General features: G+C 34.5%; 7 protein-coding genes, 1 long non-coding RNA gene and 5 pseudogenes across 16 annotated transcripts; 1 reads left to right on the forward strand and 12 right to left on the reverse strand.

Moving 5' to 3' along the window:
• The first annotated feature begins 5227 nt into the window (after positions 1 to 5227).
• Positions 5228 to 10067, forward strand: LOC147402323 (putative manganese-transporting ATPase PDR2). 2 transcript variants are annotated; one of them, XM_086443936.1, is made up of 4 exons: positions 5228 to 5997; positions 6117 to 6375; positions 9209 to 9325; positions 9740 to 10067. In XM_086443936.1, the coding sequence occupies exons 2-4, from the start codon at positions 6355 to 6357 to the stop codon at positions 9932 to 9934; spliced, it is 333 nt and encodes a 110-aa protein (XP_086300062.1). In that variant the 5' UTR covers positions 5228 to 5997; positions 6117 to 6354; the 3' UTR covers positions 9935 to 10067. The 2 variants fall into 2 exon arrangements, with proteins under 2 accessions (XP_086300062.1, XP_086300061.1); XM_086443935.1 differs by lacking the exons at positions 5228 to 5997; positions 6117 to 6375 and adding exons at positions 8123 to 8506; positions 8889 to 9103.
• A 3655-nt stretch (positions 10068 to 13722) lies between these two features.
• On the reverse strand, positions 13723 to 15258 carry LOC147402324 (putative aspartic proteinase GIP2 pseudogene; annotated as a pseudogene).
• A 3888-nt stretch (positions 15259 to 19146) lies between these two features.
• Positions 19147 to 20363, reverse strand: LOC147402325 (putative aspartic proteinase GIP2 pseudogene; annotated as a pseudogene).
• Positions 20364 to 22648: 2285 nt separating this feature from the next.
• On the reverse strand, positions 22649 to 24253 carry LOC147402326 (putative aspartic proteinase GIP2). The gene has a single exon (XM_086441629.1). The coding sequence runs from the start codon at positions 24237 to 24239 to the stop codon at positions 22908 to 22910; it is 1332 nt and encodes a 443-aa protein (XP_086297755.1). The 5' UTR covers positions 24240 to 24253; the 3' UTR covers positions 22649 to 22907.
• Positions 24254 to 28142: 3889 nt separating this feature from the next.
• LOC147402327 (putative aspartic proteinase GIP2 pseudogene) lies at positions 28143 to 30224 on the reverse strand (annotated as a pseudogene).
• Positions 30225 to 33539: 3315 nt separating this feature from the next.
• On the reverse strand, positions 33540 to 33884 carry LOC147402328 (protein ELF4-LIKE 4 pseudogene; annotated as a pseudogene).
• An 18230-nt stretch (positions 33885 to 52114) lies between these two features.
• Positions 52115 to 54488, reverse strand: LOC147402329 (uncharacterized). The gene is made up of 4 exons (XM_086443937.1): positions 54102 to 54488; positions 53865 to 53940; positions 52781 to 53614; positions 52115 to 52748 (listed from the first exon to the last, which is right to left on the reverse strand). The coding sequence occupies exons 1-4, from the start codon at positions 54129 to 54131 to the stop codon at positions 52315 to 52317; spliced, it is 1374 nt and encodes a 457-aa protein (XP_086300063.1). The 5' UTR covers positions 54132 to 54488; the 3' UTR covers positions 52115 to 52314.
• A 9733-nt stretch (positions 54489 to 64221) lies between these two features.
• LOC147402330 (putative E3 ubiquitin-protein ligase LUL4) lies at positions 64222 to 71554 on the reverse strand. Of its 2 annotated transcripts, XM_086443939.1 has the most exons (4): positions 70854 to 71554; positions 68015 to 68522; positions 67232 to 67368; positions 64222 to 64418 (listed from the first exon to the last, which is right to left on the reverse strand). In XM_086443939.1, exons 1-3 carry the CDS (start codon positions 71384 to 71386, stop codon positions 67255 to 67257), a joined length of 1155 nt encoding a protein of 384 aa, XP_086300065.1. In that variant the 5' UTR covers positions 71387 to 71554; the 3' UTR covers positions 64222 to 64418; positions 67232 to 67254. The 2 variants fall into 2 exon arrangements, with proteins under 2 accessions (XP_086300065.1, XP_086300064.1); XM_086443938.1 differs by lacking the exon at positions 64222 to 64418 and having other exon boundaries at positions 66998 to 67368.
• Positions 71555 to 76104: 4550 nt separating this feature from the next.
• Positions 76105 to 80256, reverse strand: LOC147402331 (uncharacterized; annotated as a pseudogene). Its single transcript, XR_015178957.1, has 7 exons — positions 80147 to 80256; positions 79848 to 80054; positions 78688 to 78999; positions 78559 to 78604; positions 77972 to 78133; positions 76575 to 76658; positions 76105 to 76433 (listed from the first exon to the last, which is right to left on the reverse strand). The product of XR_015178957.1 is annotated as an uncharacterized LOC147402331 (transcript).
• LOC147402332 (uncharacterized) lies at positions 76665 to 77965 on the reverse strand. Its single transcript, XR_015178875.1, has 3 exons — positions 77312 to 77965; positions 77031 to 77239; positions 76665 to 76939 (listed from the first exon to the last, which is right to left on the reverse strand). It is a non-coding gene; the product is annotated as an uncharacterized LOC147402332 (long non-coding RNA).
• A 6561-nt stretch (positions 80257 to 86817) lies between the features above and the next one.
• Positions 86818 to 90895, reverse strand: LOC147402333 (uncharacterized). 2 transcript variants are annotated; one of them, XR_015178874.1, is made up of 7 exons: positions 90866 to 90895; positions 90575 to 90781; positions 89409 to 89720; positions 88670 to 88831; positions 87732 to 88046; positions 87280 to 87363; positions 87110 to 87138 (listed from the first exon to the last, which is right to left on the reverse strand). XR_015178874.1 is itself a non-coding variant. In XM_086443940.1 (6 exons), exons 1-6 carry the CDS (start codon positions 90878 to 90880, stop codon positions 87031 to 87033), a joined length of 888 nt encoding a protein of 295 aa, XP_086300066.1. In that variant the 5' UTR covers positions 90881 to 90895; the 3' UTR covers positions 86818 to 87030. The 2 variants fall into 2 exon arrangements, 1 of the variants encoding a protein (XP_086300066.1); XM_086443940.1 differs by lacking the exon at positions 87732 to 88046 and having other exon boundaries at positions 86818 to 87138.
• A 2005-nt stretch (positions 90896 to 92900) lies between these two features.
• Positions 92901 to 100657, reverse strand: LOC147402334 (uncharacterized). 2 transcript variants are annotated; one of them, XM_086443941.1, is made up of 9 exons: positions 100331 to 100656; positions 98725 to 98786; positions 97334 to 97388; positions 96108 to 96206; positions 95644 to 95730; positions 94912 to 95028; positions 93852 to 93944; positions 93522 to 93552; positions 92901 to 93251 (listed from the first exon to the last, which is right to left on the reverse strand). In XM_086443941.1, exons 1-9 carry the CDS (start codon positions 100424 to 100426, stop codon positions 93067 to 93069), a joined length of 825 nt encoding a protein of 274 aa, XP_086300067.1. In that variant the 5' UTR covers positions 100427 to 100656; the 3' UTR covers positions 92901 to 93066. The 2 variants fall into 2 exon arrangements, with proteins under 2 accessions (XP_086300067.1, XP_086300068.1); XM_086443942.1 differs by lacking the exon at positions 94912 to 95028 and having other exon boundaries at positions 100331 to 100657.
• A 2007-nt stretch (positions 100658 to 102664) lies between these two features.
• Positions 102665 to 109496, reverse strand: LOC147402335 (UPF0613 protein PB24D3.06c-like). 4 transcript variants are annotated; one of them, XM_086443944.1, is made up of 9 exons: positions 109115 to 109496; positions 108094 to 108170; positions 105717 to 105822; positions 104904 to 104996; positions 104727 to 104792; positions 104077 to 104234; positions 103569 to 103677; positions 103251 to 103315; positions 102665 to 103003 (listed from the first exon to the last, which is right to left on the reverse strand). In XM_086443944.1, the coding sequence occupies exons 1-9, from the start codon at positions 109322 to 109324 to the stop codon at positions 102856 to 102858; spliced, it is 1032 nt and encodes a 343-aa protein (XP_086300070.1). In that variant the 5' UTR covers positions 109325 to 109496; the 3' UTR covers positions 102665 to 102855. The 4 variants fall into 4 exon arrangements, with proteins under 4 accessions (XP_086300070.1, XP_086300071.1, XP_086300072.1 ...); XM_086443945.1 differs by having other exon boundaries at positions 104077 to 104222; positions 109115 to 109481; XM_086443946.1 differs by lacking the exon at positions 109115 to 109496 and adding an exon at positions 107631 to 107814 and having other exon boundaries at positions 108094 to 108176.
• Positions 109497 to 120042: the final 10546 nt, after the last annotated feature.

A 120042-nucleotide genomic window follows, 5' to 3' on the forward strand; every position in this document is an offset into this window, starting at 1 on the left:
TTCCACGTGCCTTATCTCTTTGTATGATTTTAGCATATACTTAGTCTATAAAGAATGGTTTTGGTCCACCTTGTGGTCCCTTTTAAACCATATATATGATGGATTTGTATAGGTAAATTTATCATGTGTTGTCTACATGGGATGGTTTTGGTCCACATTGTAATCCCCCTTAAACCATGTGCATGCGTGCGTGCACAACTTAGTAAGTATTATTTTCAGCTTATTTTGTGAATCTATCATTTGTTTTTTCCTCTTACTTGTCAGTTGTATGTTTGATGGAGAGGCTCGAAGTTCCAAGCAAAGAGTGGATGTCGAAACCTAGGTTATCAACGGAATATATTGATGGTGTAGTGTCATTTATTAAATACTTGAGAACGAATAAACAGAATTTCGGTTATGATGATCATTATTTTTATCCTTGTGTCAAATGCCGTAATATTTCATCGAGAAGGAAAGATATAGAAACAATCGTAGAACACTTAATTTGTGACGGTGTAGATACTTCTTACACGAGATGGATATTCCATGGAGAACATTGGAGGGGCGGGGATCATGCAACAGTTGGGGCTAGTACGTCTGTTCGTCAGTGTGATGAAGATATGATCCCAAGAATGACAGATATGTTGAATGATGCGCTTGGACGTTTTTCCAACGAAGAAGATGAAGTTACTTGTATGGACGAGTGTTCTGATAGAAACGATGACCAAGTTCATGATGATTCAACAGATGATATTCAATATCACCAAATGATAGAAGAAGCGATGCAACCCTTATATCATTCATGTCGAAAAGAGGATACAAAATTATCAGTTATAGTTGAGTTGTTGAGTATGAAAACTAGACATCAATGGTCTCAGAAGAGTTTTGATGAATTGTTGCAAATGATTAAAAGGATATTGCCACATGATAACTCTTTACCAGAGAGTACCTACTCTGCAAAGAAAATGATCAAGACTTTAAGGATGAAATGCGAGATTATTCATGCATGTCCTAATGATTGTATATTGTATTGGAGAGAGAATAAAGGTAGAGATAGTTGTCCAAAATGTGGCGAGAGTAGATGGAAACCGGTTAATGAAAAGAAGTCGAGAAAAAAATTTTTACCGGTGAAAATATTGAGGTATTTCCCACTAACACAAATGTTGAAACGAATGTATAGTGTGCCATGGATTGCAGAGAACATGAAATGACATTCTAAGGGATGTCAACAACGAAAAGAGTTTATGTGTCATCCAGTGGATTCATCTTGTTGGAGAGGAGTGGATAGTAAATTGGGAGATTTTGCTATTGAGCCACGCAATGTTCGGTTGGGACTTGCAACAGATGGATTTAATCCATTTGGGATGAAAAACAACTCATACAGTTGTTGGCCTATTATGGTTGTTCCGTATAATCTGCCACCATCTTTATGCATGCGGAAGGAGTTTACGATGTTGACACTTTTGATTCCTGGGAGAAATGGTCCAGGACATGACATTGACGTGTACTTGCAGCCACTGATTGCAGAGCTAAATGAGTTGTGGTCTACAGGAATTGAAACATATGATGCTAGCACTAAACATATGTTTACAATGAGAGCAATTTTGTTATGGGCTATACATGATTTTCCAGCATACGGTCATTTATCGGGTTGTAAAACAGCGGGAAAATTTGCATGTCCTGTTTGTAGTGAAGGAACAGATTCAATGTGGTTAAAACATGGTGGAAAATTTGCTTATATGGGACACAGAAAATTTTTAACTGATCTTAACCATCCTTTCAGAAGTCAAAAATCTCAATTTAATGGGTATGAAGAAAAAGAGAAGCATAATCGTCGATTGAACGGAGTTGATCTATTAGCCAAGTTGGAAATAATTCATACAGAGTTTGGAAAATTACTAGGTAAGAAAAGGAAAAAATATATGAATGATGAGACTCCATGGTCGAAGAGATCAATATTTTTTGACTTGCCTTATTGGAAGGATTTGCCACTTCGTCACAATCTTGATGTGATGCACATTGAGAAAAATGTGACTGAAAATCTCTTTGCAACAATTATGAAGACGAAGGATAAGACTAAGGATGGCCTTAAAGCTCGATTAGACTTGAAAGAAATGAAGATAAAAAAGAATTTGTGGCCAATGAACATTAATGACAATGAGGTTTTACCAAAAGCTCTTTACGAACTATCTAATGAGGAAAAAGAATTAATTTGTAAAACCTTGTGTGATTTGAAAGTTCCTGTCGGATACAGTTCAAATTGGAAACAAAATGTGAGTTTACAAGAACTTCAATTGAAAATTTTGAAATCACATGATTATCACATACTTATGCAACATTTATTACCGGTGTTGCTAATGCACGCATTCAAGATGAAGAATCAAAAGCCATTGCGTGCCGCTATTCGACAACTCTCAATATTTTTCAATGTCTTATGCTCGAAAAAAATCAATCGTTTGGAGTTACAAAGTTTTAAAGGACGTATTGTAGAAACAGTGTGTGTATTCGAAAAATATTTTCCACCTTTTTTTGTTTCTATGATGCATCTCCTTGTGCACTTGGTGGAGGAAGCGCTGATGTGCGGACCAGTTAGATATCGATGGATGTATCCTTTTGAACGGTATGTGATGATCAATAAGTAATGAATATTTTTATTTGTCTTATCGTTATCTAATTCGTAAAATATTATTAGGATGATGAAGAGTTATAAACGATACGTGGTGAACCAAACATTCCCAGAAGGTTCTATCACAGAATGTTATCTTATGGAAGAAGCAATGATGTATGCTATGCATTACATGCCCGATGATTTACGTAGAATATGAAGTCATCAACGAGGCCAACATATGATTATGAATGATGACTGTGAACCTGCCTACCCTATTGATAAGAATGGGAAACGTTATGTTCTGAACAATGTGGAGTACGAGCAAGTTCGCAAATGGGTACTTCGTCAGTCTGCTGAGAATTCTCAATGGGAAAAGTATGTAGCAACAACTCAAATTTATTTCTATATTATATGAATTTAAGTCTCATTAATTCATACTATTTTCTATAGGAAATATAATGAATACCTTCAAAGTCTTGTGTCAAGGGCTAATAGTCGAAAGACCAATTCACAAGCAGAGAAAGAAATGCCATACGCTCATTGGGTTAGAGAACAACTACATGATGATTTCAACCCCTCAATCACAAAAAGGCTTGCTACCGGCCCAAATGCTTCTGCAATTTCATATAACGCATATGCAGTAAATGGGTATGTTTTTTATACAGCGGAATATGAAATGAATTTATCAACACAAAACTCTGGGGTGTCAATGAAAGCTGTAACGAGTTTCCGGGCAAATGCTAGAGATACAAATTATGTAGATGAAGAAGTTACCTATTATGGTATTGTAAAGAAAATACTTGAGTTGGACTACCTAGATTTCAAAGAGACGGTATTTTATTGTGATTGGGTACGTATAGAAGATTCAAATGGGTATATAGTTGATTGAGACACAAATTTACGATATGTTAATCTAGAGAGATTGATGAGAAATACAAAAGTGGACGATGAACCGTTTATTCTTGCCTCACAAGCAACTCAAGATTTTTATTGTAAAGATCAAAGTCGGCCTATGGAAGCTTGGCACGTGGTTTTAGAAGCTCCAAAGAGATTGAATAAAGATGTAGATGCTTTTGAAAATCCTTTAGCATTTGCGGCAAGTAACGTGGATGTTTTATCATCTGTTCTTAAAGAAGATATCATTGAAAATGATGATGAAAACTAACTATATTGGTACGTTATGTATCTATTTATGAAAAATAGTGTGTTATAATAGTAATGATCTACTTTTATTTCTTTCAAATACAAATTCATTATTAATACGTTATGTATACTATTTTTTTAATGTTATTCCATACAGGCCTTATGACGTTGATAGAAGATTCTGATAGCTCGTCGACGGAGAATTCTGATAACTCGTCGACATCGGATTCTGATAGCTCGACACCCTCGATTCCTACACGAGATAGTCATCAGAGTTCGTCGACATCGGATCCACATTCATCATCTGATTCACGCCTTCATGTGGAATTCAATGCTATGGGGCAATGCATTGGAGATAATTCGACAGACTTATCGACCAATATAGGCCGCTATGCGATGGCACACGTGCCACCTTTCTATTCTTCTTGGAGGAAGGTACCCCTCGGAGTTGCTTGAACTTATTTGGCGTCTTCTCCAGGTAGTTTAAATATTCTATTGATTAGTTGCAATAATGATGAATATTTTCATTATATTAGAATTGATTTATTTGTTTATATTTTGACAGTCCCGTTATGACATTTCTGAAGACTACAAGAAGTTTTGCCTACAGAAAGCCGGTCATGCATGGAGAGATTGGAAATATCGATTGGGGAAGGAATATTGCAAAGTTGGTAATACTGATGCAGAACGAAAGATGAATAAGCCCAAAAGTAGATGGATCAAACAGGATGATTGAGAGAAGTTTGTTGATTTAAAATCAACATTGGCTGACCAAGAAAAATGTGAGAAAATGAAAAAGCTTCGTAAGCAAAATAAAACTCCGCACACAACAGGTAGAAAGGGTATAGCAAAAAAGGCAGAAGAAATGGTAAGTATTAATTTAATTATTAATTTACATACTCTATTTCAAATGTTCATTAATTTGTATTGCTTTTAAGATTGTATGCATTTTTTGATGTGGCACATTTTTTATCTATATAGAAAAAATATAAGACGGATGGTCGGCAACCTACAAGAACAGAGCTTTTCATCGATAGTCATACGAGGAGTGATGGTAGTGCTCTCACTCCTGAGTTGGCTAAATCTCTTGTAAGTGATGTCATTTTTTTGATTAAATTTTTTATTTTTATTTTTGAAAAAATTATTTATCATCTTAATGTTTTCATTATTTTGTAGGGTCAATTAAACAATCTTATTAAAGAAGATCCTAACTTTGCCCATAAAGATATCGACCATGATCCTATTTCCATTGTATGTATGACTTATATTATTTAATTTTGATATTTTATTTTCATACATTATATTAATTGTAGTTATGCATAGGTGTTTGGGAAAGATGGAAAAGGCAGAGTAAGAGGTATGGGAGGCGGAGTTTCAAAGACTTCATTACGTTATACAATTCAAAGTCGGAATTATACGAATAAATTTGAAAAAGACATGGTTAACTTAACTCAACTAGTTCATGCACTAATGAAAGATAAGAAGAAGAAAAAGAAGAAGAAGAAGAACAAGCACAAGAAGAAAAAATCATTTACATTTGAAGTTGGAGGTCCTTCTATTCAGGTAAGATGTAAAAATATTTTAGCTTTAGCGATTCTTCATTTTAGCTTTAGAGATTCTTCATTTAATTCTTCATTTAATTCTAATAGGCGACATCAGATTCCATAATTCCTAATAGGCGAGGAGGTAAAGAACCAATATCAGAACCATTACCATCATTGAATAATGGTAAGGTATGCTTATTGATGAACTTTAGAAGGAATGTGGTCTACGCCAAAGGAGCACTAGTAGATCCTGAGAAGCCAGATATGGAGTATTATTCAATTTGTATCGATGAGATCATTGATTCTTCGGCTGAGCTAATGGATAGAGCTGGACCCCAAGGGACTTTACTTGATATTCTTTGTGGTGAGGTGATTAGATGGCCTAGGAGCCATTGTCGTGTATTTTGATAGGCATGAGGTAATTTTCATAAATCTCAATTCTGTTTTAGATTTTCCTAAGTTGAAACTGAATTACAATGAGTTATATATTGATATGCCTATTGGACTAATAGAATGAGTTTGATGTATGCTCACCTGATTGGTATTCACTTCTCACTGAACCCAGGCTACCGGTCTCAAAACACTTGTGGATTTGGAGGTATTTTCTGTGCTTGCAGTAAATTTGGAGGTATTTTCACTATATCCGAGAAGTTACTTGGGAAGGCAGATTGGTTGGGGTGGCAGCAGCAGCAGCAACAATGAGGGATCCATAATGATAACAGAGTTATGCCTTCCTATCACTCAAACATGTGTTCGAATGGTTTCTAGACGATCAGCTAACTACCAACCAAACATCCATAATGATCATACTGTACTGATTCTAGCTACCCTTAATTCCACAGATGGAGATGTATGAGAGAAGAGCCAAGAAGGTGGAGGATATAAGGTGTATGATCAATGCTGAAGATGTGGGACTGTTAGATCGGCTGGAGCTGATCGATGAAATTGGAAGACTAGGATTGGGGTACCTGTTCAAGGACTTCAAGAGAATGCTGGATGTCATAGCTACCGAGAACAATAATGATGGAGCGGAGGAGAGTCTCCATGGCATAGCACTTCGCTTTCGTCTGCTTAGACAATATGGGTATGAGATATCCCAAGGTATTAGTCCTTGTCCCTCAAATTTCAATAATCTAGTTAAGATATTAAATTTAAGACTAATCAAAACCAGTGATTGAGGCAAAAACCTGTCAAATTGGTCAGACCTAAGTTCACTTGTTGGAGGATTAATTTGAGTTTAAAGGACTTGTGAGTTAGATCTTCATTGAAGGATGATTTATTTCTAGAGAAGAGCTTGTAAGTTTGATGTCCTCTAGAAGAATTAGGACTTGTGCAGTACGAATTTGCTGTTAATGAACCAATGGCATGAGGCCCATATTCCAATCCCCCCTTTTACTCTACCGTTTTCATCATTATTTCCCCTGTTCTTACTGGCAATCTGATGCCACCCAAGTTTCTAGGGTTGCCTCTTTAATGTTGAAATTAGTTTCTTTTCTATTGCATCTGAAATAAAAGCATTAAGTTTAGTAATACGTTTGCCCTTATATTTTGTAGGCTGTTTCTAGAAGAGCTACTTTACATGAGATGATTAGAGACTACAGGAACAAGTGATCTTCAGATACTTATCTCTTTTCTTAAAAAGCAACCAGAGGATAAGACCAACGAGTCTCACATATTAGCTAGTTCAGCTAGCACTGTGAATGATCTAAGAAAAGCTCGTTTGCGACTTTCCACAGTGGAAAAAGAAGCCAAAAAAGAAATTCCCTTGAATATGTATCTGATTTTGTAAGTATTTCTGTTAAATTGAATTCCTTGACTATGGATGAGCGTCTTGTATATTTTGTTTTGGTTGTGTTTTGCTTCTTGTAAGATGGCCCACCTTGGCTGCTGTTTCCTTTTTTGTTTCTTTATCATTAAAATCTGTTGCCTACACAAAAAAATTGTGGACATTCATAGTTGTAGACAACCAGTACTGGGAACCGTAATGCAATAAGTAAAGCAATTAAAGGAAATCATGGTATTGAAGAAAAAATGATTTTTTGTTCGTGCAAGAGCAGCCTAAAATTAGGGTGGTCTGTTGCAGTCTTCGCTGTTCATCATTATCCTTTTGAAAGTTTTGTTTTTGGCGTCTCATTTCTTTTTATTTTGCTGAGTGAGAATGGTCTTATGATATACCGTTTGCTCTTTATAAATTTCAATGCAGAGGAATTGAACCATCTGCCACGGCAGCAGACATCAAGAAGGCCTATCGCAGAGCAGCTCTCAGACATCATCCAGACAAGGTATTAAGCCTACATAAATGATTTTCTTTTTTGATTATGAATACAGAACTGAATCAAGAACATAAATGACTTAATTTGCTGTTATACAGCTCTCATTTCTCTTTCTCAGTGTATTCATTCATCTGCACCCACCCCCACCCCCTTTTAATCTCCTTTTGGGTTGTTTATTTTTTGAAATTTCGGTTCTGAAGATTTATATCCAATTAATTCTGGAAATGTGTTTGAGCTGTTATTTTCTTTTCCAAAGGGTGGGTCTGATTTGGTGGAAGCTAATTGGAAAACACAGAAAAAGAAGGAACATGTATCAACTTTTCACATATTTATGCTTTTTCTTTAGCCTTAAGTATCTGATGCTTTTCATGTTGTGATGCATATGTTCATGCTGCATTTTGAAAATCTCATTCCTTGGATATAAATTTTTACAAAAATGTAAATTAATTGTTACCTATAAAACAATCAAAACATTTCTTTAATGAGATTGCATGTAATTCCTTATTACTTAAGTGTAATTCGAAACTTTAAAGTGTACTGTAAAGCTCACTTTCAAATCTGATCGAACAAGAAAATTTTCATACACTTGATGCTTCTTCATGTTCCTGAAACATTTAGTTTATATGGAGAAGCTATTTCATACTGGCTCACACTTGTATTCATAGCTTAGTTATGTTGACTTGTATCCTTTATGCACTGCAATTGGGATGTTGCACTAACCGTCTTTGTCTTTGTCTTTCTGTGTATAAAAATTAGGTATTGGATTTGATGATGAGAAGTCACTGCTAATGTCACAGATGAGCTTGGAGAAAAGGTTTGGTCAATCAGCTGTTTTTGTTGCATCTACACTCATGGAAAATGGTGGTGTTCCTCATTCAGCAACTCCTGAGACTCTTCTTAAAGAAGCCATCCATGTTATCAGCTGTGGGTATGAGGACAAGTCAGACTGGGGAAGAGAGGTATGATGGTTTCTCTTGTTTGATGTTTTATTTTCTATCTGTCCTTTCCGATTGTAGGTGCAGCTCCTCCATATTTCTCTCAAAAGCATGAGAAACTCCTTGGTTTTATGAGCTGGGCAAGTTTTATTAGCTGTTGACATTGATCAAGCATATAATCACAGCAAAACAGTTTTTTTCCCTTCATACCAACATGAAATTTTCTAATTTCTTAGCCTTCTTACTTTTGAAGTACCCGGTGTTATGAACCATGGTGGTCTATAAGCTGTTGATAATTGTTATTTTTGGAGCATTTAGAGAACCTTGTGCCCCTTTTGATTACTCTTCCCCCTCCTAAACAAATTTCTCTTCTTGCATTTCTAATAAACCATGGTGGACTATGCAGATAGGATGGATCTATGGGTCTGTCACAGAAGATATTCTTACAGGATTCTTAGTCGGCATTGCCCCATCTGGTATGGTTATGGTGGCAGGCTGAAATGGCTGGAGAGATTCGCATACATCAACACCACCATTTACCTAATAACTGCCATTCCTCTTCTTGCATATTGTACATTGCCTGCTGTCTGTCTGCTTACGGGAAAGTTCATTATTCCACAGGTAACGACAACTACCCTCACCCTGAAAACTTAAGTGGGCAACTTGGCCAACACTGACACATATATCTTGTGGTTTTGTTGTCCCCCGCAACCACAATGATTTCAGGTTTTTGCAAGGGTCGCTCCTGAGCAGAAGGAACTACTCATGACCACTTTCAAAACAGTTGGAAGGATTACATTGATGTGTGGAGATGGAACCAATGATGTTGGGGCTTTGAAGCAGGTATTTTTTTTTCTTATACACCCTTTGAATGTAATGCATAGAGAATAAAAGAAGATTAGAACCGAGGAAATGTAGAAGTTATTGTTGATGCTCTCATTTCCAAAATAGAGCCGCTTCATGGCACTTCAGGTAACTAAAATGTAGCCTCGATGGCACTCTATCAACCATTGTTACCAAGTGTAGGCAATTGACCCCCCACAAGCCTGATAAGCTTAGACATTATTATTGGGTGTGAGCATCCATGCATGTGACTAGTAAATTCTGGTCTGAGCATGTCGCCTTGTGCTTGCATTGTAATAAGGTAGGATTCACACAGAGCATTGCTTTTTTTTTTTTTTTTTTTTTTTGAAGATTTTTACACTAATCCAGAAAAAAAATGAATAATAATAATATATTGTTATTATGCTTTCTCAGTCCCATGTAGAGAAACAACAGCAGAAGCTAAAGAAGCTCATGGATGAGATGAATGAGGAAAGCGATGGTCGTGCCGCTCCTATTGTTAAGCTTGGTGATGCGTCAATGGCATCTCCTTTCACTGCAAAGCATGTGTCTGTGGCTCCCACCACTGCTATAATCCGACAGGGCAGGAGTTCAAGATACTTGGCCTAAATTGCCTCAAGCTTGGTGACATCCAAGCCACCATCAGTGGCATCTTCACAGCAGCCTTCTTTCTCTTCATATCTCATGCCCGTCCTCTTCCGAAACTATACAATCCCTCTGAATTTCATGTCCTCTTCATATCTAGTGGATTTATTTTATTTTATTCTTTTTTTTTGTAAGACTTCATTACATTGATGTATTTGAATATGATCTCAGGAATTCTTCCAATAAATATAAGTAATTTTTTTTTAAATCTTATTATTCTTTATATTATAATTTGAATGCAAATTGGTGTGGATCGGATGTGAATAGACGGGATGGAATGTGAATGTTGATGTAGATATAAATGTGTGATTTTTTTCACAGGTAAAGGTTGAAAACAAAAGCATTTTGTCACATAAAAGTTTTGATTGTCGAAAATATGGTAAGAACCCAGATTCGACGGTCTTAAACCGTCGAAAATATGGTAAGAACCCAGATTCGACGGTCTTAAACCGTCGAAAATATTTTATTCGACGGCTTATAGCTGTCGAAAATAGTTTATTCGACGGCTTATAACTGTCGAATTTATGAAAAATTCTATGGTTTTTAGCCGTCGAATTTTTTTTCGACAAGAAAAATTTCGATAGCCCCGTTCGACGGTCGGGACTGTCGAATTGATCCATAATTCGACGGTTTTGGACCGTCGATATTTTGGTATTTTCACATAGTGTGATTTCATCAAGATCTCACTTGATGAAAAATATCTATGGATCTGACACATCCACGTTAGACATGCCCCCCCGGTTGATACACAAAACATATTGTATAATTTATGTATTTTCTTCTTACATTTTATTGCATTATTATCCCAACTGGATTGAGCTGGAATTGATTTGGTAGATTATAAAATGAAATATAAATTATCGATTTGGATTTGAAGTTAATGAATCACAATAGATCAAATTTTGAATCCAATAACAACAGATCTATATCTATAGGTAGAGATCAAAGTTTGGAGGAGAGCAAATCATTTCTATTGGAGGACCATTTGAGTGTTACATATTCAAACTGTTGGAAAATGCAGAAGTGACATGAAAATTTACATCCACTCACACATTGCTGATGTGTATAGAGCTATACATACTTTTTTATGGATAGCATAATTCATTCAAGCTATTTTAATTTTTGAAAAAGATAAACATTCAATTAACAACTTCTAATTCTCATTATTTTTCAATCAAAATTCAAGTTTTTAAATGATATTGATATATAATATCAATATATAAAATGATATATAAAATGCTGGGGTGACACAGGATTTAGTGTGATTCTCTCAATTCTGACGTGAACATGCATACATAACCATAGATGATTTTAACTCATATCATGAGGAAACACATCTATGGTTATGTGCACATCGCACGTCAGACTTGTGAGAATCGTAATAAATAGTTTGTCATTTCAGCATTTTCTTATATATATATTTGTTCAAAAATACTTAAATAATAGATTTCTTATGTTTAGCGGCGGCTGTCACATCAAATCATTTTAATTTTATGATGAAAAAATAATGGGCCCATATAACATTGAGTCTGACCAGCCTTACGAAAAACAGTGCGGAAAAAAAGTCTTACTAACCCTTATCCACCGTCAAAAATACCTTGAGATACATAAAACAAGCCCTCAAGATATGCAACAAATCTCAAGGTCTTATTTACACATCTCAGAGGGTGGCTGATTCTTAGTAAGTTCCTTTTTCCTCACTATCTTAGGAAAGATAAGGGTTTCTCTACGTATAACATCCAATGCACCATCATTAACAAAGTTTTGTTTTAAAATTTTGAAAGGTTTTGCCGTGAAACAAGTTTACTTGGGGAGTGCAGCTACACCTAAATCCTAGAAGGTTCTCTCATCTTCAAAGTCAAAAGATGTGAATGTGTGTCATTTTATCATACCATGTGAGATTTCCACCCACCTCAACTGACAAAATCTTCAAAGGGCATTTCCTTTGACTTAATCAGGGTAAATGTAAAATTTATTAGATTAATTAAAGAATAATGCTGAAGTGATCTCAAGATTGTATCTCATATCACACATCCTAACATTAAAGTGTGGAGGAACCCTAAATGATTTTTATCAAGATATGATTCAAAAGCATCTATGGTTCCTATACACTTTCACGTCAGGATATACAATTTGAGGTATAATCTTGAAGTCACTCCAACACGACTCTTAATTAAATGAACTACAATCACAACCATCTCATCTATTACCCTTTTTTTTTTTTTTTTTTAAATCTTATGGATTCAAGGTTCTTCTCTCACAAGAAAAAAAAAAAAAAAAAGAGGACAATCTTCTCTTTCTTTTCTCCATGTTTGAATTATTCAAGAAAAACCCAGAAAATTTTGATCCTTGTGCAAACCCCTTACGTTTCCACCCAAGTAGCTCCATTAATGACGATTCATTGGACGAGAATTCATAATATGGTAATAGACAACAATCGGAGCAAATTCGATGCAGCTAGCAACAATGTGGCATGTTTAGCATTCATGGATGGTGGGGAGAGAGCTGAACAAGCCGTTATAATTAGTTCATTCCAGATGGAAAATAATTTCCTCTTGTTTGATCTTGAAGAGTCAAGTTTAGGGTTTAGTTCTTCCTTGTTCTTTGCTAGGACAACATGCAGCAACTTCAAGTTTACACCAGGGCTTTGACTTAATTGGCTTTGTTTGTTTTTTTTTTTTCTAATAAGACCCATTATTTAATTATTTAATTATTATTTCTACAATCTATAATGTTAATGCTTGTAATAAATCTGTAATTTGGCGGTTTGGCTTAGCTATGCAAGCTTTCTCTGGCCTTTTAAATTGGCAAATTAAAGAAGGGCACCAAGACATTATTATATATGCATGTTATCCCTTATTAAGATCATTCATGAACATGGTTTTAAAACTAGTTTTGATGTCTTGTCCATGAACGAGATTGAGTAGTTTCGGACAGTATTCCGATATATTTAAGTCGTCTTGTTCAATAATAACAAAAATAAGCTGTGATTTTAAATCTTGTCCCATACGTTTGACTTGTCTATTCATATCGTTGGTGGACAATATCGAGACATATCTGATGAGTCATCTCGGTCTTGGACATTTAAAATCATGTTCAAGTGGTATCCATGGGAGGGTCCATGGGTTGGACTGGTTCCTTTCATTGATGGGCTCGACTGGTTCCTCAATGATCCCTATGTGGCACACTCTTTTGGGGGTCCACTGACAGACCTACAAAGAAAATCAGTTCGGTCAGTGATTTTTAGCCATTGGGTTCTGAGTTGAGGTCAGAACCATTGAATCCTCCTCACAGTAATTAAATTAATGTATCCACACAAGCCCAAAACATTGCATGGTAACTGACCAAATGACATTTTGCCCCCATCCCTTGGTGCACCCACACCTAAAATCAGCTTGATTGGTGTGCCAATCTTGATTTTTGGACAAATGCAATAGCTAGATTGTCCAACTTAACTTCTTCTAGAATATTTTTGGATCAACCATCAGATAAGAATTACTTCAATAAGAGTCATGGTTCCAATATTTAGAAATTTCGTTTTAGGAAACAATTTCTATATAAATTTTATAATTATATTAAATGGTTTAGTTTTTATTAGTAATTTAATATCCTAAAAGAATTTTGAAAGTATTTTAGTCATTAATTAATAACAATAAGTTCTCTACTAAGAGAGCGTGGTCTCAGTAGCTTCTTCTGTAATTTCAAGCTCAATTTAATCAGTTTCTGACACATTTTTTTTTCTAAGACATAAATTAAGATTGTATAACAAGGGAAATTACATTATTTTTCTGAAGTATTAGGTACAAAATAAAACATAAACAGTTGGTGAGGCCCAACACAAGTGAGTGTCGGGCATCCATTTATTGTTACAATTATTACAACAACAAAAAAAAGAGAGAAAGACCACATTTGATCATCTATGATCTAGGTATTTGATTTGAAGTTGAAGTTTGAACAAGTCGTCTGCAAGTTCAATAGTGAAGAGCTGAATCCAACCCTTGAAGAAGCTAGATCAATCTGTACAAGATTGTTCTCCAACTGATGTCCCCCAATTACAATCGAAGCTTTCGGATTCATGGCAACTTCAGGGACTGACTTCGCGTCTACGAACCCAAGACACATTACATCATCCTTCACCTTCACCATTGAATTCGACCCCAATATCCTCCAAAAAACATTCTTACTCTGCAAGACAAGATCGATCGTGGGCACAGCAGGTCCCCCACGAGTACTACCGATGTTCTTTGAGCTGAAGCATGTCTCGAAAGGAGCCACAGATGCCACCCTATTAATTTTCATAGATTTGGCTTCAATGATGAAAGCTTCTGTGAAAGCTTTATATATTGAGGTCTCCAAAATAGAATAAGGAGCAACTGTACTGAATTTCGTTCCACCAACACCATTTTTACCAATAGATAACAAGGATGAATTCAACAATACATGTTTACCATTGATTTCAATCGATGACACACCAATGAAGTATTCAAATGAGGGTTCACCTCGTAAAGCCACACCATTTGTACTTACAGGATTATTGATCAACTTAGTGTAAGTAAGCGACTTTGAAATGTCGATATGGGGAAGAAACACGTAGGGCCCATCACCGAAAAAGATGACACCGGGGGACACGGTTGAGGGGGATAGACAAATGGCAAATTTACGACGAAAGTTAAATGTAGATGCTAGTTGTGATGGCAATGCAATTCGGGTTTTCCCAAGTCCCGCAATACCTTTAGCACCATTGGCAAGGCCTTCTACGAGGAAATCAGCAGTACAAGAGAAAATGAAGCGAGGGATGGTGACGATAGGACCAGGTTTAGATCCATCGGTGGAATGAAGAGCGACGACATCTTGGGAAACATCTCCGCCCGTGATGTATTCGGTGACACCATTTTGAGGAGAGAGACTGCATGAATTGTTATTGCACCCTGGTGAAGGAATGTTATTGCATTCGGTACAAAAAGAATGGGCATTGGCGGCCGAGCACTGGGCCGAGTGACATCGGGTTGGACGGTACGACGATGACACATAACCGGAATCACAATCGACCCATACAAAATGCCCACTGAGGTCGACGACGAGTTTTATGGGAATAAGAGGTGTTCTTTGATTGATGGTAGTGACATATTGGAGGGTGGGGGCATCTTTGGTGACAGGAAGGATGAGTGCTTTAGGTTTGAAGGATGTTTGAGAATGAGAGAAAGAGATGAGAGAGAGACAGAGAAGAAACAAGAGTTGAAGAGAAGAAGCCATTGAAAGAAGGAAACCGATGGGAGAAGAGATGGTGTGGTTTTGGCTAGAGATCACTACTACTATATATATACTTTTTTTTTTTTGGTCAAAACCTCCCAATCTTGACTACAGCCGCCCCTTTGGATAAGGTCAAATTTAAACAAAGATAGGTGAAAATTTATTTTCTAATACGCGTGGATACGTTAATGTTCATGTACGGATTTATTGCATAAAGTGGGTCAGATATTAAATTTGAATTTCATGGGTTTGAAAAATAAATAGATTGAATGTGGTTTGATGTCTGGAGATGGAACCCGGGTGCATATGGACCCATCCCTATATATACCCCTAGGTCCAGATGATGTGTTGCATTGAAAATATGTTTTTAGGTTAAAAATATCATTTCTACTACTGTAATATAACTTTATTTTTTATAAAATAAAGTGATTATAATGCTAAACTGAATCCAATATAATTTTATGTAATAGGATTCAAGCCAGATTCAAATCTATATACAAATTTTGAGTCAGAATAGGGATAGTCTCGTATCCAACTTGGATTCAACCCATTTTAAGTCATACACGGATTGGACTATGATTAGGACTAGTCAAGAATAATCAAAACAAAAATAAAAAATTTGTGGAGGCAATAAATAGAGGAAAAAAAATTGTGGGGGTAATAACAACGGATTTTCTTATTCGTTGCTATTATCTATCGTAATAACTCATTTATCTTAATAGACTTTGAAAATTCTTGAGAGAGGGCAAGTGCCTCCACTACCCTTAATGTAAATTCACTCCTAACTATGATAGAGTTTGCTAAAGCCTCCAGAGTAAGTCTAACCTGACTTAGTGGGTCATTGGACCACATGGATTACCATATTGGCAATCTAACATTAAAAGCTCAAGATTTCATGGAAGAACTCACATTAAAAAAAATAAAAAAATAAAAAAATAAAAAAATAATAATAATAATCTATTTTGGGCATAATCCAAAGTGTTGTAAATGTAATGTCATCGAAATTTAAAATTTAAAATTTAAATTTATGCGTGAAATTTATATATAGGAAAGAGAGCCAAACATTGTGACAAACATTTTTTTCAATATATGAGTTAAAAGTTTCTTAATGAATTGATGTTTTGTAATGATGATCTCTATCATGTAGATAGAGATCATCCTCACAAAAAATAAATCCATTCCAAAACTTTTAACCCCATCAAAAGTGATTTACAAAAATTGGATGGTCCACGATTCTTTAACTATTATATTAGGATTAGAAATTTTGGAATGAACTGATTTTTTATGAGGATGATCTCTTCACCATAGAGATCATCCTTACAAAAAATCAGCCCTATTCCGAAACTTCTAACCCCTATTTTAAAAAATGTTTGGCACAATATTCGATTTTCTTTAGGCCTTCGAACGCCACATATTATATATATATATATAATATTTTTTTTAAGTTCTTAAATTTTGTTTTGATATACATCCGGCGACCAGCTCATGGTTTTGGATGCCAGCTGCATTGGGCGGCTAGGTAACGTTCCAGACTAACTAGTAAAGTAAGCAAAGTGTTTTTCAAACTTCAAGAGATGTCAAAATACCACTCCTCATAGATAATAAAGGTATTTGCTAAAATCAACGGGCTGAAACCATTTAATGAACAATTACTGAATGCAAGTATGCATCTAAAGTTGATTTTCAAGGGTTACAGGGACATACCTTTTGGGTTTTTACGTCTACATTAATATTTACCCTCTTGTCTTTGGCTTGATAAGAGATAAGATGTGTTCATCTGGATTGTGGTATTCTTTGAGAGATTAATAAGAAATGACGTAAATGCTATTGTATTCATCCTCACATAATAATTTGTAGGGTGATTTCATGTTTTGATTAATTTTTGAGATACCACTTGCCGGAGTGGAGTTAGTAAGGAGTTTGTGAGGGGCAATTGCCCTCATAGAACTTTGAGACAGTCCTATATTTTCAACTAAATACATGTCTCATTTGCCTCCATTCACTCATCTCCATCTTTATTTGCCCCCACCTCATCACCTCCCTCCAATTATCCCCCCCCCCCCCCCCCCTTACAATTTTTGAAGATGACATTATCTCTTGATTGAGCCTTCTCTCATAGACTAATTGGAAAATACCTAAATAACTTTTTCTTCAATTTTCAATAAAAAATCTTTGAATTTCTCCTCAAAACTATTCATATTCAAGCTTTTCAATTGTACCATTAATTATAATTTGCCCCCATTACAATAAAATTCTAGCTCCACCCACTTGTGTTTTCAAACTCTTGACATGCTTGTGTGTAATGTGTACAAAGTTTCCCATTTTTTTTTTTCGTAGTCCTCTGTAGTTATTATCAATGGTAGAGGTTGAGCTACAGTTCCCAGATAAAAGTTCTGAACTATGGCATGAGTTGTGGGTCCAACTTGATGTTTAACAACTACATAATCACGACGGTTACATCTAATCATTTAAATTTAGGAGGTCACTGAACCTCCCATTTTTAAACACTTGATTATTAGAGAAAAAAAAATGATATTTATTTTTTCAAATCAAAACCATGAGAACAAGAGGAATGAGTTATTATTTTTTCAATGTAATGTTCTATGGAATGTAGAATAAGAGTTATAGGAAAAATAGTCTACAGAAGATCTGCTCCTATTGTGAAAAGAAAGCATTCACATTTTAAAAAACCTATCTCGCTTTCTCTCATCTTTATTTTTCTTTGTATTTTCCTTATTACAATCAAAGAGTGGAATTCATTTTTAATATAAATTCTCTTTTATTTTTTTATTTTTTCACTTGTGGACGTTTGCCCATTCTTGAACACCAACACATCTCCAAGTAAGAATTTTAGCAAAATTTTTTGCCAAACAATCACATGTTATAGTTAACCATTGGCCTCCTCGAGAAATATAATAAACATAAAACCTTATAAAATTAAACGCATCATAAACTTGATTATATAAAAATCAAAATTGGCAATGTTGGTGAAGCCATCTTAACTGATCACTTCTCCCATTTATTTACACTACCAAGACTACATAAACAACACTGCATAATATCTCATAATTCAGAGTCTTTATTATGAACTGTTATCAGGTAGATACTCGAGAATCGAAGAAAAGAAAGTTTGACCGAGGCTTGTGTTGAACACAATGTCCTTAAGACAATTTTGTTCCCCTAACTTGGTGCCCACGGATTAATGAACAATTGTCTCTCAGGATACAATGATCATACGTGTAAAGGTAGCACTACAATCTACACGTCTAGTAAACGGAACGTTAAGTTTGTATTCTCAAATAATACAGACGAGAAATCAAAATGCAAACACGTTTAAACAACAAAAAAGAGAAAAAAAATTTGAATTAAAAAAACTAAAGTCGAAATGATATATTTATAAAATATTAAGAGACAAGGTGTCTCTTGAAAAAGAAGGTTCTAAGAGACATAATATATCTTGAAAAAGGAAAGGTATCTCTTAAGAGACACTCAAAACTAAAGGAAGTGTACTAACTGGAGGAACAGGCACCCATGGAAATCAAAAGGTGTCTTGATAAGACAGTAATAGGAATTAAGGGGTATGCCCCTTCAAAAGAAAATTTGGATTTAAGCCCAAGCCCAACACGAAAATTAACAAAAGGACTTGTCGCGCGCATTCACATGAAGCCAAATTGTCGAAATCCTTCTTCAGCTTATGGGCCCCTTGTGCGCATGCGTGAGCTTATCTAAGTTTCTCTCTCACATTCACTTAAGTGATATGAGAAGTTCTATATAAGAATTAGACAATTTTTTTATTCCTATTCGATGTGGGATTAAAGAGTTTTACTAATAAACTCAACAGTTCTACAATCCACATACAACAAATCATGGCTAGTAAGGATTGTTTGAAGTTGATTTCTCATTCACCCAAAAGTGATTTTTAACAACTAAATACATGAAATTATTCTCTTCAATAAGAAGAATAAGTTTTCAAGTGGTCCCGCCTCAAATAAATTGTGGGACTCACTTAAATCGTAGCTCGAATAAACCCACTCGGTCACAAAAACCTGGAAAAAACAGATTTTTTCCAACATGAAAAACAATGGCGAATTGAACCCAAGCCCTGACCTCGGCATATCGAATTGTAAAAGATTATTCTCCAACTTATACCCACTGATAGCAATCGAAGTCCTAGGATTCACACATCCATCAATAAATCCTAAACACAACACATGATCACTAACTTGCACCATTGAATTTGTTTCGAAAATCCTTCAAATAACTCTCTTACTATGCAAGACAAGATCGATGGTTGGCACCGCTTGCCCGCTCATGTACTAATAATGTTCTTAGAGCCAAAACAGACCCCAAATGGTGCCATGGCTGCCACCCTAATGAGATTCATTTTTTTTAGCTTCTTTGATGAAAATCTTAGTGAAATCATTGGAGATAGAGGATTCCATAACAGTGTAAGGATCGATGGTGCTGATCTTCATTCCTACAAATCCATTTTTGGGGATAGATAACAACGATGTATTGAATGATTGGTTCTTCTCGTTGATCTTGATTTGTTTCACCTTAATGAAATATTCGGCGGATGGGTCAACCACTGAGTAAGCCGATGCGGTACTCACACTATTTATGATTAGTGGGGTGTATTGAAGTGATTTTGTTATGTCAATATTGGAACGCATCACATATGACCCCATTTGATGTTAAAGGTGTAAGGCACATTGCAAATTTTCGAGGGAATCTAAAGGAGGATGCAAATTGGGAAGGTAATGCAATGGGATTGCGGCCGAGACCTGCCATGCCCTTGACACCTCTAGCAAGTCCATCTAAGAGGAATGTTGAGGTACAGCTCAATAGGAAATAACCAACCTTAACATTAGGACCTGGGTTCGATTGGATTGGAACAACATCTTGTACAAGCTCTCCATTAGTGGCGACGTGGGTCACGGTGCTGTCAGGTAGGAGAGCACACGTATTGTTGTTGCACCGTGGCCTATGGGCTACGACACAGCCATCATATGTGCTACCCCACTTGGCAAGAGAACATTGGGCTGAGCTACAACATGAAGGAAGTTGCGAAGATGTAACGTTACCCTTCGTCACAATCAACCCGTAAGTACTGGCCACCAAGGTCGATTCCAAACTTTACGGGCAGTGGTCATCATTATTTTCCAACTACGAAAATACCCCCACTACTTTAATGTACATAAATCGAAATTAAATAATTAAAAAGTTACTATAGGAGAGGAGGTGAGCAAATTGACGTTAAATATATATATATTTTTTAAAGTCTACCTTTGAAGTCGTGCATATAACGTTAAAAAGAAGAGGCCCACCAATATTGGGAAGGGCATGGATATTTGCACCTACCATGCTCAATCGTCCCACTTAAAACACATTTTTGGGTGGGGGTGCATAGAAGAAAGTGGATGCACTTTGGCTTAGACTCATGGCTCAATTAGTTTGGCACATTGCAAAAACAACTTTGATGTCGTCAATTTAGGATTTAAAATGGGTTGGATTTTATCCAAAATTCGAGTGATCCAAATTCGATTTTTAGCGGGTTTGATTCCTTCTAACATATCTGAATTAAAATATGAGTCGCATTTTAATTCGGATATGGGTTGATGTCCCTTGACCCGAGTCGGATACGTATCCATTCCTATATCTGAATGATATATTATTTTGTATATTGTATATAATATTTTTTTATATTTTTAATCTATCATTCATCAACAAATGAGTATTAAGTGTATTGATTAAAATTTCTCTTCAAAAGGAAAGAGGTCTTAAGTTCAAGTTATATTTAAATTACATTTTTTATAAATTACTTTGAAATAGTTTGAAATTATCCGATCGACCGACTCGAATCAATTAATTCGGATTGGATTCGGACATGGGTTTAACGAAAATAAAAAAAATTAAATATGATTTGAATTACTAGGATATGAGTCGAAGACCTTGAATAAAAAATCTGGATATGGGTAGACACATATCCAGCCCGTACAAGACCCGTTTTAAGCATGGGTTCAAGTCCAACTTACTGGGATAAAAAAAATAAAATAAAGAAGTTACGTGGGTACACTAAGTAAAAAATGGTGATTGCAAGTAGAACAACCCAATTGTAAATGTGCATCATGTTAAGGATAACCACAAAATACCACTGCTTTAGGACTTAGTGATAATCATCATCCTAATAGTTGATAATGGGGAGCAGATCCTCTATAGCCCATTTCTCCTGTAGTTCTCTATAACTCTTGCTCTACCATATTCAAGGAAAATAACAACACAAGCCTCTTGGATTCATTGTTTAGATCAAATTTGAAAAAAGAAATTGTCAAAAACAACTTTTTTTTTCCTTAACCAAGTGTTTGAAAATGGATGGTCACCAAACTCCTATATTTTAACGATTGGATACAATCATCTTGATGGCGTGGCACACCCTCAAACATTGATATGCACTACAGAGGGCTACAGAGGATTGCTCCCTGATAATGCCTAAGCATTTTTACAAGAGTAGTGGTAAACTGACCAAGTCTGTACGCAGTTGATGTGGCAAGTGCAAAGAACCATAGATCTTTTTCTTCGGGATACTCAAGGAAAAAGATCTACGGATCTGTGCAATTGCCACATCAACCGCATACAAACAATGTTAGTTTTAGTGCATTATTTTATCATTTGTCTTTTTACAAATCTAAGTGGTCTAATTTAAACTTTAAATTTGTTAGTTCATATATAATCCAATCTTGTCCATGAATTCCATTGCCGCTAATAAACACAACCACATTACCATTTTCTTTGTGCATGCATGTGATCAAGAGCAATTGGTCCCAAACTTGCCACATGAAGAGAATTCTAGTTCGTGGAATAGATATCCCGCTTTGATTAGGTCGCATAATTCTTCACGTGCAAAACCCTTGTATTTATACAATTTAAGTTTGTTTAATCGAAGTATTGAAGCTAAAATATTCTACACTTGAAGACAATTAATATGAAGGTAAAATTAAAAAACACCATGTAGAAGAAGAAGGCTATGATGATGCCCTTGGTCTTGAATAGTAGAGTAGAAGACTTTCCAACAAAACAAAACAAAAAAATTCCTTTACAACAATATGTCCTATTCGAAACCATGAGTGCAGCCTTTCTGTGAAATTATAGTTCCACGCCAACTTTTTATCATAAGAATTAATACTAAAAAATTTAAATAAAGCTAAATGTTGGCATTAACAGTGTTCTGTTGTTCTGCATTGCACCACATATGTTCACTCTCAAACATGACTTATTGTGCAAGTAGTACAAAGAGAGGGAGAGCAATTGAAGTGAGAGAAGTGAAAAGAAGAGAGAATACGAGGGGAGGGGGGACTAATTGGTGGGTCTATAATCTATATACTTGTTTGGTGTATTATATAAGTTCATTAGTTAAAATGTTATAATATAATGTAAAATTGGTGTACACATAATAAATTGGGGACCCCTTGGGACATATAATAAAAAAAAGAGACTAAAAAATCACCTGCCCTCTTAACACATATAAAATCTTACATGAGTAAATGCTTCACATTAACATTACTGATATAAGTTTCAAATTCGACCAAGAGTAGGATGCCATCACAAATGATTACTCACTCACATTTATGATATTAAAAAAAAAACATAATATCTCATATTTAAGAGTCTTAATTAATTTAAAGTTCCTCTAGGCATTGGAGGTGAAATTGAAGTTGGCACATGTTGTTTGCATGAACAGCAGTGATGAACTGAACCCAAGCTGCGATGTTGCAAGATCGAATTGCAAAAGGTTGTCCTCCAACTGATATCCACCGATAACGATTGAAGTTCTGGGGTTCGAACCTCCATCGACAAATCCCAGACACAACACATCATCACTAACTTGCACCATTGAATTTGCCCCGAAAATCCTCCAAAACACGCTCTCATTCTGCAATACAAGGTCAATAGTTGGCACGGCTGGCCCGACTCGCGTACTAAAAATGTTCCTAGTGCTAAAACAGACCCCAAATGGTGCCACGGCTGCCACCCTATTGAGTTTCATTTTTTTAGCCTCTTTGATGAAAGCATTAGTGAGATCATTGTAGATAGAGGTTTCCATGACGGTGTAAGGATTAATCGTGCTGATTTTCGTTCCTCCAAATCCATTTCTATCGATGGATAGCAACGATGTGTTCAGCAATAGATTTTTCTCATTGATCTTGATTTGTTTCACTCCAATGAAATATTCGGATGATGGGGTACCTATTGAGAAAGCCGTTGCAGTGCTCACAGGGTTAATGATTAGCGGTGTATACGCAAGTGGTGCTGATATGTCGATATTGGGGAGCATCTTATATGGACCATCCCCGAAGAATATGACACCATTTGAAGGCGAAGACGTAAGGCAAATAGCGAATTTTCTATGGAAACTAAAGGAGGAAGCAAATTGCGAAGGTAAAGCAATTCGAGTGCGACCGAGCCCTGCCATACCCTTGACACCACTAGCAAGTCCTTCTAAGAGAAATGTTGAGCCACAGGTAAAGAGAAAACGAGGGACCGAAACATTGGGACCTGGGTTCGACCCATCCGTCGATTGCATTGACACAACATCTTGTGCAAGATCACTAACAGTGAAGGTATGGGTCACAGTGTTGTCAAGGAGGAGAACACATGTGTCATTGCTACACCCTGGCTTAGGTCTTGAGAAGCACCGATAACATCCCTCCGCCTTGGCAAGAGAGCATTGGGCTGAGCGACATCGGGTTGGGAGGTATGAAGATGATACGTATCCTTGCTCACAATCGACCCATAGAAATTGGCCACCGAGGTCAACGACGACGCTTATGGGGACTAATGGGGTTCTTTGATTGATATGGGTCAGATATTGAAGGGTAGAAGCATCTTTGGAGACTGGGAGGACTAGTGCATTGGGTCGAAAAGAAGGCTGAGAGTTGGAGACACAAACAAAAAAGAAGAGAAAAGTAGAGACGAGAAGGAATCGAAGAGAAGAAGCCATTGAAGGTGATGTGCAATGCATTGTTTTTAACTTATTGTGAGGGAATGTGATGGAGATTAGTGGATGGCCATTTCCTTTTATAATAGTTTTTTTTCAGTGGAGTCTGGATCTCATGCACCCAAGGAGGAGGACCTCCCACACCCTGCTACACACCACGTAAGTCATAGTAGCGCCTAAAAATATCTCCTTTTAAAAATTTCCTTAGATTACAACTTACTTGATGTGTATTAGGGTGTGGGAGGAGGGTTTCAATCCTCCACCCTGGGCGCATTCGATCCACTCTTTTTAGTAGATTATGAAGATGCAAGTCCAAGTCTGAAGTCAACGATGACAGCTTTTTTTCAAGAGTCTGCTAATAATACAATGGATTTTTGGTGGACGGAGTTGACACATGTTGATCTAGAAGCACACTTTTTAAAAAATAAAAATAAAAATTTCTCTCATTTTCCCGTTTTGCCCACATATTTATTTTTTTAGATTTTAAATCTTAAAAAGAATCGTTGACTCACATTAACAATCCAACAACACAGACATCTAGATTTCATGAAAATATTTATATTTTTAAAATTAAAAAAAATATTATTTTTTAAATTTGATCCATAATGTATAAAATGGATGACTACCAAACACCCACATTTAAAAATAAAATTTAATAATAAAAAATAATTTTATTATTATTATTTTTTTTTTAAAAATTCATATAATTTTATTCTCTACAATCCCATTTCGTCGGATCATGATTTTAAATATCATACGGTGAATCGATATGAAAGTTTCTTTTTATTTTCACTATGGGCTGGAGAGAGAAATTATCTTTTTCTTTTTTCTTTTTTTGTTTTTTTTAATAAATTATGTATTATTATCAGCACTTTTTCCAATTACATTATTTTTTATTAAAATATCCAGGTGGATAGATAACGCGTACAAATTTGACTTGACTTCCAAAGTTCAAACTAAGATGACTACTTTGATATGGAACAGTGGGCATGGGGAGGGGCAGGGACAAGTGTAAGCATGGTTTTAAATATGATCCAGGACTGAGATGACATGTCCAATATGTTTTTGTATCATCCATCAAGGAGATGGATAGACAAGTCAAACATTTCAGATGAGATTTAAAATTATGGTGCATTTTTCTCATTGTTGAAGGAGATGACTCAAATGTATCAAAAATCTTGTTCATAACGACTCGGTCTCATTCATTGACACGATGTCAAAACGAGTTTTAAAACCATGGGTGTAAGTCAAATAAATATTACATTTTAAAACTTTACCCAGTGCAAATACGAGTTGACCTAGGATTTTTTTTTTTTTTTTTTTGCACTCCTTTAGTTAAATATTTTAATATCAATTGTTTTTATGTGGTTAGTAATATTAATGAAGGTGATTTATTGTATAATTTGGATTATTCAATATCGTCTTTGTATTTTTCCTACAAATGGGATAATATATAGGAGTAAGAACATTGCGCAAGTGTAAGCATTCGGTTTGAATTATTCAATTTTGATTTTCGATGGTCACACTGAATTTTCAAAACCTTGTTTGATCACATTATTTTTTCAAATTGATTTTATAATCTAAAATCGCTGGTTGACCTTTGTTCTATGGGTGTGATATAAAATAACATATAACTCATTAACACAAAAATATCATCTTAACCAGAGAGATAGACTTAACTCACAAAAAATGGGTCTTACAACATTTTTTTTTATTTTAACTGATTTATGATTCTGATTGTGAGATTATCATTTTTAAATTCGAATCAAAATATAAAACTATTACAATGAAATTATTGGCAAAAATTTAATTCTAGAATTGGAATTAAAAATCCAAAACTAATGTTACCACCCATGTCCTCTCAGCTTTTTTGGGTCTTGATAAACCAATCTTAAAATATTAAATAAAGTTAGATAATCATTTTAATATGACTGTTATTTTGATGGGCTTTTAAAAAAATATATCAAACTACAAATGGACAAGATAAAGGAAAATCTCAGTGATTGCATGTGGGGCATGATTTTTAAACTCGTCCAAGACCGAAACGTATCACTTGAGTTAACTCGATATCAGAGCTAAATGAGACCAACTCACAAAGTCATTTTTTGATCAAGATTTACAAGTCACATTTAATTTTTTCATTTATCTCACAAGATGTCTCAAATGTATCGGAAAACTCGTCCAAGACAACTCGATATCGGAGCTAAACATGACGAGACAAGATACCGAGTTTAAAAACCATGATGTGGGGTCGTCTTTACAAACAACACACCAATCTTTTTGAAATTAATGGTCGTTTACATATGGATTGGTGTGTTAAAAGAAAAAGGAGATTGGGACAACTTGCACCAACAGGAGAGGTGAAACTCCCAAAGAGGAGAATGATGAAGAAAGAGTGAATAAAATGAAGACCTCAGTCAGACTTCAACCTTTTGTCAACTTCAAAATGTGAGGGGAAAGAGGAAAGCTGCTTGTAGTCTCTTTTCCATATGAAACAGAGGAAAACTAAATTGGGTTCACCAAACCATCGACTCATCGCACAACACACGCAAAATCTTGAAGCTATGAATCAATAATTAAAATAGATTGAATGGGAAAAAAGGCAACCTTGATCAAGGAACAGTAAAAATAATCTAAAAGAGAATAAATTTGAGAAATTGTGAAAAATCTTATTTTATTGGGAATTCTTGGATGATCGTTACCTAAGCCTTACTATATTTATGGAGATTTCATCAACCAAGATATAAAAAATAACTTATTGTAAAGATACTAATCATCTATAATTCTTAATCTAAAATATCTTCATAGATATTGATGAGATACACTAAGAATGATACAATGAATCTCATGCATCATAATATGATGCATCTTATTCTCTTTTATTCTCTTGCAATTTCATGGACTTTTGAAGAAAGAATATGCAATTGGTTTAATTGAACAACCGTTCTTGATCTCATGAAAAAATTGATAATGAATGTCTCAAACAACCAATCGAGTTTGACGCTGGTCATCATCTGCTTGTAAAGTCCGTCATTACCACATCCCACTCATTTTGAATTTGTCTAAGCCAATGACACACTAGATCAAGTCCGTCATGATATCTCCCAGAAGCATACGAATTAAGATTATGTGGCTTAAATAGAAAAAAGTTTCATTGAAGAGATTTTAAATAAAATGATATTTGAGATCATGAGAAATGAGTTTTTGATCTAAGGAGGTTTGTAGAAGCATGAAACCATGGAGAAAGGTAGGATTTTTATTAAAAGAAAGTGAAGTACTAGTGAAAGGGGGAAAAAATTAAGGGTCGGCGATGGTTGTGGCACCATCGCCAAGGATCGTTGCACGAAGATCAAGCTCTCAATAGACTTAGGCTCTACTATCTTGTGAAAAATGTGATATATTGAGAACTCTTGGATGATCATTACATAAACCTTACTAGGGTAGTTATAAAGATTTCATCAACCAAGATGTAGAATGTAACCTATTATAGAGATACTAATCATCTATAATTCTTAATCTAAAATAGATTAATAGATATTGCTAAATATTTTATTTTCAATGACAAGCTTCCTTATGTGATGAGATACATTGTATCACATGCATCATATTCTCTTACACACCATCTAATTTCCATGAATTAAGTCACAGTTACATAGATTTACAATTCGAATGGTGTCACGTTATTTCTAATAAGAATCATGGCAAATAAGGTGAATCTGAGACAGTATTGTACTTAAACAACGTAAGTACATAACTAATTCAAAAGTAAAATCTTACCAAGGTGAATGCTTCACATTAATATTAATTACTAATATAACCATCAAATTCGACAAATGTGTAGGTGAAGCCATCACAAATGATTACTCACACTTATTAGCACTGTAAAAAACACACACATAAACAATACTACATAATACATCATCTTAATTATGAAATTCCACTAGGCATTCGAGGTGAAATTGAAGTTGGCACATGTTGTTCGAATGAGCAGCAGTGATGAACTGAACCCAAGCCGTGATGTCGCAAGATCGAATTGTAAAAGGTTGTCCTCCAACTGATATCCACCGATAACAATTGAAGTTCTGGGGTTCGAACCTCCATCGACAAATCCCAGACACAACACATCATCACTAACTTGCACCAATGAATTTGCCCCAAAAATCCTCCAAAACACGCTCTCATTCTGCAAGACAAGGTCAATGGTTGGCACGGCTGGACCAACTCGTGTCCTAAAAATGTTCCTAGTGCTAAAGCAGACCCCAAATGGTGCCACGGCTGCCACCCTATTGAGCTTCATTTTTTTAGCCTCTTTGATGAAAGCATTAGTGAGATCATTGTAGATAGAGGTTTCCATAACGGTGTAAGGATTAACCGTGCTGATCTTCGTTCCTCCAAATCCATTTCTATCGATGGATAGCAACGATGTGTTCAGTGATAGCTTTTTCTCATTGATCTTGATTTGTTTCACTCCAATGAAATACTCAGACGATGGCGTACCTAGTAAGTAAGCCGATGCGGTGCTCACAGGGTTCATGATTAGCGGTGTATGCACAAGTGGTGCTGATATGTTGATATTGGGGAGCATCTTATATGGACCATCCCCGAAGAATATGACACCATTCGAAGGCGAAGACGTAAGGCAAATAGCAAATTTTCTATGGAAACTAAAGGAGGAAGCAAATTGCGAAGGTAAATCAATTCGAGTTCGACCGAGCCCTGCCATACCCTTGACACCACTAGCAAGTCCTTCTAAGAGAAATGTTGAGCCACAAGTAAAGAGAAAACGAGGGACCGAAACATTGGGACCCGGGTTCGATCCATCCGTCGATTGGATTGACACAACATCTTGTGCAAGATCATTAACAGTGCCGGAACGGGTCACGGTGTTTTCAAGGAGGAGAACACATGTGTCATTGCTACATCCGTCCCCCTTAGCAAGAGAGCATTGGACTGAACGGCAACGGACTGGGAGGTATGACGATGACTCATACCCTTGTTCGCAATCAACCCATAGGAACTGGCCACCAAGGTCGACGACGACACTTATAGGGACTAGAGGGGTTCTTTGATTGATATGGGTCAGATATTGAAGGGTAGAAGCATCTTTGGAGATAGGGAGGACTAGTGCATTGGGTCGGATAGAAGATTGAGCATTGGATATTAAGATAAAGAAGAATAGAAGACTAGAAACAAGAAAGAATTGCAGAGAAGAAGCCATGAAAGGTGATGATGTATGTAGGTTGAGAGTGAAGGAAATGTGTTGAGACAATTGAAAGATTATGGGGTTAGGCGGCGGAGACTACGGTAAAATATGGGTCCTTTGTAGTTGGTTCTGCAGTTGACTGGACCTCCCAACTTGTATGAGTACTTTAATATGTCATACATGTGTTTTTTCGAGATACGAGTAAAAAGTTTCTACGATTATATGCACATCTCCATGTCAGAAATGTGAGAATCGCAGTGAATCCCAATGTCACCCCAGTATTACTCTTTTATCTAAATAACTCTTACAGTTACATGATATTTGGAATTGTCACAAATTAAATCATATTTTTTATAATAAAGATGAAATTACTTATAAAAGGAAACATGATCCTTGTACGCTTTTTCGGGTTGGAATCCAGTCCTCATCCTCCCTTCCTTTAGACATGAAGGAAAGGAAATCGGTATAACACAAATAAAAGAATCACAATCACCACAAACAATCAACGATGAAAAATGACAAAAGAACGGGACTGCAGAGATAGTAGATTGCTAATTTCTTGTTTAAGTCTTGGACACTGAGAGTTTTACTAATGTGGCTATAATTAGCAGTATAAAATCATAAAACAGCCCTAGTCTCAAAACTGTGACATATGTAAAGAATTATGTGTTTGTCAAACAAATGGACGCTCTTTGATTATGCCACACCAGCTTCCAAGTACATAACCTTTTATCTGTGGGATTAAAGTTTGTTCTCTAGATTCACAAAGCTTTTCCCTGATTGTGCTGGTATACCAAAGATCCAAGGACGTTCATGTTGGATTATCTTCTTTTTCTTTTTTATTTCTATATATATATATATATATATGGGAAATGTTCAGCAACAAACATTTTGACAAACATTTTGGCAAAACATTTTTCAAAATATGGGTTAGAGGTTTTGGAATGGACTGATTTTTGGCGAGGATGATCTCTACTATGAGGAGATCATCATCACCAAAAATCAGCCCATTCCAAAACTTCTAACCTATCAAAAATTGTTTACAAAAAATGGACGGTCCACGATTTTTCAACTTGTAAACGTGGGGCTAGAAGTTTTGGAATGGGCTGATTTTTTATGAGGATGATCTCCTCACCGTAGAGATCATCCTCACCAAAAATCAGCCATTCCAAAACCTCTAACCCATGTTTTGAAAAATGTTTTGCCAAAATGTTTGTCAAAATGTTTGTTGCTGAAAGGGACCCTATATATATATATATGGTCCCGTTCGCCACCCTAAGTTTTACCACACACTTTAACAAACGCGTTTTGTCTTACATGGGTTAGAAGTTTCGGAATGAGCTGATTTTTGGTGAGGATGATCTCTATGGTGAGGAGATCATCCTCACCAAAAATCAGCTCATTCCAAAACTTCTAACCCCATCAAAATTGATTTATAAAAAATGGACGGTCCACGATTTTTCAACGTGTAAACATGGGGCTAAACATTTCGGAATGGGCTGATTTTTGGGGAGGATGATCTTCTAATCATAGAGATCATCCTCACCAAAAATCAGCTCATTCCAAAACTTCTAACCCATGTAGGACAAAAAACGTTTGTTAAAGTGTGTGGTAAAACTTAGGGTGCTGAACATTTCCCTATATATATATGGGGCCCGTTCAGCACCCTAAGTTTTACCACACACTTTAACAAACGTGTTTGGTCTTATATGGGTTAGAAGTTTTGGAATGGGCTGATTTTTGGTGAGGATGATCTCTATGGTGAGGAGATCATCCTCACCAAAAATCAGCTAATTCCAAAACTTCTAATCCCATCAAAAATGGTTTACAAAAAATGGACGGTCCACGATTTTTCAACGTGTAAACATGGGGCTAAACATTTCGGAATGGGCTGATTTTTGGGGAGGATGATCTTCTAATCATAGAGATCATCCTCACCAAAAATCAGCCCATTCCAAAACTTCTAACCCATGTAGGACAAAAAACGTTTGTTAAAGTGTGTGGTAAAACTTAGGGTGCTGAACATTTCCCTATATATATATAGGGTCCCTTTCAGCAACAAACATTTTGGCAAACATTTTGGCAAAACATTTTTCAAAACATGGGTTAGAGATTTTGGATTGGGCTGATTTTTGGTGAGGATGATCTCTATGGTGAGGAGATCATCCTCATCAAAAATCAGCCCATTCCAAAACTTCTAGCCCCATGTTTACAAGTTGAAAAATTGTGGACCGTCCATTTTTTGTAAATCATTTTTGATGGGTTAGACGTTTTGGAATGGGCTGATTTTTGGTGATGATGATCTCCTCACCGTAGAGATCATCCTCACCAAAAATCAGCCCATTCTAAAACCTCTAACCCATATTTTGAAAAATGTTTTGCCAAAATGTTTGTCAAAATGTTTGTTGCTGAACATTTCCCATATATATATATATATATATATATAAATCAGTAAATCTGTTTTAAATGAGTTCACCGACTCGGGCACAGGCGGGATTTGAACCTAGGCATATCATATCAAGTCTAGTTAACATGTGCCGTAAGGGCATACCTTAAAGTGCAATAGATACACTTTGAAAATTGGAATTTGTACCAAAAATGCTCTTAAAATTTTTACTTTTTATCAAAATAACTTCACCTGCTTGCTAACGCGTGCGCACGTTAACAAAATCCTATGATATCATTACAAAGACTTTATCAATTAAGCTAGTTAGCACCTACATTCTTGAGTTATCCCTCTTCAGTATGAGGTAGGTCCCATTTATTTTGAAAAGAATCTGACACCCCCTATGTGGCATACTCAAATACTCTCCTACTGTGGGATGTGCCAGAACCATAGATTTTTTATGGTTCTAGCACATCCATATCAGGAGAGTATTTTGAGTATGCCACGCGAGGGAGTCAGATCATCATGACTCAAGAGGAAAAATCTTCTCCACATGTTTTTGACTCTTGTGAAGTTTCAGTAGTTGAGCAAAATTATTGCTCCTTTCTTCTTTTCTTGACTTAAAAAAAAAAAAAAAAAAAGAATAATGATGAATGCACACGGTTTTGGTACATAGCTGACATGGCAGGGGCATGCATAGAACCATACATATTTTTCCTATACATGTGGATGAAAAAATTTATGATTCTGCATAGTAGAAAAGCTTTTGTGGAGGGTAACTAAGAGTTTAAAAAAAATTATTAAAATTATTAGGGTAATGGTAGCTGATTTTTTTTATCCGCCACTGTTAATGGTGGGGCACATTCAATGGGATTTGAACCTAGTTCTTGGGGTCAACTCTCCTCAAGCCTTACCATTTATAGCTAAGTGGCACCTTGAATGTTTACGCTGTATTACATAGCTTGATTGTTACATGTAATTTCTTTTACTCATTTTAAAAATCAAAAAAAAAAAATTTCCAACAATTCAAACAAAATATGATAAATTATATGTGATTGATTAATGCCACTGACCATTTGAATAAAATTTGTTAAATTTTCAATGATATTCAATGCATGGTATAATATTAGATGTACACCGACACAAGTGCACGACTTCGTATTTAAGACACAACATGTGCCCTTATTGAATGGGGATGATGACATGTAGTCAGAAAAAAAATTTGTACAAACAAAGTAGGATCTGATGAGAGTGTCACATGGCAATAGATTGAAGCAGTACATTTTGCCGCTGATTTATCCACTAATCATACATGTTTCACATCGAGATAAGCATAATTGATTAGATTGAGAAAATAATAATTATTGATTCTTAGGTGCGAGACGGGGCCAAGAAGTTTCACTCGTGCATTGGGCTTGGTTGTATTAGATTCAGAGAAAACCCAAATCTGATTCACCAAACCATCAACTCATCACACAAAAAACATATAACCTTGAAGCTATGAATCAATAATTCAAATAGGTTGAATCCAAAAAAGACAACCTTGATCAACTATCAGAAAAACTAATGTACAAGGGATTAAAATCTGAGAAACACACCATCTTAATTTCCATGAATTAAGTCAAAGTTACATAAAATTACAATTCGAGTGGTATTGCAATTTTACTAATGTTAACATCGTAAATTTCTTTTTTCTCGACACGTTAAAAGAATCATACATAATTGGCTCAAGCTACTACCCAGACCTAATTCTTTTCTGGCCATGCTTTCCACCCGATTTCGTCGTCTTTCCTGAATCCACCTCAGATGAAGATTCCATGGATTTAGTGAAAGAGCCCGAAAGGTTGCCGTAAAGATCAACCACCTTCCTAATGTTGCTGTTAAGCTCTCTAATTAGACCCACATTTTGGCTGAGGTTATTGGGTATCTTCGACTCATGATTCTGATTAATTTCATTGATTAACAATCTATTTTGATCCAAGATGTTTTGGACTTGACCAAAGTTCTTTTGGAGTGTTTGTAAGATCTTGTTGTCTACTTGGGTATCATTGTCAAGATCTGGAAATGTGTCTCCATCCATTTTCAGTCAAAATTCAATAAAATTAAAACCAACCCTGTATTAGAAAAAAAAAAAAAAAAAAAAAATGAAGATGAGAGAAAACATAAAAAACATACCAAGAGAAGAGAATTGCTAAAAAAAAATTGATTTTTAATGGATATAATCATCCTATCTTACTTTTTTATACACTTTAAGGAAAATCCAGACAAATTTCGCATGAAAACCCAATCATGGCTTCTCATGGAAAGATAAGGTGGGACAAAGATGGTTTTTTTTTTTCTTCCAAGAAGATCAAATTTTCCACACACACAAAAAAAAGAACCTATTTATTCTCTAAACCCCTGTTTTTTTTCTGGAGAGTCTCAAAACAGGGGAAAAAGTGGGGGTGGGGAGGAATACTGCAAAAGAATAGAGAGAGAAAAGCAAATTAAGAGCCCATTAATCTAGGGGCTTGTTTAGCGGACAAGGAATTGAATTTATGTGGAAACCAGAATTATGAATCTTAAAAAATTCGAATTCCTAACAATTTAAAGTCTAGTCGTTGAAATTCACTTGGAAATTGCAACTATTATCCATAGTTGCCCTAAATCGGTCAACTTAAAATTTTATAAGAATCTGAAACTAGCTCGTGAGATATATTCGGAGAAGATTTCAAAGAGTCGTAGAAAATCTGCTTGTAGAGGAGAGGGTCAACTACTTACATAAAACCCCTAAAAAATAGAACAAATTTACAGATTTTATTTCAATTACATAGAAATTTGTTGCAACTGATACAGAAACAATAACACATACAGAGAGAGAAGGAGAGAGATTACCAGAGACTATGGGAGAGACCAACGACCACGACGACGACCGTGTGAAAGAAGGTCGAGAGAGAGAGAGATGGTTCTTAACTTTTAATCGAAAGAAGCAATAGTTTTTAATAACTTTAATGGCTTTTTCTGCACTTTTGTTTAAGTTTCTGTGTTGGAAGAAAACATCAACGTATATTAATACGTCACTATTAAAGTTAAAACTACTTTTTCCATTTCTTAGTTAGCTAATTTAATAGAAAACTTTTATTGAAGCACCATTTTCTTCTAATCACACACCAATAAGTCTCTCTCTCTCACCCATGGTTTTAAAACTTGGTTTATCGTCTCGTCCATGCTAGAAATCGAGTCACCTCGAATAAGTTTTTCGATACGTTTGAGATGTTTTGTTTAAAAGTGAAAAAAAAAATGAACGTTGGGTTTCAAATCTCATCTGAAAAATTGACTTGTCCGTACGTCTTGTCTGTGCTTGATACTAAGACGATTCGAGCGATACATCTTGATCTCGGACAAGTTTTGAAACAATGCTCTCACCACCACCATCGTTTAAAAACTCATCTTGGTTTTGAAGGCCCTATGTGAGATGGTGAAAGATGAATCATCCATCACATTGACTTGTTCAAGATCCAATAAGATAAGTATAATATTTTAAAAATATCGATTGAGTTTCATAAATTTGACAAGTCAAGTGATTTATATAAAAAAAAAGATAGTGATTGAAATATTTGTTATCTATATTGGGTACGATTCATTCTCCTCTCCACTTGGAACAATGTCTTCCCTCAAATTTATTTCAAACATAAAAACTAGAGCAAATAGAGGTTAATGTACAATTATTATCTCTAGAAAATTGATGAGAGGGAGTACGAATTCGACATGATCCAAACGTCTAGGACCTCATACTTTGTCCATGGTCTATTGAAATTTTGTCACTTTAATTTCTGATAGACGGAATGAACAAAAGGTTAGCCAAATCTGATGTGAGGTTGTTGGTGGCATCGATTTTCATTTAAGAAGAATCATGGAAGCAGAAGGAAAGCATGGTTGCACAAATTATTGTTTGGTGATTGTGTTTAGGTGTTGTTGGGAAAAACAACTTTTTGGACAATTTAATAATTATTATAAAATATTTGGTATTTTAGTTTGTTAAATTGATATCTCATAACATTTTAAGGGATCATTGTATTAATCTACTAAAAATAAGAAGGGTGTACGATTTCATCTAAAAATGTCATAACTTTACCTTTGTTCGATTGATGCAAATGTTGGAAGCAAGAAGTTGGTCTTAGTAATTTGAATGTTACAGAAAATAGAATTTTGAGAGTGAAGGGTGAAAATGTTACCTTATTCCATCATTAATTGATATGTTGTTGATTAATTCATCGCCTGATTTAATCGGATAGTCTTTTTTCGGAGAATTTTAGGAACTTTTTGAAAAATTTGGAGAATTTCGTGACTATGCCTATATTATTTAAGCATGAGGGCTGTTAATGGGCTGTGTTTCCACCAAAGTCTGAGTTGGGCCTGAATATCCATTAATGGGCCTAACTCATTTGAGCCCGATTCTTGTCAATCTTTGATCAAAATTAAGGCCAAGGCTGACCATTTCTCTTGTGAGCATTATAATAGTAATCGAATTTATTACTATTTTTAGATGATTAAATCAAGAAAATCAAACCAAATGAGTAATATAGAAAACAAGCCCACGGATTTACTGTCTGCGTGATAATGGGCCGGGTTAATAGCCCTGGATCAACCTTATGCTAATAATGTTTCCATAATGGGTAATAGTGATGTCAATGGGCCAGGATGAAAATGTCCCGATACTAATGGTGCTTGAGATTATAGTCCAAACCCAGATCGCCTTATGGTCTGGCTAGGCCGAATATAAAGTCATCTTTGTCCAATTACGGCCCATAAATTTTATAAATTATAAATTAAACTATAATAGTAATAAAAAAGAATGATAATTATAAGTTTCTGGGCCGGGACATCTGATTTCCCTAGCTCCCAAACCCACCCAATACTTAATGGGCCTTGTAACACTACCCAACCACAATGACCCGGGATAGGCTGGGCTAAAACCAGGCCCATTTACACTCTAGTTATCATTCTTCATTTTTTATCAAAGATGCATGTCATGAAACAATTTTTTTTTTTTTTTTTTTTAACAAATATTAAGGTTTAGAAATAGTTCTCATTTCCTTATTAAGTGAAGAGTTTATTTCGTATTAATCTTAACTGTTATGACGGGAGAAAGCGGAGTAAGTGTGATTCGAAAACAAAATTTGGATCCTGCAAATGCCCCCATCTTTCCATCTAAACTTAATACAATCAGGGTAGGGGTCCAATGGGTCGATTTCGGTTCGGTTCCTATGAAAATTAGAACCATAACCACTATATTTTTTTCAGTTCCGGTCCTTGTTGGTTTCGATTCTGATTCTTAAATAAGTGAAACCAAAACCGCTAACAATCACAAGTTTCCGTCCGCTCCAGTTCTCAAAAATCAAATGGAAAAAAAGTCAAAATCATTATAAGAAATATCTTCTTCTAAAATATAACATATTATCTACTAGGAATCAATTTAATTATAATTTGTTCTACTAAAAATATGATTTAATGACTGTTAAAAAAAATTAAAATTCATCATCTTTACAAGTAATCAACTTTTAGAAGTGGTGACCCATTTTAAGCTCCAATATTTAATTTATATGAAAAATTGAAGAAATTTATATAATATAAGTTAATTTTAAAATATTGAAAAGCCTTAAATATGTATAATTTAAAAAAATAAATGACAAAATAAATCGATTTCAACTACCCGTAGGTATCTATAGGATAAAACCTAATGGTTCCTATTGGTTCAAGTCCATATTAGATCCGGCTCTAATCGGTTCCAATAAAAAGGGAATTGGAACCGGGGTTTTCAGTTCCAATTCTACTCCAAGTAAATGGGTACCCATTAACACCTATGAATCGGGGTCGTTTTGGTTAAAAACCAATAAAATTACAATCCCCATGACCTTACGTTAGTTTTTTTTTTTTTTTTTATTATTATAAAAATATTTATTTTGTTTTGTTATCTTCAAAATCCCTTAAATGTACATTTTAAATAACAAAAACTCTTATAATGCATGTGCCACCTACTAGTCTATATATATATATACATATGGTCAAGTTCTGTGTACACATATCTACTCATATATCTACAACGTGTTTTATCCTATGTAACTAAAAGTTTCGGATTGAACTGATTTTGGTGAGGATGATCTCTATGAAGAGGAGATCATCCTCACCAAAAATCAGCTCAATCCAAAAATTTTAACCACGTCAAAAGTAATATACAAAAAATGGACGGTCTACGATTTTTCAACTCATAAATATGGGGTTAGAAGTTTTAGAATTAGCTGATTTTTGGCGAAGATGATATCCTCATCAAAGAGATCATTCTCACCAAAAATCAGTTCAATCTGAAACTTTTAGCCCACATAGGACAAAACACGTTGTAGATATATGAGTAGATATGTGTGTACATGGATCCTGATCCATATCAGGGATTTTTTTTTTTTTTTTTGTAAAGATGATCTCTATGATGAGAAGATCATCCTCACAAAAAATTAGCCCAATCTAAAATTTCTAAGTCCATCAAAAGTGGTTTACAAATTTTCAATAAAAAATCGACGGTTCATAATTCTAAACCACTTTTGATGGACTGAAAAGTTTCAGATTTTGGCGATTTTTGATGAGGACGATCTGCTCACCATAAAGATCATCATCGCCAAAAATCAGCTCAATTCGAAACGCTTACGCTACATAGGACAAATGTGTTGGTTCCTTAACGTTAGCTGCCGAACTAACATAGATATATATATATAGGGTGACATTTGAAGGTCCTAAAGAGAGTCAAACATTTTTTCAATGTATGGGTTAGAAGTTTGATAAGTTTGATTTATTATTATTATTATTATTTTTTTTTTTTTTTTTTTTTGTGAGGGTGATCTTTATGATGAGGAGATCATCCTCACAAAAAATCGGCTCATTCTGAAAATTCAAACCCCATCAAAAATAATTTACAAAAATTGGACGATCCACAATGTTTCAACTTGTAAACTAAGGTTAGAAGTTTCAGAATGAGTTGATTTTTGGTGAAGAAGATCTCTTCATGATAAAAATCATACTCACAAAATTCAGCTCATTCTGAAACTTCTAACTCATGTTTGACACAATGTTTTACTCTCTTTAAGGCCTCTGAGCACTTACTAAAATTAATATATATATATATATATATATATATATAACATTTGGTGTAAATTATTTTATGAATTTGAAGGTATAGCATTTTTTTTATAAATATTTTTATTTAAAAATAGATAAAAACATGTTAGATAGATATGATAGGTTGGTTAACAGTAATTACAAAGCCCATCTTTATCCCTAATCTTGGGTGTTGGTTAAAAGATTCTTATCGTCGAGAGTCATGTGCTAGTGTACATGTTCATATATTTTTGTTTGCACCTTTGAAAATATCTAAAAGAGAGATCGTTTTAAGCTTTGGAATTGGGGTGAACATGAGACAACTAACTATGTGGCACATTTTCGTTGGAGTTTAAAATAAATCAAGCTCCTAACCAACTCATTTTTTATGTGCCATGCAACTCAATGTGTTTAATCTCCAATTAAAACGTGCCACATAGACACCATATGTTGCTATAGAAACAAAATAATGAGACACTATTTTGGATCACAACTCTAAATTTATAATACCACCAAACAACTTTAGTTGATATTTATTAGATCTATATGTAATTTAAGTTATATGCATGTCCCCTATCTTTAGTAAAATTGTACATTCATTTATAAGATTTTTCTTTCCTGCATATTCAAAAAAAAGTAAAAAATGAAAGATAATAAAATTAGAAGGATATTATTGAAAATGAGAAAAGGGGAGGAAGAGAGGAAAGATAATAAATTGAGGTAACATGTGAACCCCACTTTACTATAATTGGAGGAAACATTTATATTATCACAAAATTATAGTTGAAGTGAGACCCACTGTTATTTTTAAGTGTGAAAAGGCAATAAAGTGGTTGATGTAGAATGTGGATTACAACTTAAAATGGGTTGGATTTTATCAGAAATTCGAGTGATTTGAATCCAATTTTAGCAGATTTGGCTTCTTCAAACATTTCCAAATTAAAATACGAGTTGATGTTCCTTGACCTGAGTCGGAACGAACTCATCCCTATATCCGAATGATATATTATTTTGTATGTTATATATTATATTTTTATATTTTTTTAGTTTATCATTCATCAACAAATGAGCATTGGGTATAGCAGTCAAAGCTTCATTTCAAAAGGAGAGGGCTCTTGAGTTCAAATCACATTTAAACCACATTTTTTTATAAATTACTTTGTAATTGTTTTAAATTATCCGCCCCCGACCAACCTAAATTAATTAATTCGATCGAATCATATCCAAATAAGGGTTTATTGAAAGCGAAAAAATAAAAATAAATAAAAAATAATCAAATATAATTTGAGATAGTAGGATCCAATTCGGATTCGGATTTGAATTAAAAATCCAGATATGGATACAGGTAGACACATATCTTACCTGAACCCGACCCATGTTAAGACCTAGTGTGGTCCCACTCCATTCTACATGAGTGAGTGAGGTGTTTAATGTTTTTCCCCTACAACACAATAGAGTGGGACCCACAATTTGTAGTAGGGGTATTTTGGTCATTAGCACTAATAATTTAGAAATGGGCGGTTTTTTTAATGAACCCCTTGCAAAAGGAGAACATGTAATCAAATTTGAAAATTTTGGCTGTGAACTGAAAATTTAAAATTATAGGGTTTAAAATGTAAATAAAATCTGGATTTGGGGGTCTGCCTAGTAAAATACTCGTTGGCCCCATTTGAAAACTTACTGTCATCTAACCCCCTCCTCTGACAAAGAAGGGACGCGCACCCTCGGGCGTGACTCCAAAACTATCGTCACCTTCTCCATGCACTCGTGGGCCACGTAACAATAATCTTTGGCCACGTGTACCAACCGAAAAACGACGTGGACCCCTCTATACAGCTTCAGACATACAGAAAAGATTCCGCCCCTAACTGACAATTTCCGCCGTTAGAGCTTCCGTCATCGTCTGTTGCACAGCTTTTTCTTTTCTATTTTCTCCCTTTTACCCCTGTTTATTACTACAATTTACAACTATAATCTTTACTTTCACCGAAACTGTCTGTTCAGCCTTTTTCGGCTCGACTCGGCTAATAACTAATAAGTGGCTATGGATCTTTATATTTAATTATTTTTTAATTAAGTAAAGAAAAGACAAAAAGTTTTGTTTCCCTGTAGACAGTACACGTTAGTGTTTGGTGTCCCCCAAACTTCAATGCTCTCTGTGACTCTTTTTTTTTGTGGGGAAAATCTTTGAAAGATATTTTACCTGGTACCCTCATAAATATCTCTTCAACCAAGGGTGTAGTGAATTTACCGCACTACCCTTGCTTCATTCTTTGTAATTAGCATCATGTTTGGAGAAAAAAAAAATTGTGATATTCTCCATTAGAAATATACCTATGGTTTTTGAAGTTGAATATTGCAAACTCTTGTTTTTTTTTTTAATATTTAAATTATCATCAAAATAAAATTTATAATTTTTCTATGGATTTTGGAATCATTTTTTTTTTTTCATTGATGTTCAGATAGAGTTACTCATCCACTCTCATTCAATCATGTTGAGACATTTGAAAGAATCGTGGTATCATCATCAAAGCTTTACACCAAATATTCATGTGTTTATTAAAGACTAGTGATACAAGGAGTGAAGGATCTTATGGAAATGCTAGAGATGGAGCCAGGATTTTGTCCACGTGGGGATAAATTAACGGTGAAAAATTATTGTGGGGACAATTAATAGTAAAAAATAAATTACGGGGGCAATAGTAGGAATTTTTTTTATCTGCTGTTGTTATCTAACAATTCAAACTCACTACACTTTGAAAATTCTTGTGGGGGCAAGTGCCCCCACGATAAATCTACCTTTAGGAAGAGCTACTTTACCCAATTGAAAATGTAGTTTACGCATGCTTCTTCTGACTTGACAACACACAAACATACCTTAACATTTCTTCTAACCCACTTTCGAACTTTAAGATTTTTAGGTTGCTTAAACGAAACTTTTACACATTTCGACTTTGTGTAAAGCTCAAGGTTCTAATATTGAAAGCAATGAATATACTTTTATATTCTCCATCCATAATTTTATAAGTTTTCCTCCAGCTTTGTTAGTTCTTTCCAATTGAATATTCCTTCTAACTAACATTGTTATCTACATGCCCAAATAGTTTTAATAAACTTTCTCTTAGTTTATTTTCTACTGAAATTAATCAATAATTTTCTTGAATGCGTTTGTTTCTAATTTTTATCTGTTACGATCTTTTTAGTCATCCATTTCAACATGCTCATCTATTGTACGCTTAATTTATTAATGTGACTCTTCTTGGCCACCCAGAATTTAGTTCTAAAAAAACGGATCGGAGTATGCGATCTTTTTGGATTCCAACGTCTAGAATTATATATTTTTTATTTGTTTTCTTCCTTCATTCATATATAGATTGGTACTATTTTAGTTAATTTAATTAATTTTTTTTCTTTAATGTTATATTAATTGCATGTAAGCTTAATAATATAACTCCAATAGGTTATGAACTCTTTTATGAGGTAATGGGTCTTCTATTGAAATATTTAGTCTCACTTAAATACGATGATAATTTTTTTATTTTATTTTATGAGTAAGTACAATGTCAAACATCCATTATATATCAACACAATTATGCAACAATGGTTGATAAATCACAGTGCTTTCCTGTCTCAATTTCAACTTATTAAGTTATATGAGTGCCATAAGCGACCTCAGTATAGCTGTAGTTTCATCTTACCCAGTTATATGAGTGCCTAAAGCAACCTTGATATAATAACTTTCTCAATTTCAGCTTATCGACTATACGAGTGCCTTAAGCGACCTCGGTATACATGCACACATAATGAGACTAAATATTCCTTAGGGCATATACTCATAACTTGTCCAGTTGACTAAATGCAATGAAACTTCAAGGTCATGGATTCAAGTCCAACTAATACTTACATTAAGAGATTCTAGTATAAACAATAAAAATAAATAAAAATTTCTCTCCTTATATGATAAGAATTAGAAACAATTTTGTATCGATGCAAATGATAGTTTTGTATTATTAATGCGAGGGAGATGAGAACTTTTCACCAATTTCGTAATTTTGAACGATAACCAATGTTTGAGATAAGGCAGAGAAGATAATAATGCATGGCTAATGTGATCACTTGTAAGCATATATTTAAAACAATACAAAAAACGTTTCAAACAAAATGCAATGTGAGTGGAGGCCTTTAGATAACCCTTTTATGGTAGAGATATATACCTAATAAAACATGCACATATGTTTAATATAATATACAAGTTGATATCTTTAATTTATTAAGTTATCTTGATATTAAATTATTTGGATGACATTTATAAATATTATTTGGAAGAGCTGTAACCATCCACAATATGTGGGTCCGCCACTTAAACCACTCCTTCCTTATCTCTTGTGTCCACAGTACTGTCCAATCCGAACCACCTCTATCTCATTGTACATTAATAATGGCAAAGACAAGATGGCCCATCAAAAAATTATTATATTGATATATAATTATGCTAAATTAATCAAAACCCTAACCCTAATGAAACTATCTAAAAAGTTAGTTTGACAATAAAACTTAAACATCATCATCATAGAAATGTTATCCCGAAAGGAAATTATTACGTTAATAAACTCAATATTATGAGTGATAGTCCCACATCGCTTAGGTATCATGACCTTGAACTATACATAAATCTGAGGCAATCCTCACCTTACAAGTCGATTTTGTGAGGATGAGTTAGGCCCGTAGACTTTTTCATGGTATCAGAACGGATAACTATAGAGATGCAGGAGACACGTTACACGTGAGGAGGAGTATGAGTGATAGTCTCACATTACCGGGGTATCATAACCTTGGACTACATATAAATCGTTGTAGCCCAAGTTAGTATTCTTTGATGAATTTGAAATTATTGTAATCACTCCAAGTTGCTAGTAATATAAATATCTTGACTCAATAAGAGAACTCTTGTGACTTTTGAGTATTTCCGAGTTGGGCTACAATGATTAACTCAAATGTCACATGAGCACGTAATTAAACTTGAAAATGGGTAGAATCTCTTCATGAACAAACAAGATAAGTAAACTGCCAAGTTTTCTTACGTAAGGCACTTCATGTGGCCATCCCATTCTAGCCAATGACAATGATAGGTTATGCACATACAAGATATGATCACTCAATATTGGTTTTTTCAAGAACTAAGGTTAATAGTACCCGTAAATGGATTGGTGGATATAGAGGGGATGATCATAGCTCACAACTTTTTTTTTTTTAATTATTGATAAACTGGAGTTGATGAGGCCCTTCGAAAACTCACTATCGCCAAGTGTAATTATATGTGAGATCTTCCTCTAAAATTCTCTGGAGCTCTTAAGGAGTGTCAAGAAAAAATAGGAACATTTGAACTAAGAAACGAATAAAAATAAAACATAAATCACACACAAAAATATAGATTGTTACATGGTTCCCTCAAAATTGAGGTACGTCCACAAATCACTTCGATTCCACAATGAAAAGAAAACTCGTAATTTCATATTACACATTTTTACCAAAACAAGAACTATAAATACCCCAGGAAACCTAGTTAGGATTTTACATAATATTAATAAAATTATGAAAATACCCTTCAAAAAATTAACTCAACCAACATGAAGGCGTGGTTTGATTTAATGTACCTCATTGTTGACCAATATTATTAGGCACCTCAAATGACAACAAGGAGTACTTTCTTCCTCCATAATTACAAAGAACTGATCAACATATGGCTTTGATCGAGTTAATTAAAAAAATCCGCGGCTCTATTATTTTCTCTCCAATAAAACTCATACCCACATGTAGAGAAGGAATTGCATAAGAGCTAAATCTCTTTCACAATCTTTGAATACTTCCACGAGAGGTCTATTTCCTTTTTAATGCTTTTAATTGAGTATAGAGAATCAAAGCAGATTATGATTTGAGGAATATCTCACTACTTGTTTATGTTAATGACCAAGTTTATTGAAAAGGTTTCAAACATTCTTATTGATGAATCCATGCTTATTTAAGTTGTTATAATCACAATTTAAAATCTTTTCTCACGGCAATATTTTAGTCAAGAAAAGAACCAGTACAGGTATCGACAAAGACAATCTGAAACATTTAATTTCCGAAATATTATTGAAATATTCAATATCTTCTGATTAATATCTCGGTCCAATCTATGTCGAAATCAGAATATTTCACTGAACCATAACAAAATTCGAACCATGATTGTAATCTCATTAGTTTTTTCTATGAAAGTTAATTATCATCTCTTGACAACCCATTATCGCACCACTAAGCAAGCCTGGAACACTGTAACATCAAAAGATTTTCAAACCTACTCCAGGTTATCAACAACTTTTGTTTTTTCGCTTTAGTTTGGTAAATCTCCAAAAACATAAATAAAACACCTCAAAAGTTCAAGGTGACCTTTTCTAAAGTTAATAAAAATGCCCAAGAGGATGAAAGGATCAATGCAAGCAGTATGGACAATCTTCTTAAACTTGAAGAAATGTTTGATGAAGACCACAAATTTAAAGTTTTTTGGCCCATTTTCTTCGAAAGAAATAGTAAATATGTTTTAAGGAGGGCCACACTCCCATTATCTAAATGATAGAGACTTGCACAACATGTCAAGTCATCCAAAAGCTTTCCCCACCTAATCATATCCTCCAATGTCTCATGGCTTACTTGTATTGTGGGTCCAACATGATGGGTCACAGTCTAGAAATTGAACTATATTTAAATTAACTATCAATATGATTTGATTAGTCTAATTGGGTTAAAATAAACTCAAATGAGTAAACAACATGGAAAGACGATTAACCTTGCCCGATCTTTGAACCCGAACTCTTAAAATTTAGTGATATATACGATGAAAAATAATAATAATAAATCTTAAATCAAGAAAGCATAAGATTTATGCAGTTTGCCTAAACTTGCATCCACAAATAGGAGCTAAGAGAGTTTCACAACTATTGAAATTAATTATTACAACCTTAACTTATGTACTTGTTGGTTTTCCCATCAAAAACTAACTCTTCCGAAATAAGTAAATGTCTTATTTTTTTCTTATGTTAAAAATCCCTATTACAATTTCCTTGTGAATCTAAAGATGGGTATTTGATGAATAGTAACCTCCGATGCCTTGATTCATCAAAAACCAATCCAATCAATCTGATTGATCATCATTAATTCTAATTGATGAATAGTAACCTCCGATGCCTTGATTCATCAAAAACCAATCCAATCAATCTGATTGATCATCATTAATTCTAATCTAAGTATTTAAGATATATGATGAGATGTATCATAGCAACGATAGAGTGCATCTCGTGTATATTACCATTCACTATAAAAAGCTTATTTTACAATTCAACTTTATCTTACTTTACATATTAAATAAATATTAGTAAATATTTGTATTGTATTCATCTCTATAATTGTCGGGCATGTCATGTTTTTTATCCATAATTAAGTCATTTCAATGATATTTTTTTTTTACTAATGATAATTTGACGCTCTTTTTTCAGATACCCCCCATACACTCTCTAGCCTGGCAATTACATAATAATAAATCTTTTTCTTCTGTATCCCAAAGCAAAGGATCTAGGGTTCTACAATGGGGGCGTACAGGGGCATGTGAAAAAAAGTGTTAGATTGTCACTTCTACGACATCATCATTTCTCTATTAAAAAAATACGATTGATATATCTATCTTTTTATCTTGTGAGATAGTTGTCAACAAATGAACTCTTAAGTTTTCTTCTATATATTATTAAATTCTTAAAATACCAAAAAAAAAAAACACAGTTAAAACTTATATTTAATTTAATGATTTGATTTTATTGTACCAGACATCATGATAATAAGCCTTTGACTTTGATCTTGTGATCCTGACTGTTACCACACTAATAAAGCAAATCAAAATTAAAAAGATTTCTAGACTTTAAAGACACTCAACTTCTTAAATGTGGTATCAACTTTATGGGTCCACTTAATATCTATCATATATCAAACAAATGATTATTATAAAGAATTGATTTTTTTTCCCTTTTAAGATTGTCACTAACTATAGTGACATATAGGATGGTGGAACATCCATTAACAAAACTTAAGGGCATTTTAGTAATTATAAGAAGAGAACTTCAATACATGTGCATGTTCCACCCTTCCACTCCACCAAAACCAAAATAGGTGAGGGATTTGTTTTGGACTTTTTTTTGTTTGGTATAATTCTTTTCTGCAAATTGAAACCTCAGATTTGCTGTAAAGTGGGATCTTCGCCTTTGATGCATCACACTTGATACTGATCGTTGATCACGATCAACAAAATATAAATCTTTCGATCTTGATTGATACTAGGTCGACAAAGCTCTCAATTGTTATTGCTAGAGGAAGAACAACTTTCAGGCTTGTACATCCAAACCCAGCCCTTGGTACTTTTATTTTAGAGAGCCGCTATTGCAACACCAACTTTTACTAATGCCACACCAATTCCTATGTAAATAATTAAAGAATTGCATACAGTTGATGTGCGTTACTAAAAGTTGGTGTGGCAATAGTAACCCTCTTATTTTAAACCGAATTGCTTTTGTTCAGTTGTGTTTATGTAATTTGGGTCTCTTTGTGTGCTTTATGGACTTTATTTGGGGCTAGGATCAAAACAATATAGCAATATTAGTTAGTGGGACCCACCACTCTTGGCTTTGAAACATATTTCTAGCTTCCTTTGTTGGGTACATTGACCCATCAAATTTGTCCCTATCCTATATGAGTGTGATTGGTGTATGATAAGTAGGAGTGCAACTTGATCGAATTCAAAGTGAGAATCGAATCAAATCGATAGTTTTGGACTGATTTGAAATAAGTTGTGGCTCTAGATTAAAAAAAATAAAGAATTCAGTTTGATTCTCGATTCAAGGTTTGTATAGAACCAGGCTCATTGCTACTTTTTATTAGTTAGGACATAGATTAATGATTTTTCTTTATAGTTAGATTAATGATTTTTTTTTTTTTTTTTTTTAATACTCACGATCCAGAACGGTGTCCCATTCCAATCATAGTCACCAAGTCGGGATTTGGGAATAAGTCGACAAAAGGAAAATTCGATAAAATCGAAAAACATTAGAAAAAAATCAGGAAAAAATCAAGTTAAGTTAGAGCTATGTAATCGTTCCTACTAGCGGGCGTTTTCATATTAAATTATCAAGTTCCATATTAAACTAGAATAATTAATCAAGAATTTCCATGGTGATATAATTTTTGTATCCAACCACAACAAGTAACACAGATTCACAACATATTAAAGGTTTATATTATTCAAAATGCAAAAAGGACCACAATCATATGTTGCATCCTCATTATTTCACACATTATGCGTGATTTAATTGTGAAGTTTGTGATTTAATCGCAAAGTTCATAAAAATCGTGATTAAATTAGTGAAATAAAAAATCACATTTTAATCACGACTTTTTCAATAAATCAGAGATTTTGGTGAGTATGGTTCCAATAACAACAAACGGTGTCTATATGCTATATGCGACACTTTTTGGTTGGAGATAAAACACATTGAACTGTTTGATATGTAGAAAATAACTTGTTGAGGAGCCTTATGTGTTTTATAATCCAACCAAACAAACCTTAGTTCGATTTGGATTTGCTTGGTTCTACGGGCAATTCAATTCAGTTCTAGTTCTTACTTATTGAAACCGTCCTAGATCAATTCAATTCTAATTTGGCCTCAAATAGAACCAAGTTATGCCCTTAATCCTAACCATGACATCAAAGGTCTTATGCCCATCTTTTAATATTAAATGATTTAAGAAAATTTTTAAATCTTGTGGTGTAAGATGACTACTCCTACCTCCCTCTCCTCATTTTCTCATATCACCCCCTCTCTCTCTCTCTCTCTTCTTCTTTTTCACTATCACCATCAGTCCTCTACTCTTCTCTTTCTCTCCCTCCACACACACACACACACAGTGATTTGAAAGAACAAAAAAAAAAAACAGAAAATTAGAAGTGGATACAAGTGTTGTTTTATGTGAGGCTTGAGAGGTGTTGGTGCAAAGAATCTGATATTATCACCCGACTTTTACTAAGAGCACCCAAGATGTATATTAAGCGTGAATATCTATTTCCTACTATGACTAAGACAAAATTCCGAATTCAATACATTATTCATTTTTATTTTCAAAACATGCAATCGTCATTTTTCTAACTTACAAACTTGTGAGTTCATCATGTTTAATATCTACAAATTTGTGAGTATACCAGTGAATTAGTTGATTATAAAAGTGACAAATTCATTCGAAATGCATGTTTTGAGAATTAAAATGAACAATGTACCAAAATCGGAATTTGGACATAAGTTGCGCATCTTTTGAAAAAAATCCCGTATGGTAATTTTTCACGATCTCCCATGGATTGGGGTGCTCTTAGAAAAAGCTGGTGTGGCAATAGAATCTCCCTAAAATTTATCTGTTAGGTTTTAATATTGTAAGCCCATGAGTCTCAGTGGGCCCAAAAAAGTTTGGCAGCATCACAGTCCATGTCAGGTGGATCATCAAATTCGACAGATGCATCTCTATCATCGAATTAATATTGCAGATTGATAGTTGACACATGAGTATGAATTGACAAAAACGCCCTTCTTATGCTTAAAATTCAACTAATAAACCTTGATGATGGAAACCTACTCAAATCAAAGGCTCAAAATTCCCAGATATGAGCCAACACATTCGTGGGCCTGTGGGCCCAAAATCTTTGGCACGTGTCATTGTCGTAGATGTGATTGAAATGGGTATCAAAGGTCAAGCAGATGCCCTTAGCCATCTATTGTCAAGGTCTACAATTGACATTTTATACCAAACAGTAGAGTATGGCTTTCAAATCGTGAGTCAGAAAGTCAATGTGAATCTCCCATCACATTGACTCATTTGAGATGTCTAATCTAATATTTTTAAAAGGGTGCTGTGCCCTAAGTACATTTTTAAATTTAGATTTTGTATCATAAATGCCCTTATAAAATTATATTTTATCAAAATATCTTTTATTTCTAATTTTCAAAATGTATTTATTACACAAATTGTACTGGAGTGACCTCAAGTTAAAATCTCATATTGCACTTCTTGACGTGAAAGTGGATAAGAATTTTAAGGTTACTTTAGCATTAATCTTATTGCACACGTTAACAAAATCATTTTTGAAAATATGAGATTTTTCTATTTATTATTAAATAATTAATTATTTAATATTAAAATATTTTATTATTTAAATAAATAATATTATGATTACAGATTATCAATTTAACTTAAAATTAAAAAATTAATAATAATAGTCTTACTATATTAACATCCTATAATACTTTTTACCGCATTGTTTGTGTAGAGAATCAACAATTTTCCTCGAGTTACAACTCTTATATCTCGAGGAATGCATCTATGGTTCTGTTCGCACCTTCACGTCAATTAATGCATTGTTGTAAAAAGTCAATGTAATATTTTTCTAATAATAGTTATAGATATATGGGTAGTGTTCGACATACAACATCGTGAGACAAAATGTCTTATATGGTTTAAAAGTTTTAGATTAAGTCGATTTTTTGTGAAGAAGATCTCCTCACAAAATATCAGTCTAATCTGAAACTTTTAAGTCATATAAGACAAAAATGTTGGTTCCATGTTGTCTCCTTAACATTGTTTGTCAAACACAACTATATATATAAAAGTAAAATTCATTTAAATCAGATTTAAATGAATTCACTCATTTTGAATATTGACTTGTATGAGCCAATGCAACCTTCGTATGTCCCAATATAATATGCTTGGGAGCATAGTAACCACTATTATTCAATGGGATTCAATTCGATCAATTCAAATGAGTTTTGAAAATTTATATAAATGAGAGTTTTGGATTCTTTATTCCCAAAACCTATCAACTTCAACCTCAGTAAAAAATTCAATCTTATCTTGAGATTTAAATATTGAAGATGATAAAATTTTAAGTTAAAAGGATAAAATTATTATCTTATTTAATAATAAATTTTTTGACTTAAATCAATTTGTCTTCTATTTAGAAAAAAAAAATTCAAAAATTCTAGAGATATTTGTGACAATGCTCTGAGAAGAATCTCTCTCTCATCTTAAACTATTCAATAAAAAAAAATTGGTGGAGTTAGGTTTTTGTGAATTTGAGCCTAACTCGCACACCAAAACAAATAAAAAAACAAATTCTCGCCCTCATCCCTATGAACCACCCATGTGATGTGAGTCCTTACTACATGTCAAACCACATTTTCCAATCCTCCACGTGTCACACTATTACGCTACTATTGGTGTCTTTGGTTGCAAGATATACTCTATTCCGGAATAAGCTTAAGCTAGAACATCGAGGTCCTGGATTTTTGCAACATCACTGCCAAGGTTACAACGAAAGCCAAACAATGAAAAATTACTCAAAATTCGCTGCTGGGAAATTATCCAATAGATCACGAGCTACAACATATATGGTGTCCCGCACTCAAATACCGTAGACTTTGTTTATGGGTCAAAATTGAAAACGCGTGTAGCCTTGTTGAACTCGTGATCCCCGCAGACACATTTTGTCACTTTCGATGACACGTGAACTACAGCAAAAACGTGGGGCCCACGCAGCGTCACTATTGTCACAATTAGATGGGTGTGACCCCCAATCATAATGTTGACAACCCCACATCTTTGATCAAAAAAGCAATTTAGTTTGATTGGACGTCCTGTGTCAACGCAGCTAATATTTCAAACATTTAGTTACCATGTCCCATCATACATTCTAGTCTTAGTGAGTCTGATTAAATCAAAAATACTTAAAAAGAGGTGGTGGTGGGCCATAGAAATAGTTCCCCACACTTATAACCTAACCCACTTTCACAAAATAAAGTTACCAGACATTGTCATAGAGACGCACCCAACACATCACCATAACCATTACCAAGTTTTTTCATGTTTTAATCACCAATCAAGATGATCAAGATTATGGGGTACACCAAACAATTATAGGATCCACAACACATAATCAAAGGACATTTTCAAATTTAGATCTTGGAGTGGATACGCATTTTACTGCCCCATTTGTTTTCTTATTGTCTCAACTTATAAATTACATATTAACACATCTCATAAGTCATAAGATCTCATCATCCCAAATATCTCTTAAAATCAAACCCTAAACTTTAATATATTATCAACTATATAGATATAGATATTTATATATGATAATCATAATTAAAACCCTAACTACAATTTAAAGTAGGAAAAAAAAACCAAAACTAGAAAACCCATTTTCATGGATAATTTGCAACATTGACCACTACTATCACCACCACCACGGCCTCGGCCACCACAATTCACATGACATTGCAGCTGTCGGTGTTCTCATCGCTGAAGTAATGGGTGTAGGGGTCACTAGCGAGGTGAGGCGGCGGAGGGACGTAGGTGACGGCTGGTGGTGGTGGCCTTGCATACATCATGGGATGGAATCTCTCATTCCCATTTGCATGTTGTTGATTCATCATCATGGCTGCCAAGTACTGCTGCTGCTGCTGCAGCTGCTGCTGTTGTTGTTGTTGATATGGGTTACCACCGGAAAGGTATCCACCAGCACCACCTGCGGCTGCCGTGGCCGCGGGTAAACCTTGGACTGCCGGAATATTACCCATCTGACCCATTGGGAAATTACCCATTTGACCCTGGCCCATCTGACCCAAACTCCCAAGACCACTAATACCATGAGTGGCACCAGCATTAAACCCACCATAATTCATGTTGTTTATTAAATGACCTACATCATTCTTCCCACCACACCACCACCACCTCCTCCCCCCTTCTTTCCCACATTTGCATTATTATTGTTTCCACCACCACCAGGGCCATTATTAGCAGCCTTGTTATTTCCTCCTCCACCACCACCACCACTTTTGCTAGCCCCTCCACCTTGATTTTGATTTCCTCCATTATTATTTCCACCCCCACCTTTTTTTCCTCCATTGCCATTCTTTCCATCATTATTTGCACTCATACCCTTCATTTGTACAGGAACAGCACCACCACCACCTTTTTTTCCATTCGCACCACCATCTTTAGCAGACATGGGAAGGCCATTCATCATACCATTACCCATCATGTGTTTCATTTTGTTAAGAGGGTGTTGTGGATCATCAAAATCATCATCATCAAACTCATCATCAAAATCATCATCATCAAACTCATCTGACCCATAATCATCATCACTTAAATCACCTTCCTCAGGCAAGTTGAACTTAACAGATTTCTGATCCTTGAAAGGCGCCGCCATCCCCTTCAAGCCCTTGAATTGGGGTAGATTCAGATTCAGATCTTTGAAACCTTTCATCTGTTGTAGTTGTTGCTGAAGTAGTTGTTGTTGCTGTTGCTGTTGTTGTTGTTGTTGTTGTTGACCACCACCCTTTGGTTGATCTTTTCCACCTTTTTGAGACTTGTTATCTTTGCCACCTTTACTACCATTCTCAATCTGTATGTTCTTCATTTGGTTGTTGGAGGTCTTTTGAGCCCCCCAAAGCTCTGCATGTTTCCCTGCTTTAACAAGCTTCTTTATAAGTGTGGAGGGATCAACATTACCTGAGACTGTCACCTTCCCCTGTTCTGCATCTATAGTGGTGGTATACACTCCTAAAAAAAAATCCGGAATAAAATTAAAAACATACCCAAAGAAGTAAAAAAATAAAAAATAAAAAACCCATTTGTGGGCATCTATATTGGTGGTATACACCCCTGGAAAAAATCCAGAACAAAATAAAATAAATTAAAAACATACCCATAGAATTTAAAAAAAAACCATTTGTGGGGTAGATACAAATCTTTATGGTAAGTAATTTAGTTAACAAAAGAATGTATTTAAATTCTAAATGAAGAACATTACCTTCAATTTTCTGCAACAGTTTCTTTACCTTCTGCTTACATCCATCACAGTGTATGTTCACTTTGAGAACACAAGTCTGCAAGGAAAACACGTAAACCCAAACAACAACAACAAAAAAGAGACAGATTATGAAAATGAAATAAAGAAATTTTGCAGGAAAAAAAAAATAAAGAACAAAAACTTGAGTTTTTCACATCAAGTAAAATGTTCAATAAACTAAAATTTTAAAGGGCCTACCCGGATCTTCAAGAACTCTTCTTTACTCATGTCTTCCACTCAAACAGCACACAAGAAGAAGTGAAACAACAATGGAGAAAACAAAGAGATTTTGAGTACAAAACAAAGTAAAAACAGAGAAGGTTTATTAAGAAAACCCACAAAGGGTCCTTTGTTTTTCCTTTTGTCGGTCTTTTCAAGCTAAACCCAGAGAAGAATGAGAGAAAACAGATGGGTTATGAGCAGAGAACAAGGTTCAGTCTTTAAGAGAGAGAAATGGAGACTGAGGCGGTGAGTAGAGACATTAAACGTCTCTTTAGCTCTGTTTCCTCTATTTCAGGGTTTTGTTTTCTTCTGTTCAGTCCTCACACACACACACACATACAGAGAACGCAAGGCTTCTTCTATCCCATGGCCAATTATTTATGGGTTTATTAACTTTTCTTTTTGACCTTTTTAATATATTTTTTTTACCTATTTTTATTAAATTAACAATGTTTGATTTGGCTTGGCTTGGCTTCGTTTCACGACTTGGTATTAACGATATAATAGAGGTGAATGAAGCTGTCAGAAAAACTCTCCCAAATTGGGGTATTATTAAATAAGTTATTTAATGTACCTTATGTCCTTATGTGACCTAATTCATTAGGGTTACCCTACATTTGGGTACCCCTATATGTCCTATCAACCTTTGCGTCACTAATAATCTTAACAAAGATATTTAGGAGTTAATAATGGGATACTTTAGTAAAACATCCTAGATGTAATGTGATGTGAATCTCAAGGATATTGAGATGATTATTTCAGCACATGGCCCCCATTTATGGGATAGGGTGGGGAATTCTCATAGAAATCTAAATAAAAAAATTTCTTATTTGAATCTAATCGATTAACCATGTATTCAACCGGTTGAACAAGCGTCGTGTTTAAAAAAAAAAAAAAAAAAGATAAATACCTTATACTTCAAAGTTTCATGGTAAAGATTAGCTTTTCTTTTTTTTTTTTCCAGAAAAAAAAAAATCAACCTTCTTTCTACTCATCAATAATTATGGAAATGGACGACCATTTAACTCTCAAGTTTAAAAAGAGTGTTTTATATATATCTTCTTGACATGGAATTCTCTGAATCATTTAAAAGTGCTACAGATGATTATAAGAGAAAAAAAAAGTGTTATAGAAGATCCGCTCACATTTTATTCAGAGAAACCAATAGAGTAGTTGATTTCTCAATAGTTTTCATTTCCTTGATACGTGTAGAGTTTCATCCCTGATCTTTTTATTGATATATTATATCTATTATTTCTCAGGATTCTTTTAGATTGTTATGAATTCCTTATTTTTTCTTATATGCCATGATCACCAACTTACTCTCTCAAAAGAAAGAAAGAAAAAAAAAACTACCTTCAACCTGAGTCATTGATTTCATGATTAGATTTGAATGCAAGATGTTTTTATCAACTAATAGAAGCTAGTTATAATTATAACTGCTTGAACTATATACAATTGGGATGTTGAATCCTTGGTCTACTTGCCTAGCTAATATTACACATCCAATACATTAGATTTCTATTTTGGTAATAATTTTTGTTCTTTGGGTTCGTTCTTTCATGTTTTTGCAAATTATCTTGAAGTGGTGTTCAATTAGTAGTAAATATGCTTAGAATCTACGAAGATTGGTGTTATTTATTATTTTTGATATATATGATCAAATTCGAATTCAATCCAGATCGATGTGAGAGTGTATGATACCAGGAGTTGCTAAAAAAGGTAATGAAGGGAGTCAACAACTTGGATTATATGTCGTAAAGGAAATTTGAAATTCCATGTAATCAATACATTAAATACTCAATCCATATCAATTATTAATTTTTTTTTTTTTTTAGATGTCAACTAATCGTGAAAGTTCATTGAAATTGTCTAATGCGGATAAAGCTTGTTAGGGTAATTCGGGCGATGGTGGTGGAGCTAAACTAACAAAAGATCATTCTAGGGTTTTTCTAGCTTCATTTTATACATGCTTTTGTGGTTCAATAAACGGGGAAGAAAATTGACCATATGACAAGTACTACAATTTATCGATATTCTTGGATTATAGAGTATTGAATACACAAGGCAATGCGAAGGCTCTTGACTCTTAGTTGAAAAATGAAACATATTATATAACAAAAAAATCAAACAATGTTCACAAGGCTATCGTTGTAACCATCTTGTTAGTCTCCCAAATTCTCGATTCCCTTGTATGTTCATTTGTAGGAGAAACAATCATAAAATTCTGCACATTACATTTTTTTAATATGCTTTGCTTATTTTCTTAGGGAGAAAAAAAAGTAAGAGTCGTGATAATCTGACACCCCCTTTTGACATACGACCCCATTACAAAACCGTAGATCATTTACCTCGGGATACACAAGAAAATATTCATGATTTTGCATACACCGAGGAAAATGATCTACAATTCTGTGATGGTGGTATATGTGGGAAGGGGGCATCATAAAATCATTATTCAAAAATAATCTACAAAATATAATTACTAATTTTGTTATATTTTAAATTAAATTTGTCACAACTTATGGCAAAGAGGGAGAGAAGTCACTAGTTTTAGCAAATTTATTTGTTAAGTTGATTTTTATTGGATCTTGTACTTCAATTTATTAAAGTAAAGGAAATTGATAGTTCAACAAAAATTTCTCTGCAAGAGGCGAAAAATCATCCAAAAATTAAATTTTTATATTTATACAATGAAGAGAGAGAAACTTCCTAATTTAGTAGTTCGTAGACTTCTTAAAAGAACATAGTAGCTAAGGGTTAGGTTCATCTATTTATAAAAATTAGGTGAGAGTAAGTCTATTTGGTGCTCGTATATAGAATATTATATTTTATACTCTTTTAGTTTATAATATATAATTTATATTGCAGGTCCAGTGGCCTCAAATTAAATTGTAGGAATGGGTCCAATTTATTAAAAATTTATCAAAAGCAAAATCAAGATCAAATCCATTAGCACCCTAATCAAGATTAATTGAGAGCTACTTTTTGGTGTCTTATAGTAACATACGAAACAGTCATCCAAAAGGTTTAATCTTATAATGCACTCTCGGTCGTATCACCATGGGCAAGAATAAAAATTCTTGATGTTTCACATCTTTCCAAATAATTCATGAATTCTATATAAGAAAATACTTGTTTAGGATTCTTCATCAAGTGAATAATTAAGATGTTTAGGGCTCGCAGATGTCAGTTAGCTTAGTTGGTAAATTTTTTGGGTGATAATACAAAAGATTTGGATTCAATTCCCATCAACACCGAATTATTGAACTCATTAAAAATAGGCTCATCGATCTTGATCATGTGACCTCTATGTAGGCTCAAATGAAACTTTAATATTGTTGGATTCATGATTTAGATTAAATTTATAAAAAAATAAAAAAATTATTTAGTAAAACATTTTTAAATTAGATAATTATTACTTTTAAAATTTGACTTTTATAGTTCTTAGAATTTTGTATTATACATCCACATGACACCAGGTCATGTTGCTCATTCTATCCATACAATCCAATATATGTGAAGAAGATGGCGATGAGAACATATTTATGGGAAAAGGTTGCATGTACGAAGGGATCATGTAGAGCATGAACCAAGATCCACATTTTGCTCACGTGGAAAAATAATCCCCTTAAAGAAAATTCTTTTTGTCGTGAAATATCGAATTTAAAACTTGACAATTATTGAACTTCTAGATTTAAAATTTAATACTAACAGTGAAAAAAATCTCTTTTTCTCAATTCTATATTTTTAAAAGTTCATAAAATTTTATACTCTACATACCTGTGTCACCCAATGGTGTATTTGATCGTTACATTGATGTGTGGTCCATATATATAAATGGTCCTTCGGTCCATATAACCCCATATATATATTATTATATTATAAAATAAAATATTTTTAACCTTTAAAAAATATTTTATTTTTCATCTAAAAATTTATTGAAAATCCAAATTAAAGGCAGAACTTTTCCTAACGAAAATATTTGCCAATAAAGTAGAGTTATGAACTGATGGGACAGTTTTTTTTTTAAATCACAAAGGACCTCTTCACCTGACTATACAATAACTTTAGGGATCCTAAGCAAGAACAGGATTGAACCTGGAGACGCCCATAAGTGGAAACTAACACTCGTGGCCAACTGGAAATTTTTTTTGAATAATTGTTCCCCATGGTATTATCACAATGTACTAGGACTGCCAATGGATCTTATCGGATCCAAAATCTGATCCATTTTGATCCGATAACTTCTGATTTGGATTCAAGGGGTCTGATCTTATAAGAATCAAATTTGATAACCCATTATATATCATTTTGTTAAAAATTATGTTATTTATTTTGTTTTAAATATAAGAGCAACTCCAACTGCGATACCTAATTTCATACCCATTTATGAGTAGTCATGGGCTTATGGATAGCTACTTTAGATATTCATGGGAAATACACTCCAATCGTGCTACCCAAAAGAGCTATTCATACATGCTTTAATGCTATTTTTTAATTCAATCGTTGGTAAAAATTGAGGTGCCAACAATAACCACCATGAGTTGAGGGGTTGAGGAATTCTCTCTCTTTGTCACAATCATACCTGACAGGACTAATCCATGATCACATGCATTGACCTATACAACACATGTGACATTTTAATTAAGAAATGGTCTTCAGTTTCGAACTCACAATTTAAAGGAGCAGACTCTAGTTGTTGGTCTTATCATTGAAGCATACTCTTGGTGGGTTCAAATGAAAGTTTGAAAGACAGTTTGTGGGATTTTTAAGAAGTAAGGAGAGGCCAACGGTATAAAAACTATCTCTATAGCCAACGTTCATAGAACTATTACCCTAACCAATGGTCTGAAAATTTTCCCTTCAAAAAATGGAGAAGCCATGTGGAACTATCCATTTTGGGTTATGAAAATCCCACGATCCAAATGAGTAGTAGTTGAGAGAGCATGGGTCATGGGATAAGTCCTCCCTACCATAAAGAATGTATCCCAATGATGTTTTTATCGTTTTTTCTTTCTTCTCAAGAATACCCCAAATTTTTATCTTTCAATCTTTTACTCATTTATAGAAATACCCTTTCACCTTTATATACTATCTTTCATTTTCTCCTGTTTTCTAATAATTCCCTTCAAAGTCTTTTCCCTTTCTCCTATTTTTAGTAATACACCCATCTAATTTTATTATCTTTTTTCTTTTACCCCCTAATCCAATTGTTATAAATGGCTTCGGATTGACAATAATCCCATATAATGGACCTACACACCAAAATTCGGAAATATTCGTTTTTGAAAATGAGTATTATTATTTTTGTGTCACTCAAATTAGTATTTAGAGATCACCAATCAATATGATTTGTACCATCACAGAGAGGTGGGCCAAACATGCATAAGGCATTGATGGATGTTATGATATATATATTTTTTTTTCATAAAGATGTCTTTATCATAATTCAACTCACAGCCAAGCATGTGAGTGTACTCATTGATAAGTTTAGTGATCGAATAATTGGTGTCGTTCTTAAAAGCCCAATCCGTGAATAATTTTTTGTCCTTTCATCCTCCTTTTTAAACCCACTGAGAGGTCACTTGGCCTTGTAAAAAAGGTTACTTAACATGTGATAAAAAGACCTAATTACCCCCAGCCTTCTTATATTGCACAAAGATACCTTTTGTAGTTGTTATTAGAGTGTTTGTCTAGGTTACTAATTACCCCCCGTTCTTACAATCTTTTTTGTATTTTCCTCAAGAAGACCCATGTAGAAAATAACATATTGAATGATGTTGCATATGATTTTGTTCTACCCTCTAAAAAGGAGGAGGTCTTGAGTTCAAATCCCTTGTTGGTCACTTATAGGGATTTATCTGATATGTGTGATTTCTAGTAGGTGTGGAGTCAAGAGTTTGTCCATGTGGGAGAAATTAAGAATGAATTTTATTGAGATCTATCACAATAGCTCAAAAATCCTTATAGATTTTGAATTCTTATTGGGGCAAGTGCCCCTACTGTAAATCCGTCCTTGGTGTGTTAAATGTACCTGGGGGATTTGGACGAGATATGGTATTGTAAGAGATTAGTTGCCTCACCCATCTCTTGTTACAATAGTAAAGATGGCAGAGTTTATATAGAATAGTCAATAGTGCTTTCAATGAGCATCGAAAAAATTTCAACGTCATGTCAACTTTTTAATGTGTTAGAAATGCCACAAAAAAAAAAAAAAAAAACTAACAAAAACAAAAACAAAAACTTTATTAAAAAAAAAATTAAATAAATAAAAAAAATCCCCCTTTTTTACAATACAAATCACTATACAATTAGATCATTTAACATAATATCCATGTGGGCAAGAAAAGTAAGGATCAACTAAGTCATTTATATAAATTCAATAGGGTGATTTAGAGATACCCTTGTAAATATTCATATTAGAAAGTGAGATTTTTTACATCAATTGTCAACCTTATACAATTCTCTTTTATCATGGCTTGGGACCGACAACGTAATGTGAAAGAAACACTTCACGAAATATGTGGCTTTGAGCAAAGTTGAATGGAAGAACAATAATTGTTTAGCAAACCCCAAATCCTTGGAATAAGGCTTTGAGGTTGATGATTTAGACAGATCACTCCACAATTTGGTGAATACTTGAGATACCCGCGTTTTGTTTTCAAACTAATGTCCTTGCCTTCACTTCTAGTCAATATCTTTTTATTTTCTTTCCAAAACCAATCTTCAACCTCTTATGTAAATAATTTACAATGGAATGAAGATGAGGATGACTAGGCTAAAAATAATTTACCATAGAGGTTGAAAAACATGAAGATGACAAAGTTTTGAGAGAGAAGTTTGAGATTAGCTAAACAAATCCTAATCCTCCATTCCACTGTTTAGAACGTCAAGTTAGCAATTGGTGTACAAAACCATCACCCCTAACATCAAGCATGATCAAATAGATCAAAAGAATACACACATATATATATAGGGTCCCGTTCAGCAACAAACATTTTGGCAAAACATTTTTCAAAACATGGGTTAGAGGTTTTGGAATGGGCTGATTTTTGGTGAGGAAATCATCCTCACCAAAAATCAGCCTATTCCAAAACTTCTAGCCCCAGTTTACAAGTTAAAAAATCGTGGATCGTCCATTTTTTGTAAACCATTTTTGATGGGGTTAGAAATTATGGAATGGGATGATTTTTGGTGATGATGATCTTCTCACCGTAGAGATCATCATCACCAAAAATCAGCACATTCCAAAACCTCTAACTCATGTTTTGAAAAATGTTTGTTGCTGAACATTTCCCATATATATATATATATGGGGTCAGGTTCAAGGGCCATATGAGAAAACATATAAGAAAACTTTCGTTTTTCAAAATAAGGGTTAGAGGTTTTGGATTGAGCTGATTTTTTGCAAGGATGGTCACTATGATGAGAAGATCATCCTCACAAAAAATCAGCTCAATTAGAAGCTTCTAAATCCATCAAAAGTGATTTACAAATTAGTGATAAAAATTGGTAAAAAATCGACGGTCCACATTCTAAATCACTTTTAATGGGGTTAGAAGTTTCAGATTGGGCTGATTTTTTTTTTTTTTGGATGATCTTCCTATCATAGAGATCATCCTCACAAAAAATCAGCTCAATCCAAAATTCTAACCCATATTTTAAAATTTTATTTACCGTCGAAAGTTTTCTTATATGTTTTCTCATATGGCCCTTGAACCTGACCCATATATATATATATAGGAAATGTTCAGCAACTAACATTTTGACAAACATTTTGGCAAAACATTTTTCAAAACATGGGTTAGAGGTTTTGGAATGAGCTGATTTTTGGTGAGGATGATCTCTATGGTGAGGAGATCATCATCACCAAAAATCAGCCCATTCCAAAACTTCTAACCCCATCAAAACTGGTTTACAAAAAATGGATGGTCCATAATTTTTCAACTTGTAAACTGGGGCTAGAAGTTTTGGAATGGGCTGATTTTTGGTGAGGATGATCTCCTCACCGTAGAGAACATCCTCACCAAAAATCAGCCCCTTCCAAGACCTCTAACCCATGTTTTGCCGAAATGTTTGCCAAAATGTTTGTTGCTGAACGTCCCCATATATATATATATGGGTCCCGTTCAGCACCCTAAGTTTTACCACACACTTTAACAAACGTGTTTTGTCTTACATGGGTTAGAAATTTTGGAATGGGCTGATTTTTGGTGAGGATGATCTCTATGGTGAGGAAATCATCCTCACCAAAAATCAGCTCATTCCAAAACTTCTAACCCCATCAAAAATGATTTACAAAAAATGGACGGTCCACGATTTTTCAACGTGTAAACATGGGGCTAAACATTTCGGAATGGGCTGATTTTTGGGGAGGATGATCTTCTAATCATAGAGATCATCCTCACCAAAAATCAGCCCATTCCAAAACTTCTAACCCATGTAAGACAAAAAACATTTGTTAAAGTGTGTGGTAAAACTTAGGGTGCTGATATTTCCCTATATATATATATATATATATATGACAACTCATAAAAATGGCTTTTGTGAACAAATTTACGCCAATCCACAGTAACTTGTTTCATAAAACTTGTATTAGAATGTAAATCCATGAACAAATAACATTATTTTGCAGCTTAAACTCAAATGTTGTATGGGTTGTTGATTTTTCATTCTTTTTTGTATCTAAGATACAACTTTATAAAATAGCCCAGACAACTTTTGTTTGTTTGCCTACCAAAAATATCTTTATTTTGGCCCAAAAATGGCAATTAAAATCTTTCTGATCTACAATAGAATCATATCTGTACATATTTTCTTGAAGGCAAAACATATTTAGGCCATAGGACCCTCTCTGTCAAAGTTAGCTCAAAAGACTTTAGAACCTACTATTTAGTGGATTCCACACTAGAGATCTCCTCAGATTGGCTTGGAACTATAACCTAATTGATGGACATATTGCAACTTTTTGAGGTCATGAGCATGTTTTTTTATGAACATTTAGTTGGACGATCACAATCGATCTCTCTACTAACTCCCTTTACCTATGTTTGGGAAGGGAAAGAGTAGTGAGAATCTGCCCCCCCCCCCTCACTCAATACTCTCATCATAGAATCGTAAATCATTTACCTCGGGATACACAAAAAAATATTTATGATTCTACATATCTCAAGGGACATGATCTACGATTATGTGAGAGGGGAGGGGAGGGGGGCGTCAAAAAATCATTATTCAAAAAGTAAATATCATCCTCAATGAACTTCTCAAAATCTTTGTGCATCATGTTATCCCCCCCCCCCCCCTTTCCATCTTATGTTTGCAGTAGATTTTTACCTCGAGATACAGAAGGAAAAAATCTATGGTTCTATCAATGCACATTCAACATCAATTGAGTGTACTAGACTTTTAGTTAAGTTAACATTATTCCTTTTTTCTTTTTCTTTTTTACATTACTAACTTTTTCAAATCTCAATATATTACCATCCCACCTATTTATATTTATGCCACGTATCTGATTAATGGCACTATTTATAAATAACCAATAATTAAAGGATTAAATAACAAATGTAAGATATATTTATTTTTGAAAGAATTTCTTTTGAAAATGAATTGTGTATCTTTAAAACATGGTAAATATAACTTTTACATAAAAGAAACCGAAAAAACAAACATCCTTTTAAATCTCCTAATATGATTTTGCTTCCCATGGGGAATACGAGAGACCATTGGAGGTGCTCTTGTGAGCTTTAAAAATCATAAATATTTGTTACCATATGTAATTATATGTGATTGATGTATGGGCTCTCCAACAGTGACAGCACATCAGCTAGTGTCCACCTTTGTACATTTTTTAAAGAGACCAATTGTTTTTTTTTTTTTTTTTTGTCCTTTTCGATAATGGCTAAAATACATAGAATATCATAAAGTATGTCGGTGCAACCTAACACCATGTGCCCTTTAGTGTCACCTTTGGTGAACCTATATACTAAAATCGATGTCCAGATAAAAACAAGGATAGTACAGAACTGGGATAAAAATATTTGGGCTCAATTTGTTCCAGTTCTTCTCTCTTATGTTCTTGGAAAACTTTGCGGCTCACCACTTTGAACATTATGCACCCAAACAGACCTTTAGATTATTTTATAATACTATGTGAAAGTAATTTACATAATTATTAACAAGAATATGCACCAATTATATTGACCATCTTTAAGTTGATGAAGAAATCCCTACTTACATTATATCATTCGAACCCAATATTCTTTCAATGTCAAAGGCGTATTCCATCTCCTGGTAAAGGAAAATAAAAAATAAAAAATAAAAATAGAAATAATATTCTTTCAAGGAAAATTATTGAAACTTAAGAAAATTATTAAACAAACATTGAATATTTTTTTAAGTCGTCGAACTACAATACACGACACTTGTATATGGATTTTGATACATGCCAACTTAAATACTTTAAGGGCTGAAAGTAAAAGATAACCATTACTCATATATGAAAATAATCATAATTATATATTATTTTAAATACAACCTGTTGTGTCGATTTCTTATTAATCTTTAGGTGCATTTGCTTCTTTAAATGTTACTTCATTTAGAGACATTTGCATCCAAAAAAATATTAAGATCTTCATTTGTAGTGTCACCTTTACACTATAAATCCTGATCAGACATTCATTCTGTTTATGCGAGGATGATCATGACGTATTGGACCGGGAAAAAAAAGGGGAAAAAGTCAAGTCTAAGCGCATATGGCACGAAAAGGAAATCCAATGTTGGGAACGTTTTTTAAGTTGAGGTCCCTGGAGAAAAATCTGCTTTTTGTTTCACAAGTTCCACACTTGGTTCCATAGTCCACAAGGAAAGACTAGTCATTTGGATGATCTTTCAAATGATTAGTGACCATCCCAAATAGGTGAGAATTTTCATCCTGCATTAGAGTTCTGATATATCTGGATAATGAAGACCTCTCTCTGGTTAAGAGGGTTTACTTGCCTAAGCTTTGATACACACAAGAACAACCCCAAATCATATTGTAAGTAACTAGCTTTTCAAGTAGTCACTCTCTATGGTGTCTGGGACTCGAGATTTTGGGGCCAAAAGAGTCTGACAACAAGACTCATACACATAACCAGTACCCACTCCACCGGTAACCCCCCCCATTGGAGAAGCCTCAATTGGAAGAAACTTAAAATACTTCAAAGTTCAAGCAAACAAGCATTTGAAAAGCCTCAATTGGAAGAAACTTGAGAAAAAAAAATAAAAAACATAAAAACCTGCCTGGCTAGGCAAGAAAGTAAGGGTTATCCTCTTTTTTTTTTTTTTTTTGCCTGACTAGCAGGGACAAGACAACATATCTCGTCCAAATCCCCCGGATACATGTAATACCCCACAAACCCCACATATCAGATAAGTAGAGATAAATTCTTGTGGGTGGCCTAAGAGGAGTTTGAACTCAAGACCTCTCTCTTTTTAGAGGAGTAAGGGTTATCCCTTCCTTTATTATGTCTTTTTTATTTTTATTTTTTTCTGGATCATTTTTCACAAAGATACCAAACTTCTTTTTTTTTTTTTTAATAATTCATAAGATTCCAAACTTTCAAGGATGGTAAGTTTGTTTCTTCACTTTGACACAATTGAAAGTGTAAATGAAAAATGTTACTTTGTTTCCTCTAAACCTTACACCTCCAAAGACCCACACCCAACTCAAGCTCTGGGATTATTCTTCCTCATCCCCGAAGTACCCTCCTAGAGGGTTGGCTTTAATACTGCTAATTTATTTGGAGGAAAGTCAAGGTTTACTTTATTGAAATGAGAGAAAAAATTGTCAATATTACATCTAAGGTGGCCCATTTATAAAAAATAATGATGCCCAAATCACACCCTTTTTCTTTGCCTTTTGACTTTTGATTTGCCAAAATAACTTCATAACCCAAGACAAAAAAAAAAAAAAAATCAAGAAGGTTGTGGAGAAATAGTCCCCCAAAATAAAAAAATTTAAAATAAAAAAAGAAAGAAGTAAGAACAGGATAAGAGGCAAACAAAAAAGAAAATGCCAAATAAATATTACTACTTCAGATAGGTTTTCAGTATTCCTCTAGCCTTGGAAAAAACTTTGAAGCGCCCATCCCACTTTAAAATTTTGGTAGAACCCTTTCCTTTAGATTACACATCATGTCTCCAAAGAGGTATCCCAAATATTAACAAAAAAAAGTAGGGACGTGAAATAAAAACAAAAAGCTACGTGTCATATTAGAGGAGAGTTCCTCCAGTCTTTGAGGCATTCAGTAATAATAGGGCCAAAGAAATGGATAGTTCTTTATTATTGCCGAAATAAACTAAGCAGAGGAATGAGGAATAAGAAACTACAAAAATAAATAAATAAAAACAATTATTGCCTCTCCCAACTTCATCAAATTTGGAGTAATAGCAAACAATTAGTTGGATTTCTAAGAGAAGGTGCGCATAAATCCAGGATGCAGAAATATATATATTTATATATGCAAAAGAATGAAACATAAACATAAATGAGTCGTGCTGGAGTGACCTCAAGCTGGAACCTCATATCGTACTTCTTGACGTGAAAGTGGATAGGAACCATAGATGCTTTTTCACTTGTATCATGATGAAAAGCATCTATGGTTCCCATACACTTTCACGTCAACAAGTGCGATATGAGGTTCCAGCCTGAGGTCACTTCAGCATTATTCAACATAAATACATGTATGTGTTTGAGAGTGGATCTACATGTAAAAAATAAAATAAGTCGGTACAAGAATCATGCATCATTTTTTTGAAATCATGATGGTCCTGGCATATAATTTAAGAAAAATGAGAAATTAAGCTTTCTAGAAAAGAACAATAAATGCAGGCAAACAACAGTAAATATAAGCGATACTCTTTCTTGGATGGTATACACAGCAAAAGTTCATTCCATAAAAAATGGGAAATGAGACAATTATTATTAGTAGTTGGCACTCAGAAACTTGGGATCAAAAATAAAAATATGATGTTCACTCTAAGAAGAATGGAATGTACATATACAAGAAGCATGACATGGACAGACAGGAGAAAAAAAAAAAAAAAAACCATTGCCATACCAATAAGAAGAAAAGGGTATATCTCACTGAGCACTTTTATTCACTTTGATCTCTAGAAGTTCCTCAATGGGCTGCCGACATATTGGACACTTATTAGTCTGAAGCCTCAATTCTTTTGCACACTCACTGCATATACACTGAAAGACACAGAATCATTATTTTCAAGTTTACAAAAAAGCAGCCTAGACTGCACAGAAAGAAGAAAGTAAAAAAGTGGTAGGGGTGAGAACTGATGTGCTAGTCGCAGTATAAGTTCCATCATCAAAGTGCTAAGTTTTGATAATTCAGAAAATGATTAAAATACTGATTGATATTTGAATTGATGAATAAAGCATTAGGTTCTTTGATTGTAGTATAAACTTCCCCTGTTCTTCTATAAATTCCCAATATTATGTTAGTAAGATAATGAAAAGAAATGTTATCTCCCAAGAAATCTCTTCCTAAAAAAAAAAAAAAAAAAAACCAACAACTAGACTGTGAATATGAAACATGTTCTGAGTTCTAGTCTCAACGACCAAAAACAAAATCTTCAAAAATATCTCTGAACTCAGCAAAAAGTTCAACACAAAAAAGAAATCCCAAGAAAAAGAAGATTAGGGTAGATTGCATTTATGGTCATCCAATCAGATTAGTTTTTTGGCCGTTAATATTTACGTGGGACTATTGGTTGGTTAATCACTTCCTCCTTCATGATGCCACATGCATCAGGATGGTGTTAATATTTTGGTTAAAGCTAATCTCCTCTATAAAAAAAAAATAGATAGGTTCTTGAAAGGCTATTACCATATGTCTACAAGGCAACACAGCTGTGTCCTTTGGTTCGGACATGCAAATAACACACATTTTCCCTGGTTCATTGTCATCAAAGCCGGCTTCTGCTGAACTTCCAATTCCATAAATATCACGCAGCTCATAGCGAACCTCGTCAACCCATAATATTTGCTTAATTACCTTAACTTGGAAAGGATCCCCATTTTTCTTCTCGAGAATGGCTTGAGTAATCTGTGCATGAGATGTAGAAGGCCGAGGCAACCCAAGCTGTTCTTCAGTAGGAAGAGGTGGCAAGCATGACTCAGCAAAGATTACAAGTGGGAATACATCTTCTTTTGGTGATGGTTTTGAGAGATCATCTAACACAAAGAAGCCTAAGTCAATGCCGGTTCCCGAAGGCTGACAGAATTTCTGGCCCAGACCTTTCTGAAATGGGACACCCACCGGCATATGAGCTTCGGGATATAGTGGAGTGAACCTACAGTTGTCGCCTTCCTTGGCAAAGTAAAAAATGGTGATACTGTCATCAAAAAAAAAAAATAAGTAAGTCATCAGACATGAATTAATTCCACATTTCACACTAAGTATTTTCAGAAATATCAATACCTTTTTTTTTTTTTTTTTCCTTTTTGATACATGGGTATCCATACTTAGTCCGACTATTCCCATAGACACGTGAGTCACCCCTTCCAACACATGCCAAGTGTACTGGCCTCTTACAGCACCAGGGAGGTGGCCAATGAGGGGTCTTGAACTCAATCAATACCCATTTTAAAATGCAACATGTGAATTCTAGTCCCTAAACCTAGTGCTTATTGTGTTCTACCTATAATTATTAATGTTCATCATAATCACCTCCATCATACACAAAGAATAGATAAAAAAAATTCAAGCAGATGCTTTGGACTAGACAAAAACTGTAGACTTGAGCATTTCCCACTTGGAACAGATGAATTCAATTTAAATAACAGAATTTTGACTAAAAATTTCATCAATAGACTAAATCATGAAGGAATAGTCACACCTGTGGCCCATAAGCAAGCAAAGTATCAACCAATCATTTAGTACTCATAATAGGTGTTTGTGCTCTCCAAATATGCCTTTTTCTAAAAGAAGTACAATCACGCCTTAAAATCATTTCGTTAACTAAGATTGAACTATAGTGGGGTCCTCATGGATGATACCACAGTCAAGAACATGTCCCATGAAGCAATCCTATAATATTCTATAAAACCCTCCTTTTACATAGATGATGATTTGCTATGATGCTATGTTTGTTAATCATTTAAGTAATTCCAAGTTCCGCATCAATGATAATAAAAAATATAAAAAAAAACACACATAAGCAAAAAATTGGATGATTGGTGGCTCTTTCACTCGCTCTATCAAATCACGAAGGCCAATTTTTGTTCAAACTTGACAGGTGGATCTTGCAGTCAAGCTCCCTTCTGCCTTCGACAGGTGGCCACAAACTCCTTACTGAGACTGAAGCTCCAAACACACATCCCACTTTAAGAAGAAAAGCATTTGTATTGAACTAATCCTCTCAATCCAAAATTATGGCATTACAAGACAGAAAACCATAAGATTAATCTTCCACCATATTGTAGCTCCAGTTAGGAAATGAGCGAACATAAGGCAACCTAAAGTAGCTCAAATATGTATAAATAGAGGATAAAAAATGATTTGGTTATGTGCAAAGAGAACTATCAAAGGAACTAATGAAAAGAGCAGGCCAATTTTTTTATTTTTAATATGGATCAAAGTAGTGGAAAAAAAAGATTTTAAGAAGCTTGCTTTTATAGAATGCATGGCCCTAGATAAAGTAGAATGGTGAAATAAAATCTAGCTATTACTCGCACAAATAGTTGAGATGAAGGTTTGATGATGATGTTTTTTTTTATCGGTATTTGATGATGATGTTATTTCCATACATTGCACAATTAGTTAATTACATTATTAATAAATATCCCAAATGCCCCCCAAGTCCAACAACTACATACCCTCCTTGTCTTGAGCCAAATCAATGAGGTTTGCCCGCAATATTCAATACTTGATGCTTGAACCGGAGTTTTTCCTGATTATGTTGAACTTCTTGTCCGAAGCTTCCACATTTCCCTTCTCTTAGTTAATTTCTCCCCTCCTCATCCTCCATAGCATCACTTAAAATTTTCAATCAGTCACTTTTATTATATCAACATAAGTGTGAACTCTTTGTTGTTGACACCTTTGTTGCACAAAAGGGGAGCGGGTGCGGGAGGGGACTTGAAACAAGGGCAAAGAAGTATTTGTTGTGAACCACTTAAATTGAATAATTATAGGAGACAGAGCGGAGCGGCAATAGCTTAGAAGGTTCTTGTAACTAAGGTTTGTCACCACCACGTCTTCCCCCTATCCCATTTTGAATCCCAAATTCACAATTTAACTATTCATCTATTCTTTATCCCTACAGATAACTTAATTTCGTTTTCTCCTTCAACATTCTCTTTTATCTTTTAATTGGTTCTGATTATTAAGTTTGCTTTGAACCCTAATTTGGAGAAAATGTCACCGTTATCGATCAACAATCCTTAAAACTAAAAATCCCACAAAGGGTTTCCTCTTCCCAACTCAAAGTTAACATAACCCACAATTCATTTCCACCCATTACAAAGAAAAAACTCCAAAACAGAAAACAAAAGCCAAAAATCAAATATTTTTAAAACCTAAAAAAACAATAACAATAACCCAACTCAAAAGTAACATAAACCCACAATTCACTTCCACCCATTACAAAGAAAAAACTCCAAAACAGAAAAAGAAAAGCCAAAAAATGAAATATTTATAAAACCTAAAAAACAGAAAACTATACCTCCCATCGACCAAGGCATCGAAAGTGAAAGAAACCAAATAGTGATCTGGGTTGTTCTCATCGACTTCAACCTTAATTGTGTTCTTATGCACGTTCACATCGTTCCTGATCTTCTTCGCAGTCTGATGGTCTACATAAGGTGGTGGTGGGGGTTGCGGTTGGATCATAGAAGGTCGAATTCCAGACCATCCATTGCTCTGATTGGCATAATAAGGGAGATAATTCGAGTTCGACCGACCCATCGTCGATCCTAGGTATCCCGAAGAATTATATCCACCAGAATACTGATAGCAGTGCGGATGAGGAGGTTGAGGTGGTGGTGGAGGTGGGGGTGGGGGTGGGGGTGGGGGTGTAGAGTAAGGATTGTGAGATGGGTATGGGGGTGAAGGATAAGGTGGGTTCGCTGCGAAGATAAAGTTTTGTGGAGGAGGTAGAGGAGATGGGTCTGAAGGGTAAGAAGAGATGAGTTGAGAGGGAGGTGGGTTTTGGAGGTAGTTGTTGTTTCTTCTTCTGCTACTCAATGAGATCCCCATGGTTTATGGTTTCAGAGAGAAACAGAGAGAGAGAGAGATCTGAGAATTTGTGTGAAAGAAAGTAATTGTGTGAAGTTGAAGAAAGCTATCGGTCTTAGACCGCTTCTTTCTTTCCTATGTTAGAGAGAGAGAGACAGAGACAGAGATTTTACATGTAAAGTTGTAAACTGTCAAATACTCAAATAGGGAGGCCAGCGTACTTATTGCTTAAGGAACGTTCTACTTGCACCCATCTATTTCTTTTACCACCCCAGAGTTTTTAAAATTCTCTTTGCACCCATCTTCTTTCATTTACTCCTTGCAACCCACCATTTTACTTCTCATCACAAAATCAAATCTCATTCGGTGGTGGTGGTCTTCTTCTTCTTCTTTGCATCTACGAATGTTTAACAAGAATTTCATAATATAAGAAGCAATGTCCTTAGAACTTGTAAAGTAGGCTAGAAATGACCATGGATATTGGATACTTCAACATTTGAGTTAGGGTTGTTAAGAAATCTTAACAATAAAAATAAATAAAACAAATAAAGATTCATTCGATAGATTCCTATCGTGTCATACTTGGTAAGTTTCTATTAAATCCATTCAAGTAGATTTGATAAGATTGTATTAAGCCACTATAAAAGTTTTGGGTAACTTTTAATCAAACAAAAAATTAGATTTGTTAAATAGGTGTGGAGAATTTTTTTTCGTAATGGCAATTTGGTCATTTCATCATTTATAATATGACTCTTAAGGTAGTGGGTGCAATGAGAACTTCTTAAAAGTAAATGCTCTACTAGTTCGTCTACAATTCAATAATTTGCGACCTAAGAAATCAAATAAACAATAGATGAATAAATTAACAAATTATTTAAAATTATGAAAAAAAAAAAATCTTTTACGAAATGATTTGTCTTTTAAAAAGGGCTTGTGAGCTTGATATTCTCTAGAAGATGATTTCATCATAGAAAATGGCTTATGGGTTTAATCTTCTTTCGTTGGAATAATTTTTCAACTATGCCATTATTATTAATCGGTCCAAAAAGGTCACGGTCCCTTATAATTTTCTTGATTTTAAGGATTTTTTGTTAGTCCCACTCATCTTTTATGACGTGGGTATGTTAGTTTAATTAAGAGTTGACCTATCTCATTAGTTGTGTGGGCTTAGAACTTGATATAAATCACTTGAACATGTTCAGATCATAAATTTTATCTATGAATGCTCAGGCTTGGGTTGTAAAAAGTCATTCCCAACCAATGCACCCTGTAAATTCGCTAGATTATATTTCGGTACAATTTGATTTTTTAAATTTATTTTTCTACATATGTTCTAGTACATGGTTTGGATTTTTTATTTTTTTTTACTTTTCAAAGAAAGAGATGGTTGAATGGATTTAATGGTCAAGAGAAACTATATACACTAGGACCCACTTAAGGCTAATATAATATGTTCTTGAATTTGATGGGCCCATATTAAAAACAAACAGATCCATAAAGTCCAACCATTGGATCCAAGTAATTTTCATATTGGTGGATTATGAACCCACCCATGTGCCCCATTGTCAATAGAGTCAAGTCATGTTCTTTGGATCATAGAGAAGACTCATATACCAACAAAGTCAACTTTTTTTTTTCTCCTCTTAGGTACAGGTAAGAACCAATTTGGAAGATCTTGACCATCCCAGATACTGCTTGGATTAGACGATTATGACCTCTTATTTGACCTCAAAACCTATCAAACCCTCTCTATACATGCTTCTGGGTGAAAGGGTAATTTAGACATACCCCTCCACAAGACTAGGTCAAATAGTAGAGACATGCCCTCCTTGACCTAGGTTTTATAGTAGAGACTAAAATAAAATAATGCCCTTGTCTCCAATTTGATTTTCCTTGAATCTCTTTGAAGACTTTCTTTTTTTTTTTTTGATATCTAGTGGGTGTCTCCACCCTTTGGGTGGGACTAATCCCATGGTCACACACACACCGCCCCTTCAAAAAGTCCTACATGCAACAATTTGAGTCAAGAGTCAACCGAACCTTGGAGGGTGCCCCAAGAAACACTTGACCTACTCTTTGAAGACTCTGGTTCCTCCAACCCCACCCTTAAAAAATGCATCATATCACCAATTTTTACTAAGAGCACCCCATGAGTAAATTTTTCTTTGGTGTCAAATGAATTGGGGTGCTCTTAGTAAGAGTTGGTGTGAGAAGAAAATGTCTCAAAAAATAAACAAAACAAAAAGTGTAGAGTTAGCACCACATATGCAGATCTTCAACTTGAAAAATAGATCATCAATTCACAATTTGTTTACACCCAAAAGCAAACCCAACACACACAGACACATAAAAGAGAAACTATATCTATCTTCTACCGACGAATACAAGGTGAAAGACAAGAAGCTGAACCATCTTATTATGCACGCCAATGAATAGATTGTGGCTGATTTACTAAAGATGATCCACGAATACCATGGACATGAACATAAACAAGGTGATGGTGGTGATGGTGATGATGGGAGGAATTATGAGGTTGAGGTGATTTTTGGTTGGAATGGCTTGTCCTACCACCAGACGATAGAATTGATGGGCTCTTTATATATAGCTAGAGCGGGTCTTGTCAAGGTGACTTTTTCTATTATTCGACGAAGGAGAACTTTTTAGAAAAACTCCATCTCTAGCACTGCGTGTTGTCCAATTAGACGAAGAAGAAGATGATGAGCTTTGTGTAGAGCTAAGTGTCATCAATGAAGAAGAAGAAGAGGAGGAGGTGCGAAGAAGAGAGGAGTAATTTGAAGACAGTTTGCTCAGATTGCTTACGATGTCATTTTGCTCCAAAGAAGGGCCGAGTTGGGCACGCTTAGAAGAACTTGGATCATATTTTTTTCACTAGAGAAGAAGAGTTGGATTTGAATATTATCCTAAAAGATTAAACATTTTAGAATGTATAAGAACCCCATAAACTAAATAGGAAAGATGGATTTGAAAATGAAACTTACCTAGCAAAGAGTTCAATCCCATAAACAAATCCTTGAATGGAACTTGCTTTACAAGGATAGTAGAAGAAGTCCTTGTTTAACATAAATTAGTTTCCCTTAACAATGCTATCAAGAAACTGTGGAGCCAAGAAACTAAGGGTGGGGTTCCTTGAATTAAGAAATGACATAAGACCTTGACTGTGTAAACACAAAATCCAACGATTGAGATCTTACGCGTATCTCAATAATACATATCCCAATTATTCTTCTCTCTAGGATAATTTTCAACCATTGGATTTTGTATTTGCATGGTCAAGATCTTGTGTCATATCTTGAGTCAACGAAACCCAACCCATAAAAATAATCAAACCAATTAAAAAATACTCCAAACCAAACCCATAAAAATAATCAAACCAAACAGAGAGATGATATTTCCACGGCAGTGTGAAAGTGAAACAAGAGCACGAAATAAATAAAAAAACCAAGTACACACAATGAACACAAAGATTTGCATGGTTCAACAGATTGCCTCCATCCACAGAGGAATGCTAGACATCTCACAACAAAATTACAAGTACCTTAAATGGAAAAATGCAGTATTTTGTTTGGCTAAAATTTCTGAAATGAACTACGATGAATTCAATGTGCTTGGAAACATAAAAAACTTACATGGTAATATCATGTCAAAAACATAAAACATACGCAGACATATCACGTCACAAGCAAAATAGAGCGTATAACATTAGGTAGCATTGAATGGAGTAACAAGATTTGTGCAGGCTATCCAAATTTTTGGGATAAAGTTTCGACGAGGATGATGATGAAGATTGAGAAAATATTTGAACTTGCATTGGTCGACATCAATCAACCTAGCTCTACGGACCTATATTTACAGGTTACGGAATGGGATTGAGTTTCCTAGTTGAAGACATCCTAAAAATGATCCAAGAATTTGGACCAATTCAAGTTCCAAGAATGGGATTGCACATGGAAAACGGGCAGAAAGATAATTTCCCTCCGAAAATGCAATTTTTATATGATTGCACATTTTCCCTGGAATTCACTTTCTCACCCAAAATGATTTTCCCACCTCCTAATGTTATTATCTCATGATTAACCCCACCCCCGACATTAAAACCAAACTTTATTTTCAACATTTTATGAGGTGCTATCAACTAGTAGAATTCATTTTTCCATGGTCATTTTCCGAGAAATTCATATTTCCTTGATAATGAATGCCCTGCAATCATACAAAACCTTAAATCTATATTGGTGAAAGCACTTGAACCAATCATTGTCATCATCAAAGCCTTCTCCAAAAATTTGGGTTTGTTTGAACAAATCATGTTCCTCCATTCAATTATGTCTAAACCCATCTGTTTTTTCAATTGTAATTGTGTTCATATCTACTTTCACTATCTCAGTCCACGTTCTTTCTTATCCTCGCATCTTCCTCTCATCATTTTAGAATGTACAACTAACATGTTCCTTCTAATAGGGCTATAATCAAATTTTGTCGCACGTGACCAAACCATCTCGATAGACTTTCTTAGTGTATGCGTTCATTTTAATTTCATTTTTTTTTTGTCATACAACTCGTCCATCTTAGCATCATCACCTCTGCTATGCTCAACCTATTTACTTTCTCTTAGTGTATTAATGGTCTTGTACCCCATCTGTAGACCATTTGTATTGGTCTAAGGACTATATGCATCTAATGTATCACCATCAATAGGTGTATAAAGAATGAGAAGCTTAGTATAGGAGAAGTTGACAAATTTATGCTCAGTGTTGCATGTGAGTTCATTTGATATAAGATAAAAGAAGAAAAGGGGAACCATTACAAACGAGAGATGTCTCTAATGAATTGAAATATTCAAACTAGCATGGAAAAGGAAAAGGCTTGCGCCACTGAAGCCTGAACGAGTGTAACCCTAAACTTCGACGGGAACCTTACGTGCACAATGCAAGTCTAGCTTAAGCTAAACCAAGAGGGAACCTTCCATAACAGTAACAGCTTTTCCTCGCATAAGAAGTCTCTGGGTTTCCTTGTCTAAGTGAAGATCCAATATTCCACCCCTGGGAGATGCCTGTCCACGACGATATGCCCCATCAAATATACAGTTAGAATGATATATACACACACACACACACACAAATATATATATCTATATATATATATATATATATATATAGAGAGAGAGAGAGAGAGAGAGAGAGAGAGAGAGTACCATGTAGGCAATAAAATCACATTTTCCCAACTTTTTGCTCCAATAGGGTGCCAAGGCACAGTGTGCACTTCCACAAACAGGATCCTGAAACATAAACGTTAAGATATAGAAAATGAGAGAGAGAGAGAGAGTAATTCAAATTTAACATAGCTCTCACAAGTGCATAACATGAATATTTTCGTTGTATTCCCCAGTATAACTTGAAACCACTGTATGAGTTCACTGGATTTAGTCGACCCCAAATCTTTGGATAAGGCTTCAATGATGATATGAGTTCAGTGGAGAGCTTTGCTAAATTAGTCTGGGAGAGGGTTTAATTATCTCTGCTCACACAAAAGAGACAGAGAGTCGAGCAGCTTGTAAACCTACCAAAATATCATCATCATCAAAGCTTTATCCCGAATTAAAAAGACTGGCACTCTAGTTTAATTCTCTAATCTACAGTTTGTGGCAAACCTTTGGTGCAAACCAAATGTTAATTCTCCAATTAGAGGCAGAAGGTCTATCTTGCTAGGTGAACAATTTGCAGAGGAGAACTTTCCAACCAGCATCGGTTATCCAACCAACAAAATCGAAACCTCAAACCCGTCGGAAAAAATTAATGGCCACAAACCGAAAAACAAATGATTCATACATAAGTGAGTGCACAACCCTTTTGAGCTCACCTAGCTGAAGAGGCAAGAAGCCTTGTCTACCCTTACCATACATAAGTGAGTGCACAACCCTTTTGAGCTCACCTAGCTGAAGAGGCAAGAAGCCTTGTCTACCTTTATCCTGTCACCAACAGTTACACATGACATAACCCAATAACCCAACTTATCAGGATTTGCAAATGCCTTTTGTCTAAACTAACTTATTTTAATGAACAGTCTTCAGTGTGATTTTCCATGCCAAATCTCTTCGGTATCAAAAAAATCAAGCACGTTTCACTATAAATATTCCCTTCAAACTTTGGCTTAAAAAACAGCTATGATCAATTAACAAGTATACCATTGAAGAAGCTTTAAAAATGAAATTAATTGATATTGTGCCAACAAAGAATTAAGCCCAAATATTGACCTGGATACGCAAAATGGGGGGTACAAGAAGGCCCTTCCTCAAATCCAAGACAGTGACAAATATTGGTACCCACCAGACAATTTGATATAATGCATTTAATCATAGTTTTCTTAAAGAATGGAGAATAATTTCTTCTTTATAATACTCTTAAGCTTAACAATCATTATTATATTCCAAAGCCTCTACAATTAGAGTCAACATGATATGGTAACAATGAGCAGCTAAAAACCTAAAAATTCTGTGTCTAGTTCTCACATCTATGTAATTAAGATAATCATCATTGTATCATTAATCTCAAAGAAAGTATTATGGTTGAAGTGATAGGTAAAAGATTTTACCTCATTTATTCCCAACTTTGGACAGAAGAAACGAGAGAAGAAATCAAATCCAGACCCACTGGGAGCCACCCCTGTTATAATGACCCCTCTTCCAGGGCATTTTTGTATCTCCTCAAAATCTGGTTGTAAATCTGCAACAGTCTCTCCCGACGAGAGCTCGACCTATCCCAAGCAAAAAAAAAAAACAAGGTTCCCTATCTGAATACAAATGGCCGAAAACATTCACAGATGTGCTCAAAGAAAACAACCTCCCTTACATGATGGGAGCCAATTACAATCTGGTGCAAGGTCTAAGATAAGAAATGCACAATCATCCAATCAAACTGATTTTTGACATGGAAGATCTCCTTGGAGGTACCGATCGGATGGTAGCCACCCAACTTCGATACATCCGTGCCCAGGGGCAGATTAACAGTGGGGGCACCTTTCCCCACAAAAAATTTCAAACTCTAAGGATTTATGAGCTATTGTGACAGATAACAGAAAAAAAAAAAAAAACCGCCGCTATTGGCCCCACAAAAAAAATTCCACTCCTAGTTGCCCCCACAAAAAAAATTCCACTCTTAGTTGCCCCCATATGGGCAAACCACATGAATTGTACCGGCAGGGTGCTCTCCCATCTCGATGGAAGTACTAATGTTTCACGGAAAGCAAACTATACAAGAAAAAGCCCTATATATAATCAAGTATAAGGGGAAAATGGGTTGAGTAAGTACAATAAAGTCACCAACAGTAGCTGTTTTCTTTATATTGATCATTGGAGCACCATTCAGTGTTCTAGGAATTGACAGGGTCTCCATGGGATCACATTCAATCGCCGCAATTGTAGGGAAGTCCAATTCAATTGAGAAGTGTTCTTCAATGGCACTATTCGAAAACCTTGATGAGTCTGATTTTCCAACTTCAGGAACCTTTTTGGCAGTAAGAATTCCAGATAATGTGAGGAACTCAATTATGTTTCCTCTTATTAAACCAGACGTAAAGAGAACATGTGCAGCCGCTAAAGTTGCATGACCGCAAAGTTTGACCTGCGAATAATAAAAGATTCCATATGGATTCAACATCTTAAACGGATATAAATTACTAATCAAATGTGCAATTCTATGTGATAGATGAACAAGAGTTCTTCACCACCATTTCTCTTATTTTTATTTTTTGCCACAAATCCTAGTAGATCCACGTTTATCAACAACATCTATTACCATAAATTGCTTCAAGAGATACATATCCAGAAGCTTGATTTGGGTTAGAGGTAAGACAGTAGCAAATAGCATCTCTTTCACAAATCTAAGCTAAATCATCAACCACTCAACGTTTATAGAGATAGATCAGTTTCATGGAATTATTAAACATCTATCTAAGAAAAAATGATTAAATTTGAACTAATTATCCATCCAAATAGTTCCTGAATTTAAATTAACAAGAGAACAAAACTACATTTTTCATGGAAAAAAGATAAGAAAACAGCTAACAAGATCTAAATATCTAAAAGTACTAAATTTCAAACAAAAATCATATTTCAGAGTAGAAAAGAAAGAAAAAAAAAACATTTTTTTTATTAAACATCTATCTAAGGAAAAAAAAAATGCTTAAATTTGAACTAATAATCAATAAAATAGTTCCCGATTCTGAATTAACAACAGAAAAAAACCACATTTTTCATGGAAACGGATGAGCTAACAACAAACAATACCTAAAAGTAGTAAATTTCAAACAAAAATCTTATTTAAGAGTGGGAAAAAAAAAATTAATCTTGAAACCCCTAGAAAGTAGATCCGTAGCAGCTAAAACTCGAGTCCCAAGAATTCAGTTTCAATGAGGACACAGAACACTTAAAAATTAACATCGATGAAGAAGAAAGAAAAATAAAACAAACCTCTGCAACAGGAGTGAACCATCTGAGACGGAACCTTGAATTAGAATCGGTGTTCGATTCAGTGTCAGTAATCTGAGTTAAGTAACAAGTTTGCGAGATATTAAACTCCTTCGCAACTGCTTGCAACCACTCCTCATCTCTCTCTTCTTCCAACAAACACACAGCAGCTGGGTTTCCCTTGAATGGTGACTCGGTGAACGCGTCGACCTGGTCAAGAATTCAAACTCAGTTACAGAAGAAATCCAAACATAGAGAGAGAGAGAGAGAGAGAAAGAGAGAGAGAGAGAGAGAGAGAGTACCACAGAGTATTTTACGAGTTTCTTCACCATTTCTGTACTGCAAACTGAACGAGTTCCTTAGGAGAAGAGGGAGTCCTCTATTATGTACTTTCTAGTCACACGTGGACTCAACTTGTACCCACGTGACGTAATGTAATTTAGTTCCATCCACGAGGCTGTATCTGATCCCCCTCGTGTTCGAAATCATTTTCATATTTTCAATACAATGACGTCATGACTTACGAATTTTCACTGGGAAACTCTTTCCTTACTAGCATAGTAAGATTTTAAACCTCACTAAGGAACGTTTAACTCTATTGAATTACCACGTCAGCAATCAAGACGACTGCCTTTTAAATTTCATCCAAAACTCAGATTAAAAAACAATAGTTAATTTTTTTTTTTTCTTTTGGTTGTGTTAGCTTCATCCAAGGTTTTTCAAAGTGGATGGCTAACGAACTTCCACCCAACTCCCAAACTTAAAATTAAATAAGAAAAATAAATATTTTTTAGAATATATATATTTTTTTAATTCATTTATTTTTTGTCTCTACAACCTTGGTGCATTCATCATGCTTTTTTGATCCACATGGCAAGTCCAAGGAATTTTTTTTTTTTTCACTTTTCAAATATCTCATGGACTATCCCCACATTGGTGAAACTAACACTCTGTTTGGATAGAGTTTCTTGACGACTTCTATTCTAACAGAGAGCTAGCAAACGTTTAAATAGATTTTCACTCTTACACGATGAGATTGAACTTCTACTATTGCGCGAAGAAGTGTATCCACACAAGGCTTAAATCTCCCTTGGATTGCAGGAGGGCCCACAACTCCCATTGTACCGGTTATTCAAAGGCCTCGCGACTAAGAGGAGCATACTCTTGTCACTACGTCTCACCGTCGTGCCACACTCCTAGTCGGAGTGTTCTATAATTCTCTCCTAACTTAGTAAGGTTAATCGGATTCTTTTATAATTCTTATCTCATCTGATCAATGGATACTTGTACAATCATTGACTTGACATACGTAGAGTGTGAAAGGGTTACAACATTTAATCGAAACCAAACTCGAACTGGAATAAAAATTCTTGATTTTGGATCCCTCCTTGTTGGAATCATTTATAATCAAATATCTTGAAATCAAATCAATTAGAATTGATAAAACTTGATCCAAATTGAGAATCATAACTATTTAAGGAGATTTCATTAATTTGAGAATCCAAGCCAATGGGAACCAACCCATTAATGCCCCTAGGTGTAGGTTGTACTTGAAACCACCTTAACTCGAAGTCATTATTGATCATTAGTCGAAGCAAATTTGATAAGTTTTTCTAAATTTGAAAGAAAAAAAAATATTTATCACTATTATAATTTGACCTTTTACCAATTGTGGTATCATTGAGACGATTTTAAAGCAACCCATGAAATTTTTATTATTATTTTAACTTAAGGTATCTGAGTCCCTTAAAGGATCAAACTAATCTTCAGGCACATGCAATTCTCTCCCACATGAGAGTGGAATTGCTATTTTACTCTCAAAAAAATTTTGCCCACAAAAAAATCAATCAATTGAGTCAAACATTCATGATTTAGAGAGTTAGAAGACTTAATTCGTTGACTCAACAAAGGTAAAAGGGTCATAGCCAAATCCATATTTTTAAGTATGACTTTTAGGTGAAATAAAATTAAAACGGTTTGTTATAAATTTATAGAGTTGCTATTGCCACGCCAATTCCCATGTAAATCACCAAAGAATTTGCACACAGTTGGTGTGACGTTAGTAAAAGTTGGTGCGGCAATAGTAGCGGTCTTAATTTAGTCTTGGGGAACAAGTTTAGAGCTGGCATCAGATCTAGCTTAAGGCATTGAACAATAGGATCTAAGTAATCACAAAAAACTTCAAAATTCAAATAAGATTAGAATACAAATTGAGTTCTAGAGATGAAACTTGTTTTGTAAGTCAAATATGTTGGCTACAGGCCCCAAAGTCTTAAATAATCAAAGAGAAGCCAAAAAAAAATTATTCAAAACAAACCTGAGTTCTCAGTCAAAAGGAAGATTAATAAACTTGATCACCAAGACATATATACTATTTGTTGTTTATACTAATCTGATGATCAATTTCATTATTTCGGATTTATTTTGCGTAAAGATGGATAAATTTCCATTTTTATGTCCACTAGCAATAAAGAAGAAATTACTATGATCTCAACGGCTGGGATTGAAGTACATACATGATCCTTCGATTAAGGAACAAAGATACATTCTTTCAAAGAGAGATACTAAAGTTGACAAATTTTTTTTTTTTAATAATAAATCTAATATTCATATTTTTGAGAGTAATATGATCTATGTGTTGAGATTTGAGACTATCCCACATATGATCTATGAAGAAAGAGAAAGGACCAAACTCCATATCAAGTGTACTTACCAGATATCACAAGCCCTAATATAATAACCACCTGTATTGGCAATAGGAGAAAATGTCAAATTTAAACATGGCAAGTAGTAGTCAAAGCACATAGAAGGGTCTAGTCTTGATTCAAATTTAGACAATAAATCTAAATTTATTAATCTTCATAAGATATTAAAATTTACATGACCTAATCGATTATGTCATACATTAAAAAACTCAAGCATATAACTTTATTCATATCAAAACATTTAGGTACAATCGTCATTACATTCATTTTAAATAGATTGTCGGTCAAGTACTCTTTGCCCACATACATCTCATTCTTAGAAAATATAAATTTATCAAATTCAAATACCAATCTGAAACCTTTCTTACTAAATAAAGATTCAGATACTAGATTTTTTCAGATATTAGGTATGTACAGCACATCAGTCGATGTAAGACTCTTCCCAAAAATAAATTTCAACACCACCTTCCCTTGACCTTCGATTCTTGAAGTTAAAGAGTTGTTCATCTTTTATTCATTTTAATAAATTCTTGTTAGAATATATGTGTCAAGTAATTCCTGTGTCTACCAACCATTGTTTAGTATTTTTCAACTAAATTTACTTCAAAGATAATTATTGAGAGGTTGATGTCAGAAACAACTACAACAAGATTCTCTACTTCAGTCAACTGAACTTGAACAAGTTTGTTCTTCGATAAATCCTGATCCTTGCATTTACGACAGTCCTTGGCTCGATGTCCAGGTTTGTTGCAAATAAAATAAGTTCCCTTGAATTTTTTAAAATCCTTACTTTTAGGATCCATAGTAAAGAATTTTCTCTTTTTGTTGTGAGAATTTAACTTAGGCTGTTTATCTTTCATCACATTAATCTTGGACTCGAAGTAGTTATTTTTAACCCCTTTCTTAGTCATTTTATTGTATTTCTTAATCTTTAACCGCATTATCAAGTCTTTGAGCTTCATCTCTTTGCGTTTGTACTTCAAATAATTTTTGAAGTATTTCCAAGATGGCGGTAATTTTTCAATTACAAATGCCACTTGAAATGATTTACTAACAAACATGCCTTCTGCATGAATTCATGCAGGATAATATGAACTTCTTGAACTTGATTTATTATTGTTTTGAAATATGACATTTTATAATCTAAGAATTTGTCGACTACAAATTTTTTCTGTCCGGCATCTTCTACCTATATTTTATGTCTAAGGATTCTCACAGTTCTTTTTCAGTGACGATTGGATTGTATACGTTATACAGGGTGTTATCCAATCCATTGAGGATATAATTCCTGTATAGGAAATCAGAATGTTTTCATGCTTCAATAGTAGTAACATTTGTATTATCTGATTCATTCTCTTTAAGAACATGAGCATCTTCTTAAAGGTATTTGACTAAATTTAATGTTGTCAAATAAAACAACATTTTTTGTTGCCAACGCTTGAAATTCGAATCATTAAATTTCTCAAGTTTTCTTGGTGATTCATTTTTTAATCTGTGAAAACAGAATTTAAAAAAATACCAAAATTGTTTTAAGATTATTAATCGGTAGATACCCGAGAATCAAAGAAATTGATGATTGATTGAGACTTGTGTTGAACACAATGTCTTTAAGACAATTTTGTTCTCACAATTTGGTGCCCACGGATTTATGAACAATTATCTCTTAGGATATAATGATCACACGTGCAGAGATATCACTTCAATCTACACGTCTAGTGAATCAAACACTAAGTTTGTACTTTTAAGAAATTCATAATGTAAATTTAAAATGGGAGAGAAAATAAGAATTTTTTTAATGAAAAAACCAAGGTCGAAATGACCTATTTAACGAAAATGAAAAGACACTATGTCTCTTAAAAAGACAAGGTTTCTAAGAGACCACTCAAAATCCAAGAGAGGTGCCTATGGGTGGCCCGTCACGCACACCCACGTGAAGTCAAATTGTCAAAAGGATTTTTTAAACCAATAGTTTAAATCCTTATTGAACCTATGAGCCCCTTACGTGTGCGTGGGCTTATCCAAGTCTCTCTCTCTCATATTCACTTAAGTAATATGAGAAGTTCTATATAAGAACTAGATAAATTTCTTATTCTTATCCGATGTGAGACTAAAGAGTTTTACTAACAAACTCAATAGTTCTACAAATCACATATAACAAATCATGGTTAGTAGGGGTTGTTTGGAGTCGATTTCTTATTCACCCAAAAAAGAATTTTTGAGAACTATATAAATGCAATTATTCTCTTTAAAAAGAAGAATAAGTTTTCAAGTAATCCTACCCCAAATAAAGTGTGAGACCCACTCAAATCGTAGTTCAAACAGACCTACTTGATTACAAAATCTGAAAAATTCTGTAGATTTTTTCAACAAAAATGACATAAGATCATGACCATGTAAATACAAAATCCAACAATTGAGATTTTATACGTATCTCAATAATACATATCCCAATTATTGTTCTTTCGGGGATCATTTTCAACCATTGGATTTTGTATTTGCATAGTCAAGATCTTGTGTCATATCTTGAGCCAATGAAACCCAATCCATAAACTATATTAGTATCATGTATATAATTAAAAAAATATTCCAAACCAAACCTATTAAAATAATCAAACCAAAGAGGGAGTTGATACTTTTACGGCAGTGTGAAAGTGAAACAAGAGCAAGAAAAAAAAAAAAAAAAACCAAGTACACACAATGAACACAAAGATTTGTGTGGTTCGGCAGATTGCCTCACTATGTGAAAACTGAAAATTTTGACAAGAAAATTTGACGGATCAAAGCCCACAAATTTTAAAAAGTGAATTTTGACGGCTTATGGGTGTTGAAATTTTTTATGATCCCCAATTTGACGGTTTAGAACCATCAAATTTCTCCCATCCTCCATTAATTTAATGGTTTTGATCCATCGAAAAAAATAAATTTGACAATGAAAATTTTGGTGCCTTGGTCCATCAAATTTTATGAAATTCAACAGTCTTGGGCCGTCAAATATAAACTTTTTCACGTTGTGCCTCCATCCACGGAGGAATACTAGACATCTCACAACAAAATTACAAGTACATTAAATGGAGAAATGCAGTATTTTGTTTGCCTAAAATTTCTGAAATGAACTCTGATGAATTCAATGTGCTTGGAAACATAAAAAACTTGCATGGTAATATCATGTCAAAAACATAAAATATACGTGAACATATCACGTCATAAGCAAAATAGAGCGTATAACATTATAGGATTGAATGGAGTAACAAGATTTGTGCAGACTATCCAAATTTTTGCTTCGAAGAGCATGATGACGAAGACTGAGAACATATTTGAACTTGCATTGGTCGACATCAATCAGCCTAGTTCTACGGACCTATATTTACAGGTTACGGAATGGGATTGAGTTTCCTAGTTTAAGACATCCTAAAAATGATCCAAGAATTTGGACTAATTCAAGTTCCAAGAATGGGATTGCACATGGAAAATGGGCAGGAAAATAATTTCCCTCGGAAAATGCAATTTTTATATGATTGCGCATTTTCCCTGGAATTCATTTTCTCGCCCAAAATGATTTTCCCACCTCCTAATGTTACTCTCTCATGATTAACCCCATCCCCCAACATTAAAACCAAACTTTATTTTCAACATTTTATGAGGTGCTATCAAATAGTAGAATTCATTTTTCCATGATCATTTTCTCGAGTAATTCATATTTCCTTGAAAATGAATGTCCTGCAATCATACAAACCCTTAAATCTGTAAAATAATACTTGACATTGTATATTGGTGAAAGCACTTGAACCAATCATTTTCATCATCAAAGCCTTCTCCAAAAATTTGGGTTTGTTTGAACAAATCATGTTCCTCATTCAGTTATGTCTAAACCCATCTGTTTTTTCAATTGTAATTGTGTTCATATCTACTTTCACTCTCAGTCCACGTTCTTTCTTAACCTCGCATCTTCCTCTCATCATTTTAGAATGTACAACTAACATGTTCCTTCTAATAGGGCTATAATCAAATTTTGTCGCACGTGACCAAACCATCTCGATAGACTTTCTTAGTGTATGCGTTCATTGTAATTTCAATTTTTTTTTTTTGTCATACAACTCGTCCATCTTAGCATCATCACCTCTGCTATGCTCAACCTATTTACTTTCTCTTGGTGTATTAATGGTCTTGTACCCCATCTGTAGACCATGAGTTGTGGTCTAATGACCATATGCATCTTATGTATCTGCATCAATAGGTGTATAAAGAATGAGAAGCTTAGTATAAGAGAATTTGACAAATTTGTGCTCAGTGTTGCATCTGAGTTCATTTGATATAAGATAAAAGAAGAAACGGGGAACCATTACAAAAGAGAGATGTCTCTAATGAATTGAAATATTCAAACTAGCATGGAAAAGGAACAGGCTTGCGCCACTGAAGCCTGAACGAGAGTAACCCTAAACTTCAACGGGAACCTTACGTGCACAATGCAAGTCTAGCTTAAGCTAAACCAGGAGAGAACCTTCCATAACAGTAACAGCTTTTCCTCGCATAAGAAGTCTCTGGGTTTCCTTGTCTAAGTGAAGATCCAATATTCCACCCCTGGGAGATGCCTGTCAATTACGAGATGCCCCATCAAATATACAGTTAGAATGATATATACACACACACACACACACAAATATATATATCTATATATATATATATATATATATATAGAGAGAGAGAGAGAGAGAGAGAGAGAGAGAGAGTACCATGTAGGCAATAAAATCACATTTTCCCAACTTTTTGCTCCAATAGGGTGCCAAGGCACAGTGTGCACTTCCACAAACAGGATCCTGAAACATGAACGTTAAGATATAGAAAATGAGAGAGAGAGAGTAATCAAATTTAACATAGCTTTCACAAGTGCATAACATGAATATTTTCGTTGTATTCCCCAGTATAACTTGAAACCACTGTATGCATTCAGTGGATTTAGTTGACCCCAAATCTTTGGATAAGGCTTCAATGATGATGTGAGTTCAGTGGAGAGCTTTGCTAAATTAGTCTGGGAGAGTATTTAAGTATCTCTGCTCATACAAAAGAGATATAGAGTCGAGCAGCTTGTAAACCTACCCAAATATCATCATCATCAAAGCTTTATCCCGAAATAAAAAAGACTGGCACTGTAGTTTAATTCTCTAATCTACAGTTTGTGGCAAACCTTTGGTGCAAACCAATTGTTAATTCTCCAATTAGAGGCAGAAGGTCTCTCTTGCTAGGTGAACATTTTGCAGAGAACTTTCCAAACAGCATTTGTTATCCAACCAACAAAATCAAAACCTCAGACCCGTCTGAAAAAATTAACGGCCACAAACCGAAAAACCAACAATTCATACATAAGCGAGTGCACAACCCTCTTGAGCACACCAAGCTGAAGAGGCAAGAAGCCTTGTCTACCCTTACCATACATAAGTGAGTGCACAACCCTCTTGAGCACACCTAGCAGAAGAGGCAAGAAGCCTTGTCTACCCTTATCCTGTCACCAACAGTTACACATGACATAACACAATGACCCAACCTATCAGGATTTGCAAATGCCTTTTGTCCAAACTAACTTATTTTAATGAACAGTCTTCAGTGTGATTTTCCAAGTCAAATCTCTTCAGTACATAAAAATACAAGCAGGTTTCCCTATAACTATTCCCTTCAAACTTTGGCTTAAAAAACAGCTATGATCAATTAACAAGTATACCATTGAAGAAGCTTTAAAAATGAAATTAATTGAGATCATGCCAACAAAGAATTATTCCCAAATATTGACCCGGATGCGCAAAATGGGGGGTACAAGAAGGCCTTTCCTCAAATCCAAGACAGTGACAAATATTGGTACCCACCAGACAATTTGATATAATGAATTTAATCGTAGTTTTCTTAAAGAATGAAGAATAATTTCTTCTTTATAATACTCTTAAGTTTAACAATCATTATTATATTCCAAAGCCTCTACAATTAGAGTCAACATGATATGGTAACAATGAGCAGCTAAAAACCTAACAATTCTCTGTATAGTTCTCACATCTATTTACTTAAGATCGTCATCATTGTATCATTAATCTCAAAGAAAGTATCATGGTTGAAGAGAAAAGTAAAAGATTTTACCTCATTTAATCCCAACTTTGGATAGAAGACACGAGAGAAGAAATCGAATCCAGACCCACTGGGAGCCACCCCTGTTATAATGACCCCTCTTCCAGGGCATTTTTGTATCTCCTCAAAATCTGGTTGTAAATCTGCAACAGTCTCTCCTGACGAGAGCTCGACCTACCCCAAGCAAAAAAAAAAAAAACAAGGTTCCCTATCTGAATACAAATGGCCGAAAACATTCACAGATGTGCTCAAAGAAAACAACCTCCCTTACATGATGGGAGCCAAATACAATATAGTGCAAGGTCTAAGATAAGAAATGCACAATCATCCAATCAAACTGATTTTTGACATGGAAGATCTTGAAGGTACCCATTGGATGGTGGCCACCCAACTTCACTACATCCATGCCCATGGGCAGATTAACAGTGGGGGCACCTTCCCCCACAAAAATTTTCAAACTCTAAGGATTTATGAGCTATTGCGACAAATAACAGAAAAAAAAAAACACAAAAAAAAAACCGCCACTACTGCCCCCACAAAAAAAAAAAAAAATTATTCACTCTTGGTCGCCCCCCACAAAAAAAATTCCACTCTTAGTTGCCCCCATATGGGCAAACCACATGAATTGTATGGACAGGGTGCTCTCCCATCTCGATGGAAATACTAATGTTTCAGGGAAAGTAAACTATACAAGGAAAAAAAAAGCCCTATATGTAATCAAGTATAAGGGGAAAACGGGTTGAGTAAGTACAATAAAGTCACCACCAGTAGCTGTTTTCTTTATATTGATCATTGGAGCACCATTCAGTGTTCTAGGAATTGACAAGATCTCCATGGGATCACATTCAATCACCGCAATTGTAGGGAAGTCCAATTCAATTGAGAAGTGTTCTTCAATGGCACTATTCGAAAACCTTGATGAGTCTGATTTTCCAACTTCAGGAACCTTTTTGGCAGTAAGAATTCCAGATAATGTGAGGAACTCAATTATGTTTCCTCTTATTAAACCAGACGTAAAGAGAACATGTGCTGCCGCTAAAGTCGCATGACCGCAAAGTTCGACCTGCGAATAATAAAAGATTCCATATGGATTCAACATCTTAAACGGATATAAATTACTAATCAAATGTGCAATTCCACGTGATAGATGAACAAGAGTTCTTCACCACCATTTTTCTTATTTTTATTTTTATTTTTTGCCACTAAACCTAGTAGATCCACGTTTATCAACAACATCTATCACCATAAATTGCTTCAAGAGATACATATCCAGAAGCTTGATTTGGGTTAGAGGTAAGACAGTAGCAAATAGCATCTCTTTCACAAATCTAAGCTAAATCATCAACCACTCAACGTTTATAGAGATAGATCAGTTTCATGGAATTATTAAACATCTATCTAAGAAAAAATGATTAAATTTGAACTAATAATCCATCCAAATAGTTCCTGAATTTAAATTAACAAGAGAACAAAACTACATTTTTCATGGAAAAAAGATAAGAAAACAGCTAACAAGATCTAAATATCTAAAAGTACTAAATTTCAAACAAAAATCATATTTCAGAGTAGAAAAGAAAAAAAAAAACATTTTTTTTTATTAAACATCTATCTAAGGAAAAAAAAAATGCTTAAATTTGAACTAATAATCAATCAAAATAGTTCCCGAATCTGAATTAACAACAGAAAAAAACCACATTTTTCATGGAAACGGATGAGCTAACAGCTAACAATACCTAAAAGTAGTAAATTTCAAACAAAAATCATATTTAAGAGTGGGAAATCAAAATTAATCCTGAAAACCCTAGAAAGTAGAGATCCATAGCAGCTAAAACTCGAGTCCCAAGAATTCAGTTTGAATGAGGACACAGAACACTTAAAAATTAACATCGATGAAGAAGAAAGAAATATAAAACAAACCTCTGCAACAGGAGTGAACCATCTGAGACGGAACCTTGAATTAGAATCGGTGTCCGATTCAGTGTCAGTAATCTGAGTTAAGTAACAAGTTTCCGAGATATTAAACTCCTTCGCAACTGCTTGCAACCACTCCTCATCTCTCTCTTCTTCCAACAAACACACAGCAGCTGGGTTTCCCTTGAATGGTGACTCGGTGAACGCGTCGACCTGGTCAAGAATTCAAACTCAGTTACAGAAGAAATCGAAACATAGAGAGAGAGAAAGAGAGAGAGAGTACCACAGAGTATTTACGAGTTTCTTCACCATTTCTGTACTGCAAACTGAACGAGTTGCTTAGGAGAAGACAGGAGTACGCTATTATGTACTTTCTAGTCACACGTGGACTGACAATAAGTGGGACCCTAATGTCAGAAATTGACTTTCAATACAATGACGTCATGACTTACAATACAATGACGTCATGACTTACGTCACTAAGGATGGTTTAACTTTATTGGATTACCGCGTCAGCAATCCAAGACGACTGACTGCCCTTTAAATTTCATCCAAAACTCAGAATAAATAAAAAAAATTCAAATTTTTTTTTTTTTTTTTGTTTTAGTTTGATCCAAGGTTTTTCTAAGTGTGGACGGATACCGAACTTTCACCTAACTCTCAAACTTAAAACTAAAATTCCAACGCGAAATAATTTTTTTGGAATTTTTTTTTTTTTTTTTTAAAGTTCATATACTTTTGTCCTTTTAAAACTAACACTGTGTTTAGATAGAGTTGCTTGACGACTTCTCTTCTTACGAGAAGCTAGTAAACGTTTAAATAGATTTTTACTCTTGCATAGAAAGATTAAACTTCTACTCTTGAACAAAGAGATGCATCCACACAGGGCCTAAATCTCCTTAAGGTCGTAAGAAGACCCATAGCTCCCTCTAAGCTGGTTATTCAAAGGCCTCACGACTAAGACGGGCATACTCTTGTCGCTACACCTCACCATCAAGCCACACACTCCTCCTAGTTGGATTCTTATCTCATTTGATGAATGGATATTTGTATGATCATTGACTTATGTAGAGTATCAAATAGTTATCATATTTAATCGAAACCAAACTCAAATTGGAATAAAAATTCTTGATTTTGGATCCCTACTTGTTGGAATCATTTATAATCAAATCGATTGACAATTAGAATTGATAAAACTTGATCCAAATTGTGAACCATAACTATTTAAGGAGATTTCATTAATTTGAGAATCCAAGCCTATAGGAACCAACCCATTAATGCCCCTTGGTTTAGGTTGTACTTGAAACCACATTACACTAAGTCATTATCGATCATCATTCGAAGCAAATTTGATAAGTTTCGCTAAATTTGAAAGAAAGAAAGAAATTATTGTCACGATTATAATTTGACCTTCTACCCATCATGGGATCATTGAATCGATTCCAAGACAATCCATGAATTTTTTATTATTATTTTAGATTAAGGTATCTGAGTCTCTTAAAGTACTGAACTAATCTTCTTCAGGACACATGCAATTCTCTCCCACATGGGACTTGAATTGCTATTTTTACATAGTCAAAATAGTACTCTGAAGTCCCAAAATATAAAAGGAAAATGGATATTCTTTGTTATTAATTTATAGAGTTGCTATTGCCACACCAATTCCCATGTAAATCGCCAAAGAATTTGCACACAGTTGGTGTGGCATTAGTAAAAGTTGGTGTGGCAATAGTAGCACTCTTAATTTAGCCTTGGCGAACAAGTTTAGAGCTGGCATCAGATCTAGCTTAAGGCATTGAACAATAGGATCTAAGTAATCACATAAAACTTCAAAATTCAAATAAGATTAGAAGACAAATTGAGCTCTAGAGATAAAACTTGTTCTGCAAGTCAAATATGTCGACTACAGGCCCCAAAGTCTTAAATAATCAAAAGAAGCCAAAAAAAATTTATTCAACTTTCTCACAAAAGACTAAAAAGAACAAAACTGAGTTCTCAGTCAAAAAGAAGATTAATTAACTTGATCACCAAGACATATAAACTATTTGTAGTTTATACTAATCTGATGCTCAATTTCTTTGTTTCGGATTTTATTATGCATAAAGATGGATAAATTTCCATTTTTTATGTCCACTACCAACAAAGAAGAAATTACTTGATCTCAACGGCTGAGATTGAGGTACATACATGATCTTTCGATTAAGGAACAAGGATACATTCTTTCAAAGAGAGATACTAAAGTTGACAACTTTTGGAGTTTTTCTGGTCTTCATCATATCATATCGATTTTCAATTTACTTATTCACATTTTTATGGGTACATTTCAAAGCACTTTACCATAAAATTAAGCAATTTTATCTAAAGTTACACGTGTATTAACAAAATTTGAAGACACATTGTCCAACAATGGAGGCACCCAATGTGCACATGATTCACATCTATTTATGCAAGAAGTAAAGAACAAGCTAAGGAAAAGAATTTACAAAGAATGGATGATTTTACTTTTCATGATTGTCTCCAGAAGGATCTATCTTGATTATAAGAGGTTGACGGAGATCAGCGGGTGGGCCAGCTACAATAGGTAACTGTGGTGAGGCCAACACACCCTCAATATCTGCATTTTCAGCGAGTGCTTTTTCCAAGGATTCTTTTGCGACTTTAGTAATGCACACCATCAAAACACCTACAACGAGAAGGGAAAAAATAAACATAATTCAAATATTTCCAAACTAAAATTGCTAGCATTTGGTGGTTTCTGTGTCTTTGTTGTTGAATGTTGTTTGATTTTTATTTTCTTCTTCTATAGTAGATCTTCTCGACTTCCTTTTTTTTTTTTTTTAAATAATAAATCTAATATTCATATTCATGAGAGTAATACGATCTATGTATTGAGATTTGACATATGATCTATGAAGAAAGAGAAAGGACCAAACTGCATATCAAGTGTACTTACCAGATATCACAAGCCCCAATATAATAACCACCTGTATTTGCAATAGGAGAAAATGTTAGAATAAAACATGGCAAGTAGTAGGCAAAGCACATAGAAGGGCCTAGTCTTGATTCAAAAACTAGTATAAATGCCATAAGGGTAATTTCATGAACAGGATATGCAACCTCAAGAATCCAATCGTACTCTTAAGAGGTTACCAAGATACATCAAGCTATCATTTGCACGAAGAAGTTTACATTCCATTGCCAATCATTTTATGAGTATTTATGGATGTTATATTTGTGTTGACAAATTATATGAGAACAATAAGAAACAGACAGCATGGCTTACCCAACGAGATGTTGAAACCTCATTCCAACCATGTGTTACGTCAGAAAGATCCTTGAGAGTTGTTCCCACATAGACTAGTGCAAGTGTTATTGGCTGTAATGGGAAGGAAACTAGCTACATCATTATCTCATAGAAACAAATCAATTAAGAAATTATCAATGGATACGAAAAAAAATACATGAAATTTTTTCTTATATTATAGCGTGGCCTAGTTATTAAATATCAAAGCAAATTTGCATCCTCAATGAAGCAAAAGAATCGAGAACAGCCATTTCCTAAGATTTAATACACATAGTACGCACATATGACCTAGAGAACATTCTTCAGCAACGGAACTCCATTCACAAATTTAAATCCATAACTTGGCCGACTTACTGGCTTGGAGTCGCAAATGGATAAAAGAAAATTGAAAGTTGAAAGTTCATATAAATGATGAAGGAGGATCATGATTTGTCAGGTGTTTTGGACGGTACTTAGTTTGACAGATTAAGGAGGAATATTGTTTCTTTTTCTTTTCCGTTTTTTTTCTTAGTTGGTGGGAATATTGTTCTGTGAGGGGTGTCGCTCATATTTTTCTTAGAGACACAGAAGCCTTAGAATTTTAACTACCACACCACAGTGTCCACGTACAGAGATCAGGAACACTATCAAACAAGTCCATTTATGCAGATATAGGAACCTAACTCTGCATATCTACTAAATGGTAGCAGATTTTTAGCTATTTAATAGATCTACTAGGCATCCCATCAACTAAAATATGAAGTTAAAAGAAAACCTAAAATGAGTTTTTTGTTAGTGATACAAAAAGAAAAAATGCTAGGATGGAATTCTCCACATTTTGTTCATAAAAGATTACCAATTGATCGGTCTAAGAATGTATACCCGTTGAATAGGCATGGGGAATTATTGAAATGAACAAATATATTATCTATTTGACAAATTACTAAGATTATATAGCATGCAAATTTTTTTTTTTTTTTTTTTTATAGGTATAGATCATGAATAATCAGCCGGTCACAGATAACCATTAGAAGTAGACCAAGTCAAAATTACGGTATACCATCATTCCCATCCAGGAGGCCAGCATGTACTCTCCTATGCCAACAGGAGTCACAGACAGGAGGTAATTCAACATGTTGAATGGAAGTAGAGGTACAAGACGAAGAAGCAAGACAATCTGTGGAATGAAGAAATATAATATATTAGAAAAATTACGGTGGAGGATACATTTACTTATTTTTCACTGAGAATACAATAAATAAAGGGGAACAACTCAAGTGTGAAGCTTGCAACAGCAGTGATCAAATAGATTTCTCTAGTCCAGTTAGGAATAGTACTGATCCATTTTGTTATCATGGGTTCAACATGTGACTATGACATGGTGTCTTGGAGTGTCCTGGTACATAGGCTATACAAGCAATGACTACCGTACGCAGTAGTTCAGGGGCAAAAAATGGATTTTCACAAATTCATTGTTTATGGACATACATTACTATTTGTATGTTGGAGCTGTAACTGGTGGTGAGACATTTATAAATAAATAAATAATTGGTGGTGAGATTGGGGCTTCTCGTTACAACAGGTTTAAAACAGGAAGAAGCTCTAAGTCTGCACCTTTTCCCCAAGTTATGGATGAATTCATCATCATCATCCATGCCTTATCCCAAAATCAGTCTCCCTTACATCCCAGGAATCGGCTAGAATCAGCAACTTTGGAAATCATGTAGAGATTGACATATGCTTGAGAGAGAGCAAAAGCTATGTTAAGGAAGTTCATGTGTAGGATTCAAACCTTAAAACCAGATCTCTGAATTGCAATCGCAACTGCCTGAAACCGTGGATAATCCTTTAACTTGGAAATGACATATGACCTCCCAATCTGCATTGAAATAACAAAAACAAGACACATAACTTAAAACCATTTGAGTCAAAATGAATTCAAGGAAAACAAAGAAAGAAAAAAAAAAATGAAGCTTGAATGAGAAAATTAGAGAGAAAAAGTATCCAAAGACACAATCATGTGTATAAAATTAAAAAGAAGTGGGCCAACTAACTCTATGACCCAGGTACAGAACAAGAACGGATTACTGTTTAAGTGGGTATGTATATAATGGCAGACATCCCAAACAGAAATGCTAATAAACATATGCGTTGTTATTTTATGCACAATACATTAGAAAATCAAAGAAGTATGCGTAAAAGAGAAGTACAAATAAAGTTGTAACTTGTAAGCATCTACAGGTTTTAGAACATTACCGTTCTGCCAAGAAGAAATGCAGCTGTTGCACCAATAGTAGCACCAATTGAATCAGCAACAAAGCCCACAGGCAAACCAAAAAGATAGCCACCTCCAAGCTGGAACATTGACAACAGTTAGCACATGAAGTTGCACTTATGACTGACTCATAGAAGAAAAAAAAAAAAGCATAATCTAGCTATCATTCTCAAATAATTCATTTATTGGAAATGATAAGGTATAACTGGGCACTACAATAAATTAGAAGGGAAAGAAAAATGAAAGTAATACAAGGGAAATAAAGGAAAGCCAAACATACCTTACAAGGACAATAAAAATGGGAAGTATATTAAGGTATACCCAACAATCCACCATGCTGGCCAACTCTGACTACTAATGATACTGATATTAATGATATTGGTATTTTCCTCGGAGCATTGTCTTTTTTCAGGTTGCCAGGTTGTTGGAAGAAACCCTCAACCTACCAGCATGCATGACTTTTCTCATTTTATTGATGCATATCCATTAATATTAAGGCAGAGGAACTGCAGAAATTTTGGTTTTTGTTAATACTAGTTTTATAAATCTGAGGGCCTTGTAAGTGGGGGTGATCTTTGATCAGAAACTTTTCCATAAGTGCTTCAAGAGGTTGCATCCAAGATTCACCAAACCATTTGAATGCATATATTAAGATAAAAAATTAAATTAAATTGTTAACTTATATTATAATTAGGTTCCCTTTCCTGCTTCATTCTTGTCCTTTTCTTGCAAGTAATGCATTATTATCTAATTATATTTATTTTCCTTCAACACATCCTAGTTTATTAAGACACAAGAAAAATAAAAGATTCGATGGCCCTGCCATCTTAGATATAGTTTACAGAGCATCAGCAGGCAACAAACAATGTTCAACATCTATTTTGAAATTTGTATGTGTTTGGAAGTAAATGAGTTGCACTTAATCCACAATTCTTTTGTAGCAAAAATCCATAGTAAACTAATGCAAAAGAAGATAGTAACCTTTGAGTGGGACTTCACATTTACAAACTTGAATACAAGAAACAGAAACTTAGAATGAAAAACGAATATCTTACATGACAAATCAGCAAAAGCAAGGATTATTGAAAAGATAGCATAAATTTCCGTACATATCACAAGAACCGCAGATGGGTCATGAAAAGATTAACACAAGACCAAAAATAGCTTGATTGTCTCACACTATCAGAAGAAGGGATTCAATGCTTACAGTGAGTATCGAAGCTGGGACTGCCAGAATTGTCAAAGGGATATAAGCAACAGCCCTGCACCAGTTCCCAAAAAAATTAGTTAAGAGGTACAAAGTATAAATATTTTAGACATCAGGAAATAATGAAGTGACCAACCTTCCTACACTCTGTAAATTTTTTATCTAAGAATCATAAGAGAGAAAATAAAAAAAATAGATAAATTAGCAAATTAATTTACACCAATAGGGCATGGAACCACTAGCCATACTTTTAATCATAGTTTTGCACATATATGTGTTCTATCCAATCTTTGTCACTAAAAAAAATAACCTTCAATAGGCAAAAGATATATAAAATAAATCATGAAGATGGAAGCCTTTTTTCCCCACTCCAATAATCAATTTATTAGGGCTTAAAATGGGTCGGATACGGGCCAGATATGAGTGTCCATATCCATATCCGAATTTTTTATCCGGATCTGAATCCAACTCAGATCATACTAGCTAAAGACCATATCTGAACCATTTTACTTTTATTAAAACCATATCCAGATTCAATGTGACCAAATTTATTGATTTGGGTCGGTCGGGTTGGATAATGTCAAACTGTTTAAGATTGTTTTAAAAAAATTGTTAAAATATGACTGACTTGAACTCAAGACCTCTCCATTTTGAAGAGAGGCCTTGACTACTACACCCAACCATCAACCGTTGTTAGTTGATGAAAGATGACTTAAAAATATAATAATACATCTTGTAAAGTAATATATCATTCAGATCTTGGTCGATATAGGGATGGAACCATATCCGACCTGGATCCGACTGAGGTCAAGGGACATCAACCCATATCCAAACCATATTTTGATTCGGATATACTTGATGAAACCAAACCCACTAAATTCGGATTTGGATCACTCGGATTTCAGATAAAATCCATACCATTTTAAACCCTACAATTTATCTGTGAAATTTTCTACTTCCATGCATTATGTACGCTAATAAGGAAAAAAAAAGATGTATGGTCGAAATTAAGAGAAATGCATGTAAAATTACATATTATTATTCAAAATTCATCCATTGATCAGGAGAAAAGATCTTCAGTTTCAGCAGACTTGAGCAAATGTAAGAGTATATGATTTACCAAACAAATAGGTAAGTAAATGTGTGTGTGTGTGTGTGAGTGTGTATGTTGGGGGGGGAGGGGGGACAATGTAAGCAAATCATGAACTTTTGTGAGAAAACCTCTGATAATATATAGACGATTATCTTCAATCAAACTATTCCGACCATGAAAAGGAAAGCAAACACAATGAAACTACAAGCATTCAGGAGATTGAAAAACAAGTGTATATAGATGGCATTGGAACATCAATAACTGAAGCCTAGAAGTAAATTTGTTTCCGTTAACTTACAACACAAGTGGACCCCAAGGCCCAAGGTCCTGCTTGATCCATAGCAAAAAATCCTTTAAAATCTGCAGAAAGAAGTTTCTTTTAATACACAAAGGTATGAAGCAAAAAAAAAAGAGAGCAAAGAGACTCCTATGATCTTCATAAGATAGAAGTGACAACAGTCAGCCATTTCTACAACTAAAAACAGAACTTTCAAGTATAATAGTTTACCAATGACAATAACCCAAAATAAAATAGACTCACTACGACCAAATTATCAAAGCTAATGCAGCAATAATTTATTGGCCAAGTTTGGATTAAGAGTAGTGGAGAGAAGAGAAGAGAAACTCAATTTCTCTCTACCGTGTTTGGATTGACAAGAGAGAACTTGGGACAACTTTGGAATTTTAAAATATCTTAAAAGAGATCTAAGGGCAGAGTTGGAATTATAAAATATTTTAAAAGGTCTTCTCTCCATTTCTCTCCTACTCTCCACTTTTGGAACGAAAGAAAACTCACTTTTTTTTCTCTCCAATTCTTTTCTCTTCTCTCCCCACTTAACAATCCAAACAAGAGAAATGGAGAGAAACTCATTTATTTTCTCTTCTCTTCTCTTCTCTCCATTTCTCTCAATCCAAACACATCATAAGAGTACAAGTAAACAAAAAGAAAGTGCAAAGTGAAAAAATACTATCCAATAATTCAGCAAGTGAGCATTCTGATGCGAGTAAATTTAAAAGGTCATTGATCCAAATCACCTATGAAAAGGCACTGAACTGAGGTTTAGCAGTGCTTATCACTCAGGACGGCCAGACTCCAGTTGTTGGTCACTGGGAGACATGCTAAGGGAGACCAAGCAAGTGGGAATAAGTTCTTCCAACTTCAGAGTTTGCCTATAAAAACTATGTGAATCGGACCGTTGGGAAGCCACCATTCGAAGTGATGTATGGGAAGAGCCTAAGGGGAGTTGTCAATTTGAGGCGAGCGAAGCTTAGTAGACAAGGCTCGCCCCTATCTCTAAAGGGGTAAACATGCAATAAATAGTGTATTTTTTTATTTTTTTTTTCGAATTCAAACTTTTAACATTCATAAGGAGCCTAACTTGAAAAGTGATCCCAATAAGCATTACGGCAAAGGAGTGTAATTTTATATAAAAGAATGCATTTTGTCTGTCGCATTCCATCTCAATACAACCTCTTTCTCGTATTTGGGCTCAGCAGACTCTTTATAAGAGATCCGAATTGAAAATAGGAAAAGCAAAAAGAAACCCATAATTCTATCCATCTTAGAACACAAAATCTAGTAAACTACCAATCAGTTTGAATGGTAAAACCTACAATTGAAAAAACCGAAATGCCAATTACCCATTATCCCAAATCCCAAAATTGCACGCAAAATCCTATAACCAGCCACCCAAACCAAGAATTATATTATAGAACATGCTAATACAATACCAACCCTAAAACAAAAACTTTCACATTCAATCGATTGATTAAACATCCAAAATTCACATGTCAACACTTTTAGAAAAAAATAATAATAATAATTCAAATTATGAGGAATCCAACAACAGAAAAAAAATAAAAATGATAAGAAATTAAAGAAATAAATTGTAGAAATTAGAGACCTTTTCCATGGGGAGAGTGATGCAAGCGGTGGTAATGGCGATCAAAAGGAGCAAGAGGAGAGTAATCCTCAAGACAGAACCCCAAGTGACCGCCATTGATAGACTGCGACGCCAAGGCCTGCACTCCTCTTCTTCGTCCTCCGTTATTGCCTGCTTCAATGAAGATCGAGCCCTCAACCCTCCAAGATTTGCCAGATTTAGAACTCACCCCTTCCCCCACCCTAATATTTAGCAGAACTTCTCTGTCTCTGCTAAAAGCCGCCAAATTTATCAGAGGTTCTGCAACAATTTCTCACAACTCTCTCTCTCTCTCTCTCTCTTTATTTCCTTTGTACAAAAGAGCCCTTCCACCAGAGACTTGGAACACACGGCTGTACAGGATCAAATTACATGCCATGTGGCACATTCTGATGCCCGCTTCAAGTGACCCAATGGATCAAGCCTCTTGTTACGGAAATTTTGGGGCTGGCTGTAAAATGTCAATGGATCGGATCGGGGTCGATTTGGTACCAATCCGATAAGGATCGATCAGGAACTGATCCGATAAGTATCGGATCGGACTCTTAACGGATTAGGTTTTATCAGATCTAGTCATCTAGGGGTGTACAAAATTCCCAAAAACGTGCCTGAAATCAACCTGAACCTGACCCAGCTTGGTTCGGTTCGGTTACGATATATATGACCTAGAACCAGCCTGAATCATAACTGACCTGTAAAATACATTATACCCGTACCTAATACTCATTTTCCGTTACTTGATGCCGTAAAATACTTAGATATTTAAGTTAAAAATATTTAAAAATGTCTTGTATAATTTGTATATACTCTATTTTTTATAAATTTTTGTAATGCAGTAAGATTTATATATTTATAAATTTGAACTTCAATTTGGATTTAAACTTTAAAATTAAATTAATATATATAAATAAATCAAATTTTAAATTTTAATATATGCCTAAACCCATACTTGTAAAATACTCGAAAATTTGAGTTAGGTAGTGTACGGGTATACCCTTTTGATCTTTACCCATATCCAAAAATTAATTAATGAGTCAGTTCCAATTTCATGTATACCTGACTAGTACTGGAAAAAATGGGTCCGGTTCAATTCTGGGTATGTGAATGTACACCCCAAATCAGATCTCAATTGTAAGATCCAAACCCAATCCAATAACAATCAAATTGGATCAGATCAGATTTGATGTCCAAAACCAAAATTATCATCATAAATTTAATTAAATATATAATATAATATATATACTTTTTAACATATAATCATATGGGATACTTATTAGAATCTAAATCATTGATCCATACCCGAAGTTATCAGATCAAATTTCAAGTCTGACCCAACCCATTAATGCTGAGGTTTGGGGGAGTATTTGAGATACCCCTGTACCAAACTCATGACATACCCTTTGACTTGGGTCATAAATAAGAATAAAAAATAATGATTCAAATGCCCATCACCTTCAACCTCAAACCCAGAAGTCCGTTTTCTTCAGACTCTTCCAAGATTCATGGAAACTTCTCTAAAATTCTTATCTTACTCCCTATTTTTGGATTGAGAGAAGTGGAGAGAAGAGAAATTCAATTTCTCTCCACTACGTTTGGAATGACTGAAGAAAACTTGGGACAAATTTGAAATTTTAAAATGTCTTAAAAGAGATTTAAGAACAAAGTTTAAATTATAAAATATTTTAAAAGGATTTCTCACCTCTTCTCCCCACCACTTTTGAAGAGAAAGAAAACTCACTGTTTTTTTCTCTCCTCTTCGCTCCAATTCTCGTCTCTCCCCTCTAAACAATTTAAGCACAAGAAATGGAGAGAGGCTCATTTATTTTCTCGTCTCCATTTCTCTCAATCTAAACACATAGTTAAAAGATTAAAAGATTTAGAAAAGAGAGAGAATCTTGAGAATGAAGATGATAGTTATGAGTTTTTAAGACAGATTTGAGAGACATTAGGGTTTCTAGATAGAGGTTGAAAACAGACCTTTTAGATCCTAGGATAAGTTGGGATGCAGTTGAGAGAAATTACAACTGAAAAACAAGTAAATCAAAAATGACCTTTACAATTCCTTTGTTATTGCTGAAAATTTGAGAATGTCGACCAATATATTCCAAAAGATTAAGTACAATAATGACATCTGATGACCCTTTAATTTGTTCTGGGCCGAATCCAAATAGTCCGACGTGCTCCGGAGGGTCCATGTTTACTGTGCACATACACATGGTATTCAAACTCCATTAGTCAAGTAAAACCGTGGCTCATAATAGCAAGGATCCTCCACAACACATCAAATTGTGCTATTATGGCCTACATCTTCAGGAGTGAAGCAAGAGAAGAAAAAAAAACTTATTTACGTAAAGTAGCTCGCAATTCATACAACCTCTTTGATTAAAAACAAATTTAAAAAAAAATAATAATAATAATGAAGAATAAATGAAAGGAACATTAAAAATTATTATGGGGCTAACAAACAAAAAAAAGTACAAAAAAGAGGAACATAGCAGGAGGTTGCACTAGCGCCATGGATCATCCCATCCTTTGGGGCCCTCTGTTTTAATAAAATCTATTATGGCCTCGACAGCTTCCTCAACCCTGTTAGAGAGAGAGTGGTTTCCCCATTCAATCTCAACTTTCTCTGCTGCTCCCAAAGCTTTACATAACCTGCATGAGAACAATCATTATCAGGTAACCCACATTCCCGTCTTTGTTTCTATTGCATCCTCTCTCATTGTATCATGTTACAGTCAAAACTACTACCAAGTAATAATAAAAAAAACACATTAAAGTTTGTTACTTTCACTGGGTCGGTAGCTGTGATCAAAACCACAACCATATAGTTTTGATAAGATCATCTAATTGAGTTATGGGCATTAACTTGGCAAGGCATCCCTTCTGAGAGATTTCGTACCTTTCCACCAAGGCTTTCTTATCCACGTACTCTGGCACATTCTCATCAGCCATGGAAAAAATTACCTGCACGGAGCAGACACCTGAGTTATGAAATTAATATTACCAGCTAGCCATTAAGAACCAATAACTAGTTAGTATTTTAAGGGAAATGAGAAAACACGCTCATAGCCAGCTAGGTAAATGTTGCGAGGAGAAAGTGAAGCAATAGTGTTCAGTTGCATCCTGAGTGCTTCTATACCTCTCTTTGCGTGATCTGCATAGAGACTAAAAGCATCTACCTTAGATAACCGAGAAAACTGCCCAAAGTTTGGCCTACCTGGCAAGGTGTGTTTGACATATGCCCAAGTCTCATTTTCAGTTGTTCATCACTAAGATCAGAACTGAACATGTCATCATCCCCCAAGTACGCACAAAGAGAGTGATACCTACAAGACACTCATTTTTTTCAGTACGGAGAATAACAGGTTACTGAAAAAACAGAAAGAATGAAGATTGTTTTTCTTTTACATAACTGAAGTAAATTATGAGATGGGAAATTAAAAAATAATATTAATAATTAAAATGAACTCTGAAGTGGTTTAATTGTTTGCAATGAGAAAATGGCATACAGCTCCTAAAAGGCCAAACTTTCGTAAGTGATTTTGGAGAGGATTTATTTGTGATATATTTAATTTCACACCTGAACAAAAGAAAGACAAGTAAAAAAAAGCCTTCCTGCTTCCTACATATTGAGTGAACCGACAACTATGTTTGTACAAAAAAATAGGACGTATAACTATTACCAGTTAACCAATTAGGAAGACACATTAAAATGGGCTACACACCTATAGGCAGTTATTGGGGCATCAGGATCTGCTTCTCTTGGCATTAACTCCATCCCTCGACCTTCACTTATCATGGTCGATGCCAAGTCAATCATTGCAGCCGTTTCAGGAAGTGTTGATCTATATTCCCGATCACTTACTGGAGCCTGAACATCATTCTATTTAGTGTAATTACTCAAACTGGAAAGCAAGTGTAAACGATATATGCAATATAGAAAACCAATTGCTGCAGTAAGCATAAAAGAGAAATCATGCAGCTCAGACATAAAAGGTAAACGCTTGTACAAATCTATTGGGTTTTTGTCTTTTATTGGTTTTTACTTCTTTCAAAATACAAAAACACATGCATCTTTAAATAAATCATGGTATGCCATCTCATTAGATTTTACAGGAGAAAATTCATTTTAAAACTTGTACAGAAACAAAAATCCAATACTAATACACACAAAAAGTGTAAGATTAAGGCAAGAAGCAAGATTTCGCTTCTATGTTCCTCATGTTTGAATTCAAGTTGCACTCAATTTTCAACTGAAAAATGATTATTAGTTCAGAACTCTGCCAGATTTTAATATAATATCACAGTGCAGACAAAAGTCTGAAATTAGTCTGCAGAAATAACAAGTAAAAATTTATATTGGAATCAATAGTACCTGTAAAATGGCTGCACGGACTGCTCTGGAGCATGCTGCACTTGTGTGCATGTAATGCACAATGTCCTATGTTTCCACACAAGGATGAAATTAAGTCATATGTTTTCTGAAAGTGCAGTAAAAAAGTTCTCACAAATCGAAATGTAATGAAAACTTTGAAAAATAACTATTACTAACTTGACAGCCCGTACTGTGCCCAAGAAGTATCACCCCCTCAGAATCTTCCTTATTGATCAAATAACCAATCAGTTGATCCAGCTCCATGGCATCCTTCAGCATATATAGTGCAAGAATATCTTGAAATTGGAACAGGAAAAAAAGAACATCTAATTGCAGAAAACATAAACGTGATAATCAAACATCTTCAGAAAATGGGTTTTGTTAACATGTGCCCTAAGGGCACACATTAGAGTGATAAGAGATGAAAGAATGGTATTGCATCACTGAACTGCTGCTCTGGAATCATGACCTATCCACATTAAGTCACATATAAACCATCCACTATTGAAAAAAAAAAAAAAAAACACAGACATGCACACAGGAAGAAAATGGGAAACAAAAAGTGAACTTGTGACATGAACTTTATCAGAGACTTGTGCATAATATATATCGCTATTTATGACACCCTCCATATGGTAAAACGTACATAAACTAGACACTTATAACCAGAATGAAGTTAGCATAGCCATTTTCACCAAGAAACGGGTTTAAATATTGATTAGCTGAATAAATGTTTCCCCAAGCATTTACCAAGAGAAATAATTTTTTTTATATAAATAAATATAAAGTTCCACTAACAGTGAACATCTATAATCTAAATGAATGAAAATGGATAGAAGTATAGAACAACATTAACCACTTCTTTAGAGACTTCTGTTTTAACATTCATGCAGCTCAGATGCAGAACACGGATGTAGACCTAGTCAAAGAACCAAAGAAGAGCAGATTTGTTTCACCAAACATCATAACCATTTCGCCAGAAAAAGTTACTTGTTTCAAGCTGGAAGTGCCATATCCAGTATACGAAGATGACAGCAATAGTTGCACAAGTGACCATTTTTCATTTTCCAAAGCAATTGACAAAGGTTCCAAATACCTGCAAAATAGTAGAAAACTAACGCTAAGACCTCTAAGACTTTAAATGAATAAGAGTGAGTTTCTGTCAAGTCATCAACAACATATGTAAACATTAAATGTATGCGGTGCACATGGATATATGCACTTACGCATGTGCAAATATGCATAGCAATATCTCAAAGGCTCATTATTATGTTTAAATGATCGATTGAGTCCTTTTTAATCTTTCTCCCACTTTTATGAGACCTTCAAGCTGCACGTTCCTTCGAATTGGGTTTGTCATCGCTCCTGATTGCACATGACCAAACCTATTGGAACTACTAGTCCATTGTCACAATGCGTTCATTTTTTTTATTTTTATCTTCCTTGGTCTTTCCATTCATCAATTCCAACATTCACACCACTACTATATTCAATATGTGAACACGTTTTGTCTTGATTACCCAGCATTCAGCTCGATAAGGCACAACCAGTCTTATGGTCATCTAATATTTTTTTTCTTCTTAATTTGATTGGAACGCATCCATCACATGCACATCAGAGGCATGTCCCCACTTTAACAATCCATTGCTAATTCTATGGACAAGCGACAAGGTATAACTTTGTTAATTTATTTGTTTTCTACAAATTGATGCTTTTTTTTCTCAAAAATTATTTGGGTGAGTGCAGCCATCTAAACAGATCAAGACCACATGGGCTGCTTGTTGATCGCATATTTGGTCAAAGAACGATAACCAAAATGCAATAGTATTATTTTTCATCATAGCATTATCAAGTACTAGGTGTGTTTTTTTTTTTTTTAATGATTTTACATTCTATTCCTGGATAAGTATAAATTTTTAGAAATTGTTTGCATATTAATTTTACTCGATATAGAGTTGTGTTCATGAATGAATAAAGAAGGCTTTGAATGAAGATCAAGTGGGATGAAAGTGGAAAATAAATTATTGCATATTGTTAGAGAATAAGATGCATTGCATTGACGTGCATGAAATACACTGTATTCTTGTCAGTGTATCTCATCACAAATGGAAGGTTGTGATGGAAGATGATATATTTAAATTTTATTTTATTTTTTTATCGATATGATAGATTTAGAATATATCAATTAGGATATTCTAGAATATTTATATTAGGCTCGTTTCCATGTATCTTGGTTGATGTAATGCTTATAAATATCCTATTGGGGTTTATGTAATATTCATCCAAGAATTCTCAATAAATTCAGTTTTCCACATTGTATCAGAGCATTAGTTTTGTAAAAGTCACGGGTTCAAATCTTTCCACCCTTATGGGTGAGGGGGAGTGTTGTACATTTTCCTCCACTCTCGGGAGTGTCATACCCCCTTAAGCCCTGTGACCCTTTTATATTCATAGTTATCCCCTTCTTCAACATATCAGTCTTTTGGAGTAGTTGGTTGGTTAACATGGTATGCTAGAGAATAAGAAGCATTGTACTGAGGTGCATGAGATACACTGCATCATTGTCAGTGCATCTCATCACAAATGAAAGGTTGTGATGGAGGATGATATATTTAGAATATAATATATCAATTAGGATATTCTAGAATATTTATATTAGGCTAGTTTTCATATAACTTGGTTGATGTAATGCTTATAAATATCCTATTGGGGCTGATGTAATATTCATCCAAGAATTCTTAATAAATCATTTTCTAATTTCTACATAAATAAAGTAAATAAGAAAATAATTTTACAATCAACTAATGGGTCATGTTTCAAAACTGATCAGCACAATCATATCACTAGAGGAAAATAAATATCAACTTTAAAAAAGAGAAGATTTCCACTACAGATTAAACTTACTTACTTAGGCAGGCTGAATACGTAGCTTTGTCAACCTCCTTCTCCATGATTTAGTACAGTTTTATTAACGGTCACAATGATTTGAATAAATGAATCCATCTAAGTACACCGTAACCATGTGAGATGCTTGTTGATCACATATTTGGTTGAAGAATAGTGGTCAAAAAGCATGCACTTTCATTACCTATTTATCACAACATTATTAAGTACTTGGGGGATTTAAAGAGCTCTACATTGCTTGGATGAATATATAATGGAAACTGTTCGCAAATTAAATTTACTCAGAGAGAGAGAGAGAAGGGGGGGCATGCACGAATAATTGAGACTCTTAGTGAACAGATCATTTAAAAATAAAATCATCTCATTTTGAATAGAAAGAAACCCTGGCAAAGAAAAGGAAAAGATAGAAGACCTAAATGGATATAGTGATGATAGAAACAAAGAGCAATGATGTAAAACATACTCAGTTGCTAGAAAACCATCAGTTAATCCACCAACAAAAATGACTTGCTGTTTGAAATCACCTGTTTTAAATGCAACCTGTATAACAAAAAGTAAAATAATTATAATGGAGACATACTGGCAAAACTTGTCAAAAAAGAATACAATACATACATACATACATAATTGTAATGCAGGAAGACATGGCACATAACTAAAACTTCATTGAGCCACGTGACATATAACGCACACACACACAAATATGACCCAAACAAAATTTATTCTGTCAATCACTCTATCTAAAACATTTCTTTCAGTCCCCTTAAGTAACAAAAAAAATTCCCCAGCAACTAGTAAATAAAATTTCAAGCCGTCCAAATGTGTTCGTGCACTAAAATGGAACCAAAAACCTTCAACATCGAATAATAGAAACTCAAATCAACATGATATAGAATAAAAATGAACTACATCATCCCAACTCTTAACAACTCAATTATATCTACTTTCTAATCTTGACTGTTCTTCACCATATAAAATTAAATATACAAATGATTTAAATTTGAGAAATTTGTTGGCTTTTTATGTGTTAGTTACCTCATTAACGATCAGAACACCAACCTACTCATAAAAGCATGTTCATAAGCTCAGAATCACGACGGGCTATTAAAATTTGCCAAAAATTCTCATAACCAGACCGTTTTGAATATTCATGTAAACAATTCCCGCAAACCTAATCAAGCGGCTAATCTTCTAAGTGAGTGTAATCAAGTACATTTCCTCCCTTCAAATTTCTGGTAAATTAAGTCCACCACAGCAACAAAATCTACTCATCAAAAATCAAATTTTCAATTTGCCAAGCAAAAAAACCACATAAAATTAACGAGACCCGCTCAGATTTTTCTATCTAAATTGAAACGTGAGCATTAATTTCCAAATAAACAACTATTCTTCTCTCCATTTCTCTCAAACCAAACACAGCGTAAGTATCCATCGAACAAAACCAAATTATAATTAAAGAGTTAAAGAAGTATTGAAATTCAAACCTGAATGGGCTTGGGGCCATACTTGAAGAGAACTCCAGGTAAATGATTCTTCCGATTTACAGAACCACCGCCTTCATTACTTCCATTGACATTTGTGATCATCTTAGGGTTTCTGATCTTGGCAGATCCGCTTCGAACTATGCCTGAAAACCATGAAGTGGCTGAAAATGATGAGGAAGAAGAGAGAGAAGAAGCAGAAGAGGGATTCATGATTCACCCATCACTAGAAATTAGGGCTTTTTTAGGGTTTCCAGAACTTTCAATTTTCTTCTGGTTTGGGAGATCAGCAGGACTCGAAAGAGATTTCTCTGCTCAATGCCGATCCATTACAGGGAAGATTGTTAGCGTCATCCCTAGTGGCTGTCGTCCCTCAATCCTTCATAAGTTGCAAACATCGAGGAAGTTTAAATGGTTATGATTTAAGGACGACAAGACAATAGCTACGTCTGTAGGATGATACTATCATTTTAAAACAAATAGAACGGGTTAGGATCGGGTTAGACCCTAAACCCAACCCAAGATAGTTACCACCTGTGATGTAAGGACTCACACAAATACTTAAACAAATCTTCGCATGAGGTATCCAACATCTGATGGTTGGACATGAGTGGGGCTGTCAATGGGCCAGGTTTGGACCGATTCCGCATGGGCTGATCAGCTATGGACCGGGTTTGGATTTAGTTATTAAGTCCATTTAGTTATCGATCCCGACTAAGCCCCTTTAATTATAGGGCCGGTTTGGGTATTGAATGTAGGTCGGTGGGTGGCCCGGCCCAATATACTGTATTAAAATATAATATATAATAATTTTATGATAAATTAATAAGGATCCCCCTAACTTCGGAGTGTCTTTGAACATGTGTTTGGCCCGGCCCGCAAATGACACGAATGTAGGTGGAAGTGGACCGGGCTTGGACTAAAGTTTTATTTCTTAAATCTGGCTTGACCCAACTTTTAAATGGGTTGTGTTAGGGCTTGGACTAAAGATTTATTTCTTAAATCTGGCCTTTACATCGAAATGGAGTCTCTGAAGATTGATTGGGATGCCAAAATCCTTTTTTTTTATATGAAAATGATGAGTTCGAATGGTTATGGCACATTCAACGTATCAATCGTGAGAAATGTGGGAAGTGAGATTCATGGACTGATTAGAAAGAAAAGTTTTATTAAATGGGCTATTAAGAAAAGCCCTAAAACTAAGTGTAAACACCCCAATTTGCACGAACCCGTTAGGAAAACTCAAATTTTCTCAAATTAATTCCAACTAAGGACTCAAACCTATCACAGATTCACATTGCCACGTGGTATCATTCACATGTATACATGCATCATGTCATATAGTTTGCATGCTCAACCTTGTCCCTAGCCCACTCCAAATTCGTATCCATTATCCCTTTACCGATCCATCACCCATACCCTCATCATAGTCCACTCCCTAACCAAATCTAAGCCCAAAACAAAGTCCGTCTTTTAACCTAAATTCAAGCCCATTCTCTAAGTCCTAAACCCAATGACATTCTAAAATCAATAATCCAAATCCATTACCTAGCCCAACCTAACCCCAAAACCAAATGTCATTCTAAACTCATAACCTAAATCTATTTTCTAACCCAACCTAAGCCCAAAATGAAGTCCATTCTCTAAGCCCAACACTAAGCCCATTCTAAGCCCATTCTTTCACACCCTCTCAAAAGATGACACATGTTGATCTCTCATAAGCCTTCAATACCTAATGCATTATCTAATTGGTGAGTCAACTCCCCCTTTGTGAAACTCAAGAATGCCCTTCTCAAAAGGTGTGGTCAAACAAAAAAGATACTTTGGTCTTTGGTAATAATTCATAAAGTTGAGAGAATTTCCAATCATACCCTCAAAAGGTGGGAATCTTCAAGTACATACATGAAGTTCTCCCATTAGTCCATTTCAAAATTATACTTCCACCCTTACTTTATGTGTTATGTACAAATGAACCAAGGTCCACTTTTCACCTATCACTTCACCTTTACACATGTCATTCTCCTATTCACCCTCCCAAAAGTACTTTTATTCTCCCATTGGTCCATTTCAAAAATACACTTCCACCCTTACTTTATGAGTTATTTACAAATGAACCAAGATCTACTTTTTACCTACCACTCCACATTTACACATGTCACTCCCCTATTCATCCTCTCAAAAGTACTCTTATTCTCTCACCTCTATTTACCAAAAAACCAAAGATCAAATAATGTTTTTAGGGTTTCTTCACAAATGTCATCTTTACCCTCATACAAATGAAAAATCCAAAAAGAAATAACATAAACCTCATATCCCTTTTCTTTATTTTTAGGGTTGGACCACTTTATCCCCAAAAGTTCTCCAAAAACTATATAAATACCATAATTTTCTATGAACAACTCATGCTTAAAAGCCCTCATCTTTCAACCTAAAACTCTACCAAAATCTCTACTCATCTATCATCTCCTAACCTTCAACTCTCTCACCCCTCAACTCCACCCTTCAACTCTCAAGTTCATCTCTCAAGCTCAAGTTCATTCAAGACTTCCAAAAGGGACAAGGTGGGACAATAGTTATTTATTTATCTTTTAACTTACATCTTCTTCTTCTATCCCTCTCTTTTTATTTTTAGAAGCCTTTAGGATGTAATGGAGAACTCTCCTTCATCCCGAGTAGATTGAACCTCAACCTTGGGCATGAAATGCTTGAGGTGATTTGGTCGAAAGGATGGAGGTTGAAGCCCTTTTTAACTCATTCTCATATCATGCATCATAATGTACACTATGTACACACATCACACATGTTTGGCCATGATGAAGAATTGTGTAGCTCTCTTGATGGAGCTAAAACACTAAGTTTCTAGCTAAGCATGCATACATTAAGGTTATGGATATAAGGAAATTCCATCCATAAAATTTTTCTAAAATCCTAAACCAACATCTCAACTCATGCAAAAGTGTGTTGACTCCATAAAATATCCTCTCCATAGGATATTTCTCATGTCAACACTAATATCAAATTTTCTTTCAAAAAGGTACATATTCACTAAGTGCACACACCCACTCCATGCATTTCATGCAATTTTGTTATGTTAATCTTTTCAAAAAGTGGTCAAATCTCAAGGTAACCACCTTAGGTGGAAAGAATGGGGTGCTTAACACCTTCCCCATTCTCTAACCAAACCCCCTTACTTAGATCTTAGGTAGACCATACATTTTCCATGATTGAGAGTCACTACAATGCCATGAAAAAAAATTATTTTCAAAAGAATCGATTCGGGTGTCCATTTACACCCATTTCCAAAAAAGAATGGTGGCGACTCCAAACAACGTAGCATTAAGGTTCAAAGATGAACATTCTCATGTCTACACTAAGGAACTAATTAAAAAGAAATCCATCTGCTAGGGTCATTTAAGTAATTTGTCCTTCATTTTATTATTTTAGTTAGAATTTACCTAGGCATTCTCTTTGGGATTATGGAGGTATAGGAGGAAAAACAATAAAGTTGGATGGCATTTGGATAGGACTCCTTGACTACTTCTGACTATTGCGGGGAGTTAGAAGTTGTTTGGATAATTTAGATAAACAACTCTTTCGAAGAATTACTCCGCGCAAGAGCAAAAAATTGTTCTTTATGAAAAAGTTGCTAAAACCTACTTCTCAATTTCGCATCTTGGAGGGAGTAATATTCTAACAGCTCATTTTATCGAAATACCCCTAATTTTATTAATTTTTTACGAAATATCTCTAACTTTACCGAAATACCCCGTTTTATTAATTTTCTACGAAAATACCCCCATTTTAAATACATATATTAGTATTTAATATTTAAAATATTATATTATATTATATTAATATTTATTATATTATATTATATTATATTAATATTTATAGTTAAAATGTCAAAAACAGTATAGTTTGAAGGCATATTATGATACTAAAAAATAAAAAATAGTAACTAGTATAATATAAAGGGTATTCTAGTCTTTTTTCTAGAAGTCATGAGAAGTCAGTATGGTTCCCAAACAGACTTTCAGCACAAAAGTACTTCTGTCAGTACTTCACAGAGTTGATTGCCAAACGCCCTCTCTGCACAGAATTATTTTTCCAGCTCCTCCATAGAGTACTCCAGCTCCTGCTCTTTGGAACAGTAGTTCTACTCCTGGTATCCAAACACGCCCTTAGATGTCCTTAGTGAAAAAGTTGGCTTTTAATGCTTTCATTCATCACATCTGGGCCAAGAGACATAGAAGGTTGTTCCAAAATAGTTATAAGCCTCTGAACCTCCTAAAGTCCTTTATAGTCAATGATGTTTAGCAGAGGATCCAAAGCACTGAAGCCTGCAATGAAGACAAGGCTTCCTCTAGAGCTTTCATGTTCTCATAAAACCTATGCCTGAAGTTTGAGCTAAGGATCCATGTGAAATGTAGATGGGTCAAGCTCTTAAGAGCAGATTGTTCTTAAATGTCGATGGGTACTTTAGAGGCAATGTGGGTAGTGAAGGAACCATTATCAGAGATAGTAGAGGTAAGGTGGTGAGGGATCTAATTGAGCTGGCCTAAGGCAAGGTAGTCCTATTCCATGAATTACAAGCAATCCTTAAGGGGATGATAATGGTTTGAGAGGAAAACATTCGAGTTCTAAAGGTCAAGGCTAACTTTCAAGTAGGCATAACCTGTATCAAAGGGGAGTGTGTAGCTCATTGGAAAGAATAAAGGTTGGTCAAAGCCATTAAGACTAGAACTGCCCTACTTCAATGTATTGAGTTCATATTCACCCATAGAGAATTTAATCGAACCGTGAATTTCCTAGCCTCATATCTCCCCGTTATTGGTAGGGTTCAGTTCACCCATATGGATATCCCAAGTCATTTTGTGGACATTGTTTGTAAGGATGCCTCTAGACACAATTATGATAGAATGTAATGCTTCTTTTTCTGATTGGGGTCTGTTTAACCCCTCATTAATCTTTTAAAAAAAAAATATGAAGGGTAATATATAAAGTTGGAGGGGTATTATTGAAAAAGAGGTAGAATAAGAAATAAAGTTGGAAGGATATTCTTAAAAAGGAAGAGAAGAGGAAAAACAATAGACTTAAAAATTATCCTCGAAATTCGTAGCATAATTAAATCTCAACCCCCTCTTTATGGGGCGGGGGGAGGAGGTTAAAGGAAGTTTATAATTTGAACTATTATTGATTTTTTTTTTTGTGTAGAACTTACAATTTCATAGTATTATGGTTATACTTGCAACTTGCTCACATGTCTAATTCTATACATAAATAAATTGAAGTAGCGAAACTAAATAAATTCTATCTTCCTACTCTTGTGAAACTAAGTGAATTGATAACTAAATTATCTCTTCCCACTCTTATGAATCTAGTTAATTCTGGTGATAGATCCCAATGTTTGAGTAGCCAAGGATCCAACTAACCAATTAACACAAATTTAAGGGGAAATTACTCAATAGACCTTGTTGTAGGAACTTTTTTTCTAAATGCACCTTGACTTTTGGATGTGATTTAACAACTCATATAGTAATTTTTTTTTTCTTTCATAATACCTCCTCACACCTATAAAACATCAAACTCAATAGTCGAGCACAATCATTCAAATGAATCCATGCCGTTCTACATTTTTGTGAATATTTGAGATACATCCTTTTTTTTTTTCCTGAATCGATGTCATGTCACCCTTGAACTTGGTCTTCTTTTATGAACTAACGAAGAAAAACATCATTACCATCATCATTTCTAATACGTTAAATGCTATTGGTTTTGAAAAGAAAAATTAAAGATTTCTTGGTCATTTTTCATTAGTTGATGAGAAGACTGAGGTCAAGAGGAATGTCATCAATTCGAAAACATAACGGATATCTCAAATATTCACCAAATTGTGAAGGCCACATTTCATATAAGAAGGAAGGTAATCCAAAACTTTGATGCCGATTTAAAGTTTTTTCCATAAAAATCTCATTTTATATTAAGATTTGAAGGTTGAAGTAAATAGAATCTTAACATTGAAGATGATGGTTAAAATTTTCTCTAATGAAGATGACTAGTTTTGAAAGAAAAGCCACGAGTTTTCCATTAGAGATAAGAAAAAGCGAATTCAAGACTTAATTTTTATTTTATGTGTAAGCTGGACTATAACACACGACCTCAAAGTTGTTTTGGAATGTGTCAATCTCAAACCAACTATGCTATGGATTTAAACCCATTTGTTAAGTAGTCGAGAGTTTTTCTATTAGCCTATTAAGAAGACTAAGATCAAGAAAGGAATGTTATCGATTCCAAACTCACAAGTGTATCTCTAATATTCACAAAAGAAAAATGTTGACCCGACTTCCTTCGAAATTGCATTGATGTGTACAAAAGTGAGGGAACCCTAGATTTTTTGTCTTGTATTTTGAGGAATAATTACTTAAAAGACCCTCACGGAAAGGTTTCTTTCTAAATAGTTCCTAAGTTTTGCACGGTTGCTTAACATGACATTTAGTAAACTTTTTCTTTCTAAATGGTCCTTCGTATTGTCAAGTTCAAAAGATTTATTGTCAAACTTCGACACTTTTTAATTATTGTCGAGTTGACCAGTTATTAAATAAAAAGTGGTGAACTTGACACTAGTAAAACTCACCCATTTTCAATTTTCCAATTTTTTCAATTAAAATAAATGGAAAGATCGATTAAAAACTTGAGATAACGACTTGTTTAAACGATTTCAACCAAAAAGAGCCATTCTTGATCGATTTTCATCTAAAAACTAAGAAAAATAGAGTAAAAAACCCTAATTTTTTACATACATCTTCAAAATGTTTGGAAAAAACCTTGAAAATGACTTCTTCTTTCTTAAAGCCTTTCTGATGGAATGGAGTCTTCGAAGCTCGATTGAGATGTCAAAATACAATACTTGGATGAAAACGATGAGTTTGAACGACTAGAACATTCAATCGTGAGACATGAGGTCCAGGGACCATTTAGAAATTTTTTTTTTTTTACTAAATATCCTATTAAGCAACCGTTGAAAAGTTATGGTCGATTTAGAAAAATGCCTTTCCACGAGGATCCTTTAAGCAATTTTCTCAAAAATCTATAGTTCTTTGCGCACTACCACGTTAGTGCATTGTCAAGCACAATGTTGAAGGAAGTCAATATAAAATGACTCTTTACAAAAAAACGTGGGGACATGCATAAATCACCTCAACATATAAATAAGAATAATGTTGAAGTGGCTTCAAGATTGTACCCCACATCGTACATCCTAACGCGAAGTATGGGAACTATAGATACTTTTCATTGAGATATAAGTGAAAAAGCATCTATGGTTCCTATCCATTTTCACGTCAAGATGTGCGATATGAGATATAAAACTTGAGTCACTCTAACACAACTCTATAAATAATACAAGCAAGTGCAATTAATACTAGGTGATCTGCAAATTGCCCATTCCTCATTAATGCGGGACAAGATGCAATGTTCCAAATGTGGGGAGGCACGTCCGTGTTTCATTTGGCCTTAGAATCTACTCGATATGGCACTAGTGCCCCCAACAAAGTGGGCCCATGGAGCGTTGAGCCCATATGGCGGGGCTACAAAACGAATCCATAAAGTGTAATGGTCTATTGAACTGTCATTTTGATTTGGACTTCTTATATTTCCCCACTATGAGGAGTGACCCACACCCACCAAACACTTAAAAGATGGACAAATAGTATGATTTTGTTGCATCATGGACCACAAATGCCTCCCACATTTCGTGATCAAAGTGGACGTTGTTGACCTCCCTAATGGATATTGCATGGACCCACATAATTGCATCAGTGGTTGAGATGGGCCCACAAAAATATAAAATCAGATAAACAGTCAAGATTGAATGAGATTCCTTAGTCATGTACAAATGAAATTGATCTTTAGAAAACATGTAATGATCTATTAGCAAAAGTTCATTTTTCCTCTCATTGTTTGAGATTAAAAACATCCATTATTTTATAACAAGTCTTAATAATATGACGCCTCCCTCTTACACACGCCCCCCTTGCCCTCATCACAGAATCGTAAATCATTTGCCTCGGGATAAGGGAGGCAAATGATTTATGGTTCTATGATGAGGGAGGAGGGGGGGGGGGCATGTGTCAGATGGGGTGTCAAAAAATCATTGAAACTAAAGTATCAAAAATTCATAAAATTTCGCATTAAAAGAATTTGCTTGGTAAAATCATTCACTATTATTTTTAGTATGGCAAAGTTTTCTACTATTTGTTTGTTTTGGAAGAATCGTGAGATTCACAAAAGAGAAAATGACCCTAATGATATTGAAAGGTCGAGAGGCCATTTTGCTTTACCACCTCCCCCAACTATGCCAAAAACAAAAGACAAGGACCTTTATCGTATATGGAAAATTCTCCTTTTTTTATCTCTCAAGATTTATTTAAGTAACACTTTCATTTGAATTCAATTCAAAAGTGATTTAGCTTCAATGGACACATAAAGTTATAGAGAAACCTAATCATATACCATAGTTAATTTAGGAAATTTTTTTTTAATGTCAAGTTGTGTGTATAATAAAAATATTTAAATGAGTAGGGATTTACGACAAAAATTCTATTTTAAAAATGAACTGTGATAATCTGACTCTCTTTTTTGTACACTCTCTTCACAGAATCATAAATCATTTGTTTCGGGATATACAAAGACAAAGATTTTATGATTCTGTGAATTGCTAGGTCAGAGAGCGTACAAAAAAGAACGTCAAATTATCACGATTCTTTAAAATTTGATAAATCCCATTTACGAGGATAAAAAATTAACTTGCACAATAAGTGTCTTTATCTCACTTGACAAATAAGAGTGCTTTTGGAAAAATTGTTTGAAATATTGCTCCTTATTATTTAGGTGGTTATGATTTCAAAACTTTTAGACAAATAGAAAAATGAAAATTCTTGTACCAATATTCAGGAAAAATTATAGTTTAATAAAATAATGCTAATAAAAGACATTATAATAAGAGTTAAAATAGTAGGATTTCTAACCAAAAAAAAGTATTCCCCCACCCTGAACTAGTCCCCTCACGACCTATTAATAGAAAAGTAGGAAGAACCACTAAGAGGAAAATTTCTTTTGCCAATGCTGAAGGGACTCTTCTTTAGAATCTCACTTGCCACTTTGGATTGACTAGCATCAATCATGGTTTTAAAACTCATTTTGACATCTCGTCTCATTCATGAAGAAGATCGAGTCGTCTCAGACGAGATATCTGATTTATTTGAGTCATCTTGGATGAGATTTAAAAAAAAAAAAAAAAAAAAAGACTTAAAATTAGAATAAATGATAGTTTTTGAAACAACTTGTCAACTCGTCTCGTTGGTGGATGATACCGAGACAACTCGGATGAGATTTAACAAGAGAAACTGGCAAAAAATTACCTAAATGCCCTCGTTTTCAACCTGTAGCCAAAAAAGCCTCAATTTTTCTCCCAAAAATCCCTTCATCTTCAAACTCTTCAACTTCAAGGATGTTTTTAACATGTACGACATCCTTTTCAACCTTTAGTCGAAAATCCTTAAATTCTTCTTTTTTGTTGGAAATTTACCATCTTACTATCGAAAAAATTGTATCTTGCTCTTGAGATTTGAAAGTTTTAAGAGACTAAGCGTTGGGGTTGAATAGGAGGGTAAATTATTTTTTTATGTTAAGAGTTTGAAGATGAGGACATTTATGTCATTTTCATTAGTCTATCTTAGAAGACCCTAGGATCAAGGGTACCTCAAATATAATTAACAAATTCAACTGCGTGCCCCATGCTTATAACCTCTGTTGACCAGTGGTTTCAAAAATAGACAAATCTGTTTTACAAAAGGTCATAAGACTCTCCTCATTCAACAAAAACAGGTTTGTAAAGCTCCAATATCACATGCACGTTGAGTTACTCGACAGCCTGGCTGGATTCATTCGATGGGTGGCATCACAAACATAATGTTGTCTTCGTGATTGGGGCATCGTGGATGGGCAAATCTAGGCTTTCGATAGACCTTGTTTAAGGTAGAGTTACGATGGGTGCAATGGGGGCGATTAATGAGTTATTACGACAGATAACAACGATGAATAAAAAAATCTGTTATTACCCCCTACAAAACTTTTTTCCCAATCTTAATTGTCCCCACGTGGACAAAATCCTGACTCCACCTTTGGACTTTGCTACCCATTTCAATGCAAATATAGGAAACTCCGATAAAATGCATGTTTATGAGGGGCTTGATATTGTCACAAACAAGGTCACATAAGAGGATCAAGGAGGGATCTCGCATCAATTTTATCATTCAAGATTTACGTAAGTAGAATTTTCGTTTGAATTTAATTTAAAAGTGATTTAGCCTTAATCGACAAACAAATACATAGTGGAGTCATGCCAAGTTGTTTATATATACTAGTCAAAAAAATATATATTAAAATAATGAAAAATTTTAAAGAAAATAATGACTTACAATTTGAAAATTATATTTTTAAAAGTAAATAAGTGTAACCCATTTCAAAAATCATTTTGGTCGAGATAAATTATGGGCACTAAGCTAAATGTCTTATCTCACTCAACAAATAAGAATTACTTTTGGGAAGATGGTTTGAGTTGCTCCATTGCTCCTTCACAATAAGGAGGTCAAGGTTTCATACTTTAAAAAATATATATTAATCTTTGTGTACCAATATGAGAGAAAAGGGTCGTGGTAATATGACTCGCTAGGTGGCATGCTCAATTGACTCCCTGACGTAACAAGTTCGAGAATCGTAGATTTGTACATCTCGGGATACATGATTGCACTTAGGGCTGTCGGTGAATGCTTATCAATTCGGATACAATAATATCAAAATTTGAATCCGAAATTTTTATCTGATATCCGAATTCGAATTCAAATCCAACAAATATTCTAAAACTCTATCCG

Source organism: Akebia trifoliata, chromosome 5 (genome assembly GCF_017979445.1).
Source record: "Akebia trifoliata isolate Shusen 1 chromosome 5, ASM1797944v1, whole genome shotgun sequence".
Taxonomy (NCBI): Eukaryota; Viridiplantae; Streptophyta; class Magnoliopsida; order Ranunculales; family Lardizabalaceae; genus Akebia; species Akebia trifoliata.

Coding starts and splice junctions, on each gene's coding strand:
- LOC147402323 (XM_086443935.1), top strand. CDS start 8,894: ATGGATCTATGGGTCTGTCACAGAAGATATTCTTACAGGATTCTTAGT. Junction 9,104..9,208: donor GAAAGTTCATTATTCCACAG/GTAACGACAACT, acceptor CAATGATTTCAG/GTTTTTGCAAGGGTCGCTCC. Junction 9,326..9,739: donor ATGTTGGGGCTTTGAAGCAG/GTATTTTTTTTT, acceptor ATGCTTTCTCAG/TCCCATGTAGAGAAACAACA.
- LOC147402326 (XM_086441629.1), bottom strand. CDS start 24,239: ATGCATTGCACATCACCTTCAATGGCTTCTTCTCTTCGATTCCTTCTC.
- LOC147402329 (XM_086443937.1), bottom strand. CDS start 54,131: ATGAGTAAAGAAGAGTTCTTGAAGATCCGG. Junction 53,941..54,101: donor AAGAGTTCTTGAAGATCCGG/GTAGGCCCTTTA, acceptor TTTTCCTTGCAG/ACTTGTGTTCTCAAAGTGAA. Junction 53,615..53,864: donor ACTGTTGCAGAAAATTGAAG/GTAATGTTCTTC, acceptor ATTTTTTTTTAG/GAGTGTATACCACCACTATA.
- LOC147402330 (XM_086443939.1), bottom strand. CDS start 71,386: ATGGGGATCTCATTGAGTAGCAGAAGAAGAAACAACAACTACCTCCAA. Junction 68,523..70,853: donor GATGCCTTGGTCGATGGGAG/GTATAGTTTTCT, acceptor TTTTGATGACAG/TATCACCATTTTTTACTTTG. Junction 67,369..68,014: donor TGTTGCCTTGTAGACATATG/GTAATAGCCTTT, acceptor TGTGTCTTTCAG/TGTATATGCAGTGAGTGTGC.
- LOC147402333 (XM_086443940.1), bottom strand. Junction 89,721..90,574: donor GGTTCACTCCTGTTGCAGAG/GTTTGTTTTATA, acceptor TATTATTCGCAG/GTCGAACTTTGCGGTCATGC. Junction 87,364..88,669: donor CAAAGTTGGGATTAAATGAG/GTAAAATCTTTT, acceptor TTCATGTTTCAG/GATCCTGTTTGTGGAAGTGC.
- LOC147402334 (XM_086443941.1), bottom strand. CDS start 100,426: ATGGCGGTCACTTGGGGTTCTGTCTTGAGGATTACTCTCCTCTTGCTC. Junction 95,731..96,107: donor CATTTCTTCTTGGCAGAACG/GTAATGTTCTAA, acceptor ATTTCAATGCAG/ATTGGGAGGTCATATGTCAT. Junction 93,945..94,911: donor CCTCCTGGATGGGAATGATG/GTATACCGTAAT, acceptor TTCCCATTACAG/CCAATAACACTTGCACTAGT.
- LOC147402335 (XM_086443944.1), bottom strand. CDS start 109,324: ATGAATCCCTCTTCTGCTTCTTCTCTCTCTTCTTCCTCATCATTTTCA. Junction 104,793..104,903: donor GGCACAGTACGGGCTGTCAA/GTTAGTAATAGT, acceptor GTGGAAACATAG/GACATTGTGCATTACATGCA. Junction 103,316..103,568: donor TGTCAAACACACCTTGCCAG/GTAGGCCAAACT, acceptor TGCTCCGTGCAG/GTAATTTTTTCCATGGCTGA.